We start from the raw sequence: 121,148 nt of genomic DNA, 5'->3' as shown, positions 1-121,148 counted from the left end.
CCTTATTACTTTCCCTCAAATACATGTAGGTTTACTTCATTCTAATTTGAGTCCATACTTCTGCATTGTGTTTCACTATTGGTCTGATTATAGTTTGATATATCTTCAGTTTTGATTGTCTGCTTATTCTTTGGTTTTAGTATCCATTAGTTGGCATGGTAGGGCTTATTCAATTCTCAAATTCTTTCTTTAATTGTGGTTGTTACTATCGCTATTAGTAGCATACCTAAATATTTAAAAGTGCATACGCTTTCACATTTTATTTCCTGTTATAAATCCCTTCCTATTCCTTTTGTTTCTATCTGATGTACATCATCATGTACTTTGGTTTTCCAATATTTATTTGTAGATCTAACGGACTAGTAACTCTTTCTATTTTAAATATTCATTTTTCATGTTCCATTCTTGTTAGGATCGTACTATCTGCGTAGGAGCATATTCGACAACTTGAAAAAATGAAATGAAATCTTGAAGTTTTACGTCCCATGCTTATGCAGGCTAGGCTAAAGAAGACAGTGGTGATGAGAAATGAATGAAATAGTGGAATGAAGAAAGTGGGAGGAAACGGGAAAACCCCGAGAAAACTCACTCACAGGTGTTTGTCCACCACAAAGCTCACTTGGCGCGAGCTAGGATCGAACCAAGGACTCCATGCACCAGAGGGGAACGCTCTATCACTGAGCCACTGCGGTCTCTATTTGACAACTTATAGATTATTGTATTTCTTTTATATATTTTTTGTATTGCAATATGCAGTGTTAGTATGAATAAGGTTGTAAATAATCCGTCGCCTTGCTTTTACTCCCTTGTTATACCGGAACGCTTCTGTTGTATGTCCTATTTTCATTTTGGCCATAGGGGCCGCGGTGGCACAGTGGTAGAGCGTTCACATCTTGTGCATGGGGTCCTTGGTTCGATCCCAGCTTGCACCAAATGAACTTTGTGGTGCACAAACACCGTGTGCGTGGGTTTTTCTGGGGTTCTCCCGTTTTCTCCCATTTTCTTCATTCCATCATCACCGTCCCCTTTAGCCTAGCCGCATAACCGTGAGACGTAAAAACTTAGATTCATTTTGGCCATAATATGGTTCAAGGTTATTTTGGCTATGTTAATAAGTTTTCGAGATACGTGACACCAGTTATGCGTTTGTTAGGTACTCGCCCACAAACAAAACAAAGAAGCGAATAATATTAACATTACACCAGAATAATTGTATGAAACGTTAATTTTGACAAAAAAGGAACTTTATTTTCAAAATTATAAATAAAATTTCATCAATTAAATAACAGTCTGTTACGTGTCAAATAATATAAAATTTTGCAATGGTAGTTAACAACAAATATTGGCCAATTGTCATTCTTCATTTTCAAGGAACAATTCAGATAAATAATATGGCTCTAAAGTAAAAAATAAATTACATAATTTTATGTAGCATATGATTATCTATGTATAGAGAGAATGAGTTCATTTTATATCATTTGCAATAATATCGGAAGAAAGCTTATAAGAATCACATACATGTTTACATATACGAATATATATATATATATATTATATATATGAACATTTTGAGAAGCTTCATTGTGAAATATGTATAACCATGAAAAACACAACCAATTGAAGTTACAAGGTTTGTTTTCATTTTTTTTTTCCCTGGTGCTTATGTTCGAACACTATTTGAATGTGCAGTTAACTTTCCTGAACACTTTTCTAAGTGTTCATATCACAGACGAGTACACATGAGACATCAAAATTAGACAACATCTAGATTATTTGTTTCTTTCTTTCTTTTCAAAAAGAGATTAAAACACGGGAATCACAGCAATTACTTTAGTTATAGATATTGTGCAAGAAAGGAGAAGTGCGAATGAAGGAGATTGATAGTTTTGACTCCTTTATGTCATAGTTTCAAATACAAGAAAATATTCAGAAAAAAATCTTAACATCACTTGTTTTGTTTATTTTAGAAATATTTCACATACTCAACGACATTTTAATACTTAAAAAATCTTAGCCATCAATGGTTACTCTTCAAAAGCTAATATACCAAACTTCTTTAACATTTCTTTAAGAATGCTAGGCGACATAGTGTTCATAAGTTTTTCTCCATCTTCTTCAGTTTCGATCTTCTCCCAAATTTTCATTCCACCAATTATTTCACAGTCATTTATTTTCATTAGAAATTCGTTCCTTTACCCTACATGCTATAACTGAGAGATACAAAACTATATCTTTTATTTTTGATTCATTTCTTTAAAAGTTGAGTTATGATGAATATATATATATATATATATATATATATATATATATATATATATATATATATATATAATTCTCAATACATCATACTGCGACACTGCGCTCCATGATTAACCGAACATCTGTCCTCCTTTTACCTACTTCTTAATATCGGATATACAAACCCACTTTTTAACGCTCGCAAAGTAATATCCAGGTTATAGCATCTGAAAAGCGCAAAGTAGTACCGGACTTTATTCATGAGGATACAAATATTAATGTCAAACTTCCTTACTCTGGTTACGATGGTAGATTGTTCTAGATTGTTGTTAACAATAATAATAATTAAAAGAAAAGTACTGTAGACATTGTCCATCTATGGATATTTTTATGTAAACGCAAAGATGCCTTATAATAAAAATGCTATTTTAATAGTTTTACGTAAAGCTCGCACATATTTGAGTAAGAAGAAACCTTTTAATTATAGGAAAATCAGTTGTGTGCTATTTGTTACCGTAAGAAATAAAAATTAAAGTCATAACTTGTTTAATTATATTTAGTTTCTCTTACCATTGAATTGCGATCCCTAATAGTAGAGAATATTCTGGAAACGTTCCATGGACATCATGACGTAAATTGGATGTCTATGGAACGTCTCTGGTATCTCTTTGCTATTAGGGATAATGATCAGATCTTTAGATCAACTTCATATGCAGATAAAAACTTTAAAATTAACCAAAAGAGATTAAATTAATTTGATGCTATATTAAGAAAAGAACCATTTTATGCTCCTGTACTCGCAAAAAAGAAAAAAATGTCACATTACTAAAAATACAAGCAAAGTAGAAAATTCAATAAATAACCTCCCGAGTAATAAATTGGTCTTCGAAGATATTCATATATGTATACATTAACTTTCTTTATTTTCATCAAAAAATAAGATATTTGTGATTAATTGATTATCACTTGTTTAATAGAGGCATCAGCAACGAGGTTATTGGTCCTCATCACGAATAAGAGATTGGTATTCTTGCTGGCTCTTTCTGACAGTGTCAGCACTAAATAAAAGTCACATGGTATCCCAATGAGCAAGATGAAAGAAATTTTCAGTAATATACTGACAGAAATCGAAGACAAGATAAGATAAAACAGTAAACAAGGGTTTACTCAAAGAGCGTATGTTGTAGACAATTAAACTTAATCTAATTTTCATAGTTGATCTTTTTTGTATCGCAAATTTATTGGTATATATATATTTCATACTAGTTGTACGGATACAAGGCACTAACCCAATTCCTTGCTGAAAGAACTTTTTCAAAAAGTACAAGGAGTGCCTATAACTCTGTAGCGATTAGTAGTAATAGCCAATTAATTTTCTTCGAAGGCATTCTTCTTCTTTTTACCCGTATTCTTTTATGCCATCGGTATTCAACTTAAATATACATACAGTCAATCGTAGTGTTATTATTCGATTGTTAAATTTTTATACTAGCTCAGAAAGCCACTGAAAGAGGGCTAACTTATTAAGTTTAGTATACTAATTATAATGTTCATGATTTAACAACCAATTACAAATTTCAAATTGAAAAGAAATGCAATCTGATGTGGCTACGAAAAATAAGATGTTCTTTACTTAGCGAAATAATTTTTTTTTTTAAAGAGACCAAACATCACGTCAATAAGGAACAGTGGTTCCTGCGACAACTTCCGATTATACTGTGACTTGATCATTCTTAGTCGAAGTAATTAAAACTTTTCTGCATCTACGTGTGGACTATTGAGACATGATATTCTTTTTAAGATACTATCTATCTCAAGTAGCAAATGAGATTTGTGGAGTCAGATCACTCTCCCGTTAACGTACAGGTATTTATATATAAAAAAATAAAAAATAAAAAAAAAGCCATACCATTTCCTACCTTATAAAAGTCTTCTCTTCTCCCAAATCAGCGTACACACAACATTTTGATACTTTGACTTCAAACAAAGGTTTTAAACATCTATAGAATATTCACAGATGTATAATTTCATTATATTTAGTAAATGCAATACCCAAAACTTTTTTTAAAAGAGATCTATGTATGGCCAAGATTTTCTGAACAAGACTATTCTTGTTTATGATGGACTTGATTCATGATACAAACAAACTATCATAGCATTTATTTGAAGCTTTTAATATGCCTTACTATAATATTTTACTTATCTTATTTTCCTTTTAGCATTATTTTCCCTTTAGCTCTACATCACACTCATCCACCATAATTGTAATACCTGCTAGTCATAATATAAGTTACTTTCGTTAATATTACTTCCCTTATTTAATGGTTTTTTTTTTTTTTTTTTTTTTTTTTTTTTTTTTTTTTTCCATATATATGATAGTCTGTACTAATACCACAAACATTTAAATGACGAATAATATAGCCTAACTAGAAGGGTATTTAGAAGTAAGGGCAAGTAACTATTTCAAAATCCGGACCTAATGGAACATAATTCTCAAATGCTCTTTTTCTTCTTCTTCTTTCTTATTAAGTCAACAACGTATACCTATACATATACATGTACATCTTGCTTATATACGTTTCCTAAATATATAATAATAAAGAGTAACACTTTACAAAATCCATTTATCCAAGGCATAACTTATTTTTAGGTACTTGCATCAATAGTTCAAACGAATATTTCATTACCACCCACATAATGCACGAATGGCAACCTATATTATTGGTTGCAAAGGTTAATCGATATACAACGATTATACGAGATAGCGAAATTTTTGTTCTGTTTTCACAATACACCTTAAAATTGTCAGAAATTGAGTTACAAATATTTATGTGAAAAATTCGTAGAAATATTTGTAAATCTACGTAGGTTTAGAACTTCTAAGATTTTTTTAACCAATTCAATAATTTAGCAAGCAAATTTAGTGAAATTTTGTTTTCATTCTTTTTACAGAATATTAAAAAAAATGTGTTATCGATTTCTATATTGTAATATATTTTTAATAACTGTATTATTATTATTATTATTGTGTATATAAATAAATTTTAATAACATGTAAAGGAACTTAACATTAGTCTTAAATGTTTACATCAAGTAATAATTTGTGCAAAACCACATGCAAGTGATATGTATCAATTGGACAGAAAATACTCTCACATTCAGAGCAAGGCTCACGTGCAGTGTCCGTTCCCTTCAACATTGATTTCAATGAAGATTTATGATCGAATGTGTAATCAGAATCTAAAATAATATTAAATATTATAAGTTTGAAATGCATTTTATACATTTTAAAATATAAACAACGCCAGTTTTTATTTTAACGTGATAGTACGCAGAGTGTAATTTGCAGAAAAAAAATGTGAAGTACAGATGAATATAGTTCTGTTTATTTTTGCACCAGAAAGAAAAGCGAAAACTACATAAATTCTATATAGTTTCGATTTATTCAGGAAATAATTTAGAACTCAGATGAAAACAAATTAGCAATAATTTGTTATTGCTATGACAATGTATATGATTTATATATATTTTATACATGTAACTTGAAAACTAACGAGCTTTCATGTTCCTGTAATATTGCAATAATTCCACATTCGCTTATCTAATAAATATACTTACGCTATAACAATAAATACGGTTATTAACAAACGCATCACTAAAAATGACAAAATGCGACTGCATATCTAACACTCTCATTCTTCAAAACTATTAAATTACTCAACATATGGTGTCCACGAGTTTTTATTTATTTATTTTAATAACTGATTTTGTTAAATCAATATATATTGAACATCTTCCACAGATTAGTGTCAAGCTCTGCATTGTTTTCAAGAATTAGTAACAATTTTAACATTTGTAAGAAATTGACTGGAGATTTACTTACTACTGCTATGCTATCACATAATAAGATACTGATAGTCCTTACAGAGAAATGCGGCAGAAAAATGGAACAATAAATTAATCTTTTCTTTTAACAATAACAGAAGCAAATTTTCTGCAAAGCGTTAAAGAAATGAAACAAGTACTGGAAACATTTTACAGTTTTATGTCAAAATCATTAACCATTTTATACATAACTTTGTTTCAAGTTTTACAGATTTTGCTTATTAGACCCCAAGACAAGTTACACATTCAAGCTACTCACCAGCTACCCTTGAATTCATTATCAATAACAGTATATTTAAGTTATGAAAAATACTGCAACTAGGTAAATAATTAAAAAAATAATCACCAATAAAAAATACGAAATGTGGTTTTAAAATGTGTTGCATTGAGGTTTTCTGACGAGAAAGCAACTAACAGCCTTCAAAGTAGTAGTTGTATGATGAAGGAGAGCAGGGGACCGATAATAAAGATTTGGAATCCGTTAGATATACAACTTTACTGGTTGCCTCGGTAACGTTAACCATTATCCACAACAAGTGTCATAGCTCTTAAGGTTGTCAGGAAGGGATGCCAATTTAATTTTATCCATGGAGAAATAGTGCTCTTTAAAACTCTTTAAGGTTTCGGATGTCTTTTATTTCTTCTGTACAGGTACAGGTTGATTTCTCTTGCTTGGAGTCACATTTTCGTTTTCATGAAACAAAGGATATTTTAAAAACTTGTAAGATGAACAACGAAAACAAAAACTTTAAAATTTCTCTTTGTTTCAACAAGAAAGCAAGAAATCCTTCATTTAAATTAATCGACAAAGTGGTTTAAAAAATTGAAATTGGATTTTAACGAGTTTCCTTTACCATTACTCTTAGTCACTCATAGATTTTTTCTTTCCTTTTTTTTTTTTCTAACATGACAAAAATAGGAATGCCTCAATTCTTCTAGGAATTTGCACCTTGCTCAGTAGAACAGGCTCAACCACTGTTGAGAAATACGGACATAGAACAACTTTCATATTCCTGAATTGTTCGCATTATGGATTAGCTATTTTATCATGAACGACAAAATACAAACATTAAGATCTATTTAATATAAATCTACTATTATACTATTTAGCAATATCCTTTCCATTGATCTCTGTACAGACATGGTACTTCTCAATTCTCTCTAATTTCTGGTATTCAGGATATAGGAAATAAAATATTCGTCTGTTACATCAAAGAAAATAACTTCACATTCGATCTCACTATTATTAATTATTTCAACAATGGACAGTTTTATCACAGCAGTGTCCAATTAAATTTTACTATCTCAAGATCTTTTAACTTTCCATTTTCAGCTAACCATGACTCAGTAGATTCAACTGTTCTTCTGACATGAAATTTATACATCGAAAAGACAAAGATCTAAGTCTAACGACAATCTACAACAAAATAACATTTTATTTTTTAAACTATCATATGAATTTCAAAAGTCGTACATATATTTAAAACAAATAATAATACATTAAGTGACAATAACAGGCAAACGCATTTAATACGGAGAAATGGAAGTAATAGTGCGGTATACAATGCACACACATGGACGCGCGCACGCGCCTGTATGTACAAATACTCGCAGAGATAAAAGTTGCAATACTAAGAATGTAGATAGTATCTATCCACACCTTGATGAAGTAGATAGTTGTATATTATCAATTCTACACACAAGATTACATTTATATTTTAAAATCTTTTTATGGGTTAAAGTAATATATATATGAGCAGTGATTCTCCAGAGATTATTTTTAGTACATGCTAGTAGCGTTCAAAGTAATCATTGTTCAAACTAATCCATGTATTTAATGGAAAATATACAATAATGTCATAATTATATCTGTTCAACTTATTACTAATATTCTATTGTAGTTGCTCGTCTTGACATTTCATCATAACAATTTTGTTTAGAGTACAAAGACGTGTGATATATGAAAAAGGACGTTTTGTTGTGTGATCTTCGCTGTCCAATACTTTGCAAATAAATAAATAAAAATAAAAATGATAAAATGTAAACCAATTTACTAGAAGCTTCTGGTCATAAAAATAACTATAAATTGACAAAATCATTAAAAATAATATCAGTACATTTTTCAATGTAAATAAAAATATTTACAATTTCATATAATAATAAATTTGTCTATAGGTTATTCAGTAACAGCAGTTGAAATACTAAAGCGAATATTTATGATAATATAATGAAACAATTTACATTAAATTTAAGTTTAGCAGTTCCATAAAATTATCATATTAGTTTTACTTTCCTTTATTTGACAATATACAAACAGTAGATATAAGCTACTGTACTTGCTTCTCACTTCATATTATTTGTATTCACGTTCATTTTAATTAAACATAGTTCATTATTTCGTTATAAATTAGAATTTCACACTCGCTCTATCATTCCATCTAGTGAAAGAAATGTTCTTATCACTAAGAAAAACTTACATCACTAAATGTTGTATGAAATAAAATCTAATAGATATAAATGTGGTTTGTACTTAAAATAATTCTTTACAATAAATGGTATTTTATTCTGATTAGATTCTTTCTTCGTAACAATGAATAAATATCGATCAACTTAATATAAATTTTCTTCTACATTTATTTTGTCTTCGTTCTGGAAATATTTTTTGGCAAAACCATGAGAAGAAATATATTAAATCACTAAAAAGTCACTATTGAAAAATCACTGCTATCGATTTTAAGTTACTGTCAATGTAAGAAAATATATAGCTTCTTTTATTATTGAAAGAAGAAAGCTCAACCAAAAATCAAATCTGGTTCAGGAACCTCATTCTCATCTTTTGATTCCTCTCAGGCCATTTGCTCGTATTTCGCTTTGTTGATATTCTTAGCAAGACAACATGACAAGAGAACGCCAATGAACTGGAAGAAGGCAATGCCAAGAGCTGTACCGGCAATCAATCCAATATTGGAATTCAAGAAGTTGATCACCAAATCATAACAACCCTGTAAAAAATAAACAGGAAAAATGAATTACCTTTAATATTAGAATAGACTGTGATGTTCAAACTTTCACTTCAGTGTACTGATATTGCGTAAAACTAAACACAATCCCCATCTAGAGCCTTTCTATTTCAACTGTTTCCTTGCTGGCGCTGCTGTCGATGTGTGTTTTCCTGTACCTCCCTCAAAAGAGGAGGGACAAGTTGCTATGGTCGAGGTCCTTCAATAATTGGATGCGGACAGGGTTGCCATTCTGAGTTATTTCCCGGGCTTCGCTGTGCACTGTCTTATTAGCCATTCTAAATAGCTTACGATCTTCACTCGCCAAGACCAAACGACTGAATGACAAATTGGCAACACAGCTGAGGTCATTCACTTCTCCGAAAACAAAGGGAAAATTTCCTCCACAAGAAGACGACGGGGATGGGGCCAAAGTACGTTTCACATATTTTCCGAGGGCACAGCTGATATAGATAGGCTCTAGTTTAGTTCATTTAAATGCAGATATGATAACTAAGAAATAATTAACAATAAATAAATAAATAAATAAATAAATAAATAAATAAATAAAGCAATAACCTGGAAAAGTTCACGAGACAGTGCAATTATTTTCCAGCTTTATTTTTATATAGGGGCAACCCTACATTGGTACCAGGATGGCAGGAGGGAACTCAACAGAAAGTTACCAAATCAATGATAGGACGAGCTAATTGTGAGGATCAGGTTCTGCTTTCTCTCCCTTTCTTTTCCGATCGCCAGATATTAACCCGTGCGACTTTTTTTGGGGGGAGGGGGGATTAAGTTAAGAACTGAACTGTATGTGCCCTCCTACCTAATAATATAATTTACCTGAACTTCGAGTACGCATTAAGAAACAGCTGCATCTAATGGCTCTGAGATGTTGGAAAAAATAGTGTGGCAAAACAGACTATCGGATTGATGAGCACCGAATTACAAAAGACATTCATATTGAGCATACGTGTATTGTGGAACATAACACGTATGTAGTTCGAAAAAAAAAAACACCTTTTTGAGTTTTTTGATTTAACATAAGTAACGTACATTGTGTACAAATAAACATGAGTTGTTAAACTTTGAATTTGGGAAGATCATTTACAATAGCCCTGTATTTCGGAAATTTATTATTGACATTAATCATCAAGCTTAAAAAAGATAAAAGATTGATGCGTCTAAAATAAGGATATAACAGAAAGAAACTAGTGCAATATTTTCAATTTTTTATTCATATTTTCTTTTATACATCCTGAAGAGAGAGACTGACCAAAACTTAAATTTTTTTAAAATTATAATTTGTAACTGTTTCGGATATCTAGCATATCCTTCTTCAGACACTATCGAAATTAATGAAAATACAGACATATATATAAATGTTATTATAACAAAGTTTAAATTCTTTAACCGTTATATATATACTCATTGTTATAACTATTGGAATGGAGATGGAAGTATTGGAATGGAGAAAAGAATGATAATAAGGAAGTGGAAAGAAGCGGATTGGATAAACTGATTAACTGGACAGGGGGCTTACCAATTAATGAATTATGGCAAGGAAGTTTGAATAGCATAGAGGGAAAAAAAAAATAATAAATAAATAAATAAAAAGGCCCTTATAAGAATCAAAAATGAAATAACGTGATTAATTGGAAAGTGAACACGAAGACTTATAAGATTGGCTGAAGGTCTCAGTAAATAAGAAAAAGAAAAATAAATAAATAAATAAATAAAAATAAAAAAGTACAACAATGACTATATATATATATATGTCTGTTAAAAGAATTTAAACTTTTTTATAACAACATTTATATAGATGTCTGTATTTTCATTAATTTCGATAGTGTCTGAAGAAGGATATGCTAGATATCCGAAACAGTTACAAATTATAATTTAAAATAAAAATTTAAGCTTTGGTCAGTGTCTCTTTCGTTAAAACAATCAATCCAAAGCCATGAATAGTCTTACTATCCTGAAGAGATAATAGTTTAGTATTCGTAATATATCAATTGTGATTTTTGATTGTTCGTTTGGAAACCAACGGAGAAAGAGTTTGTCTTATTTTGTTTTATGAATATCTAATTTAGTCAAGGAAATCAGAGTTCTTGCAGATTAAAGCACTAATACAATCCTTTCAACGTAATTTCAATCTAAATCAGGCTTTCTCCAGTTACTTCATGAAATACATTGCGTAATTCAACAAGTAGCACCAACATTCAACAAAATACCCAATACTTACAAAATACTCAATTCTTCATCATCATATACGCAATATTCGTTTAAATTGTCCAGCTTACAGTAATAATAATAATAATAATATTTCTTCAGATCTCAAAACATATTAGCTTAACATATTAGCTCAAAGCATATTTATTTATTTATTTTACTTTCAAGCGACCACAATATTCTACATGGTATAGAAGATGTTAATACATTTCTATGCGAATAACAAAGATACTTTATATACATTTTATTAACTAGTAGACCATACATTTCTTGTAGTGAGTTTATGTAAAGTATGACCAGATTACTACCAAATTATAAGTATACACAGTTAACTTACATATTACTGACACATATTCTTACTTACATATCTACTTGCTGTACCATAAGTATTACTACCAAATTATAAGTATACACAGTTAACTTACATATTACTGATACATATTCTTACTTACATATCTACTTGCTGTACTATTTAGTGTTGTCAACCTCACTATAAAGTTATTAGCTTTTCATTTAATTGTAGATTTACTTATACAAGTATTTTGTGTATGATTAAAATATTCAGGAGAAAAATAAAAACAATGTTTCTACAGGTATCGTGTTAGTCTTTCTTTGAAACTTTTATCTGATTTGGAGTCTCTTATATTGTTAGGTAATTTGTCGTAAATTAATATTCCTATATACTTAAGGCCTTTTTGGTAAAGTGTTGTACTATGTGTAGTAATTGCAAAATCCCTTTTATTTCTAGTATTGTACGTATGTGCATCACTTTACACTTAAGTATCTGTTTGAGATTGATATTCGTAATATGTAAAGACAAGGTAATGGAAGAATTTTTAGTTTTCTGAATATTTTTCTACATAAAGCTCTTGGTTTAATATCTTTTATTGTTCGTATTACTTTTTTTTTTTGAATTTTGAATATTATCTGACTATGCACAGCAGTTCCTCAGTGTACCATCTCATATGAAAGTAGTGTTTCAAACTGACTATGATAAATTATCTTAAGAGTTGATATGTTGATATTCTACATTATTAATAGCATTTAACAAGAAAATTTGTCCAAAGATAAAGGTACACTCATGTCCAAAATTATTGTCGCATATCTATAACTGTCTTCTTGTAAGAATATAATTTGATATTGATTTTGCAGGGTACTCTTAATACTGATACTATGTGTACAATCAGGAAATGAATATTTGTGGTAAATTCCATAGGAAAAGAATTATAAATACGAGAATTATAATGAGTAAAATAAAATGTTGCCAAATGGACAAGAAAATTTTATTTTCGTTTTATTGTTCTATTTTTTGCTCTTCTGACATAAAATTTGCCACATACATGTCTTTGCCGATTATACACATAACATTATAAGAAATTCCGGACGAATTCGTTATCAAATTATATTCCTAGAACAACATGTTTATAGACATGCGACATTTATTTTGGACATGAGTGTACATATATCAATCGATAGAGCTCATTGAACTGAAATAAAATGATATGAGCAAGTGTAATTCCTCATTGTACCGATTTTTTAAGTAAACCTAAAATTGAATTGTACGATTACCACGCCACTTATTAAGATGAAGCAGATTCAGATTATTTTTTTTTTCATTATGACACTCACAAGGCGACAGAGTACACAATATGGTAATTGAAATATAACCAAAAATTCTGATTTACTCTACAACTTTAATTTTTATTTTACACTATCATTGTGCAAAAAAGAGAATCGATCAATGGATGACAACAAACTGAATAAAATTACATTTTTAACGATAAATGTGTAGCGTAGTTTTCCAGAAAATCGAAGAAAGAAAAGAAAACAATCTTTATGGCGCTAAAACTTCTCTCGTTCATTGCCAGTAATAATCGACCGTTTTTATTCTGCTGGAACGTATAGTTTGTTTGTTTATGTACTACATATGTAAAAAAATACATTGTTAAGTAGCAGATTGTATCCATGGTTATTTTTCTTCTCCTCACAGTGACACCCATACTATTAATAATGATATGCTACTTTTTCAAACGTTTGCTTGTATCCAATCACAATTTAAGTTGAACAAAGAAGTTTAGGGTTAACAGTGTTAAGTACCGGTAGCTTTGCTCGCATTAAATGTTCAAATATTCAAAATGATTATATGTTGACAGTTTGATATGTCACACATATGCAACTTAATCTGCATATTTCTCTGTTGTGTTGGACAACTTCAAGAATAAATATTTGAAGTTGAGATCAACAATTGAGGAGTTTGATGTAATAAGGGCGTAAGCGAATTTATCGCCCCTTTTTGCATCAAACGCATTTGTGTTTTTTGCCATGTTTGTTTAGCCTCCTGGTAACATATCAATTCAATATCGGAATAAAATGCTGCATATTACATTGTTTTATGTAAGAAAAAAAAACACTACTTAAATTTTCAACATTGTTTTTCTCCAACTACATGCTTCAGACTTACGCCGTTATTGCATCAAACTCCTCAATTTTGGAGTTAAAGCATTAATTCCGTCATAGCTGCATCAGATAAAGGTTTAAAATTCCATTAGGTAGGGGTGAATATTAGTGAAGGTTATAGCCAGCAGAACTGAATGCGTTTACTTTTGCTTCACATACTACTTTCTGTGGATTTTTACAGGGCGATTCATTAATTCGTCAAATTTTAGGTGAGAATTGCTTATAGCAAAACAAGAAGAAAGACACAATGAACCTATAGCTGGAAACTCACTGTTTAGGACCTACAGGCTACCAGAAGAGTGAGGGATTTTTTTTAAAACTGAATGTTATTAAAACTATAGGCTGTAGAATTGAAGCGGTATGTTATTGTTAAAAACTTGTCAACTGCTCTGTTCAAAATTGCATAATGCAGACGTATCTTTTAAGTACCATATATATATATATATATATATATATATATATATATATATATATTGACGTCGGCCATGGATCACAGAGCATAATTCCAAAAGTCAAAATAAAGCTATATATATATATATATATTTGTATACCCTTCGAGTCCTCGCCTGGAGACAAATTGCATTATGTGGCAATGTCGCAAATGAAGAATCATAGATTAGATCTACGAATTTATCAAATAGCCATATCGAGTCTTTTTAGATGGCAGGTAAACTCGATATTGATTGACACTAGTATCACTTCTTAGTGTAGCAATCGATTCAACTACTTGCTGTATTCGTAGAGTAATGCTAATGGCTGCAAGTTAATCTGCGACGTTGCCACATTCTGAAATTTTGATTCCCCATAGGAAGGAGGCCCCGGAGGGCATACTATCATACAACGTTTCGTTTATATTTATTCTCGTTAAATGTTATTAATATTGTAGGATATGCTTTGAAATGTGAACAAAAATTATTATAATAAACTGGATAATTTAAAATAATATTTTGTATTAGATGATGAATAATTGAATATTTTGTAAGTACTGGGTATTTTCTTGAATGTCAATGCTACTTGTTGAATTACGTAAAGTATTTCATGAAGTAACTGGAGGAAGCCTGATTTAGATTGGAATTAGATTGAAATTAGTGCTTTAATCTACAATGAATCGAATTTTCCCTGACTAAACTAGATATTTATAAAAGAAAATAATATAAAATTTCCCTACACTGATTTCCAAACGACCAATCAAAAATCACAATTGATATATTACGAGCACTTAACTATTACATCTTCAGAACAAGGGCAAAAGAAGTTAGAAATACAAGAAAATATGAATAAAAAAATTGAAAATACTACACTAGTTTCTTTCTTTTATACGCTTATTTTACATGCAACAATATAACTTTCATCTTTTTAAGTTTTATGTTGAAGATAAATCATAAATGTCCGAAATACAGAGCTATTGTAGATGATTTCCCAATTTCAAAGTTTAATAACTCACTTTTATTTATTCACAATGATATATTAATACAATTTATGTTAAATCAAAGAACTCAAAAACTTTTTTTTTTCCTAAGTACATACGTGTTATGTTCTAAGTTAAAGATGCTTAATGTGAGTGCCTTTTGTAATTCGGTAAGTCTGTCTTGTCACACTCTTTTTTCAACATCTCAGAGTCAATAGATGCAACTGCTTCTTGGATGCACGCTCGAAGTTCAGGTAAATTATTAGATATATGTTCCATGTGTAACTTCCGTACCCCTTACTCCTGGCACTTGCAACGCATTTGTTCTCTAAAGAGGACCGATTGTTTAGGGCCACTTACGTTTTCTGAATATGTAAGAAAGTCACATGGATTTTGTACCATTCAAGGCACGCTTGAAGTATAGTATTTGTTAATATTAGTTAGCCGTGCTCACGCTTATATACACATATGGTCAGATAGAAGACATTGAGCACATATTGTAACAATAATTTCAGCACGATCAGCACTATACGTATGACTATTACTAGGACCTGGAATGTAATCATTCAGTAGTAAGTACAATTTAACATTTTGATATTCATTAAACGTCTGGCATAATTATCTTACTTGACATATTACGTTTCATGATGAAGTTGTTGCTTTCTGATCGTCACTTGACGCGTAGATTCTCATTTACATTCACCTTTACTTCACAAAATATGCGGAAATCACTTACACTCTTTGGGAAATCTTTTGCACCACTACATGTACGATTTCTACACTATGCAATTTGAATAGAATAGATGATGATAATATGATGTATCAGATCAGTTGTACAACTCATGGTTTGGACGACATTCAGCTCTAAAGTATATATTTGCCTACGCTTTCGAAGCCCTATAGGTCTTAAATTATAAGTTTCCGGACAATGGTTGATAATGATTTTTTTCTTGTTTTACTGTAAGCAATTCTTTTCACTTCTTAGTACTGATTAATATATCATCCTCTACACGAGAAGTAGACAAAACGTGTGTAGATGTTCCACCCTGTAGGAAAAAAAAATGGTTTAGTATTTCTACCTTCGTCGCGAATTCTGACGAGGAATTTGAAACTTAAAATATATAAAACAACAATCATGCCTATTGTTCTGTATGGTTGAAAATATGGTCGCTTACTCTGAGAGAAGAACATAGACTGAAAGCATTTGAGAACAAGATCCTAAGACGAATATTCGGATCTAAGAGGAACGGGAATGGGAAATGGCGGAAACTTCATAACGAGGAACTACATAATTTAAACGATTTACCAGATACTGTTAGGGTAATCAAATCTAAGAGTCTCAGGAGAGCAGGTTATGTAGCCAGAATGGAAGAAAGTAGGAACGCTTTCAAAGTCTTAACTGGAAGACCAATCGAAAAACGACCATTAGGAAGACCTAGGCGCAGATGGAAGGACAATATTAAGATGGATCTCGCAAAAATAGGAATACAAAGTAGAAACTGGATCCAATTGGCTAAGTATAGAAGTCAGGGGAGAGCTTCTGTGAATGCGGCATTGAACCTTCGGGTTCCATTGGCCATAGAGTTAGATAGATAGTATTTCTATTTTCTTCAAAACTAACGTCCTAACTTATTGAAAATAATAAAAAGTGTTAACCACTAAACTGCTTAGACAACGAAGAGCCAGGAATATGTATAAAGCTAGAAAATACGTAGTCAATGGTAAAATCAATGTGCAAATTTACCTTATCATACACATCTTCCGGAATATTAGTACAAGTCTTCGATTTACAGCAAGAATTCGGTGGTCTTTCAGCAAACTGTGGAAGAACCTCCCAGTCTTTGTATGATTTACTTCCGCAACAATGGAGCTGAAACAAAATAAAGAGAGGTATTACCACCTCGCCATAAAATATATAACAAAATATGACAATATAAAATTTTAGAATTAGGACATTTATATTTTTGCAACAGAAATATTAAAATATATTGAATTATTATAAGCAAAATTGAAATACCAGTCAATAACTTAATATTCATTGAAACGTCTACCAGAACCATTATTTAATATTTTAGTATTCAATACATTTTTGTAAATTATTATTGTAGAAAGCTTAGTCAATTCAATTGTATTTCCTTTTTACGCGTAATCATACATATTGCACCAATTCGTGTGTATAAATAAGACTCGTCAAATTGTAAGAGAAAGATAGATATATATATATATATATCATAATTGTAACAGATACATACATACATACATGATTGCACTTTTAGAATACTAAATGAAATCCAGGATATAAAAAGACATAAAACTATACATTTTTCAACACTAGCAATAATTACATTCATTTATAAATGATGACCCAACAAAACTTCTCACTTTTTAAAGATTATTAAAACAAAGAGTATTACAGATAGAAACTTATTTATTCATAAATATAAAATTGTATTGAAAAGAGTTTGTAACCATTATGTTTTGATTTGAATTACTCTGTTCAGTATCTTTCAGCTATATATTGTTTATTTCTCTCATAAATTGTCACATTTACAATATATATTCCATATTCTTGAATTTTGAACAATGTAACATAGTTTTTAATAGTAACAATATATTATTTAATTTACATTTCTTTACATTTTGGAATATGGATTAAACTCTGTTCAGTTGTGTGTTGAAATTATACAACAATTGTCAATACAATTATTGTTAATATTTCCCAATAGTATCCAAGTAAATTTCCCACCTTTTGATCGGTTGTGGCGCTGTCAGTGAAGGACGAGATGAGACGAGGTCATCGCTTCCGCTCATCACTTTCCTGCAGTTTTTAATCGTTATTGTAGTTTGGTTAGGAGCTCATCGCGCGTACGCAACCAAAATGTCTTTGAAAAGCACCAGTTCTGTGATTATAGTGCAATGAATTTTTCACTTAAAGTTTGCTATTCCACGAAATGACAATCCTTCTGACCGGAAACGAAAATTTTTCTAACAAAATCCTACCATATATAACTAAGGTTGCTGCCATTTACTTAAACATCCATTGTAGGCCATATAGGTCACTAGCTAGTTCTCATTTCCCAACAAGATGGGAAGTTGCTGATATCTGTTCAATTCCTAAAGCCAGTAGAAATAATACCGATATAAAAAATTATACACCAATAGCTATAATCTCTGCACCTGCTAAAATATTTAAAATTATTATTCAGACAAAAAGTATACTCCCATGTCTTTCCTATTATTTCGCAAAGTCAGCATGGTATTTTACCCAGAAAATCAACAGTAACTAATCTTGCTGAGTTTACCCACTTATTAGCAAGAAAAATTGACAATTAAAATCAAGTTGACACAATTTATACAGACTTCAGTAAGGTGTTCGATGTTATTAATCACAATATTCTTCTTAGCAAGCTGGTAACATTTAATTCTTCTCATACCCTACGTAAATTTTTACCGTCATATCTCCACGAACGCAGACATCGTATCCGCTTCAAAAATGTCCTGACCACTGAATCTGTAGTTCATTTAGGTGTTCCACAGGGCTCGAACATAGGTTCTTTGCTGTTCCTCTTATATATTAATGATTTACTTGAAGTAATAAAGTCACAAAAATTGCTATATGCAGAATACTGAAAAATTTACCGTGTCATATATTCCGAAAGAGACTGCATTAATTTGCAAAATGACATCAATGCACTTCATAAGTGTTGTGAAATTAATAAGTTACCATTAAACATTGAGGTGTGCATTGTAATATTTTATACAGAAAAAGAAACTACTTGAAATTTGAGTATCATATTAATGGCATACCACCACAAAGAGTTTACCAAATAATTTATCTTAGCGTATTAATAAGATCAAATCTCTCGTTTGATATTCACCTAAATCGAATTGTAAATGAGCCTTACAGAAATATCGGATTTTAATAAGACTTGGAAGTGAATTCAAGACCATTAATGTTCTTAAAATTCTATAATCTGCATTTCAATCAAAATTCGTACGCTATTTAATATATAAAGACACGGGGATCTATCCTCGATATGAAAAATATCTTGAACTCTTACCAATCTACTCAATGCATTTTCTTGAAACAAAAAGAGTTAATTTCCTTCTGTATTTTTTGCATAAACTTAAACATAATGAGATAGATTCGCCAATATTATTGTTCGAAATGTTCCTTCATGTTCCGAACAGGAAAATGCGCTCACGGCTACAAACATTTCATGAACCACCACAGCGTACTAATGCATTAAGTATATTGCCTATTAGGAGAATGCACAATATATAATAGTGTTCAAATATAATGCCTACAATAGATATATTTGATGATGTACGTACAAACAATACTTTTACAACATAGTTTAGCATCTAGAACAAATATTATGTAATGTAATCATTTATGTATACTGCTGAACACTGTCAATGGGTATTCACCTGTTGTGTTCAAAATGCAATAAATAAATAAATAAATAAATAAAAAGACTATCTCGTAGTGAGTCGAGAATTTCCAAACAATGGGTTCAGCATTGATACAAAATCATCTGGCCGATCTAAAAGTGCTCGTATGCCTGAAAATATTGAGATTGTGAGACAGTTTGTTTTGCAGTTCATAACACGTTCTGTAAAGAACCGTGCTGCATCTTTTGGGCTTCTTAGGGGAAGTGTAACAAGAATTTTACAAGAAGATTTGCATTATTTACGAACTGTTTTCAATACCATTTCATATTTTTGTATTAGCAACCTTCTACCTACAATGCTTTTTGTTTTGTTAGCGTTAGAAATGTAGGTAGAAGGTACTATTGGGTCACCCTATATATTTAGAAATTCATTTAAGAATAACGGTAGTGTCTAATAGATAACTTTCTATCAATCTCTTGAATGTTCCTATTTGTTTAATTATAATTATAATTATCATTCGAATATATTGGGGGAGTTTATTATATATGACTACTAGCTGGGGGCTCCGCCCCCAGACTTCTGCATTTGCTCGGCCTACGGCCTCGCATGTCTTATGTATCACCCTTTTCCTATTTCAACTATCTAGAAAATAAGATTTTGTACTCCAAGAAAACGTCCATTTAAATAACATGGGAATTTCTTTATCCCCCCTTAGACCCCTTAAAAATTAAAAAATATTAACTTTTGGCAATTTTTCTGTCGGTTAGTCCTGAAAAGCTATAATCATGCCAAATCTCATTATTCTAATCCTATCGGAAGTGCCTAAACATTTTGGGGTGTAGAAGACGTCCCATATAAATAACAAGGGAAAGATTTTTCAGTTCTTCATAAAACCACTCTAAAGTTGGAATTTTTAATTTTTACTGACTTACTTAGGTAACACTAACAAAAACGTACAAGCATACCGAATTTTAAGTTTGTATTCCAATTCCAAGTACCTAAAATATGAGATTATAGGTCCAAAAAAAAGTCCCATTTAAATAACATTAGGAATTTATTCATCTCCTCTTTAGACACCCTAAGACTTAAAAATATTTACTTCTGTCAGTTTTCCTGTCGGTTTGTCCAGGAAAGCTACAATCGTGCCAAATTTCAACTTTCCATGTCCAACCGAAAGTACCCTTTTATGTCAGTTCATGAAGTTTTATATATAGTTAAGATAGTACCTATATATATTGAATTCCTTTTGTATAACGTTTACTGATGATTTTATCCTCACAAGTAAACGTTATACAAAACGTTACTTGGTTTCGTATGTATGTGTTGCTGACGTGTGAAATAAGCCAATACTGGTTTTAACAAAGAGAGGGTATAACGAAATATATAAAGAGAGGGTATAGGGAATATTTTTAGTTTCTTGAGTCATTTATTTTGGCGCCCGTTATAAATAGTTCTTAGTTATAGTCATAAAATCTAATAAGTTTCAACTCAGCACTCAGCACTTGTGACTTAAATACCACCAACTGATCAGAACTAATGTAGTTTTCATTTTTATTTATCATATGTACTTAATTAACCGTTTTCTATAAAAACGCACGATTACCAACAAAAGTTGATATTCCCACTCCTGTTTTTGCAATATCTACGGAATTGAGAAACTTCTTCAATGATACTATTTAAAATTACTTAAACTCCTTGATTAGAAACTAAGGTTAGCGAGAACAAAGTTACATCTAACTCTAATCAAATGTTATATATATAAAAGGCAGCACCTCCAACAAACTCAGCAGAATACTTGCCAGACATGGTATAAAAATTATTCGTAAACCTCCAGCCCACATCAGATCATTACTCAAACCGTGAAAGACGACCTTCACCTGCGCACTCCTGGTGTATACTGTATATAATGTAAATGTAGCAGAGTATACTAGGACAGACTGGACTTATAATAGAACAATGATGCAAAGAACACAACAGCCACATAAGACTTCAGCAACTCGAGAAATCAGGACTAGCAGAGCATAGCCTAGAGATTAAACACAGAATAGATTTTACAAATACCACCATAGTGGCCAAGTACAGCAATTTTTAGGACAGAACAATAAAGGAGATCATAGCTATCTCATGGGAAAAGAACAGCCTCAATAGAGACAATGGGTTTCAACTCAGCCCTATCTAGTTGGCCCTTTTCAGGAAGAAAGCAGACATTCAACGAAGCCATTTCTCGTAGCTACAACAACAGCCAATCAGAAGCCAGCATCCCTCAGCCAATCAGAAGCCAGCATTTCTCTCAGTCAATCACAAGCCCCCATTCATAGCTTTTTCTCTAAATAGTCGCTATATATACATGCTCAGAGAGCTGAGTTGCAGTAGTGGCAGAGAGAGAAGACCTTCAAAGACCTTCAAAAGCAAGTTCAAGATGAAGATTATCTTCCGTTAACACTCCGGAAACCTAACGGTGCCAACCGAAGGAGCTGTTACAGCAGAGAGACAAAAGTAGCCAGTCTTTCTTAAGATAAGCTACAAAGAGTTAATTTCCAAATAAAAACTACTGACAACATTCTACTACACACACAGCTTTTTAGAAGGAATAGTCATTGTTTTTCTGTCGGCTGGACCCCCTATCGCGGACCAAGATTCGCACTGGCCGTATAGGTTGAACAGGCTTTGCCGACAGTCGGCTGACAGGAACTCAGTACTATCTCTTTTAGATAGCATAGAGAGACACAAACATCTCACTTAGAGAATCTAACCCTGATTAGAACCAAAACCTAACTCAGAGCTTTCGGCCCTTTTTAGAGCCACATAGAGAAGAAATGCCAAGATCAAAGAGCAATCGCAAACCACAACCATCCCAGAGGCCAAGTAGGAGGGACAGAGTAGAGGAGGAGAGCGGCGAAGAAGATGAGGGACCTGGTTTCTTCCAGAGCAGCCCAAGTTTCTCCACAGCTGAGCGAGAGAGGATACGTGCTGAAGCACTCACACTAATGGAAGAGAACCTCAACAAGTACCTTAGAAGAAACGATGCGGAAGACCAGGTGTTCCACTCGAGCCAGCGTCGCCCCATACAAAACCAGCAAGATGGCGGCCCTTATGAGGACCACCATCCCACAAGCACAGAGATACTATTTACGGATGGAGTCCTGCATAACCAAGAAGACCCAGCTGCCACGGCCAAGCCAAAGACGGGAGGTGAGAACCATATTTAAGAAGACGAAAAATTCCAAGTGGTCCAGAGGAGAGGGAGGAAAAAGAAATCACCGGAAGAAAATGCGCCAACAGAGGAAACAACAAAAAGACTCACACAGGAGGAACCCAAACCTAAAGACAAGTCCAATCTCGCACAGGAGAAAACCATTCACACACAGGTGAAAAACAATTGCACACAGGTGAAACCAAAGCCAACACAGCTGACAACTAGAAAGACCGGCCCTTCTGAGGACCAACAGGAAAGAGGCAACTCCACTCAGGTAGAAGCCAACCCCACAGAAGTGAAGACCAGAAATCCCGGCCCTTCCCAGGACCACAATAAAACAGTATCTGCTAGTAACCAACCCACGAACAATAGCCAATCAGAAGCCAATGAAGATAGAGCATCGCACCAATCACCGAAGAGAAGTCAGAAGAATCAGAGCAAGAATCCACGTATGTTCACATGTGTCATAAAGGGATTCCCCACAAACAAAGATCTAACAACACTAGAAGAAGAGCTACTCAATCAAAAAATTCAATACACCGCAATAACCAGGATCCAGTCAGAGAGCGGCCCAACTCCACTTGTAAGGTTATTCTCTACCAACGCAGACCAAATAAATAGACTAATTACATACGGCCTACCCACCGGAACTAGGACATACAAAGTAGAGCAATCCAGGAGCCAACCCCGACCGTCCCCGTGTTGGAACTGCTACGCATATGGACATCAGAAGTTCCAATGTACTAGTAAGAGAGTATGCCACAGATGTGGTGGCACGCATACAGACGCATGTAGCCAGAAAGTAAATAGGAACTTCTGTGCAACATGCAAAGTAAATGGTCACAGGACAGGAAGCAGTGAATGTCCTGAGAGACCAAAAACCTCAACTGAGATGTCCAGGCCCAGGCTTATCACAGAAGAACAGCGCACATATTCAGGCCCTTATGAGAGCCAGGAAGACAGCAGAGTTCAACAATCAAAGACAGAAGAGAGGCAGAAAGAAACCCACAACCCCTTAACAAATCAAGCAATAGAGGAAGCCATAAACAGGACGACACAGCAAATACTAACATGGGTAACATCGATATTAACTATGACAACACCACCAGCAAGCAGAAAAATACTTACAGATGCAATAACAATAGCAACAAAGAAGATCTTTAAGTTAACCATCAACACCATATCAACCACAACTGGGGAGGTATATGTAACCAAACCACAGATAGCTACTAGAAGCAAGCAATGCAGAGGGAGCGGCACTAAAAAGACACAACCCGAGGGATAGGAGTGAAGTCAAACAGCTGCCTCCACTGCAAACCGATGACGACTAGGCGAGGCCAAGGACCAAGTTGCATGCTTAAAAATAACACAAAGACCCACTAACCAAACTTGCCCACCAAACTACAGACAATTAACATATTAGATTAACTCACACCCAGCTTTTAAGTTAGATGAAATACAGACAGTAAAATATGCTTTTACATGGTTTTTCCCACCCCTTCTTTGTGTGGTTTACCATGTAAATAACTTGAGCATGTGCATGACCGATAAAGGGGGTTTTCCTGGACTCCATGTGTTTCCGGGGTTTTTCCTCCTACTACCCAAGCCAATGGTGAGGTGAAAATTCTTCACGCGCTTTCCTATCTTCTTTTTTATCCTTCTTTCTTTCTCTAATACACACTGTCCGGTAAATGTCTTAGGATAAAAACCGCGGCGCGACACCACAGACGACATGCTGCTTTAGATCTCTAACTGCATGTAGGAGGTGCACGTAGATATAGGTTGGTGCATCACTCAAGGGGGCGAGCTTTCTTGCTAAGGGGCCCTCTTTATTCTCTAATTTATTTCCGTATTTCCGGTCTCTTCACAACAATCCGTGAAGATGAATGCGGTGTCTGCATTCGAGACGTCGGATGTGAATATCTTCACGTGGCTGATAGCCCGAGAAGATTTATTAAAAAGGAATCATATTGTATTGCATGTTTTTATTCTTCAATTTACTTTTCAAACATCCTATCAAACAATTGCAGTAGCTCCGTCTGTGATCATGATTATCAATTTATTTCACGCTAAGTTAAGATATTTTATAATTAACCAGTAATGAAAAGGTGATATCGCCCAAAATTATCCTATTTTATTCATTTAGCTCGATGTTAAAAACTTTAAAATAACTAAAGGCTATTTAATAATGACTTCTACTTATTAACCGAATCTAGAGTTTACAGATGGATGATGACGAAAGAACTATCGACATTGGTGTTCATATAATTTAATCAATCATTCACGTGACCATTACATCTATCTATCTGTCTATCTATATTATATATATATATATATATATATATATATATATATATATATATATATATATATATATATATATATATATATATATATAATATTTTCTTTTAGCTAAGAGGTATAAGCAGAATTGACAGCCAGAGTAAGCTATGACAACTTTTATGAAAACAAAAAAACTCTCCTTCATACAACGAATGTATGAGCTTGAATATTCATATTTTAATAATATTTATTCATTCACAGAGAATTGAGACTTTTACAGTTGACAGTTACGTCAGACTACAGTTACGTGTTTCCAAATTTCAGTTGGGATATTGTCTTATAGAACCTCAACTTTTCACATAACACGGGAGCTATAGTTACAAGTGAAATTCCAACCATATGTACCCTACAAAAAGATATGCGTCCCAACTAGATTGTTGCTTAAAAAAAATATCCACATAATAACACGAAGACATGTTCATGTGGGTAAATTGTTTTATATTCTTACTCCGTATTCTAGTAGGATATTTCAGAACTTGAACACCTTGGATATATTGGAGATTTATAAATCATTCAACTGTTTAGTGAACACAACCAAAATTTGTCCATACTTCAAAATGACATTGAAACCAATACGGCAAAAACCAAACAGGCCATGAGGTTTTCGTCAACTTTTACCACAAACAGAAAAAGAATATTAAGACACAGAATGAGAGCTAGAGAAATTTATCTTTCTGATGGAATACTATAGCTGACAAGAATTACTTGATAGCTGGGTCAATTAGAATTACAGCTAAATATAGCGTAACAAACAATCTTATAGCGAAATGAGGAAAGCAACAACTAGAAATAATTTATTTGCAATTAACTGTTGTAAGTAGCTGTCAACATAGTGTTGTGTTAGTTTGTAACTTCCACGCAACTACAGCGTCTCAGTCATCAAGTCATTACTATCAAGGTATAGACACATGAAAATTAAACATTCAGCATACGCTAAGGTTTGCCGATACTTAAAGAAAAAATAATAAATAAATTAAAAAAAAAAAACTCTTAGACAGATGCTAACTTCAAAGAATGTAGTATCTTTAAAAGATGTAGAAAATATAGGCGTGTTTATGACAATATAGCTTTTGAATGAGTCACAGATGCAAACGATGTTTACCAAATCAAACAAGTCTTCACAACGCATCGAGTGAGGGAAAAAATGGAGGCATAGTAACAATACATAAATGAGCAATACACAGATAGAGGGAATTCAGAATGAAAATGTGGTTGAAGAATGTGTTCTGAACAGTATAAGTAGAGAAGTGTATTCCAAGAGCAATGAACTACCTAAATGGTGTAGAAAAAAGGCAATGCAATCTACACGAATCTTTGGTAATGAAGATCAGAATCTATGTACAAAACTCATGTGAAAAATCCTCGGAATGACAAACAAAATATTGATTTCACACTTGAAAAGCAGGTTTATTTTTCAACATAATCTCCTTCGACATTTTGTTCAATGATATTCTAAAGCACTTATGCCATCGTGGAAACCAGATTCTTCCAGACAAGCAAATTACAGGTACTTCTCCACTGCTGAAAAAAAGTCGACGTACATCAAAGTATTTTTTCAGCTTTGGGAAGAGATGAAGCCAAATCTGGCGAGCAAGGCTTATTGGACAGAAAATCATATCTCAACTCGTTAATTTTTCCATTGCAACGTCACCATAGTCGTGATAAAGATGGGTTTCCCTTTTGATGCACCTGGTCTCTTCTCGTTATTTTTATTTATTTAAATAAATAAATAAATATTTATTTATTTGTTTGTTTCTTCCCTGTAGTTGTTCCAAAAAGTAGTATTCAGCAGTAGTAATGGTTCTATTGCGTGAAAGATAGACAATTAGATAAATGCATCTTGCATCCAAAAAACTGAAGTCACTATCTTTCCGACAAGCCTCATACATAGCCTTTTTTGGATGTGGAGAATCAGGCTGTTTTCATTATTTTCATTGCCATTTCGTTTCTAGAGTGCAGTAACGTATTCATGTATCATCGGTGGTTATGATTCGATCAGTTAGATTTATCATAAAACGGGCTAAATAGTTCTAAGATTTGCACTCTTATTTGTTTGGTAAGTGTCAGAATCTAGGTAGTTTCTTTATTAACAAATCTTTGGTCAAAATCGGAAATACTAGTTCTTCTAAAATGCCCAGAGCTTCTACAATATCATATCTTTAATCAATAACCCGGAGTACCGTGTTATATACATTCTCAATAGTGTCTGATGCAATGACAGATTTTGAGCATCCACTTGGTGGACCTTCTTCCAGGCTTTCACAATTGTGTTTAAACTCATTCGTCTACCTGTCAGAGTATTTTTCCATTTTATTTATTTCTGCTGCCTCTATACCTTTTTATTTTTTTTAAATATAAAATATTTAATGACAATTCAGTATCATTTTTTTTTACAACTATCAAGAGTGCTATACAATTGCACAAGAATTACCTAAACTTCAGATGTTATTTACTGATCAGTCAGTAATACAAAGTTGTTAAAAAAAGAAAATGGCCCATAAATGTACCATACTTAGTGATAAACTATTGCTGCTATCGTTAAATCATTCCGAGAACTTGTCAACTCAACCTCGTAAAAGAAGTTTTCGATATAATCAATTTTATATTGCTATTAGGTGATTATCTGTCATGCTTTAATCTTAGATTTAGATCTGTCATGCTTCGAATTAAAGACAAGTTCAGTTAAAGCTGATAACAGATGCTACAGAACAATAATAAATCGTAATAACTATTGTTATTTGAATACATTATAACAAAACATTTCTTCCTATCAGTGTGAAATTCAACTCTCAAATTTGCTGCTACGATGATTCTGCAGACAAAAGAATGACAAAATATCTACATAAAAAATTACCATTCTTAATTATTACCAACTTCTTGCTGATTAAAAAGGGATGGGGGCTTAAAACATGTTTGCAAAAACTGAAGAGCCATCTAAAATGCCTTCTGATTGAATACGAATATCGAATCAGATTAATTAAGGCATACTATTTTTTTCATTTGTATCTGTAAATATGGTCGAAGCGAGTACTTTTAGGTAAGGGTATGCTTCAACCCAAATTATTTATTGCACTGTAAAATTAGAGTATCTTAACGTGAATCCAGCCAGATACAGATGTGTCACATTCAAAACCCTTTCATATCAATCACTGATTGGACTGAAACTCTTTCCTTTTGCGTAACAACTATAGAGTGAAGCATGAACTTGATAATTTTCTTTAAACTAACATTCATGCTCAACTCAAATATCAGAAAGTTTTCTTTTTTCAATATAGCCGTTTTCAAGTTATAATAGACCTTTAAATGTTTAAAAGTTCAATATAACGTAAAAACTATCACCATGAAATATTTCTAATATTATCATTAGGTTCAACTAATTAATTATAGCAAAGGAGTGATATAAGCAAAATTGAGGAGTGAGACCGAAGTAACAGAGAACCAATTTGATTTCAAGCGAGGACGATCGACAATGGATGTAATATTTGCACTTAGGATACTAATAGAAAAACACAGAAAATACTAGAAGGACCTTCATATGGTTTTAATCGACCTAGAGAAAGCATATGATAGAGTGCCACGAAATCTTATTTGGTGGGCACGAAGAAATGTGTTTCGCACACATACATCTGTATAATTCAAGATATGTATGATATAATGGATGTAGAAACCAACAGAACATATGAATTTCGGGATTCAGGCTAACCACACGATCATGATTATTGAGGTTAAAAAAGACATGCTTTTACGTAATCACATCACACTGCACACTTTTGTACATTCGAGTTTACATATTTGTTTCAAGAGTTCAAAGAAACTCACACTAAAACGTTCTATCACTGCACTCTTGATTTTAGTTTGCTAGCAAGGAAGAAGCCTAATGGAATAAAGAAGTTGTAAAGCAGCTGTAAAGGAAAAAAAGGAACAATATAAAAAGTGGTAGTACTCTGGCAATCAACTAGATCTGAAGGATTACGAGGAAGCGAAGATAAACGCCATGAATGCAATTAGTGAAACAAAAGGCAAGGTTTATAATGAGTTGTACGACAACCTGCAAATAAAAGTGAAAAAAGAAAAAGATGATATACAAGCTTTCGAATGTAAGACAGAGAGGCAAAAGAAACATTTCTTGCATGTGCGCTGTATCAAAGATGAAAATAACAAGATTCTGATAAGTGAAGAGAAGATAAAGAAGAGATTGGAGGAGTATTTCGAAAAATTTCTCAATGAAGAAAACCCGAGGGAAACTTGCGAAAACCTATCCACGAATCAGAGACTGGTTCGGCCTATGAACATGGTAGAAGTAAAAAATGCCATGAAAAAGATGAAAAGTGCTAAAGCTCCAGGACCTGATAATATCTCAATCAAAGCATGGAAAAGTTTAGGTAAGGAAAGATTTACTCGATTTTTTAAAATAGGACATTGGAGACAGGAAATATGCCCAAAAAATGGAGAAGCAGCTATGTTCTACTGGTTTTTAAAAATAAAGATGTGCAAGAATGTAGCAACTACAGAGGAATAAATCTTATGAGCCATGCAATGAAGTTCTGGGAGAGAGTGATAGAAGCAAAATTGAGGGGTGAGACCGAAGTAACAGAGAACCAATTTGGTTTCAAGCGAGGACGATCGACAATGGATGTAATATTTGCACTTAGGATACTAATAGAAAAAAACAGAAAATACTAGAAGGACCTTCATATGGTTTTAATCGACCTAGGGAAAGCATATGATACAGTGCCACGGAATCTTATTTGGTGGGCACGAAGAAATGTGTTTCACACACATACATCTGTATAATTCAAGATATGTATAATGGATACGACAGGAGTAAAGAGTGTGTGCGGAGTTCAAAGTTAAAGTCGGACATCATCAGGGATTTAGTTTTAGCCCATACCTTGCTTTTTGTAAATGTAACGGACGAACTTACAAAGGATATCCAAGAGTTAGCACCTTAGAATATGCTATTTACAGATGACATCGTGCTAGTGAGTGAGACCAAAGCAGCAATACAAGAGAAATTAGATGTCTAGTGAGGAGCATTGGAGAACAAAGGGCTTATAATTAGTAAAAGCAAGACAGAATATTTACATTTTCCTTTCAACAAAAATGTAATCGAGAATACAAGCATACGACTGGACGAAAAGGACGTGGTAATGACGAGGAAATTCAAGTACTTGGATCAATACTGCAGGAAAATGCAGGAATAAGAGAATTATCAACGGTTATACAAAATGTAGAGAAGCGGCAGGAGTATTGTTTGACCGTAGGGTACCAATACGCTTTAAAGGAGTAGTTTACAAAATAATAGTGAGACCTACAATATTATATGGAGCAGAATGTTGGGCGACGAAGAAGACAGAGGAATAGAAATTGCATGTTCCGAAGATAAAGATGCTGCGATGAATGTGTGAAGTGATACAGAAGGATAAAATTAAGAATGAAGTGATCCGTGGAACAGTAAAAGTGAGACCAGTAGTAGAAAAACTGCAAGTAAGTAGACTGAAATGGTTTGGGCATGTAAGAAGAAGACTTTTGGAATATGCACCGAGTGGATGATATAGAACTGAATTGGAAACGAGCCTGAGGCCGACCAAAAACGAAGTAAGAAGATTGTGTTAAGAACGGTACGGTGCAGTGTGGTGTCACAGAGAATAACTAGGTACAACGCAAGATAAGAAAGTGATCCGAAAAGCCAACCCCAGCTAACTGAGAAAAAGGCTTGGAAGAAGAAGTAGTTATGAAGTAATGTCAATTATAAACTTAAATTATTTATATTTACTTGAATAACAAATCCTCAAAAACTTCAATACATAGGTATATTAGTTAAGATTCTCCAACTAAAGTGATGAAAATAAATTAGTATTTACGTGATAAGTAATTATACAAGAAATATCATGTCAAAATAATCATTATCAGATCCGAACAATTATCTTCTTATTTACAGGTCTAGGTAACAGATAAAAAATACTAATCAATTTACACCTGTAAAATAGGAACATGGTATAACTGTTAGGCTTTTATAATAATTACTTTGACATTGTGTATTTTTTGTATAGTAATTTATTGTGTAAACACCAAGTCACTTTTGCGAGTTGTAACTTTAGAGTTTAGGTTTTTGAGGATTTGGTATTTTAAGTAATCTTAAAAAGCGAAGTTTATAGTGGATAGTGGATATTACTATATAACTAATGCCAACAGTCTGAAATGAAACGTTCAATGGCAGATAACTTTAGTGCATATCTTCCAATGCGTAACTCGAGTGCAAGAAATCATGTGATATAATGCGATTACACAAGAAGACATCTTTTCCAACTATAATCATAGTGATCATGGGTTCAACAAAGATTCCGAAATATACAAGTAGATGTTTCATTGATCTCTACAGGCACATAGGTGAATATAATGATTAATAAATTAAAATGCGCCTAGTGCGATCTATTTCAAATTAAATCTACCTGCTAGTTGTTAATACTTCATAACGAATCAAATTACATTTTCTATAAATATTCTGTATCTACAAGCTTCTGTATTATAGTATTTAACATCACCTAGTGTTGGGATGGCGGAAATAGCTTTAAAGTGGTTACACATACCAGGTTGTTGGGCAGAGTTAGTCTGTGATAAATTTGATTGTACTGATATGGAATCTGTTAAGTTTTTGTACTATGCATTGATATTTAGTTGAATGTTTAATGAGTATGTTTGTTAGATAGCCTATTAATTGAAATAAGATATGTGGAAAGTACGAGTACAATTTCGTACATATTAAAATAAATGAAAGTTAAAAAGAAATACATTGATTTATAGCACGGCCAACAAGAGATGGTCTCTGACGTTTCTTACCACATGCGGTGGGACATTGCAGCCCCTACTTTGATACCAGTGTTACCAACCACGATCACTCTGTCTTATACCATTAATTAAATTGTCACTACAGTTGCAACGAGAAAAACCTTGACACGCGAGTAGTGGCAATGTCACTGCGAGCTGTCAGAGACGTTCTCTTACTGGACGCACTATAGAAATGGGTATCGCCAACTTGTAAATAGCTATTTTAGTAACATTCATTGTTTTATATATATTGTCGATGATTTATGAAGTGACTCGGCAAACCATTATTATAAGATTTACGGTACAGATTATATGAGCGCCACCTTAGAATACCTTTACATTAATCTAAAATTTTTGTAGTTTAGATATAAATAAAGGCAATTTTAATACAAAACTAATATACATAGATCAAGGCTTCTTGTTTACGAAGTAACATTCATATAAATATCAAAGGAACCGTAACTTATTTAGTTATTGATGGAAAGTGTTAATTAAACTTCCGATTCTTAGTGGAACATATACGCATGTGTTACCGTTAGAAATAGTTGTCGTTGCAATTGTTCAATAATTGATTTGAAATTAAATATAAAAAAAATCAATGCCCACAAGAACGTCTTGCTTTCGGTTTCTTTTTTGATGCGATGTAGGCTATGAATGGTATATTGCACTCAACATGAAATAAACTTATGTACTTGATTTTAAATCTGTAAAGGTATTGAGTAATTATCGAAAAACTAATAATAACAATAATAATGAAAAAGTAATTGACCACAGCAAGACAGACCTGTCTGTAGTCAAAGGAGATTTTTTCTGGACTAAGAAGTGATTAAAATGGTGGGAAACGTGGAAATACATATGTGAAGTATGGAAGAATTTTGTAAGCTTCGATTTAGAAACTACAATGTTAAAACTAAATTACTTACAGTAGATTGCACAAGGTCAATGGCACTCCTCTTCTCATCATCCTTCTCATAATTAATAATACTTTCATTAATTCCTTTGGCAAATCCTTCCCTCAATTTCTTTCGATATGCGTATGCTGAAATGCCGGATCCTAACTCAACCAGGAATATAATCAACAAAAATACGGCGTACTAGAAAGAAAAACAGACAAGTAATTACGCTATGTAAATTTACCTAAATTATACTACATACATATTTATTGTTAAATGTAATACATATATTGCTAAATTTATATATCTCTCTCAAAAATAAATAAAACGATTGATATTGGTATACGTAAGTGCAATTGAAATATTCGATAAACATGGATCAGTTTCAAACGCTAAGAAACTTAAAACAATTTCTACCTAGTCAATACTTTCTGTTCTAGCAAAGCTTTGATTCCTTCGGCTATAATGGGCAAAAGTTTCGGAAGACACCAGGTAAGGAGCATTATATTACCGTCAAACATATTTGACGGCTGCTGGTCGTCTACTATTGTCGTATTGCTATACTTTACATCACACATGACAATCCAATTATCCGATATGATATGTTATTATTATTATTATTATTATTATTATTATTATTATTATTATTATTATTATTATTATTATTATTATTATTAGTTCCTGAATATTTGAGAACTACTGACTTCTAATCTATGACTTGTTTGCCTGTGTCAATATATAATGAGAATCATCAGTCTAATTTTATAGTATACTGACAGGCAGCAGTTTCGGGTCTTTCCAATCTTATCGTCTTCGATATTATTATGAAGATCTCATTTGAAACTGAAATAAGTTGGTAGCTATGAGAATTATTGTCCAGCGTTATACTGCCAGTTCGAAACCTTACATACCACAGAAATATGGCGTGTTTCTTGGTATGAACATCCCCTAATTCTATGACACACTCATGTTGTCCATCGCAAATCGTACAGAATATTCCACATAAATTCATAAAGAAAGTCCATTCTTATTACTGAAAGTTCTACATATGGAACAGAAAATACCTACTGACAGACAGGATAGGGTATTATCTTTGGTGGTTCTGTGTAAAAACTGTAATATTCTTCTATCATTCACTTCTAAACGAAAAGTATCGTTCACTTCAAGCATGAATGATCGTACCAATCGCGCCAACTTCTGTTTTAATAAAATTTGTTAAAGATAAAATATACATAATAAATGGAAGTGAAACACGATAAAAATCATCTAGTGACAAAGATAAAGGGAAATATATTTCCCCTTGAGCCATTTAGTCTCATTACTTATCTTGAATTCAATATTTTGTTTTGAAAAATCAGAGAAGAAAAATATTTCTCTACAGGAAGCAAAACCTTTATTTACATCATATTAGATCATCTCACTTTCTTGATCCCTAGAAACGTGTGAATCAGTGGTGGCTCTAGAGGAAAGTCAAATCGGTAAAAAATAAAATCACTACAAAATAAGGGAAGAAAAGTTGCCTAATGTACTAATTATTGTATACAAGAATTAGTGTAAATTAACAGACAAATTCTGACCAAAACATATATTAACTAATAAATAATAGCGTTACAGTTTCGACAAATTAACTTTGCCTTCATTAGATAATGTGTCTGATGAAGGCAAAGTTAATTTGCCGAAACTGTAACGCTATTATTTATTAGTCAGAATTTATACAAGAAGTTCCAAAGCTAGAATGAGTGGTATTCAGAAAGAATTAGTGCATTAGGTAACTTTTCTTCCCTTGGTTTGTAGAGATATCTTATATTTTTTACTGATGTGATTACCATCAAAAATCGTTACTGGGTTGAATATATCATGCAACATCATCCACGCACTTCACACCTTTTTATTATATATATATACAGTGGCGTATTTAGGGGGAGGGCTTCCGGGCTTAAGTCCCTCTCCCCAAAATCTTACTTACTATAGTAAAGTATATGAAATATATTGCAGAATTTTCACATTTTCAGGCAAAGCCCCTCCCCCCGAAAGTTAGCAAAGCCCTCCCCGAAACAAAATCGTAGATACGCCACTGTATATATATATATATATATATATATATATATATATATATATAACGAATCATTAAATGTGTCATAATCGTATGCTCTAAAGTTTTCCGCCCTGTAAAACAAGGTTTCGAAATTTAAAGAAACTTAAATGACAAGAGAGTTATATTACTGTTAATTTAGTATTAGAAAAATACAAAGGTTTTTACAGTATATTTCGAACTATAAATATTTATCAGTGATTTTTAACAAACAAGTACTATGTACTTAGCATACTAAAGAGAGTGAGTGAGAGTGAGAGTAAGACAGTTCACCTTCCAGTCACACTACTTTGCTTAAATTCCATCTGCATGTTGCAAGAAACTAAATAGTATAAGTTATAAATAAAAATACTGTATGAAAAAAAATATTTTAGATGCTCTATTTATAGTAATATGATTTAAAAAGATACTACAAAAAATATTATAACTAGTTAAAAACTAGATGAAAAAATTAATTAATGTCTTAATAAAACTAGAAAGTATTCCTTTGCCTGCAAGTTACACTACACGTAACTATGACAGTTTCTTCTTTGCCTATAGACGTAGCAATTGAGATGTCGAATGGGTTCAAAATATCCATATTCTATCTCTCAAGCTATTGCCTACCTTTCAAAGTTAGAATCACGATCACACAGAAAACCTATACAAATCAGGAATCAAACTATTCCAAGTTTGTTCATTATGTTGAAACATTACATTTTGTTTACTTGACTAATATAAGAAAACATCTACTTACAATGTAAAGTAACACCGGTTGGCCTTTGGCAGTGCAACAGCATGCCAAGGAGCCAACAAGAATAATAACTGCACCAGTTCCAATTAGTACATAAGGCGCCGTTGATGAGAACTCTGTCGAAAGTTCCATGTACTTGTATAGTTCTACTTGCATCCATATTCCTATAGCTAATATTGCAATTCCGGTTAACTGAAATGAAAGAAGAAGCATAGTTATATTATTACATGAACTGATAAATAGCTTTCTCAAATTATCAGTGTATACACAATTATATAGTTACCAACATAAAATAAACTTATGATATAATTATCTACTTATACGGTAGAAGCTATAAGGTACATATTCATAAGAAAAGTGAATCACCTTGTGCCTTCATGTTCATTACTTTAATCGAATATTTTCTTCCTTCCTGGGAACGTTATCAGCCCATTTTTATTACTGTACCACTGGTCCTCACTTTTACATCTATTGTATTTTTTCTTCAAAGAACAATTAATGCAAGGTATTCAGTGATTTAATTTCGATTTTTGATTGCCCTTAATACGCGTAATTGTCCTTGTATATTATTATTATTATTATTATTATTATTATTATTATTATTATTATTATTATTATTATTATTATTATTACATTTATTGATTGATTGAACAGATAAATGATGAAACGATAGGATATCTAATTCAATTCTCAACCTTATTTTCTTTCCACACACACATACAGATATATATATATATACAGATAACTTATGGTACTAGTAAGGATCTTAAAACATGTAAAATATAAGGATCTTTTTAAGGGAAGAAAACACGAAAAAACAAGGTTTTAATGTAATAGTAGAGATATTTTTGTGCTGAACTGCAACGTACATACATAAAACAGTCACGATTTTGATATATCAAATTCGTTCGTATTTATTCTTCGAAACAAAACAGAAAATCCTATTATAAATAAATAAAAGGTACACCACCGCACTAAACATTTTGCTCGCATTTCTTAAATTAAATAATAAATCAACATTATTATTATTATTATAAAATTAAATTAAATAATATAATTAAAATTAAAAATAAATTAATTGAAATATTTATTAATGAAGTTAAGAACAAAATTATAATATTCCTTTTCGAAAAGGTTCGTTAGAAAAAGAAAGAAAACTCAGGCTAGTAACACCATCCTTTCAGTATTGTTTAGCAAAAGTTTGACAGTCTTCAGAGTTTCCGAAAAAAAAATGTCGAAAACAAATAACACTTACGTCAGTAAACTACCCCTTTAGAATAACAACACGTTTACACAAACAGAAGCACATCAATCATTTAACGAAATCATCCGAAGGAAAAAGAAAGTTTATTTCCATTATACCCAGAAAACTTCCACTTCTAGCTTATTCAAGGAAAATAAATAATTTGTGCCAATATTCATACAATGTGAATTTTAGTAAAGCATTTATTTATGAAGTGTGAATACAATCGACCGAATACTGTATATTACAAAATGTGAATTTTGTTTATCAAAAATCAATATTATATATATATATATATATATATATATATATATATATATATATATATATATATATATATATATATATATAAAGAAAGAGGAGGGGGAAAGGTGGTATATTGAGCCCCCACTTACTTTCCGGGGCATGACTCACACAAATATGGCAATTGCAAAGTAAAACTTGGGGAAAACATACTTTGCCAGTGATGAAAACTTTCCGATTCATAAAAACATACTCCACTTATTCCTACATCGTTGTATAGCCGTGATGTGAGGTGGAAAATTTTCTTCTATATCTTTCCGGAAAATTTTCCGTTATTAACAAATATCAGTGATCAAGTAACATAAAATTGATTGAAATCATGTATAAAAATGTTAAAAAGTGAAAGATCGTTTAAAGAACCTGAAAATTTTCATGGCTCACACAATTTTCAGTACTATGTAGGAACAAGTGAAACAACGTTTCGTAAATCGAAATATTTTGTGTCTTGTATGGAAAAATTGAATAACTTTTTATGAGTCGGAAAATTTTCATCATTTTGAAGCAAAAAGTAAATTAACTTTTTGTGAATCGGAAAGTTTTATTGCTCTGTAGAGAAACAAATGTAAGGAATTTTCATGAATCGAAAAATTTTCATCACGATGTAGAAACAAGTGAAAACGCTTTTCATAATCCGGACAGTTTTGGATATTATGTATAGTGATGTTAGGTGGAAAATTTTCCACTATATTTAACTGCACATTGAGATATACAATTCCTATAGAGGAAAATTAGACAGCAACAAATTATAATTTTCCAATTAGATTTCGGGAACCAGAAAATTTTCTAATATTTCAAGTTGGGAAGTAAAAATTTACATAGTGTTTCTCTCTCTCTCTCTCTCTATTATATCTACTTATTTATAAATGTTGCAGAATGTAAATCTATAAAAGTAGTAAAGCTATGAGAAAACCGTCTTATGCGTATTAAATTGACGAAATCTAATATTGTAAGATCAAAGGTGGATTCTGAGGCAAGAACGCATTGAAGTTTTTTAAACATTCTTAAAATGAAGAATCGTTAGATTTTCACTTCATGAAATTTTTTAAGGTAATATTTATTACCAATAAATTTTACGGCTAAACAACGATGTAGGAATAAGTGGAGTATGTTTTTATGAATCGGAAAACATTCATGACTTTTAATAAATTGAAATTTTAAATAATAGAATGGGATATTTGTATTCTACGAACTCATGTTCTCTGCACTTTGAATACACACGCAACGCACACACACACACACACACACACACACACAGAGAGAGAGAGAGAGAGAGAGAGAGAGAGAAAGGAGTTGAATTGAGTTGATTTTGAGTTTAACGTTCCTTTCAGCAGCGAGACTATATAAGGCGGGACCAACTGATTAACGTGAAATCCGAACTACATGAGCTCCCGCTGGGAATCGAAGCCAGGTCTTCCATGCCAAAGGCGCGTATGCTAACTGCTTAGCAACGAAGGAGCTCGCAGATGAAGAGAGAGAGAGAAACACTGTGTAAAATTTACTTCCCAACTTGAAATATTAGAAAATTTTCCGGTTCCCGAAAGCTAATTGGAAAATTATAATTTGTTGTTGACTAACTTTCTTCTACAGAAATTCAATTTTGTAGCTGAATGTTCAGTTAAATATAGTGGAAAATTTTCCACTTAATATCACTATACATAATATTTAAAATTGTCCGGCTTATGAAAAGTTTTTTCCACTTGTTTCTACATCGTGATGAAAATTTTCCGATCTATGAAAATACCTTTCACTTGTTTCTACAGAGCAATAAAACTTTCCGATTCGCATGAAGTTTTTTACTTTTTGCTTCAAAATGATGAAAATTTTCCGACTCAGAAAAAGTTGTTCAATTTTTCCATATAAGACAGAAAATATTTCGATTCATGAAAAATGGTTTACCTTGTTCCTACGTAGTGCTGAAAATTGTGTGAGTCATGAAAATTTTCAGATTCTTTAAACGATCTTTCACATTTTTACATTTCTGTACATGAATTCAACCAATTTTATGATTGCTGAGGAATTGTTACTTGATTACTGATATTTTTTTTTGAACGGAAAATTTTCCACCTCACATCACTATACTTTGCAATGTCTCTTTCCATATTCCACTTCATTTGTAGTGATAAATAGATTGTGAGTTAACATAAAGCATATTTTACCAAAAGGTAACACTTTGTTAAATATATGACGTATGTGGGTAATATGAGCCCCCTAATAGAGGTTGGTACCTATGGTATCTGAAGATCTAAAATTCAACAAGAAATGAACTATTACTCAATTTTGTTTATTGCACAATACGTGGAAGAAATTAACTTACAATGTAAATAAGAAAAACAGATTTGAACTAATGTATCAAAAGTTGAATTCAAAATATGCTGGCAATGTGAGCTGCCATGTTTAGAAATGAATGAAAAATTAAAATATTTAACATTACCTAGCACTTTAGTTGCACAAAAACTTGAAATGTGAAAGTAATCGTTGCATTTGGGTTTTAACAAAATCTATGTACAAACATCGTACACGTAAATATCTTTTTCATAGCCAGCACATTCACTATGTGCCCACAAGCCACATAGAAAAAAAATTACCCACAATTCACCCATCGTGTCTTCAGAAAAGAGCCCTGCACAAAACAAACACACTGCGTCGCCATCATCTGGTTTATCAACACCAAAAGAAGGTTCGAGAACAGATTCCCCAGAATCAAACTCAGAGTCACTTTGATCACTATCACAGTTCACCACAGAAACCACACGTTTACGTCTACACGACAGTTTAGGTTTCTTTTTAGAGCTTTCTCTCATTTTATTCTCCTTTGCCCCATTCATACCCCTCTTGGTCTTCTCTACTGTTATTTCTTTTCTCAGAACTTTCTTCTTTTCTGCTGCTTCCAAAGATTTTTTGAAGGGAGAAGAAGTTATCAATGTTGATTTGGTAGGTTTTCGCCCTCTATTAGTCATTTTCTTCTTAGGTTTTGGGAGCAGACACATATCCTTTGGTGAGGTTGCATATTTACTGTTGCCCCCTGAATGTAATGCACCACAAAGTCCAGATGATCCTGCCTCAGCAATATCACACTAGCACTTGACGTTGGGATATGAACTTCAGTAGTGTTAGGTATATGTCCTGTTGGGCCACTTGAAGAATAAATAGAAATAGGTGTCGTGTTGTAAGGAGATGAAGTAGCAGGATTCATGTCACAATTCTTCTGGTCAGCAGAATCCACAGTTACAATAAAATGGGCAGGGGGGTTATGAGGTGAAACTGTTTGCACCTTATTTGTAGCATCTAATGGGACACACCCATCTATGTCCTCGGTCACTGAAGGTGTAAAATCGGCATCGGTGAATATTGTGCGGTTGCAGGGATAAATTCCTGTAGCCTTGAGACCATTTACTGCATTTGTGCTAGTTTGACACAATAAGTAAGCCTTTCCAAACACCTCTACAATGTCGTAAGGATCCATTGGTCTTTCATTGTGACGTAGCTACTGTCTTATTTGTTCACTATACTGATGCTTTAAGGGGCCAAAAAATGATTTGTCCAATGGTTGCAACTTGTGACTTGTGAGAGGAGGAATACTGATGATTGAGATGTGATTTTGGCGTGCGAGCTCTATTACATCAATGTTTTTCGTATGTGTATTGTGGCCATCAAGAATTAAAAGTATGCGGTCGGAAGCTGTTGGTTTTGTTCTTTGAATAAAATGTCTCATCCACTCTGTGAGTAACGGACCTTGAATCCATCCTGACGAATGTCATCTCCCAATTGAACCAGGAGGTGCTCCTTTCATGAGTGTTGGGGTCATATTTTTTCTAGGAAATATGAACATTGGAGGGACAAAGTCCTCCCCCCCCCCAGCATTCATACAACAGACAACTAATGATCCCCTTTCTGCTGAACTCAGTGCTCCCACTTTTTTACCTTAGAGACCAACCACTCGTGGTGATTTATTTTGCACGATGATGATCCCTGTTTCATCTACATTGAACACTCGTCGTGGTGAATATTGGTGACTCTCGAATTCAGCCTCTAAAATGTCAAAAAAAAAAAAAAAAATCACTGCCTCGCGATTAAAAGTATTTGCACGTGCACATGATGTTGCTGTGGGTTTTAATAGAGATAACACATTCTTATGTCTATTCAAAAAATAATCAAACCACGCTCGCCCAGCCAAGCCATCTTTGAAGGGGTGTTGCACCCCGTTCCTTTCACATAACTGGAATGCCAATCGTCGCACATCTGCCCTGGTTAATCCATGGAATTTGCTTTCCATTACCAATAGATAATTGACTAATTCTTCTACCAGGTCTTTCCTCATTACGGGTTTTCTTCCCATCGGGAGGTTTACACAATCTTCTGGCTTCACATCAAGACGGACAAGTCTCGGAACTGAAAACGTTTTTGCTGTTTTTTTTAAACCCATGGATTTGCTTCTTATTGTTCGAATGGCCTTAACCATGTCCTCTTTCTTCTAAGATTTTCTGTGCAAATTTTTTGGTGGAAGGAGATTTTTCCTAGGCATCTGTAACAAGAAAGAAAAGTAATGCAATGGTTGTAATATGAGCTCCTTTACGTAGGGGGTTACATTATCAGCAGGTTTGGGGGCTCATTTTTCAACCCTAGCCATGTTGGCATTCAACACTTTATAACCTTAACATTTTACTGTCCATTTTCTATCACAATACACGACAATATTAATTACAGATGTACCTAGGCAAAGCCCTAATCATTACACTTACGTATGTGTGTGACAACGTACAAAAACATACCTTACAAAGTTTTCAGCAGGACGAAAACACACACGTTCATACAGCTGACAGACCCTATTAATGACTGGCACCAGCACGCCACAACATGTAATCCAGTGCATAATGCACTGACACCAACTGCTGCTGCTACATAAAAACAAATAGTTGCCGAGAAACTATAGGTGCTCGAGATACCCGCAGGGGCTCGATATACCACCTTTACCTCTATATTAAATCAATAACAGTGATTAAGTACTTAAATCGATATATATAAAGTAGACTTTGAAAAAATAATTGTTTCCCAAATAAATCAATTCATTAAGCTTCCAAATAGATATTCAATAGCCTCAAGTTATATCTGATCTCGTATTTCCTAGATTTGCCACTGTGTCGAATATCATGGCATAACAGAATGTACGTAATTGGCTAATTCGGAAATCGTAGATTATTTTATTTTTGTTTGGAGTTTAATGACTTTTTGAAAAACTTTTTTAAACATCGACGAATGAAATGTAGATTTCAGTTTAACGTAGGATTGGAATCACATGAACTCCCAGTAGGAAACGAACCACGTCTCCCTCGCCTAAGGGGAAAACACTAACCATTCAAAAACGTAAAAGTTTATACCGGAAGGTTTGAGTAAAGCAATATTCACTAGCGGAAAACATTTTCTTCCTAGTTCCGCTTTCTTGAATTAAAGTAACAGTTAGAAGTGTAAAAGCTCATGATATTACACGATGACTTTCTAGTCACCGGTTTTGTCCTGTACAATACTATTGAAATTCACGGTGCAGAGCATCCTTTAAAAAAATGTAGATAAAATTTGTCAATACTATTAGAAAAGATGGTTACAACAGAAGTAATGTTTGACCTTATTCGATGACAAGGACTACAAAAGTCTTAACAGGACAAAGATTATTGTTTAATACTTTACGGGATGTTGCGCTTGCTTAAATATGGACAAATGTGAACCAATTCTAGCAGCTCTTGTAGCTCTGTTGAAATATTCCAAAGGGTAGAATGCAGATTGTTAAGATCACGTCTGCGTCAAAGCTAAGTGGTCGCTTGAACAATGTTGCAACTTCTCACTACACACTACTGCATTTATGTTTAACGCATATATATATATATATATATATATATATATATATATATATATATATATATATATATATATATATATATATGTGTGTGTGTGTGTGTGTGTGTGTGTGCTTGCTTGCTGCATTCTGTTAAAACGTTTTATATGTGGATAGAATATCAAATGAGGTTCCATTAGAAGAATGTAGCCTCATATTGTACCAGGTCACTGGAAAGATCTGAGCACGCTTAGCGTTAAAAAAAGAAAAAAAGAACATATCGACAGAGGCACAATTCATTTTTAATCTCCCGTTTATAGTCACAATAAAATCTTTCTTTCTTCAGATTAAGTTTTTTTTTTTTCTTTTTTCAATACATAATTTGTGAGCAAGCTAAAATAATCATATTTCTTACTTGCACCTTCGAAATAATCTTGGGAGCATAATGACTCAATGGTAGAGCGCTGACCTCTGATGTAAGTGGTCTCTGATTTGATCTCAGGTAATGTGTACCTGTGGTGGACAACATCATTTGCTGGTATTCTCCGGGTTTTACCGTTTCCTTCCACATTCTCACTCCACCAATTCTTACGAATTCATTCACTTTCACTAACCATTCGTCTCCTTTAACCTAAAGGGTATAATCGTGGGACGTTAAACTAAATACTTAGTTTCATTTCATTTCATTTCGAAATAATCATTTTTAAAAGGAAAAGTCTTTATTTTGTCATATATTCTCATAAATTTATTTCCTTGATTTTAAATGCAGTATACACAACTAAAAATGAAGAATAAAACTCGGAAAAAGAAGGCACAGCAATCCGAAAATGTAAGAAATGAATAACTGCAGAGGGCAAATAAACGATTCCATGTTCAACATCGTTGGAGTTTTCGCTTTTGCAAAGTTCTGGCAATACTTTAAGGTATGTCGTTATTTTAAATATTTTAAATAAAATTATATCTATGTCATATTTAGACATTTTAAATAGACTCTAATAAGCCACATTTGCGGAAAGCAGTGGAAGATAGCGACACTCGTCATTTGGCGCTGGGCTGTATGCAATAGGTCAGTATGCAAGCAAGGTATGGGCAGTAGAAAAAGATTGTTTTTCAGTTTACTCGTCCGCTAGAGTAGTTCAAATTAATGGAAAATACCGTGAAATGTGTACTACGTGCAGTAATGCGCTTTCTGTAGGAGAAACAACGCTCGGCAGCTGAAATTCATTGCTAACTGTGTAATGTTTACGAATCAAACGTGATGAGTGAATCAGTGAAGTTATCGTACATCAAAGATGACGCATGTTTAATTATGGACGAACTAACGATGAGGGAAGACGTGACCATTCATCTGCAGTCACTGATAAACTCGTGCAGATAATTGAAAAAAGGTCTGTGAAATCAGTCCTTCACGGTATCTGAACTTTCGTCATACTTTCCGCAAATTCCTTAGGACTGTTTTCTACGAGCTAGTAACAGAGAAAATTGGGCTACCGCAGCAAGTTCTGAACTCGTTGGATACCGAAACTACTTTCTGAGAAGAACTAAACATACTGGATAAGCTCTGCTTTGGACTTATGCCGAGGAAGGACTGATTTCTGAATGGAAGTGTGACCGGTGACAAGACGTGGGTATCATACGTGAACGACCAAAGTAAACAGAAACCAATGGAGTAAATTCATACTGCAATTCTGGGATGCTGAATAAGTATTTTCTAGTGAAGCTCATGGAGCGTGGTTCGACTATTACTGCAAACGTTTATCCTGCAACGTTGGAAAGATACAAGGTATATAAAACAAGTGTTGGACCATATGGTTCACGATAATGATCGTCCGCACACCGCTAGACATGCCCATGAACTTCTGCAGCAGTTCCAATGTGTTGTTTTGATCGCCCTCCGTATACATTGGATTTGGTGCCAAGCAATTACTACTTATCTCAAGTGCCTTGTTTCCAATCGTTTCGGTTGATGTTGAGCGATAATTTTCGGCTTGTAAAGCTTAAAAACCAATAGATGAAGTTTTACGTCATAAAATCTTGAAAAACTCATTACACTACATTAATAGGAATTCTCTCTGCACACAGTAAACACTGTAAATAAATGAATTTAAAATGAATAATCGGTTTCTTAAGTTCATAGTATTTCATTTATAGTGCTTATTTTAGGTTTCTATTGTACATATAAATCCGGGGCCTAATGATAACCATTTGTATAGCCGAACATTATTCACTTGTATAGATTATGATTTTTATACGAACAAAATTATTATTGCAATTCAGGTTGGCCGGGTACAGACCAAAAGAAAAAGCAGAGAAAACCAAAAGCGATTCATCTTTACCTTTATTGAAATTATACTCTTCTCTGATACGGACTAAATATCTCGAATAAGCTTGTCGTTATTAGATGCCACAATCTATTGTTCTGCACTAACAACCAATTCTAATGATAACATGCATGCATTAGAAACATGCGCAACTTTTTGTTTAAAAGAAAAAAAACATCTCTTTTATATTCAGTAATAAAAGAAAAATATTTCTTAACAGCTAGAACTATATTATTATGTTGTACACAGTTACTAATATCGACACCTGGCTTGCTAATTATAAAGAACGTTCTGCCATATTAATATGATTGCATATGCATATTGTGAAAACAGAAAACAAAAATTACATTGCATTGTCTATTTCAAGTCATGCTGCACTGGTTAAGCTCGTTCTGTTAATTTTCTTCATTCAAGTTGATCGTAATGCAATTTTACATTTCATCAACAAATGACAGTAGAACAACTCAAACTACATCATGATCGTATCTCTGGAATAATTCATTCTCTGCTTCGATATTGTGTGCAAACAAACAATTGAGTTACTGAACCACACCAATTAGCTTAGAACGAATTTCAATGATAACTTACCACATTCTCACAGTCTGTATTATTTCTATCGCCAAGGTGGTTTATTATTTATTTATTTGTGTATTTATTTATTTATTTAGATAAATCTGAGAATATGTCAAATTTGTAACTATTGATTGCAAGAAACTTTATTGCATTTACAGGTATGCCAAGATTTTTTTTTTTTTTTTTTGAAATGATGCTACAACAGTTTCGGATCCAGAAGGGAGGCTGGTGCCCCTACCAAAGGAAAATCTCTTTTTGTGTTATTTCAACGAGACGAGCAGACAAGATCTACTGTATTTGTTTCAGAATATCAGACCAATAATTTGTTCTTACTCTCTCATTAAAAACTAGCTAATATTTCCCCCCAGTATAATAGAATGAATATTTTGCTCGCTCTCCGACTCTTCCATTTTTTTTAAACGCAAGAATGAAAAGATATTAACCTTCCAATGCCGAAGATCCAACTAAAGTAAAATATATTTGAGACGTTTTTCTATGGAGCTGCAGTGGTTCAATGATAGAGCTCTCAGCTGTAGCATGTGAGGTCCCTGGTTTGATCCCAGCTCCCGCCAAGTAGGCTTTGTAGTGTACTAATACCGTATGCGTAGGTTTTCTCGAGATTCTCTCGTTTCTTCTCACTTTCGTCATTTCCTCATTATTACCCATCTCCTTAGCCACAGTAAAATTTATGATGGTGCACTCCTTGGAAAAATGTTTCTGTGTGAACAATTTAAAATAGCTATATTGATATGTCAATTATGAATCCCTTACCAAAACCAGGAAAAACGGAGCTGCAAAAAACTGGTCCTATGTTTTCGCCAGTGATGTAATTACCGATAATTAAAACCCAGATCTTGCATTCGAAAATATACTGAAGTACTTTATTTCCATATGCTACAAAATGTCAAAGCCATGTATAATAATCTCTACGTCCAGTCTCTAGTAATGGTGTATTATTGAGAACCGATGTATCTAAAGGAAATGTCGGATTTTCGAAAGAATATTTATCACAACTATATGTGATGTTAAAAGATCTCTCTTCTACCATGAAGAAAAGACGATGCTATGCTTTTCTTTCTTTTCGCAAAAAAAGCTCACTTTGGTAATAAATTATGATTATGATCATAGATGCATCGATTTTGCGATTCATTTTTCGTTTGCATTGCGTTTCTATGGTTTCATGTAGACTACGTTGTGATACCGCAGGGTAAACTACGTTGTGATACCGCTTAAATAAAATCTCAGGAAAAACATCGAAAATATATCTAATTTATTCTCAGATTAACCCCCTCCCTCTGCGTTATAATGTTTAAAATGTATTAGCCTATACATAGCACGAAAGATATAAATTATTACAGTGAACACGTTCGTGTAATCTGAATGCCAAATTTCTACAAAACCATTTCAATCTTAGGAAAAGTTCAACTGTTAAAAAAAAAATACATATAAAAATATTTACTTAATCCAAAATATAAATTTTTCACAACACGAAGCATTGCATAGAACAGAGAGATCTCTTAAACATCCACTGATTCCAAAACCCGGGATATTGGATGTCCATTGGACGTCCCGTGGACATCCAGATCGCAGAATGATTTTTGGACATTGAAATATTGTCCCATAATATGCCAATTCCATCCAAATCCAAGAAAAATCACGTGGATATTTCAATTATATTGAAAGCTTCTACTGTGATTAATTGATTGAGTTCAGCAGCGAGGCTATATGATACATGGGCCTACTGATTAACGTGGAGTCTGAACCACATGAACTCCCACCGGGAATCGAACCCGGGTCTCCCGCGTCAAAGGCGCGCATGCTAACCGCTTAGCCATGAAGGAGCTCAGCTTCTACTGTGAGTATATACAGTATATGACATGAAAAACATTAAAGAGAGGAAAGTTTTTGGAAACAGATGGATTTTAATCTAAATTGGTTGATTTTTTCAATCAGCCGTTTGGGCTCCACACTGTAAGACCTCCTATGTTAAATGAAAATGCAACTCCGTTTTCAGTTCAACACAATGGTCGAACAGAACGTAAGAATGACATGAGGAACGTGCACATCGTTGTGTGAGGGAACCTAGAACATCTCGAACCCGTTTCCCAACAATATTGTACTGTTTTTACCTAAGGTACGATAAAGGCCCAAATAAACAGTTTGATAAAGTGTCCACGTTGCTTTTTTATTTTACAGAGGGCGCCTTACTAGTGTGAAGCCCGGAAGTTCATAGGAAAAATGTTATAATTTTAGACAGAAAACCACCTATCCACTTTTTCGTATCTTCGATTCATAATGGAGTTGGTCTATGGCTACACCCTTTATATAGTTTTAGTTTTATGTCCCACATGTGCCCTTAGGCTAAAGAAGACAAGATGAAATTAATGATAATGAAATGAATGGTGAAAGTGCAACATATAACTCCCATGTCCTGAGTGAGATTCGAACTCACGGCAGACAGGTCTTGCGATTGTCAGTCTAATGTCTAATGCTCCTCCACGTTTTTGGGGTGATCAGAAGTTTGAAAAAAAATTCATTCTTCAAGATTCGTTTTTTAAAAATGTATATTCTACAATGTCACTTTCAGTATACTTGAATTTTGGATATCCCCTCTTGACAATTAATAACGTCGTTTGTATCCACATATCAATAGAATGAAATAAACGTATATATAATGAAATAGATGTTGTATGTCGACCTAAATAGCAAAACAGAGTTGAACCGTTTGAAATGAATTTTTTAACATAGCGCGTGAGTCGAGATGCATTTACATCATTTCACTTTGATAATCAATTATCCACAAGTTGAGGTAATTGATAAAATCAGTGTCAATTACATTGCAATGGAGCCGGTTTCTCATTGTTGTGGCTGGACTTGTGCACGTGCATTGATTTTAATTTGCATAGAACTTCCACCAACGTCAGGGGCGGATCCAGGGGGGACGATCGGGGCGATCGCCCCCCCAGAAGAGAAAGTTTTCTTATTTTTTATATATAAATAAAACCCATCCCAAAGTTTAGAGCCCTTAAAAGTAGCAGTATGACAACCCACCGCCCCCCCCAGAAGTCGGTCCTGGATTCGCCCCTGACCAACGTTGTAGTGAGAGTGAGACAACCATGAGACATCTCCTCTGCACAATTTTTCATTGATGTGCTATTTACAATTCTTTCTATTTCGCCTTATATATATATAAAATGTACTTATCATTTGATAATTTGATAAGTAATAACTGAATAATAATTTGATAAACGAATAACTGTTTGAATAATAAATTGATAAACGGGTAATAACTGTTCGAATGTTAATTTGATAAACGAATAATAACTGTTCGAATAATAATTTGATAAATAAGTAATAACTGTTTGAATAATAATTTGATAAACGAATAACTGTTTGAATAATAATTTGATAAATGAGTAATAACTGTTCGAATATTAATTTGATAAACGAATAATAACTGTTCGAATAATGAATTGATAAACGAATAATAAATGCTCTAATGATAATTTGATAAACGAATAATACTGTTTCGAGAACAAACGAATATTAGCTTTTCGAATAATTTGATGAACGAATAATAACTGATCGAATGATAACTTGATAAATAAATAATAACTTCTCCGGAATTAAACAACTATTAACTCTTCGAATAATAATTTGATAAATGAATAATAACTACAATAATAATAATTTGATAATAAGTGTTCGGATAATAATTTAATAAATGAATAATAACTGTTCAAATAACGATTCAAAAAGCGAATAATAATTGTTTGGGGAATAAATTAATAATGACTGTTCGAATATTAATTTGATTAACCAATAAAATTGTTCGGGGTATAAACGAATAATGTTGAAATAATAATTTGAATAAACAAATAATTACTCAAACTATTATTCAAATATTTAACAGCATTAGTTCATACTATGAACCTAAGTAACAATTTTGAAATGTCTTTTGCATGTGGGTGGTAGGTCAGAAAGTGGGCAAAATAAAATCTACTTGCTGTTATCTATTTTATTTATTTGTTTGTTGTTTTGTTTGGGATTAGAAATATACGGGCTGAAAGATGGTATATGGAAATGACAACAGTGAAATGAATTCGCGTATTGATCAATTGATTATTAATACAGAAAAATACTAATACGGCAATAAAGCTGGAATATTAGAGAACAAACCACTGATATTACTATTGCTTTTTTGTATTTTATCACTATTATTGCATAAAAATAGTTAATATATTTTGCATATAGATATTTAAAAATATCTTAAGTTAGCCACTTTCCTTAAATCCAAATGTTCTTTGTAGTTCAAGTAAACATAAACTGAACGTTTACTGGTATTATTGAAATGGAGCTAGTTTCACTACGTCATAGAAATGATCTATTATTTAATCAACTGTTGTTCCGATAATGCACTACGGTTAACATTTCCATGTCTACATAGAAGGATTATCTATGATAGTAGTAATAGCATTTTGTCAACATTATCTGCTAACTATTGACATTCAGAGTCACTATGATACCAAGTCATTATGATACTATGACCTTTGAGACAATATTGTTGGAAGTTTCCACGTTTACAGTTCTTAACTTCGTGAAAAATAACACTCAAGAATTAGTATTATCTTTTGAAAAAGAAATACACTTACTACTTCAACGAATTTCGGATAGTTCATGTGTTATTTGTCTTTTCAGCACAGAGGTCCCCAGCTTAACAAGGAGTCCAGAATTCCATAAAACTTATCAGGATATTCATGTAGAAATGCCGTAATTCATAAATCTTAATGTTATTTTGTTCCTGTTACCATGGTGAGCACTTCTTTTATTCTACCTAGGTATACAGACGGCCTGACCCCTGTATTTTGCTCGCCCTTTCCAATTATTACATTTCTAGCGTTTAACGTTGTTTTTTTTTTTTTTTTAATTTCTATCTGTTGGAAATATAAAATGATTGAGGTGATCTTTTCAGTGTAATGCTTACATACAATGATCATTATTAAAGATCATACTACTACTGACCATACGAGTCAGCTAAGGAGGTGTATGTACCACATATACGGCTCCCAGACGTACCGGTTAGCCCAAAACAGTTCCGTATTTACGTAATCTGTCCTCCCAGAAATTGTTCGGAATTCTAAATGTTCCGATTCAATTCCAAAACAAAAATTAGTAATATCTTTTAATAAACTTTAAAAAAAAATAGTCATCGTTATTGAACTGATAAGAATAATCTGCTCGATTTTAATTAATGTTGACCTTTCTTTAATTAATTCTGATAGTTCAGCAAGAAACTAAATATACTGTAACTAAAATTGTTGATAGGCTCACTTTAAAGTTGTATGAGGATGCCAAAAACTTCTCATGGATAAATAATTGCATGGATAAATAATGGAAGTTTCATCAAAATCAGTCGTCCGGCGGTGACGTCAGTATCAATCCACCATTAATGAATATTTATTTACATATGCAACGCACAGGTCGATTAAGATTGTCTTTCAAAAAAAAAAAAAATGTTAAAGGAAACTGGAACCATCTGTTTCTTCCCTGAAAGTATATTTGTTATATTTGAAGATATCTGTTCCGTCTCATCTTGTAGTCAACCTTAGGAAAAATACATTCTGGAAACTATGTTGATCCATCATACAACATTCACTTTATTTGATACCAGTTAATCTACGACTACTTAAAATCAAAATCCGAGATGGTAAGTCAAAAACATCATAATGCAGTCTTTTTAGGAAAAAGAAAGAAAATAAAATATCTGAATAAGTGAGTACCCATCAAGGAGTTGGGATATATTTCCACTCTGCAATATCTGTCAAAAAAACAAAACTTTTCATACGGGAAGATGGTTACATGGCACATGAAATACGTAGTAAGATGACAATCGCATCACGAAATCATTTACATTAGGCTTACATTTACGATTACATTACGTAAGAAACATGAAATATGCATTAAAGAAAGGAAGGTGATAATCAGTGGCGAAGGGCGGTAAGAGGCCCTGAGGCCCGGCCTACCCATTTACTTTTAAAAATTATGATTTATAATTACTTCATTTTCCTTGCATAAAATGTGTGATAATTTTCTAAGAAAACATTTTATTGTTCGATAAAGAAATCGTGGTTAGCACCACTGCTGGGAGGGTCACCGAGCAGTGTCTCAGGCGGCAGTAGAACTACCGCCATTCTACTCAGAAAATCCCGCGAGAGAACGTGTTGGTAATAACCTGCGATAGAGACCGGCCGACTTATCGACTTTCGTTTTTGCATAATTTTTACTCTCGAGACCTTCGATTTCGATTCGATATGTCAAACAAAGAACAAGAGAACGTGGACCCCATTCCGTACCAACTTTGCTTAATTTTACGGACTCTAACGCAACGCAAAAGCTGGAACAAGCAATTCTAAATATATTACGCATATTATCGCAAACTAATTCCCTTTTATTCCATTACATTGACGTAAACCATACAAAATAAGACTCATTGTGTTCATTAGAATTAAGTAGAGGGTGTCTGTTTTTGATATATTGTGAGTGTTTTTTTTTTTTTTTAACATTTGCAAAAGTGAATGAGAGAAAATGTCATTAAGTGGAGAATATGAACATAATATAATTCCTATTAAAGCATTTTCTGTCAGTCGTCTTTTAAAATTTAATGTGTCATTAAGGAACGAAGACCAACGCCTGTGTTGAAAACAGAACAAACCAGAGGGCAAGAGAGTTCTTCATTCATTGGTAAGTTCTGCAAGTTCTGCAAGTTCTGCCAGTTTTTAAAGGGGAATTAAGTGCCGTACAAAATAACTTGATTGAATGCTTGTCACGTGTTTTGTACAATATAATTAAAGACGAAATTTTACAAGCATAGTTTTTTTTCAGTACAAGTAGACGAAACAGCATGTTTCATGTGAAGCGCAGATAATGTGATAGTACATCTTCCCCATCCGATCACATCCAATTGAAACAATTAAATTGCATTACGGTGAATTAAGATCAGCTATGAGTCACATACCGGCAGTGGCGGCGGTTGGACGTTAAAAGTGGGGGGGCAAGACATGATCTGAACAATTGTATATCAATGTTAGATTTCCTGGTTGTTTCTAACATTTTGATGAAAGGTTGTATAACTAATAGGATACTATCTTTTTCACTTAAAATGCCCTATATCGTATTTCTATTCTAAGTAAATTCATAAGAGCAATACAGGTAGGTACTAGCCCTTTATACTCTTAAACATCGAAAGTGTAAGAAAAGATTTGAGTTCTTGCTCATGAACATCTTAAAATTCTGTCGAGAAAACTGTGAGATCAGATTATTCAATAGCCTAATAAATTCGCAAAACAAATAAATAGGATAATTTTAATCATAGTAATGAATAATGAGGCTTGTTTTGCAGAAGTTATATTGAAACTGCTATGACATTTAAAGAAATATGCAATTGCAATATTAATTGCTTTGAATTGCAATTAAAACGCAATTCCTGTAGCTTTCTTAACTCCATGGGAAGACAAATAACCAATACGTACTCACGAAACGGCAAATATTATATGGCACCATTTTTCTATGAAACAGTAATACATACAAAACCTTTATCAGGGTGTCCACATTCTGGAAAATAAGTGAAAGTCAGGGAAAGGTCAGGGAAGTAAAAATGTAACAGGTGAAGCCAGGGAAATGGCAGATTGGTCAGGGAAAGTTGGAAAAATTGATTTAGGTCCATTGTTCAATTACTGAGTTTATGAAATAGGGTTGATTTCTTTACTGTTACTGGATGCAAAATGTGGTGTTCTCAATGATGATATTAAGGAAGTCAGTGTTCTTTGATATAGTTGTTTAAACTAATTTTCTGCGAGAAACACATCTAGCTGCATCCTGGCATATTTTCTCAAAAGGGTAGACGCTGTTCTAGAAGAAATTGCATGATGCCAAGAGGATATCTGGACAAGTGGCTGAGAACGCGAAAAAATAGTATCTCCAGCTCACAGTAAAAGCTCAGACTGAAGAATTTAAGGAACACTCGAATGAATTCATAGCCAATGACAGAGATGGTATTGGACTTGATGAGATTTTACTTAGTCTTAGGAAATGGGAAGAACTTCGTTGACTTATGGTCAGTTATGAAATTGTGTCTTATCTTCTTTCACGGAAACTCATTTTTTGAAAGTGGTCTCACAATAAAAAAAAATTCTCATTGTTGACAACTTACAAGAAGAATTGTTGGTGGCTCAACGGATCATATATGATTCTGTGATGAGAATAAGTGAATCATCAGGATTAATAATTACAAGAGGTATGATAAAATCAGTGAGAAGTTCATTGTGACAATATCAGGTGTATTTGGAAAAGAAAAGAGAAATAAATGCTGGAGACGAGAAGAGGAGAGAGAAACGGAAGATTCAGCAACAACTAAAGGAGCTGGAGGAAGAAGAGAAGAAAATTAAACTGCGGAGACAACAAGAAGGATATTCAGATCAATGAGAAGAAAACTATGCGAGAAAGGATGAAAACAAATTTCTAAATGGGTTGCTTTTAACAACTGCACCAGCAAAAGTATGTGTTAAATAGTGTGTGTGTGTGTGTTTAATAATCAGTAAAATCATGTATGAACTGTTTATTACTATAGGCAATATTATAATCCTGTGTAATTGGTATTATAATGTATAAGCATATAATGTGTATTTTTTTTCATATCGTAAGTACTCTGTATACTGCACACTTTCGCTTGTAACTTTATATTTTGTGTAATATGTAGGCCTAATCAATATCGGCCTAATGCACATGTTTGTAAATTTGCATTTCTTTGGAAAGAAAATTGAAAAAAAGAAAGAAACAGAAGCGGAAGAGAAGAAGGCCAACTATAAGGAGTGTGGAGGCTGGGGTTTCTTTTTTTCTTCTATATTTTTAAGTTATTCAGGGGTCAGGGAAATCTGGAACTTTCGTTATGGAAAGTCAGGGAAAAGTCAGAGATCTTTTCTCCAAGTGTGGACATCCTGTTTACATTTCCAAATGAAACTATATAAATTAGGTCTCCACTTCAAAAAAGTGGGGGGGCAACTGCCCCCTCTTGCCCCCCCTAATCGCCGCCCATGCATACCGGTACGTGAATTTCATTATGAAAATTGAGATCCGGATCGAATAAGTACTGTCGATGGTCTACAATAACGTTAAGTACATGTGAATTTGTCTTCTTGTGTTTCTGTAGTAAAATATTTATATCTATCGATAATCTATTTCATATTTTGCAAAATAAACTATACTTCCGATGTGTCACGCTTAGCTGCAAAGGAGTCATGCAAACATTGACTGTGTTCAGAAGAAACTGCATGATTTTTAAAAATATTAGTTCGTTGCAGTTCGGTGATAAGGAAAAGCAAAACTTAAAAGCCACTCTCCTACAAAATTTTGGATACACTTGAAGTTCAGATGGAAACGAGTTTTCGGGATTTATTCTCTTTGGAATCTGTAGAACTACTTGACTGTGAACAGTTTCAGGATTACAATAGTGATTTTCTTAGGAAGAAACTAGAGAATCTTCTTAAACTGTATCCCACTTTCTACGGTAATCAGCTGCGGAATGAACTCACAATCGTATTTTACAACGAAAATCAGTATCGTAGACATCTCATCAAACGGTCTGCAAGAAGTGTACCTAGAAAGTCTTCACTTTCTACATATCTGCCTAAGTATTTCAGTTACTACAACACCATGTGAGACAAGCACATGGAAGCCCTGAAGAAAATTAAAACATTCCGGAGGAATATAATGAGTAACGACAGGCTTAGTGCGTTAGCTTCAATCGCTACAGAAATGAACTCTGAAGGATATTAGCAAAGGATACAGCTTTCAAGAAGAAAGTAATAGATATATTTGGTAAGAAAAACTGACACTTGAAATTAATTTACAAGATGATATAAGTAATGCAGGTATTATTATTATTATTATTATTATTATTATTATTATTATTATTATTATTATTATTATTATTATTATTATTATTATTATTATTATTATTATTATTATTATATTATTATTATTATATTATTATTATTATTATTATTATTATTATTATTATTATTATTATTATTATTATTATTATTATTATTATTATTATTGTAACATTGGGTCTACCCTCTTGAAACTAACACCCTTCGCCACTGGTGATAACAGGAAACATAAAAAAAGCATTTGGTAGGGTAGACCAAGAAAATGGGGGGATAAAGTAGTCTTATTAAGGTGGAAAATCAACTCATGATCCGATTCAGTAGGAACAGAATAGGATGAAATGGGATTTTTGTTCCTACACCAACGGACCTTAATTATTCTTAAATCATGAACTAAGGTTTAGATAATGGAAAACGTACACAGTGATTCATCCGCTAGTCTAGTGGCTAGAACACATGCCTTTGTTGAACTTGGTCCCAGATTCGATTCTCTGTGAGAAAGCATTACAAAATTTGAATGCATTACGGTGGTTCGTATTTTACTTTAAACTATAGGTCTACGCCTCTTATTGCCTTGGTGCTGAAAAGGGACAGTAAACTACAACACACAAACAAATTATCCACGGTCCACCATTTCTAAGTAATATTTATGCAGCCATCTCAGTAATTTATTGGTTTTGGTTTCCGTCGTTCATTCGATTTTTCTATAAAAAAAAAGAAAAAAAGAAAAAAGAAAGAAAAAGCAAAAAATGAAAATCACGAGGACAGTACCGGGCGGCACAGAAGTCAGTTTACAGACACAAACGACATTTATATTATGATCTAATTACACTTCGTGTTAAGCACTGGTGCTATTCAGACGGTTCGCACCCGTTCGTTAGATCCGGTTGTTAAAATATTCCCAGTTAACAGAACCGTTTGTTGTACCTAGACATAACAGTAAATTTTACCCAATTATACCCAGGAAGAGTAAATTTTAGTTTAACTATCTTTGTTTCTAGAAATTCTTACAGCTACAGGGTTACACATATGATCTCTCAGAACAAGGTATAAGCGTTTATTTCTTATGCGCAAATACTCTGGTATCAAGAATGAGAACTGGGATCACATGAATGTAGTGGTGAGGGTTATTTGTATTTGAAATGCATATTTACCATTATTAACAACTGTTGGTTCATTGCTGAATTAAGGTCTTTCTAATATTTTTTAACAAGCATCTTGGATAATTCGTTTCCAAGATATTCGCAGTGCTACTTAATTTCGTGACACCACTTTGTATTAGGATGTTGTATAGGTTCTACTTGTCACTTGTAACCAGTAAAAAATTTGCTTTTAATCTACCTTGTATGGTTTGTTTCCTAAGAGAGTTATATCTATCTACTATATATACAGAACCGGTTGTTAAAAAAATTAGAATAACATCACTGGTGCTAAGTAATGAATTTGAGCGATGTAGTTGGTGATATTGTCCTTGGTTTTTTGGCTGATCGAGAGTTTAGCTTTCCGTTCAGCAGCAAAGCTGTGTGAGACGTGGATCTACAACTTAACGAGGGAGCCAAACCACATGAGCTCCTAACGGAAAACAAAACCGAGTCTCCTGTCATACTGTCGTGTAACAGCGCATTCGTTATTCCTTTGACGACAATTGAGGCTCACAATGTAAGTACTAACTTTTGCAATTAAACTTCAATATTGTGGATGAGTAAATTGTTTTTTGCGCCATCCTGTATATATCGTTCACGATTGATGGAATTTATCAGAATTTGACCAAACTTAGAATAAGAATAGACCTTAAAGAGCTCAATATGCATGTGGAATATTATAGCGTGCAGGCCTTTGGTTCCCAAGTTATGAGCTATCCAAATTTGTGTTTGGACTATCAGATTTTCGCGAGAAAAGAAAGCTAATCACTAAATATTTAGAATAAACATGCATTGGGTAAACTTGTTATTAAAAGTTAATTTTAGGCACAAGAAAGTCAGTCATTACAATGTTGATTAGCTTAGATATGTTGCAAATGCAGTTTGTATTAATACTTACAATAAAGATGTGTTTTTAATACAACCAACGAAGAATGCTATTTTCGTGCAATAGGGGAAATTTCGGAACTAAATGGCAAAAGACAAAAATAATAGCAATCTTTCATACAAAGCATCATATGATACATATCGCCGCTTCAAATCTTCAATACGTTACACCATCGGTTCTCTCTATGCATTAGTCTCATACAGCACCTATCAGTATCGATCGTAATCCAGTGCCGAGACGCTGAGTCCCACAGTTAACAATAATATACACACTTTATGTCGTAATCTGATTGAAAGATTCTTTCATGTGAAGTGTGGCGATATACTGGCAAATATCGAACTTTCTTAGCCAATTCGCAAAAACTATTTTGACAGATGAGAAACTGTGATTGTAAAACGGCAAAGTTTTAACTTGATTTTATATCTCAAAATTGTATAAACCCAGACACTTGTCTTCGTTACCTTGAAATGAACAATAAATCACTTCGAATGGATAATTTAGCTCTGCTTTGTGTACTCATGAAAAGAACAGTAAGTGTTTTATTTAGTTTTGCATTATTTCATTCTTTACTCTGTCTTGTAATAAACCATATTTCTGGTTAGTCGTTTTTCCTTTCTTTTCTTCTTTCTCTTCTCTCTCTCTTTTTCTACCTAATGTTTACACTCGGTATTCCCATAGTTCCCGGAATTTTCCACACGCAAATATCGTAAATTTATTAAATAGAACCAACCAACCACGAACTGATGTTTTTTCCAGGTTGAAAGAGATGAAATGAGAATTGTGAAGTAGAACAGAAATGCAGGCAGTAGTACTGATTCAGAAAATTCTATTTGTATACAAATTTAATTCTATAAAATGTCTGGAACGACTTTCTATTTTTAAATAAATATAGATTTACATTTCTATTACTTCCTTATTGAGTTTGATAAAACTGAGCCATTTTTCCTCAGGAGCTTGAGGTTTTGTTTTAGATTTATTTTCATTTTACTTTCCAGATAATATATGGTTAAGTGTTGGGGAGAAAGCCAAGACAGCAGTCCTGTATGAGATGTCAGAATCGGTGTTACGCGTGTAAAGGTGGTGGAGGACAGAACGTGAAATCCACGCGACACCAGATGCTAAATCAAAAAATGTCATCGTAAGCTACCAGTAACGGGAAATCTCATCAATACGTGGAGATTAGGAGACCAACAACCTAAGAACAGCCGTAAATATTGCCATCGCTAATGGGATGTTCATAAAAATCATTACATCAAGAATTTTGTAAAAGTGACATCACATTTATGGGATTTAGCAATTGGAATTGTTCTGAAGAACGAAGTCTCTTAGATCATAGTAGTAAATTTAATGCCCATCAATTGTACCCTGACGGTTACGACAGGAGGGGAGAATTTACGACTAGCTGTTTTTAGCATGACATGATGACCGACCGGAACTATAGTTTACATTTTGTAATCGGATGAGGAAGTGTCTGACGTTGGAAGATTTGTAAACTAACATAACTATCATTATTGAGAGGGCGAGAACTGAGAGTCCGTACATCTGTGCTGAAAAGGCACAGTAACATTCAAGGATGACAGTGTACTGCCGTCTACGATAACATGTAAGTCTGAAATATGTATTAACCTCATGTACTGTTACTTGAAAATAAAAGAATTTTATCTTGGGCTTGCAACACTGTCAACATGGTGGTATTTGAGAGTATATCAAGTAATGACCCCTATCGATACTCACATAGTATGAAATAACAGCGTTTTTTATGTATTAGTTTAAAAACTACAAGAATGAATCAAGATAAATGGTCCACTCCCTATATGCGAGTATTTGCCCGCCGGGAATTGATTGTCTGGCAACTATGGTGGTTAAGTGGTAGAACGCCCATCTCTGATGGATGATATCCCTCGTTCGATCCTCCCGCTTTCTTCATTTCACCATTTTCATTCATTATCATCACCATCTTCCTTAGCCTTGGAGTATAATGTTAAATTTTTCTTTAATAAAAAGAGAAAAAATTGGTTTCCTGCCGTAACATCGCACATCTATAAACGATATGAAAACATTTACAGAAACCAGAAGGTACTAAGAAACCATTTCAGGCACTATTTTCTCTTCTGAAACACGCTTTCGAATGCCATCGAACGTTCAGAATTAAAATAATAATAATAATAATAATAATAATAATAATAATAATAATAATAATGATAATAATAATAATAATAATAATAATAATAATAGAGAAAGTGTCATGAAAAAATACTGTCCCAATAGGATCATGTAAGTCTGAAAGCATTATGCTAGTATATAGCTCATTATTAAAAGTAATTTAGTTGTCACAGGCCCGTTTGTCTAAGTCACTGGAATATTTATCGGTTTAAATTTTTGGCACTGACCAATCTCAATCAAGTGGAGCAGATCACATAAGTACTATCTTCGTAGATTGGGGAAATGTTGGTAGCAAAAGTTAACAAATACGGGTGGGAAAGGAATTTTTGAGTGGAAATGATCAAATCCAGGAAATTAGTCGCGCTGAGCTGGAGTCTTTATTTCTCTTTCTCCTTCCTGCCTTTTATTGAGAAGAATTAATAAGTCTCAATTGTCTTCAGTTCCTTCGAAGTCGTTTTTGATATCTTAGTAAGTGATCCTCACCCTTGAGGGAGTGGGCAGATCATCAAACACCCCCTATGGAACTCAGTGGCTTAGCCAGAAAACCAACATGGAAGGAGCTAATGATTGTTAAGTCGAACAAACATATTGACACACACACACACATATTATATTATATATATATATATATGCATATAAATGAATATTTACATACGTACACAACTATTATGACACATAATTATTATTAAGTAATTATGTCTTTCACGCACCAGATGGTAAATTTTGATGCATATGTTAAGAGAAGAACTCAAATAGACGAAGAATACAGTATTTATCTACATGTTTTTCTGAAATCTTATGTAAGGTTGAAGTTAGAACGCTTATGGGAAGTAAATTGGTATATTGACTTTTCATTAAAAATAATTAGATACGTGTTTTTCATATTTGATTTACAGAAAAGTAGAAAAAAAGATGGAGAAAAAGAGTCGGGGATTACAATTATTATAACAAGATTTCATAACTCTGAACTTCTTAAGTAACGTTAATTTGGTATTTGGGCTTTTGATTTAAAGCAATATGGCATTTGTTTCAGCGTTTTTTTTTTTTTTTTTTTTTTTTTTTTTTTTTGTTATTTCCTTATCCTATGATACAACGAAATGGATCTTTTAAAAATAACGCGTAAACTACTATCAGAAGTGTAGAAAATTCATTATTTACAAACTACACAAAGAATTAATATTACTCGTGCTAATGGTCAAAAGTGTCAATGCTTGGACAATTTTCTAATTGTGGCTTTTATGTTAATCTGAGGACTCCGAATCAAATAGAATTGTCATTAAACATTTTTATCCATATGGTCATGAGAAAAATGACCTCAAAACTGGAACCGTTAATACTAATGCTAAAAGTGCCCATGCCCACACTTGGATAAATTTTTGATCGAGCTATTGACACTAATTTGAGGACGCCACATTATCCAATTTTAGTCTAAATCAAGCTATTCGTAGGAGTTAAAAATATTCTCAATCAGAAAACTTTACGAACAGAAATTCATTGAAAAAAGATATGATGGAAGAATATTATTATATAATAGTGACAACAGTAATCAAAACATTTTGAACAGCTTGCTTTACATTTACCTGAAACTTTGCTAGATATAAATATCCAGAATTCTACAATAGAAATGAAGCACTCTAAATGTCAAGTTGAAGGAGAATGGTACAGCCCACCAGATGTGTAGCATTTTGAAATGCATGCAAGAATACATGTCCAGATCAATATATGGTAATACATAATCTTGTTTTCATCCATCCGATTTCCACCGAGGGAGGAAAGCAAGTTACTTACAGCCCAAGTTTGCTACAATACCAAAAGCAACATATGTTTAAAGACAAAATTATCCATGAAAATACGTTTCTTCTCTTAATTAAAATCGAACGTATTCATTAACCTATCACAAAAGCTCTTTTCACAAGGAACTCGTTTTGTAGGTAAAATTCATGTTGCAAGGAAATGCAATACTTTCAAAAGTGCCCTTCACTAATGCCAGGTTTCTTGTCAGTGGCGTAGCACACTTTTGCGCCCCCCGCAAAGTATAGAGAAGGGGTCCTAGTTGTAAAACCGACAGAAGTAAGGTTGAAGTTTTACTTCTTTAAATCTTTATTCATCGCAAGACTTCGGGGCCCCCGGGGGCAGCTGCTACGCCACTGTTTCTTGCGCTCGCGTCATTTCGGCTTTCAATACCCGACAATAGGTTCTACGCAATGGTTTGGGTCCTATGTTAAATTATGTCCCGTCTATACGTCGATGCTTAAAAAAAATCTGATCAAACTAAAACAAAATAGTTAATTTAGATTATTAAAATGTGCACTCGAATTAGGATTTGGAATTCGTCAGAACTGCAAGAAACAGAATTCTAGTGCCAAAAATTGCTTATGTATGTTTAGAAACAATAAGAGCCACTAAATTACGTATAACTCCCCTCGTCAATAATTTCTCTTTTTGATACTATAAGCAATCAAAAGGTCTTCGTGTTGGAGTGAGCTATTGAGACATTTTTGCGAAACAACGAAATGAAACCATGATTTGCCTAAAAAATGGTTGAGATCCCATGTTAAATTGAACACCAATATTCCGGCCGCTGTGGCTCACTCCTTCTCCCTCTTAATTGAGAAGCAAGTGATTACCTGTGTAATGTACCTGTAATTGTACAATTTTTATGTTGTGATTTTCTAAACTTCTCGATTTCCCTCGAGTGTTCTGTACACTATTTTGAACCCTGCACCTGTTCTGTTCTGATAGTTTGGTAATCTACCTGACTACGTTAGAAACTTTTTTGGGGCAGAACACTCAGACAAGATAGCTTCGTATAGCCCTATTAATTTGCAAAGGTATATCTGCTTTAAATAACTGAGTTGAGTGTACAAGCAAAGCTTTTATGAGCTCATTTCGACATTTCCTTGGTCGACTACTTACAAAAATGGCTGAACTCAATTCTGCACACTATTAATGATCAATGTAGGGTTTGTTACTAAATATCTAACGTAAGGTCGACTTTAAAATACATTCATTTCATGACACTAAGAAAACTATTTCATGAATGGTTGCAGCCAGTTTTTTTAATGTACCCCTTAAATTTTTATTTTCCCCCCTTGTACAAGTCTGAATTCAACACTGATTATTATATAAAAATTGTTCAACAGCAATAACATTTATTTAAATTGAAAAATAAACATTAGAAAGTTTTTTTTTTTTTTTTTTTTTTTTTAGAATTTTGAAGTTTATTACTATTGTTGAAAAAGAAAGCATTTATAAATTAACAATGTTTTTTAAAATATAAAACCAACAATCAAATAGTTGCTAAGATTTAAGTTACTTTATATATGTGCGGTGCGGTCAAACACAGTGTTCGGGCGATTCATGTATGTATTTTTATTTCCCCAAATTTTTTTTTTCTAGTTGCGTTGAGGCTAAAAACGCAACTAGGAATAGAAGGACAACAAGTATTTAAGAGCTAGCATGAATTTTCGTAATATGCTAGTTTGTAACTTGGCTGTTAAGATTACTTAGAGGCAACAGAGGGAAGGGGAACAGCGCCCTGGAACAAGACCCTCTATGAAAAGGAAGCTTCGAGGCTCCTTTCCTCTTTGTAATTTGCAGGCCATGGGCGCTGAGGGCCTATATACAATCAATTGGCATCTTCTCAGGCCCGGCAAATTCCCGAAAGATGCCTAGATGTTTAATAAAAATAAGTTCAGCGATGAACCCTATTTCTTGAACTAAATACGTATTTACCTTCACATTTTTTAAATATGAATATTTTAAATGCTTAGTACTGTTTAGCAACACTGAATGTTTTATAATAATAATAATATCATTATTGCTGTTAATCTATGTGATTCTTGCTTTTATACTCATATGGCTTTATAATGGACTTTATTTCCTTGATTCTTCTCTCTAGTACTGTGAGGTATATGCAGTGTTTTACCCACACATATTAGAAAATTTCTCCCTCCCCAATGTTGTAAAATCGTTCGCAATTTTTATCTTGTAATTAAATCACAACTTAAAAGGGTAAAGAATATGATGCCTCCCTAGATTTTTTGATTTCCTCACCGTCCCTAACACCGAAATCCTCATTGCATTCCAATGTAGGTTTCTCTGTTTATTTTATAAACAATGGAGCAAAACTTTAAAAAAAAAAAAAAAATCAAGCGGATACTGGTACACATTCAACCAGTGGCGTACGCAGAGAGGAACAGATTGGGGCTTCAATTCCTCCCGAAAGAGCATGGTAAAAATTCCATTAAAATCCTCCTACGTTAGGGAAACGATATTAGTCATGGAGTTGGTGGCGTTAGAAAGGTCTGAGTCCACTGAGCACAGCGGTAGTGTCAGAAATCGATCTCTGGCCTCGAAGCTCCAGAAATCAAGTCCCGAAATTTTGGGCTTGGGTCCCCTCTATTTCTCTTTTAAGTATTGAATTCTTAGATGTCGGGTGGTGGCGTTGGAAAGTTTCGGATGCCGTGAGCAGAGTCGTGATGTTAGAGATCGGACCCGGGCTCCGACACCGCACCCGCAGAAACGGGGTCCCGAAGTTTTGGACTCTGCTCCCTTTTATTCGCATATTAAACATGAAATTCTTGGACGCAGGTGGTGTCTTTCTAAATTTTCTGTTCCCTTGAGCACAGCGATGATGTCAGAAATCGAATCCGAGTCTCGAATCCCCAAAAATTGGTTCCCGAAGTTTTCTGCTGTTTTCCTTTTTATTCACTTATTGAATTGGATTTTGGGCACGCGTGGTAGCGTTGGAAAGAGCCGGGTCCCCTGAGTACAGTAACTATCTTTGCTACTTCGAATTGGTTTGTCCAGAATTGATAGCTGTCATAGCACCGAGCCCAAATCTTCGTGACCCAATTTCTGCGGCATCCAGACCCGATTACTAACATCACCGTTGTGCTCAGCAAATTCGGACCTTTTCAGTACCACGTCCAACAACTCAATGCTAACTATGCGAGTAGAAGGGAACCCAATCTAAAACTTCGAGACCTCATTTCTTGGGCCTCGAGAACAAAATAAATCGATTAACAATTTTGGTCACTTGTAATAATGTCACCTAAGATTTAGATTCATAAATTACTTGTCGTGTTAAGAACATTTCTATTGATTTTATATATGAGTTACATACAATATGCATTTCAATCAATTCAAGATAACGAAAAAATCGATTAATATCGATGTTGGTCACTTCAGGAAGTCACTTTCCGTTTAGAATCATAGATTATTTTTCAGGCTCTGAATATTTCTAGTGATTGTATATATACACCATATACAGTATCACTGTAGATCAGGGTTTCTCAACCTGGGGGTCGCGAGAAAATTTCATGGGGGTCGCGAAGATAAGGGGAAAAGATAAATATAATTAGAATATGATACCGGAAAATATTTTTAAGTATTATTTTGAATTTTGTTCTGATAGACATATTTTTATTGTTATACATACCGTTAAGAACAGCAAAACATAGGTCTACTAAACATTTTTAAGAGATGCAGAGCTGTTTAAAAATCAGTTTAAATGAAAGAGGTATGATGTGGAACCAATAAGAACTGCATATTGAAATACCAGAAAAATACAAATGCAATAAAACCTGTATATTGAAATACAATTAAAATTGAAAGCTAATGAGATACCTCAGCATGGTGTGATTTCACTAGCGCGACAATGTCCGGTTCAACGTGACGCGCATAATCAAGTCATTTACAATATTCAATAGCTAACTTTTTCAACAACTGTCCAAGTTTTTTAAACCAAAATTAGAAATCACTTTATTTTTTTAATCATATGACCTAAAATTAAGTTTTAAAATTTTCAAACGGCCTCGATTTTGAAACAGTATGACGGATCGAATTCGATATTTGTAATATGAATGAACTGACCAAATTTGGTTTTAATCCATTCGCTTTTACGGAAGTTACTGTATTCATTATATACAAGGAATTCTCTATTATTATACTCTATTATATACTCTATTATTCAACGGCTTACTGTCAAAGGAACGTGCAGTATTTTTTTTTTTTTTTTTAAGATACGAACATTTCTACGGATGCGCACGAGACAAGTCGAGACAGAATTTTCCTAACAAAATTCGAGTCGAGACACAGCTCTTCCAATAGAGAAGGATACATTTTTCGAGTCGAGACATCACTTTTACAGAAAATTTTCGAGACGAGACAGCCTCAAATTTTGTCTCGTGTGCATCCCTAAACATTTTCTGATATTATCAAAATTCGAATGTTTCTTTCTGTGAAATTATAAGTCAAACTTCCTGTAAGAAATTACTTGATCAAATAAAAAACATTTTGGTTATCAAAAACTAAAATCAAACACGAAAAAACAATTTCTTTTCGCTATTCTGAAAAACTAAATTAATGTAGATACGTTCCTCTGCCACTAAGTCGCCGTATTATAGAAATACATGGATATTCTGATATCTCCGCAATAGATATATTAAAAATCCCACAGAAGCTTATTACAAACCAGAAATTATAAGGGGTCACTGGCAATAGTATGTCATAAAATGGGGGTCGTGATAGGAATCAGGTTCAGAAAAACTGAGTTACACAGTAGGTAAGACCAGTAACATCCAACAAATATTGCTCAAGGCTGCACACCTAAAATTAATACATTATATTTCTCTATTTCCGTTTTAACTGTTTTTAATGGCTAAAAGGAATGATGCATAGTATAATCTATCCTCGAGCGAAAAGACTTGTATGCAGAATACTTCCTTATGTTGCTCAAACAATATTGTTAATGAAAAAATCCTTGCACTATAATTAGCACAAATTTACACAGAGATTGTAAGATGTACAATTAAACTCAACACATCATCAACTTTCATTGCCAATATTTCAAGTTTTCTAAACTTTGGTTCGATACATCTTAATTCAAGTAGCTCTGTAATCGCCAAACGATGTTGGATCTAGTGGCGTACTCTTTAACCGTAGATCTGAACATCAGCTTCACTCCAAAGCCATATTTTGTAATTAAAGGAAAACCTTATACAGATATACATATATATATATATATATATATATATATATATATATATATATATATATATATATATATATATATATATATATATATATATAGAGAGAGAGAGAGAGAGAGAGAGAGAGAGAGAGAGAGAGAGAGAGAGAGAGAGAGAGAGAGAGAGAGATACAGGGTGTTTCAAAACAACACCGATAACGTTTGAGAGATGACTCCTGACACCAAGATAAGACAAAAAGTATAGACCAATCTGGGTGCACAAATGCTTCCTTTCCGAGTTATAGCTGCCGAAAATATGATAAAATGAACTTTAAAAGTCTACAGTTCTAAAACTACGGAACATATCATAGTCGGGTCAGGACTCAGCTTCGGAACTACTATGTGCGATATCCAAAAGTACAGGGTTCAAAATCCTAAGGTACTCACGCAACAATTTGTATAGAGGGAGTTCGGATACGGGCATATAATTTGAAGTACTCACCAACTACCTCTATAAAAATTGTTGCGGAAGTATCGCAGGATTGTGAAACTTGGATATTTGGATAGGGCACATACTAATTCTTAAGTGAAATCTTGATCTGACTAGGTATTTTCTATAGATTTGGAGCTATGAGCCTTTAAAGTTCATTTATTCATATTTTCGGCAGCCTATAACTCCGAAAGGAAGCATTTGTGTATCCAGGTTGGTCTATACTTTTTGTCTTATCTTGGTGTCATGAATCACCTCCCAAACGTTGTCGGTGTTGTTTTGAAATACCCTGTATATAGTAATAATATATTTTTCCATGATACCAAGCGCAAGGGGGGTTACACTCCGAAATCCCCACTTGCATACGCCATTAGTTAAGGTCAATACCAAAAATATATGTTTCTAATTAAAATACATCAAGAGTTTATGTGGCTCCCTTGTAGTTATATGTTTGGTATACGCGCTTTTGGTGCTTCAAACCTGGGTTCGATTCCCTGTGAAAGATAATGTGATTTAAATCCTACATTAAGCTTTACTTCCACGTCTTATATAGGCTGGGTGCTGAAAGGGTCGTTAAATTCAAGAGCAACAGGACTGGGGGAGGGGCATCAAGCAGTTGATAGATAAGGGCTGAATATGATGAATATACATTTATTCATTGTTTGGCATACCAATATTTTCTTCAAGTCGGCGCCTATGGTGACATTCATTTACTTAAAGCGACGCGGTGCCCTCGACCACAAAAGCCGCCTCTGTATTGAATGATTATTAATCTGTGACATGAAGTAAAAGTCTGGATACAATGTTAACAGGAAAGACAAGTTTTATTTCCTCCTCTTCCTTGAACAAAAGCCAAAAGAGAAAGTAAAAGTATTTCAAAAATGAGAAGCACAATTGAGATGCTGCAGTGGCAGCCATAAAGATAAAAACCATCACGCATATCGCAAATAGAAAAGGAAGATGAATTCACTTTTTGTCTTTAGATGCACTGAACTGTTGAACATTAAGTAAAACTAAAAGGAAGTTCCCAAAGCCCTTAATTAGAGTAAAACAATTTAATTTTGTACATTTTAAATCTGCACATTACAAAAGAACAGCAAATTAACTGTTACGGTAGATCATTGATATAAGAACATTTTTATATCTTTCAGCCTAGTCAATCCCATGTGTATATGAGAATTATAGAATTCTTCCACGTTATGTCCTCCTATATAATTAGGTCAAAACATCAGGGTATATACATAGGCGGATAAAAATAGAGGTAACACTACTCTTACATGCGTCAGATAAGCAATAGGTATTCGGTAGAAAATAACGAAGTTAGACGAGCAAGTGTAGTAAGTAGTAACGATTATGTGTTATTCAGTGAAATACTGCAATGTTGTGAAGTAGAGGCGGAGAATTCAAGCGCCGAACTCTAATTAGAGCTCACGAAAGTGAAACAATGTCCATTGGTTAGAATGAAAGCGATATAGCTATGGTCGAATGCACAATACCAGTGATCATTTCAGAAAATTTTCTCCGAGGGGGGATTTCAACACACAGAGATGAAGAGTAGTATTATGAAAATATTGGGAATCCACATTGAGCACTATAGGATAAATAGTCCCGGGGGGATTTCGTAGCTCTGGGGGATGTCCCTCGGCCCACTTCCAGAAATCATTACTGCAGAAGACGTTTCCAGGGATTGCGTGAAGTATGTGAAGACTAAGCTTCGCCATACTGAACAGTGATAGGTGAAAATGTCTTTCGGGAAGAACGGATGGCTTTCAGTCGTTCAAGATGAGCATAAAGTGATAACTACAATTCAACTTCGTTCTTCCTTCCTGCAGGTAGATCACAGATGAATTACGTAAGAATCAGCCGAGTGAGTTGGCATATGCTACAAAACAGTGCAGAACATTTTTGGGTTTTGGAAAATTTCAGCGCGATGGATACCTCATCATATTAACGAGATTAAAATACGGCAATCTTATGCTATGCAATTGCACATGACTTGCTGAACCGTTGCGGAAAGGAAGGTGACAACTTCCTTGGATGAATTGTTCCTATGAATAAAACCTAGACAATCCAATGAGTGGAAGTACACGGACTTCCTCGTCCAAAGACAGTATAGTATGTCTTGCGCAAGATGGTAGTGTTCATTGTTGCATATGACATCCATGAAATAATCCCTGCCATTCTGTATACCATTCTGTTGATGCAAAAAGGAAGCAGAAGAAAGTATAGGATATTTCAAAGATGAGAAGCATAAACTGGTTTTATGAGGAATATAAAGGTGTGAATTAACATTGGAAACGTAATAGATTATTCTTTCAGAACAATGCACTATAGACATAGAAATATAAAAAATAGTAAATGTGAAGCTACTCTACTTTAGAATCAACTAGAGAAAACAGTGAAAGATTGCGGAAATAGAAGAAAGTTGCGAAAATACAAACTTACATATTTTCCAAAAGCATAAGTAGGTTCCTAAACGGTATCAAACTACACAAAAGATGACTCAAATGTTTAGATAGTTTCGTGGAAGTAATTTGATTGAAGTTTACTTTTTACTTCCTATACGCCTAACTGGAAAGACAGTTTCCGAGTTAATAAGTAACAATATTAGTTGGGTATACCCATTGATGATATGCTAGCTATGCACGTAGAAAACGAGCAGTTGATACTCCTCAACGCCGCACAATTTCTGAGGAATCGTATCATCCAGAGATTGAAGCATTGTTACAAAATTAAAGAACCATAAATTTCTGGAATCTGATTCTATTATATTCCAGCTCAATACAGAAGGAATAATATTAAAGAGATTCACAGATTAATCTGATTAACACGACAAAAAGAAAATTCCTAAGGAATGGAAGATAAATCCGTAATAATGTCTATAGTTAAGAAAAGACAATAAAACTTACAGGAATAATTACTATTATCAATTTGTTATATGCATACATTCCCGTATGTAGATATACATAGTATATTCCAAGGTCATCAATCTCAATTTATAAACATCAATATTGGATCAGATATTCTGCTCTGTACAGCAACTACAAAAAACATGAACTACGGTTGACCACGGAACACGAACATGAACTACGTTTGACATGAACTATGGAACATGAACTGTTCATAAGCTTTAAGAAAGACTATTATTTGATTAAAAGAAACAAGGTGGAATAATGTCTTGTAAGAATGTGCAACTCTCCAGAAGATTAAAGTAAGTGGAAGTATCAAGGAGCAAATACCTAAGATGAAAGATGTTACATAAACCAAACTATGCAAAGTTGTATGGACATGTGCCCATCGTGCTCTGGAAGACATTCTAATTCCTTCCAAGCACATTAGTACTGACAACCATACAAGAGTTGTTTACAATATCTGGGTACCTTTTATACCCTGAAAGAAGCTTCAAATACAGTTCTTAAACTCAAAATATATCCAATATGACCAAAACTGGACTGATTCCTTTGGGCACTGAACACAGCAAATAATAATAAAAATAAAAATAGAACAATTTTGTTTGTTTATTTGCTGAAGTCTAGCCCTTTTCAGCATCAAGGCCGTATGAGGCGTAGATCTACAGTTTAAGCTGAAATATCCGAACCACCGTAGTGCGTTTAATTTTTTAAATTCTCTCCCACCGGGATTGAAAATGCAACCACGTGCATCAAAACCAATTTTTCTTAGGTTACTGATATGTTGATAACGCTTATGTTTACTGATATGCTGATAACGCCCATGGTTACTGATATGTTGGATACACATCACCCAGCTACTAAAAAAACATTCCTGCCAACTATAGCATTTCATGGTCTGTAAAACTGGAATATTTAGTCTAGAGAAACAATGTGACAGTGTTGATCTATATATTCTCATGTTCCTCCAGAGCTTCCATAAAATAGAGCTATATACATATCACATTATTTTTTAGAAATGGAATATTATATATATATATACACTGAAAGCTTGATTTTATTATCCAGATCTCCATTATACATTATGACGAAGAAACGCGGAAGTTGTATTTTCCAGATGATAAATGGGAAAGAGTACCTTACCATCCTCTTTGGTACTGAGCTATTGTTTCTACGAGGGGAGAAAAACACGGCCTTTCGCTACTCATAACTTTCAAACATACTTCATAATCTCTCCTCGAGAGTGAGCATTCAGAGAGAAAGGAGAAACGTTCTTGTTATAGCACAGTATCTACGCGTGTTTAAAAATGTGTTTATATCTCGTTTCCAATTACCAGTCCACTTATTCTGTACACTGTTCATTTCACACGCACAAGAGACTTTTAATGCTCTATAGAAGTGCATATCAAGAAAGCTTACTTTACTATACAAAGCTCTTAACTGTATGTATTTTCACAACAGCAGGCGTTGTACGGTAGTACTTACACCACTATAATGTATCAAAAGAAATTTCGAAATATTAAAGAGCAATTGGGAAATCGTATTATACTATGTACAGGAAGCAATGTAAATAAGAATTTCTCTTATAAAAAAAAAAGTCTATAAACGCTGTAAACAGACACTGAAACAAATTTATTTTAATGAATCTCTCTTTCAAGTTGCTGCACATAACACAACTCACTAATTGATTCAGCGTTTACATTCTCCGAAAAGCATATATTTCATTACAGGCAGTGGCAGGCACGTATTCAGGAATTTATCTTGGGGGGGGGGATCAAAATTCAATATGAAGATAAACTATATTAAAATTTGTAAAATCATGCCTAAAATTGGACTAAATTTACAGAAAAGGCGAGATTTCGGGAGGAGTGGTAAGAGCACCCAGGACAGCGTACGTCCCGAGGCAGTGGCATTTGTATGTTATTGAAAAAGGTAAAACGTTCTTGTTGCTATTGATCAAGTTCTACATGCTAGTTACTCTACTTCTTCTCATGTTCAATTACTACAAACTTTTCTAATGCCAATCTCATTTCATACAATAGGCTGCTTCGCCCTCCCTTCATACCCTCCAAATTTACTTTAATAACGAAAATATGGTGAATATACTTCTTTAGAATAGAATATATGTCCCTAGATTATAGAGTGCCGAGGTGGCTCATGGTAGAGCGCTCAGCTCTGGTGCGTGCAGTCCCTGGTTCGTTCTCAGTTCATTCTAAATGGCCCTCGGTTAGCGTACGCGCCTTTGGCGTGGGAGATCCGAGTTCGATTCCCGGCGGGAGCTCATGTGATTCGGATTACACGTTAATCAGTACATCCACGTCTCATACAGCCTCGCTGCTGAAAGGGACGCTAAACTAAAAATCAATTCCACTCTAAATGGCCCTTGTGTTGGACAAACTTCATCCTGTTTCCACCCACTTCCTTCATTCCACCATTTATGATTCATATCATCATTGCCTTCCTTAGCGTCGGTGCAAATCGTTAAGGACATATATATTTACATTATTTTAAGAATATACAAAATATTCGTGATCTGTATAGCTTTGTTGGAAATAACTTATCAAACTGCGTGCCAGGTTGGCTAACTATATGGCGCCCTCCCAATATCTGTAGATCATATATCAGTGATATGATCAAAATCAATTAAATCACCATTGTCATCTCGAATTGAAATTTTGATACTGTTAAATTTATTAAGGTGTATCGGGAAAAATATCTTTTCTTTAGGTTCATATATGATTAGTTCTCTAAACTCTGCATTTGTTCTAAATGTTGCAATTAAATCTGTTTCATTGTGTGTTGCGTCATTGTGTTTTAAAATCATACCTTCTGCTAAATCACAGTGTATATTTACAGTATCAAATAGATGAAACTTTGGTGGCTTATCTCCAGCATATTCTGTATCCTTTCTAGTTAATTTCTTCTCACTAACACCTAATACCAGAGTCCAATATCTGACTTTTACTGAATAACTCGTCGTTGAGACAGTCTACCCCTGGCTTCATATGTGTTACACATCATCAGAAACTCAGCACACTGTCTAAATCACTGCCAATCCACGGGGAGGGCGATATACCTTTCTATAGATCTATATTAAATAATTCACCACTTTATTCTGTTTTGATATAAAACTCCATATTTCAAGCCTACATTAATAGTACAGGAGGCTATTCGCTCCTTCAAATGACTTTTCTAGATCCGCTGTAGTGGTCTGAATCATTTTGCATACCATAAGCTAAAACGAAGGATATTACATTAAATCATTGACACCAAAACATTGATCCAATAACATCGACTGGATATTCATGGACGTGACATTTCATATACGGCACTTAAATTGACGGTAAATTTCATCGATAGCGAAAACATTGACAAACAAGTCATCGACACCCGAATCATCGATAGTCAAAATATTGACACCCAAAACATCGATACCTAAATCATCGATAGCCCATTCATCGACAAGCAGAACATCGACAGCCAAATCATCGGCAATCAAGTCAACACACAACTCATCGACAACCAAATTATCGACAGCCAATGCATCGACAATTGAAACATCGATACTAGAATCATTGATATCCAAGTCATCGACAGTCAATTCACCGACAGCCATTCATTAACATCCAATTCATCAACACCTAAAGTATCGACAACCAAATTACGGACAGCCAAATAATCGACAACTAATTCATCGACACCTAAAATATCGACAGCCAAATCATCAAAAGCAGTACACCAATATTTAAAATATCGACCACCAAGTCATCGACAGGCACATCATTCAGACCCAAAGATCGACAGTCATCGACAACAATTCGTTCACACTTAAAATACAGAAGACAAAATCATCCACAACCAAAGCATTGACACCCAAAATATCTACAACCAAATAACCGACAACTAATTCTTGACACATTAAATATCGACAACCAAATCGTCGACAGCCAAATTATCGCCAACTAATCATTGGCAATCAAAACAACAAAAGTGCAGCTCATCGGCGCCCAAAATTGATCATCGAAACTCGTCTTCAATATATTGACACCTATAACATTGGTAACTGAAGCATAGTCAGCACATACGTAACATCGTCAGCTAAAACTTAGACAGCACATAAGGTTGACGAGTAAAACATGAATAGTATATGATATCGAAAATCAGAAAACCAAGAATACTTAAAATAAGAAGCCAAAATACCGACGATGCAATATATTTGCGACACGGCATGAACATAGATTACGAAAACATCGACAGTAAGGATTTTTTTTTAAATTTTTAGAGATGACAAAATGTGTCTGAAAAAAAACTTTCTCCATTTTGACTAATATGCAACTTACGAACGGAAAAAGAGTGTCTTAACCAGTGTTTGGGAAAATTTTTGACAGCAGAAATGCAAAATTTGCTTATAAATATTGACTCTTGAAATATAATAAGGATTTTCTTTTACATAGGGACGCCTGCAGGATTTTTTACAAGGAGGGGAGCAAAAGACCGACAGACAAGCGTAGTTGCAACTAAACATACGCTGATGCATGCGTATACATAATACCTCATGTAAACAACAATTACGTACGCACATATCCTACAGTAAATAAACTATAATACTATACTATGTGAGGGCAAATTAGTATGTTTCGACATATTTCCAAGTATTGAAAACATTTCGAAAATCCAAGGGAGATCTTTGCGCTCTGCTGAGGACAGATATGATGATAAATTAGAGGCCTGCGCAGATATGAATTATCGTATCCACATTCACAACGCAACCGCAGTATCGAATCGGTGATTTGGTTGTCGGTGCTTCGGATGTCGATTATTTGGTTGTCGATGCTTTGGATGTCGACGATTTGATTGTCTATGATCTGACTGTCAAAGAATTGGTTGTCGATGATTTTGATGTCGATGTTATGAACCGTCGATGAAATGTGCCGTCGATATTATGTACAATAGATGTTTTAGTATTTGATGTTATACTGTCGATGAGTTCATGTGGAACCCCACGAATACCATCTCTCTTATCCTATATTGCAATATATAGCATTATAAATCCTACCTACTGCTTCGTAATATTCTTTCTTTCTTAGCCTCAATTGATATTTTATATCTTCAGGTACAGACCTCTGTCTCAGTTATCTACCTATATCACTGGGTTTTGTTATAAATAATTCTTTTGTACCATTTAATTATAAATAATTATTTTATAGTATAGTAATATTAATGTAAAAATTTATCAAAATGAAGGATGATAATGAAAGTTGGGGGTTGAAAAAGTTCTTAATCTTAGATGCGCTATCAAGTACATAAAAGCTTTAATCTTCATCTATTTATCACACCTAGGTATTAACAGGCATTAAACCATAAATTGTTATTGGCCAATCCAACTTAAATCTACAACTAAAATACTGTATTTTATTTCACAATTCAAGCACCCTAACAGTATGAAAAAGTTAATACCTATATTAAAGATATCTATCTTATTTTTCTCTGTTGTATTTTAGCCCTAATTACTCTCAAGATTTCTGAATGAGAATGAAACCCAAGGCTAACAATGAAAACTCTCATCCATTTCTCACTACTCGTACTTTCATAATTTGTTTTTAAGTACCAATATTATTTCAAATATTTTTACTTATCGATCTAAAAAGAAAATTTGAATGTATGAATATCACAGTATTCATGTACTGATTTGTATATTATCTTTAGTAGAAGTAGTAGTTGTTATTTAAAGAATGGGAATTATTAATATATTATGAAAAAGGAAAAACAGCTTTCAGATTCATTTCACAATTTAGAAATCGATTGAATGTAAATATCAGGAGAACCCCGAGAAAATTCAAGTACACGATGTTGTGCAATACTAACTGAAAAGAACTTGAATCGATGCAAGAAGTCTTTGCATTAGAATTAAACGCTCGACCACTGAGTCACTGTGTCTTCATTTCTGGACTGAGACTGGGCCAAGACATATCAACACACACGAAAGATATATATTCCACATAATTGGTGAAAGATTCTTCAAACTGAGATCTTGGTTGCTTCTCAGCAGCCACTCACTTCTTACATTAGCAGTGTTAAACCTGTGCCATCTTTGTCTTTTAGGCCATTGATGTATATGGGGAATTATTTTTCTGTTTTCTTTAGGAATGAACTGGTATCTTAATGATGTTATTTTGCTGATTTTTTCTTCAAATCAAGGCTCTTACTTCACGAAAATTAGATTTTCTTATATATATTTTAATATCTAATAAATTAAAGTAATAATGCAAATTCAATTTGAAACAGTAAAGGATTTCACTAGATTTGAAGTAGAAATCAGTAAAATCATAATAACAGAAAAATAATTCCCATATAAATCAATGGGCTAAATAAATAAATAAATAAAGATACTCAACACCATTAAGACCCTAGTAGAAAGACAGGCTGAAATTCGTTACGTTAAACAAAACTAACACTTGTGTCTGTATATATAAACTAATAACAATATTTCACAATACTGTGCATACATGATAGCATTGCTTATATATGCTGACGCTACTGGACAACCTAGGTTCGATTCCCGGCAGGAACACTCCGTCGAAAAAGTGTAAAAACTTTTTTCAGGCCAGCTCTCCTAATTGCTGAGTGAGTTTTTCCTAATTCACATCAGGCTAATGACGGGATGGTACCGAACATACAGGTCCTAGCCGCTTCGTTCCTTCCCCAATCCTTTCTTCGGATAGTGTGATCGCCGACGGACGTCATTCCTCATACGTCATGGGCTAACATGGCCATAGATGCCGAAATCCCAGAAATCTAACTCCTAATCCGAATCCGAATTGCTATTGGGTATTGTTTCAGTTGCAAACAGTGTAAGCGACTCATCTTCAACGAAAGTGCAAAACACCAAATTTCATTTTGCTTAATAAAAATTTTCAAATGCAAGAGGAGACTTCATTATGATAATGACAAATATGATCATAGATAAGAGGTTCAAAGTTATCCGTGGAAACAGTTCAACATTAATACAATGACTTTCACTACAGTGTAATTTATTTCTCTTGCAGACAATCCCAAATTTTTAAACAAATACCTCTACTAATGTTGTATTCAATAGTCCTGGTGTTTGAGTATTGCTTGCGATAGCATAGCGTACAGCACACACACAGAAAAAGGCATAACAATGGGGTAATTAAAGTTTACTTCCCATCTCAAAGCACTTAATTTAGATGCATGTGAAACTCTGCTTTGAAGTTGACACTTCACATTCATAACAGTTCGTCTTGTGACAGCTAAAAGGAAATACTGGTAACTAGTTTCTCAAGAAAAGGATGCAGTATTTTTAAGAAACAAAAAGACAGAAAAAAAATTGCTAATGCTGTTAGGTGAAAGCATAATTGTAAACATCACTTACCGTTGCAAAGAGTACTTCAGAGAACTTCTCAGTACTCCCACAAGGTAACAAAGAACAGAGTTTAGGGTATTGCCCTCGGCTTTTGTTTGTCGAAAAAAGTACGAAGTAGTAAATCAGCTTAAGAAAATTTACTCAAATTTGGAAGATATTTAATCATACTGTAAAATAAGCAATTATACAATCTAATCTTTTTAGTATGGTTCTCATATAACAACAATATTAATTACCAAACTAACTAATGGGCTTTCTGGTGTACAAACACCATGCAATGGTTATCTCGGGGTTCTCCTGTTTCCTCCCACTTTCGTAGTTCCATGCCGTTATCATTATTACTGTCTCCCTTAGCGTTGGAGCATAATCATACAACATTAAACTGAAATAAACTAATTATAATTTTAAAAATAATTAAATAATACCTAATATCTACAAATAGAAATTGATTATCTGGAAGAGAAACGCAGTAAAAAAAAAGTACTTTTAACACAGAGTACTTTAAAAAAAATAAACGAAGACAAAGTGTTAACTTAGATATTAAAAAGTGTGCATTTTTAACATATAGTATATAGGGGCAGTTCAAAATGACTGATAGAAAACGAAAAGTTACCCGTGACAATTGTAATGAGTTTATTGTGGAAATATAGTGGACGAAAAGTAAACTATTCCAGTTTCATTTGGCAACACTGAAGAACACACCATTTCAGAAATTGTCCGCTGCTTACGGTGTGCTATAGTACTCGCGCCGAGTCGTGAAGCTTGACCTAGATCTACCAATTTCACCATCCAATAGAACGCGAGGGTGTGCTCCGGTCGTCAACCCCCACCCACCAAATTTTGTCAGTGTCTTCTCTCGTTCTACACGGAAAACATCTCCCGAGAGTACAGTGTTGTCGGATTGGCGTCAAGTTCCGTTTTGTTAATTCTTTTTTGTTGCGTTATATTTTCGTTGTTACTATTGGTGCTATTGTTACCATTTTAGAATAGTTGTTACAGTAGTTATTGTTGTGCAGTGTTATTATTGGTAATTTTTAAATGCCTTTTTTTATATACTCGTTTACTATGTCTTCAAAGTTTGGCAACATAGTTGGTGAATTTCAGCTGTTCGACGTTTCCCCAAGCGTGCGCTCGGGAAGCGGCTCCACGAATTGTACCGAAGTTTTCCGATGTGTTGGAGCTCAAGCAAAATATTTCTATGATTGGTTTAAAGCCCAAGCTTCACGACTCGGCGCGAGTACTATAGTTGCTATACAAAATGGAAGTATCAATGAAACAGAAGACTTACTGTGTGCTCGAATATGCTAGAACTTAATCAGTAACCGTTGTTGAAAGACATTTCCGGACAAAATTTGATAAACAAGCATCACACTAGCCGAACATCTTAAGGTGGGTGAAACAGTTTGAGGGAAAAGACATGCTGTTCATGCAAGGGTAGTAAGCGCTTGATTATCGTTTAGATATCTGCCGCGTCACAAAACGAACCTACATCAAACATCAGAGAATCAGGAGCGTCATTTCAGACTTCGCTTGAGGGGGGGGCAAGAGCACCACCGACATAAGACTTTCACGTTTTGTACTAGTACATAAGTAGACAATCGATTAAATGAAATGAAATGAGATCTTTGAGTTTTACGTCCCACGATTATGCCGGTTAGACTAAAGGAGACGGTGATGATGAGAGATGAGTGAAATGGTGGAGTGAAGAAAGTGGGAGGAAACGGGAGAACCCCGAGAAAACCCACGAGCACGGTGTTTGTCCACCACAAAGTTCACTTGGCGGGGGCTGGGATCGAACCCGGGACCCCAAGCACCAGAGGTGAACGCTCTACCACTGAGCCACCGCGCCCCCAACAATCGATTAAAGTATATGTATTCCTCAAACTCTTGGGGGGAGGCAAATTCCCCCTCCTACCCTCCCTAAATGAAGCCCCTGCCGTGAATACCAATAATTGAGTGTGAGCGTCCGTAAAGAAACCTGTAAAATTTACCTTTTCATGTGTTGTAGCACAATTCACTTTGAATTGCCTTGAATATTATATGACGACACAATTAATTAATTGAAGTAGTCGACGTAGTTCCACAATTTGGAAATCATTTACGAACTATCTCATGGAAATTTAATAGCTCTTTGCTTGGGTTAAGATCCTATAAGTAACGCCCATGGGTGCGAGACAGTGTAATAAAGGTCTGAAACCCGGTATAGCGTAATAACCTCTTATAACCCTTTGGCCGTGAATGGTATCTAATTAACATCCTTCCCTCTTGGCTGTATTACCAAATATCAAAGTAATATCCTCACCTATCGGGTCCTCTGATTCACTCTTTCCAAGTTGCCTACAATTTATCTTTATCTAGTGCAGTGATATCAAGAAGCTCCTTTGTCTATAGATACGTCTTTCACATAGTTCATTCACCCTGGTCATGAAACCTGTATTTGTTCCTGAGACTAATAAATACAGTTATTCTGCAAGGAATCTATTTAATTTGCTGCTACGGTATACACTTTGGGTCGGTGACTATCAAGTCTCTTTATAAGGATGTCAATTTTCAAGTGTCCGAAGTTCAATCTTGAGGCCAAAGCTACCCTCTAAAGTTAAGATCTTCTAGATTGGTTGGTAGCTGATTACCTGTTCCTGAATGTGATTTTGTAACTTTAGTTCGTTACTAAATGTGTGCATGGGTGCCGGCTTAAGTAAAACCAACACCACAGTTGATTTATCAGTGTTTTACCTGGTTCACTTTCTAGATTTCTTACATTCTTCACTGTCTTTGATATTTACTAAAATTTATCAAAGTGTAGAGGGGGAGCTTACTATATCAAAATTTCCATGCAATGATCCCTATTAAAATCACTAATAGCTGGCTAGCTAAAGGAAAGGAATTTTTTTTTTTGAAACGAAGGTGTAGTCTCCATGTATTGGGGGGGGGGGGGTAATATTCCTTCAGAAAGTAATTGCAATTTGGTTATATCAATCAAGACATCATATGGAGAATAGATAACGTTTAGGGACAGAATGGGTTTTGTAACCACAATACTGTTCAACTGTAATTTTACGATTTTTTTTTCTTTTCAAATAAGCTATACACTAATATTATATTAGTATTACGAGAAACAAGCCCAGAAGTGCTTCAGATTATTCCAGATGAATGATGACAATTAAGTTTCAATGGTGAAGTGCTTCCGAGTCATGTAATGATTTTGGTCAATTCTGTTCTAGAAACCTTTGACCTGTTTCTCCTTTTTGTGAGAAAATCTTCCTTTCCTTTCTGTACTTTAAAAAAAAAAAAAAAAAACATAAGTGTTCTATTGCTTGTATTGTAGACAAATGGAACAAACAAATTGAATTGAAACTTGTCAGAAAAAACTGGTTTAGTATGTTATTTCAAATTCTTTCCGTTATTCTCGTCTCTCTAAATAGGTCACTTTATACAGAAGATGAACACTCAAGTTCACTGCTGCTTCTCATGCTCAGCATAGACACAGCCTCGTTAATTACCACAGCAACGATTTTCAAAATGTGATGTCATAGTACTGGTAAAGCAAACACTGTGTTGCTACCATTTTGGGTATTAATAAAATGTGAAATACAACAATAAATAGTACAAATCATCGAGAAAAGATCTATCTTGCATAGTAATTGCAAAGGTTTTCTTTTACAATCGATATTGTAAATTACGGTAGGTACATTTTAACGCATGGGCCAGACAGTCATTTCCCCAGGTCCCCATGAGTAAAATCACATGTAATATTTAGCCGTAGGGGCCTCAGTACACCAGTTTGCCCAGGGACCTATAATGCTGTTAAGACAATCATTGAATTAAAGGTTAGCTTACATGCTACTAATTAAACCGGCAATTTGATGGGACTTGGAAGTAATTGCTTCTAAATTCCCCCTGCTTCTATAGATTATGCAAGATAATCGTCAAAAAGACAATATGTCATGAACTCTTATAGTCAGTCAAAACGTGCACCTGAATATGGGCCTATTAATACCAATTATTTTCTATCACTGTTGCAATAAGCTCCTATCCAATATTCATTTATTTATTTTTAAATGAGCTAATTGTACTATGAATACCAGAAGCGAGAGAAGTATGTTTTTTAATGTTTAATAGAGTTTAGAAGTCAACAGTTTTTTTATTTTTATCTCCTAATTTCATTTTGTATTTCATGTATGTTTATTTATTTATATTTATCCATATTTTATACGCATACATTTCAGGTTGCATTTTCATCCTTGATGATCCTTAAACCTAAAAGAAAACGCTGTTTTATTTATTTATTTATTTATTTATTCTTAGTGATGAGTCACTGTGGAACACACAAGTGCGTTTTGATCCTACACGTCGAATAGTAGAAAATTGTATAGCAAGATTTAATTATAAGAACTCCATCGTGGCTAAGCGGTTAACGTACGCGCCTTTGGCTTGGGAGACCCGGATTCGATTCCCGGCGGGAACTCATGTGGTTCGGATATTTGTGAAAGTCACAAATATAGTCACTTTCATTTCCATTCTAACAGCACTGAACAAAACTTGAATCTTGAGTATATCAGTCAAAATCTTATTGACAGTTTCCCTACTCTCTGTTGCGTCTCAAATTACAAATGCATGGTTGAAAATGTGTTTGTCTGTGTGTAAAAAGTACAAGCTTGTATGTACGAGAACACTATTAAAAAACATAGCGATATTAGGTGTAAAAGGCGAAAACCCATCTCGAAATGTTGTGAATAATGTGATTTTTATTTTTTTTTCTTTCTTTTATGTGTCCAATATTATTTTCTTTAAGTCTCCATAAAATTGGCAACTACCCAACAATGATTTTATGAGTTCAAATAAAATAAACCTATACATAAATAACATATAGGTAAACATAAACGTATTTACACCTATACGTAAACGTAAATAACATATACGTGCAAAAGAATGTATAATTATATCGTAAAATTGTCCATTTATTGCCAATAATTTTAACCTTAATAGGAAAAACAGTATCGTCTAAATTGACTATATTAAGAACTTTATGAAGTGTATAGTTTTAAAGAGTACAGTTTTAATTATAATAATGAGTTGTAATTTTCCGGAAGAAATTTCTAATATTCAGAAGGAAAAACAGTGAAATTTTGCAATATTCTATCTCTACAATAATATTAGGGTCTAACAGAATTTTGGTTTTCTTGTAAAAACATGGGATACATATCAATTGACATCTATTGACATACTGGCTGAACTATTTGATAGGAGTGGGTGTAAATCCTGATGCTCAGTTTTCGAAAAAAGTTAGGAAAACCAATCCTGTGTATGCTACTTAAAAATTCTATCCTTCAACCATTCATCGAAGAAGTCTGGACTAAGGACACACACACACACACACACACACACACACACACACACACATACATACATACATATACACACACACACACACACACACACACACACACAATAACCACGTTTCAGAGTTGAGACTTATCGGCGAAACGGATTTTTTAGAGGGAGCTGCGGTATAGGTTCCGCTCTTCCTTCCCTCTGTCTAAAATCATCTCTCTTCCTTCCCTCTCTCTAAAATCATATGCGCCGGTACAAACCAACTCTGAAACATGGTTATTTAGATAGGCAGCGTACTATTTCCTTTAATATTTCTTTAACCGCCGTTGATATCTCTCATGGTTTTTGAGCTAGGCAACCTCAAAGTTACTATTTTCTCGATTTCAGCATCTCGTACCTTGGAAACAACGCATTTTTTGCTTTATATTCATATGGACTTTTTTTTATTGTTTAGTGTGAGGATTTCACCAGTGGAATTTGGCTACATAATAAATGAACATCCGGTATATATATATATATATATATATATATATATATATATATATATATATTACTGAATTGCAGTTTGAGGGAAAGAGGTTTAGTCCTCAGCGTTAATTAAAAATCCGGGAACGTATTTATATACACCAAAAGAGCTCCTTCGTGGCTAAGCGATTAGTGTACACGCTTTTGATGTGGGAGACCTGAATTCGATTCCCGGCGGGAGCTCATGTGGTTCGATTCCATGTTAATCAGTAAGTCTCGTCTCATATAGCCTCGTTGCTGAAAGGGACGTTACACTCAAAATCAACTCAACCTAACCAAAAGAACCAGTGTTACTACAAAGAAACATTTTAGGCGAAACACAGCAGAGACTTATTTTGTACGAAAATTAAGTAACTATTTCTATTTTATTTTGAACGGTTATTGCAATAAGGAAATACTTACAATAAAAAAAAAAACTATTAAGCTACTACTACATGGTTTAGTAAAATATTGCGGCCTAGCATATAAACACTGTCATACTGAGTCACCCCATCTCATCGTGTTATCCCAAAGAACTATTTATCAGACTAAAGGTTAGGTTATGAACCTATGCAGCCAAGATATAGATTGATCATTCAAATATCATAATTACAGACATAGCTGCCAGCAGAGTGAGACAACTCGATTGGAGTTTTGAAAGGAGGTTCCGTTCTTCGTAATGCGGGACAAAACATAACAGATTTGCTGTTTCACATACTATTTAATAGACTTAGGTATATTGACCATCCAGAACATTATGACCGCCTAACTACTATCTAGTATGTCCACCTTTGGCTCGACAACAGAATCAATGCAGTTTGGCATGAAAGCAATGAGGCATTGGTAAGTGGCTGGAGACAGTGCACCACGTCTGTAGATTAATTACTTCCCGTAAATTCCGCGATAAGCAAGGATCTGACGTTTAATGACATCCCAAACGTGTTTGGTTGGGTTAAGATTCGGTGAATTTGGGAGACATTGCACCAATTATAATTCACCACAGTGCTCCTCGAATCACTGCAGTACAACGACCTTGTGACAAGGAATATTATCCTGCTGAAAGATGCCACTGCAAGCTCGAAACATGGTCGACATAGCGGGTGAACATGATCTGCAATGACCTGCGGATAGGTAAAACCCGCCATGGTGACCCCCACACGCATTACTGAGCCCAGGAATGACCATGTGAAAGGCTCTCTAAATCACAATGGAACTACCACTGGTCTGTCGTTGTCCTACTATGCACGTTTCGAGTTGCTGTTTCCTTTGGAGACGATGGATTCTAACTCGACCACCGATGTGGTGAAGGCAGTATCGTGATTCATCGAACCATACAGCTTTTGCATGGTGATCGAATGACGATACCGTTATGCCCAGTTTAATCGTTATCGACAATGCCGTGCGGTTACCATTAGTAAGTGGAAAGTCAGCAGTTCGGTGACTGTGTGCTCACACACACTTGTGCTTTGTTTACTATTAAAATCTGCTGTTAGTTGTGCACAATTTGTGCCCTATCTTCTTGTAATAATCTCGAAAATCTACGACCGACGTCCGACATCTTTAATAAGGTGTGACCGCTCCACGTCTTGTTGTTTAGTGCTGGTTTTACCTTCCTTTTCCCTTCTTTGGAAGAGACTAACCACGGGAGCTTATGAACACCTGACAAATCGCACTGTTACACAGCCATCTCTCTCTTCCGAGGGTAGTGGCTGTTACCGAGATGCTTGTCCTATGCTTTCTGGCCATCACACTATGGCACCTACCAAACTCTGATATAACGCTGGCCTTCCTCTTTCTACGCAGAAACATCACACTGACTGATCAAGTGGGATTCTTGTCACCGTCTGGCAATTGGTGCTGTTGTACCCGTGATTTTTACGTTTCAAGTAGGCCTATATTTACTAGCCTTTCCCGCTGTTCTACGAATAGCATACACACCTTTGATGCACAAGGTTCTGAGTTCGATTCCCCGGTGCGAGTGCACTGAAATTTGAACATATTGTGGTTGCTCAGATCCCCCCTTAAACTGTAGGTAACATCTAGACAATACGGCGCTGAAAAGGGACGCTAAACTTCAGACGAAAGTAGTTAAAGTTAGGTAATTTACATTCAGCGACAAAAGTTTTTTTCCGTTTCATGAAATTAGTTTCGTAAATAAGTTCAGAATGGAAGGGCACTTTTAATACAGTTTTCAGTAAATTAAAAAGAATGCAATTTTCTGTATGTTCCAGCCATACCACCGTCACTCCCAAAATAAATTTTACCAAACGCGAAAAGAACTTTTGTCGATGACTGTACATACATACTTGTTCTGTTGTTTTACATGAGGTGTTATCTACACGCATGCACTAAGGTATGTATTTACTCGCAACTGCGCTTGTGTGTATGTCTTTTACTCCCAGTCCCCGTTTGGAAAATATCGTGAAAGCGTTCATGATTATAGAGGTACCTCAGGGCTAAAGTTAGCTTTCTTGTTTTACTTTTGACTTGAAGGACCTGAATTCGATGCCCAGAATGAGTTAGTAAAATTCCGATATTTCATGTTAAAGAAAATGTAAAGAATGTTCTATATGGTTGCGAAACAGGGTCGCTTATTCTGAGGGGAAAACATAGACTGAAAGTGAGAACAAGATCCTGAGACAAATATTCGGACCCAAGAGGAACGGGAATGGGGAATGGTGGAAACTTCATAACGAGGAACTACGTAATATATACGGTTTACCAAACATTGTTAGTCATATCAAATCTAGGGGGCTCAGGTGGGCAGGTCATGTAGCCAGGATGGATGAAAGTAGGAACGCTTTCAAAGTCTTAACTGGAAGACCAATCGGAAAACGACCATTAGGAAGACCTAGGCGGAGATGGGAGGACAATATTAAGATGGATCTCGCAGAAATAGGAATACAAAGTAGCACCTGTATCCAATTGGTTGAGTTGATTTTATTTGGTCTAGGAATTAATTCGTGCGGTTGGTACGCACACATTGAAGCTGTAGTACAAACACAAAATACATAAATACTTTAAGAAAAATATTGTCCATCGCTAGCCACCACTTTCGCCCATCTGTCAGGCAATGTACGGATTCCGTGGCGAAAGAAGTCCTCATCCTTGGAAGCGATCCAGTCAGAGACCCATGTTTCGATATCTTCTGAAGAAGTAAACCGCTGTCCAATCAAATCGTTGTTCATGCAATCGAACAAGTAGTAGTCCGAAGGAGCAACGTCTGGTGAATACGGCGGGTGGGGTAAAACTTCCCATCCGACATTTTCTAAATAGGTTTTGACCGGTTTTGCGACATGTGGGCGAGCGTTATCATGTTGAACAATAAGTTTATCATGTCTGTTCTCCCATTCTGGTCGTGTTCTGGCCAGAGCTTGCTTCAAACGCATTAATTGTCGTCGATAACGTTCTCCATTCATAGTTTCACCCGGTTGCAGCAGCTCATAGTACACCACACCTTTCATATCCCACCATATGCACAGCATAACCTTTGCACAGTGAATATCTCGTTTTGATTGTGATGGACCTGGTTCACCTGGTTTCACCCAGGCCTTTTTTCGTTTAGGGTTCTCGTAATGGATCCACTTCTCATCACCCGTAATAATTCGATGCAGAAACCCCTTTCTGCTCTGTCGTTGAAGCAGCAATTCGCAAATGGTTTTTCGTCTTTCAACGTCTCTGTCTTTCAATTCATGTGGAACCCAATGTGACATCTTTTGAATCATTCCCATGGCTTTCAAGCGTTTGGAGACTGTTGTTTGATCAACGCCTAATGCTTCTGCAAGTTGTTCCTGCGTTTGACACGAATCCTGCTCGAGCAATGCTGCCAATTCTTCGTCTTGAAATTTTTTTGGCTGTCCAGCTCGCTCTTGGTCTGCCAAGCCGAAATCACCACTTCTAAACCGTGCAAACCACTTCTGACACGTTCGCTCAGCTAGAGCATGGTCACCATACACTTCCGCCAAAATACGATGACTTTCAGTCGCACTTTTCTGCATGTCAAAGTAATGCAGCAGGACACCCCGCAAAAACACTTTATCAGGCACAAATTGCGCCATGTTCACTTAACTACAAACTGGTGTTGTTGACGCTTTAATCCACTGCCCTATACTACGAACGATACGCGATGACAGGGGTTTGCAACACATGTGTGGATACACGGAACTGTGGGACGCTCCGTTCGTTGCGCCACCCGCACGAATTAATTCCTAGACCAAATAGTTTAGCGTCCCGTTCAGCACAGCGAGGCTATATGAGACGTGGACCTACTGATTAACGTGGAATTCGAACCACATGAGCTCCCGCCGGGAATCGAACCCGGATCTCCCACGCCAAAGGCGCGTACGATAACCGCTTAGCCACGGAGGAGCTCTGTACCCAATTGGCTAAAGGTAGAAGTCAGTGAAGAGCTTTTGTCAACGATTTATTGAACCTCCGGGTTCCATAGACCATAGAGTTACTTAGGTATTTATTATCTACACGCATGCACTAAGGTGTGTATTTATTGGCGACTGCATTTGCGTGTCGTGTGTCTCTTTTACTCCCCTTCCTGAAAAATATCCTGCGGACGTCTATGATTATAGAGTTCCCTCGGGGCTAATGGTTAGCTTTCTTGTTTGAGTTTTGAAAGATCCGAATTCGATTCCCGGAATGTTAGTGAAATTCGGATATTTCACGTTCACGTAAAATGTAAATAACCGTGTGAACTTCATTTTCCTTCTTGATTAACATTTCAAGATGTGTAAAGAGGAGATTTATATACGAAAGAAAGTTTAAAATTAGATAAAAACAGAAAATACTTTTAATAACAATGTATTTCAGAAATAAAATTAAAATAAGAAAAACAAAAGATTATTGTAAATTGTCCATGTTTATAGATCGAAACAGTTGCTTGACGATTGTTGTCTGATTTATGCAAACAAGAGATCCACATTGACAGTTGTTAATGTTCAAAGCTCAAAACATCCTACACATGTTACACGCAAATTATGAAATAGCCTTGAAGTTTCTAGATAATGTCGGCAGAGAAAGAGGATGAAGAAGAGTAATGAGTTGCGCAGGCACCTTATCCAAGAGAAGGGAAAAAAAAAAACTCGACAGAAGCATTGTATATCGATTTTCCTTGTGCTAGGACAGAGCGTGAAATATGTCCGGTCTGTTTTGTAAGACAATTTTCTAGAATGCACTTCTATTTAGAAGCGAAAAAAACATTGAATGGGATTTGAGGCAATTTTCTCTAGCCGACATTATGTATCAATGTCTAATGCAAGTAACCATATATTAAATCTTGGCTTTCAGATAGCTTATATAATATATCCACAATACAGACAGGAAAAGAAAAAAGAAAAAATAAGCTGATAAAACAACTGAAGATCACGCACTTTGTAACTAAAAGTCACGCAATTTTATAATTAAAACACTAAGTCCATATATTATCATATTACGATATGTATTACGTCATAGTAAGAGGGATCTCCCGAGTGAACGAGCGCTCTGCTCGAGTGGTCCCATTCAGAATCCCCGTTTGAAGATCATATGTATTGAATCCCAGGTTGAACTACAGATTCGCGTCTCCTACAGAGATGATTTTGAAAAAAAAAAAAATGAATTAACAACTCAAACAAACAACAACAGCAAAGCAAGATTGTGCAGACTGCACTTTTGTCAATGGATGTGTCAAGTAGTTTCGTCATTTCCGTCATTTGCGTCAAATGCAAGGTTCCAAAAGTCACATTTTTGGTTCCGAACAAAGCGTCTGCTAGGTAAACAAAGCATACATCAATGTGTATTTCAGTTCATTTCCTTGTAGTTGATCTGGTTGCTCCTTGAATCATCTTCTTTCAGAAATTTAAACAAAAATTGTAATACTTTTATTAATCGTTCAACACGAAACATAACAAATTGTTCCACGTGTAGCTCCTGTCTTCGGAACTCACCAAGAAACAAATAATGCCGCTAAAACTGGCGGAATTGCATCATGCTTAAGTCTTTCATTGTTAGAATCTAGACGTAGGATGGTTTTCCCACCTTACTGGGTTTAATCCATTTCACCCTTCTACTTCTAGTGCTATTGGCAACATTTGATTCTGATTCTCTGATAGACAGACACATGAATGTTATGAACTACGAACTAACAGTCCTGACACCTTGACATTAACGTCCCGTAGAATAATTGTATGGGTACCTGGGAGCTAGATTGAAATTTGTGTCAAAATCGGTTACTCTGCGATATTTGAGGGGCAGTGTCAAATACATCTTTCTGCTTCTGTGCATTTGCTAAGAAATGGTTAGTTCGGTAAAACATGATCCTAAACATAACCTGCGCAATAGCTCAGTTACACAAATAATACTAGTAATACACCAATTATTCAAATAATTATTTATCATTCGAGAAAATTGTTCATATTACTATATTGTTTAAACCCTAATACTACCTCTGATGCCGTGTTAGCTAATTTATACGAGGAGTGACTGTTTGTTAAACCAGCTTTTTTTATGTCTTTAAAGATATTTACCGTGGATAGGCCAAGTGATCTTTAGATACCTCCCCAGAAAAGGGATTATTTCTAAACTTATTTGGATAAGCAGCAAACAGCTTTGAAATACATAACAACCTGAAATGAAATACATAACAGCTTTGAAATAGTGTTAAATTTTATATATAATAGAGTAACTTCATTGGTGGAACAGAGGTCTTTATGCAACAGAAGAAAGTCATACGACGCATTACCGGTATTTACATTTCAACTGCTTGTTTATTTACATTTTTAATTGCTTGTTTATGGATAAACTTTATGTTTATAATATCCAAACCAATGTAGTAAATTACGATGCAAGGCTAAAAGGAAACTTGAGGAAGACTTCAAAACGTAATGGCATAAGATCATTTAATGTTACCTACCAGTGGCACACGCAAGGGGAGTTCGGAGTTTTCATCCCAAACTTTAGCAAGATATTACGCAAAAATAAAGATTTATCATATTAAGATACGTATGTATACAATTAGGTATATATATATATATATATATATATATATATATATATATATATATATATATATATATATACCTGAAATTATGTGAACTTGGGAGCTTAAATTCCCCTGGATGAACTTCTACGTACGCCAGTGTTATCCACATGCGTATATATAAAAGGTACCATTGAAGTTATTAGAAATCTTTCTACAGGAGTTTTAACAAAAAGCTACAAATAACTTGGAAAATGTAAGAGCACTGTAAGACTAAATAAATAATATTCGAAAACACCACGTGATTAGCATTTAATCACTGCATTGCCAGTATATATTGTTATACATCCCGAGCTACATATTGCCTTTAGTATAATTTACTTCTTCAATGTAATATTAAAGAAATTGTATTTTCCTTTAATTTTATCGTACGACACTCTGTAATGAAGTCAACTGCAACTATCTGCTGCCTACAGATTGTCAAATTCTTCTTCTTCTTCTTCTTCTTCTTAGTAGTAGTAGTAGTAGTAGTAGTAGTAGTAGTAGTAGTAGTAGTAGTAGTAGTAGTAGTAGTAGTAATAGTAGTAGTAGTAGTAGTAGTAGTAAATTAGTACATATCCCTCAGCTGTGGATAACATGACCGAAACCCTACTACTCGCCTTTTCACAATGCTGAGTTCTAGGACACTACGGTAGGCACAACATAGTTATTTTGGATTTTTTTTAATGACGCGAATTTTGAGTGATATGGATCAAAAACTGAGACTCTGTAAACCATCACTCGGAATAATTGACTTCAGTAGCGCAAGATCTGAAACAAACTGTCGACTACGTATGCTGCTGTTTTTATTTCTGCTTGTCCTGAAAGGAAACTGGATGAGGTTATTTCAATATGACAGATATCAATTTAAATACCAATAATCACCAGATTACTTTCTTATATTTGTCACTCAAAAAAAGGAGCATAAAGGTCTTTAAAAATTATAATTTTTACTATTCATTACAAAGTAGTAGGTCACAGTTGCATAGTGAGACAAGAAATCTATGTTACGTTACGAAAAAATCGCCGGAAGAGTGATTATAAGAACTTCCCGTGTAAAAACCACATGTAAACGAACATATTAGCTCCGGAGAAAACCCTTGAACAGACTTACGAATAAAGATATGAAAATACATTCGATTGGAGGTAGGCAATTATTTTCATAGAGAGATACATTTATTAATTTTATTTCTAAGACAGAAACAGAAAGCTGATACAAATTTAAGAAATACAAATACATTATTAACACTGAAAAAAAAAACACAAAAGCAGAATAAACAGGAAGATTAGGCAGAGAAAATTCATGTAAACTTTGTGTTCTTCGTAGTTAGCCAAGATCGAATTGGAGTTTGAGTTTCAAAGTTAATTATGTTATTATTAACACTTACAAGTATGGTAAAGATTCGACTAAATTTTAACGATATTGTATGGAGCAGAAACATTGACATTACGAAAACTAATCGAAAAACACTAGACTTTGAAACATGGGAACAAGGAGGAAAAAAGAACTTGTTAGGACACTGATGTTTCCAGAGAAATATTAAGGAAGGAAAAAAGAGATTATGGAGGCCTGAAATGGATGAACGAATGACATTAATTTTAATAATTCCCACGAAAGTAGCGAAAGATTAAAATTTTCCCAAAATAGCAAACGCGTTTGCTTCAAGGTTGATATTCTCACTTTCTTATGGAATATTTTTAACCGTCAGTTCTATATTCTTTTGAGTACCAGTGTCGATTTTTAAAAAAATAGAAATATAGATACAGGTGGATTTCATAATTGTAAATATACATAATTTTAACGATTATTTTTTTCAAATGTGAAACTGAGTGAATGTGAATAATAAAATGTCGGCTGCACTTAGAAGAAACCTATTTCAATGAAGTTTTTGAAAATATGAAAAACTGGTTTGAGAAGAATTAGAATTTTATAGTATTATTTCTTTCTTATAAATCTAAATATAAATATGACCTCTCTACAAATAAATGTATGGGCAAAGGTAAATTCGTCTATGCCAAACAACGAGTGCCTATTTAGTAAATGGAATATTTCAGTTACAAATAAAGCCATGAATTTCACTTTATGTTCATGTTAGGACCATCATTGTTGGGACATACTTTAAAATATGTCATAGGCATTTTTTTTAAATGTATGTAGGTTCACGGTATTGTTTAGAAAAAAATAGTTTTGTTCCAAACCCATTTGTAAACAGAGCTCCTCCGTGGACCCGGGTTCGATTCCCGGCGGGAGCTCATGTGGTTCGGATTCCACGTTAATCAGTAGGTCCACGTCTCACATAGCCTCGCTGCTGAAAGGGACGCTAAACTGAAATTCAACTCAACCCATTTGTAAACATGATCGAAGAAATGTAATCTGAAGTGAACCTAAAATTACCAATGACAGGACAAAGCTTAACTGTTATACTATTCAGCTTCATTCTAATAAATCACTTGGCTACTTATTCGCTATACATCAAAACATGGTGTTGCACAATAGAAAAGAAAACACAAGCCTCTTACCTATGCTTAGGAGAATGTTATGTGATCGTTTTTAAATACGATAAGCTCTATGATATATCAATTCGTGTCATGTTCTCTAATTAACTGCAATACCAGGCAGTGACAAGTTGAATTCGGTAAATCCTATTTCAGAGAAAACAATTTCCTTTTACTAATTAGGTCGTCAATTAAATAAATGTTCACTTATGACTTCTGATCCCAAATCAAGTGTAAAAAAATATTTATATATCCGACACCCTTAAAATAAGATTTTTTTGAGGGGTAATTCAATGTTATTTTCGTATTAAGAAGACTTTAGGAAAATGCACTAAAAAGAATTTTTTGTGGGGTAAAATGATGAGCATTGGGCGCTCTTCCTAAGATTAAGTTTTTATGAATATTAGAGAATTTAATTCGCTCGCGACCAATGCATTTAATCTTAGTCCATTTTACCCTACAAAAAAGCATTTTTTTTCTAAATTTTTGTTAATAAGGAAATAACACTAAACTACCCGACAAATATATCCTTATTAACCGAATTCAAAAAAATAAAAAAATAAAAAGATTCTCAGTTTGACATGTATGTACGTACGTAGGTTAGTAGGTATGCTCGCAAATATTGGGCATATTTCGATGTAGTTTTCACTAATCGCATTAACTATTCCTAAAGAATTTAATAAGTAATTATTTATTTAAAAGAATCAATAATTCCTGCAAAGCTTGGTGAAGAAATCTTATCTTGAAATATGCGGCAACCACATAATCAATAAATAATGCGGGTTGCATATAATCAAGGGATTAAGACTCTTAAAATAATGTTTGTATTTATTTTGTACTGTTTATTACAAAATAAATACAAATGCTATTTCAAAAGTAGTTAACAAGGAACCAAGACAACATGATAAGTCATCAATTGCTGCAGACTTCATTTTTCTAGCTGCCGCCTTAACCTATTTAGATTTTTGGGTAGTTCATATTCTGTCACACTTTAATTTATATGAATGGCAACACTGAAAATTCTTTTGATTCGTATTTGATTTCGTATTTCGAGTGTAGAATAACATTATCTATTATTGTGGTAAGTTACATTTCATTATCTCTTTTCACTTTCAAAACCGGGCAAAAGAAAAATGGTTAGGTTTTGTATAATTTTTAGTAGTCAGCCTCCTATAAGACACTAACGCCATCTCGTGCACAAAACGCTACTACTAATACCTTTTAGACTACTTGATATTTTAATGCGGTTTTTCCTCATGTAATGAGCTATTCCCAAGGAAGATTCTTACCTAGATTTTTTTTTTTTTTTTTTTAATAATTTTGATAAATATTGTTCACGCATGTTTCGTAGGGTTCGGGTCTTGATTTGATTTTGAGTTTAATGTCCCGTTCAGCAGCGAGGCTATATGAGATGTGAACCTACTGATTAACGTGGAATCCGAACCACATGAGCTCCTGCCACCCCGAACCCGGATCTCCCACGCCATAGGCGCGTACGCTAACCGCTTAGCCACAAAGGAGCTCTTATCTTAGGATATAGGTCCACGTCTCATATAGCCTTGGTGTTGAAAGAAACCCTAAACTTCAGTTCAATCAACCAATTATACAAAATTTTTCCGTTGTGGAAGGCGATAGTTTCTTTCCTTACGAAAAGAAAAATTCTCAAACTTGTTGATATGAAATCAACAGAACGCCTAATCATTTGCAACCAGTTGAACTTCCGTGGGATTTGGGTTGTATAAACATCAGGTACTAATCTTACAGTAAAACAAGGTAGAGCACGAATCTCCAAACTTTTTACCCTAAGTGCCACACTGACTTCTCCATTAAGTCCCACGGCCCAAGAGCTAGCCAAGCCATACCATCATATTATAGCGCCAGTACCATCTTGTAGGAAGCGGCAGAAATACACAAAACGTCAACTTGGTGAGACGAAGTATACAGCACCATTTTGTAGCGAGTAGCAGAAATAGACTATGTTTTGGAAAAGTTCTCCTGCGTGATTACTCGTCTGGAAGATTGAGTACTTTCGAGCGTTTTCGAATATGTTCTACGCACAGAGAACGCCTAGTATAAATATGGGAGACAACTATGAGTTGGATAGTCCCAAATTTTGAATTCTGAGCTAAAAGTGCGATCTGAAAAGTGAAATAAAGTGCGATTATTGTTTTGTAACTATGGTTTCCTAGTGAAAATACAGGTATTCAATTGTGAGTAGATAAAACCAGTGCATTTTATTTATTCAGGATCTCGGCTTGTAATGTTATTGAAAACGCAATCTTACAGTTCAACGTCCCACGATCATACATTTTAGGCTAAGGGAGACGGTCGATTAAGGCAAATGAATTATGAAGGGTTGGTGGGATGAGAATGTGGGAGGAAACGAGAGTACCCCGAGAAGACCCACGAACATGATATCCATCAGTTAATTGTTCGGGGACCGATTGCAATGGTATTAACAGGCATTATTTTGATTTGAAGTTATCTGCCGTGTGTGTGGATTTGTATAAATATGGAAAAGAAACGAAAGATAGATAGTAAGTGCAAACCATTTAAATTACAATGCGGATATTAATATTTTGTGATTGAGTCAAATAACAAGAATAAGGCAATGTGTATAGTTTGCAATGAAAGAATATCAATGCTCAAAGAATAAAATATAAAACGTCATTATGAGACTAACCATTCTTAAAATTACTCCAAATTTACAGGAAGCCTACAATTAGAAAAATATGAATCTTTGAAAAGCGGATTGAAATATCAGAAATTGTTATAGAAGAAAGTAAATGCTGAACAAGAAGCAGTAACTCTTGCTAGTTTCCGCGTCGCTCATTCAATAGCGAAACATGGGGGACCATTTAGTAACGGTAAATTAATCAAGGATTACACGATTGCAACAGCAAAAGAAACGTGTGCAGAAAAAGCTGATTTATTTATATATATAAAAAAAAACACCAGTTTGTCAGCACACTGTGGCTCAAAGAGCGGATGATATTGCAGAAAATATATTAACTCAATTGTCTGACAAAAATCGACACTTACAGTAAGTAGTTCTCTTTGGCTCTGTATGAATCAACAGATATTTCAGATATTCTTTTTGTTACTTATTATTCGAGAAATAGAAAAAAAAAAATATGAAGTCTGTGAAGTGCTTCTTGACATTCATAGCATTTACAGCATGGCCACTGGAGATTAAGATATTTTTAAATGAGTGGAAAATGCTGTACAGAAAAATATTCTTCAATCGAAAAAAAAAAGGAATATGATTACTGATCGTGGCAAAAATATGTGTGGAAAAAATACAGGCAAACTCCTTTATTTTAATTATAAATCCTTTTTATGCCCACGTAGAAGCTCTTGCTCCAAAACTGCATATGGACATTATTGCTTTGCAGTATTACGATATTTTTAAAATAATAGCCATATATATATCTTATAGAAAACAAACAAATTTATCATTGGTAGAAATTTTATGAGTCTTCCATAAATTTGCTCGTGGTATTCTTCCCACTTTCGGAACTACTTCTCTGTGAGAAAAAAAAAAACATTATCCAAAATAAAATATACAAAAAAAAAATCACTGTTAACTGATGAATACTTGGAGTCGCTGCTGATAATCTCCATTAGTAAACTTGATCCACAACTGCAAGTAACAACTACATAAATTTCATGAATTATAGTTATAATGCTTAATTTCATTATGTGAATTATCCATTTATGTCATTTTAAGTTTTTACGATAAATCTTATATCTTTAATTACAGTTAAGGTACCGATATTCAATTTCATTATGTATGTTAGTTATTGCGTTTCTTAATTGGTCGTATAAAAACATGTGATTATTATTTTGCATGATTTACTTAGAAAATTATACAATTTAATCAAATGTAGCGGGCCAATGTTGGCCTGCGGACCGTAGTTTCGAGACTCAGGCTAGAGAAAATAAATAATGTTATTCTTTTTGTATTGTCATCGGATTTACGCATCTGTACAAAATTTCATAGCTCTAGTTAGTATAGAAGTGTGTGTGTCTGTGTAAAATTAAAGTTGCAAGATTTCACGCTAACAAACAGAAAAGTAATCTAATAAAACGGATTGTAAGAAGTTGGAAACACTACTACAAATTTGTGGTTGTTGATATATGTTTAAAAGAGCGCTTGTACATAGAACAACAATACTGAAAATTAAAAAAAAAAAACGAAAAACAAGTAGCAGTGTCGCAATGTATACCATGTGAAGGAGTTTGGTTTGGTTTTTGACAAACCAAACTTCTTAACAAGTTTAATTTAATTTTACCAAGTTAGGCTTAAATATAGCATTTTACCTCAAATTAAATTAAGTAATCTAATACTTTAAGATGAATAGTTACTCAAAAATATATAAAATACTAGCAGAATACCCGTTCTTCGCATGGGGAAAATACATTTCATTTGAACATAAAGGGATGAATTTAGATTAAAACTGTATCGGAAGGGTCATTGTTCGTCTCAACAACCTCGAAAACTACTGATTGGACACTAATATCGGTCACTTTTTAATTATTTGTGTATATATAACTTCCTCTTCCAGTTCACCAATTTGCGGATTTCAACCTCATCTATGTTGAAAATTTGATCAAGATCAGTCGGGTGGTTCAATTGAGTTATTAAATCGTAGCCACTTTCATTTATATATCCCCCTCACGTAAGTTGCACCATCAAAGTGAAATAATTAAAACCATCGCAGGCTCGAACCTCATCTGTGTGGCAAATTTGATCGAGATCGGTCCGTGATCCAAGAGTTCACGCGATATAAGATTCAAGACTATATATTAAAATGCTAGGTTTATATGTTTGTCCGCAATCCTTTCAACAATGAAATCTCAAAAACTACAAGTGCTAGAAACGTGCTGTTTTCACTAGTGTATTCCAAATTTTGTGTAGATTATTCCAGTTCTCATTCATTTTTTAAAAAAAGTGTCGTTATTGTTCTATTCAACATTTTAGGGGCCATTTTGAGCCCATAAGATTAACATTGTTGCAGGCCGAAACTACGGTGTTAGGCAACCAGTAGAGAAGTTACGTATAGCGGGTTGACGGACATTGCAGGCGCTTTCCTTAAATCTGAATGAAAAAAAAAACTATTGCATGCTGGCAACTTCAAAGGCCTCAAGAGACGCAATGAAGCGTACTCGGACGGATATGGATTTATAAGAAAAAATATTTCCACTTGATATCGTGTTACTTCTATAAATTTGCTACAAACTCATTCCAACATCTGTATATAGCAATTTACTTCCTTTGTGAGTCTCCTATCCTTTACTTGTATGAGTAAGGTGACATGCATGGTGGGAAGGAGATTCATGGTCATAATAGAACGATGCGCTGAGTAGACAGCGCAGGTTCAGCTAGTTAAGTTTTATTTATTTGTATATATCTCCTCCTTTCCCCTACGTTGTACTGTTCAAGTGAAGTGGTAAAAACCATCCCAGGCTTGTACAATCCGCAGCAAAAAACGTGCAACATGAGCATATAAGTTTATTGTGAAATGACGAAGTCTTTTGCTCCAAAATAAGTGTGCACGGTAGGAGGCGGACGTTTATCCTGGCGTTATTCGTTTTACTTAGACGTTATGTTCATTCCCTGTGCTGTTAGGCGTAGTTTCACAATAAACTTACATCCTCATGTTGCAGGTTTTTTGCCGCGGATTGTACCATATCTATGTTGAATATTTGATCGAGATCGGTCGGGTGGTTTAAGAGATATGAAGTCACAAATATAGTCACTTTCATTTTTATATATATATATATCTAGATATATGAATTAAAATGTAAAATATTTAAAGTCTTTTGATCTGTCACGTGGAAAGTTTATAGTTTCATTTTAACGTTCTCTTTCACGGACAGATTACTACTTTGCATCCTGAGCATTATGCCAACCCGCTAACCTCAACACCACTGCGGGTAACCTATCAAAGAAGGATGGTATTCATAATTACTCCCCTATAGGAACCTGGTTTTGATTGTTTATAATTTGTAATCTACTGAACGATTCACTTCCATCAACGCACACGATTCCTAACGTTTGGCCCTATATATCCTACTAAAATTTATTATTATCGATCACGTAGTTCTTGAAATTCTGCTTCTCCTAACAGACAGCTTAATTACATAAAGATTTTAATATTATGTAAAACAAAGTCCTTTAAAATAATAAAGAAGTACTAGGCTGCTGTACTACAACGGTTAAGAAGACCTTTCTATCATACTTCTATCATCATTGGCTCGTTCAGCAAACACCTTTCAATTTAACTGAGGCAATATCTTCCTTTTAGCTCAACAAATAATAACAGAAGAAAATATATAAACAAGGAAACAGACAGGAATATCACTGTCACCTTCAATCTTCAACGCTTACAAGTCAATGTTCTGAAGTAATTTATATTTTATGCCTTAATATGATAAATTCTTTCTTTCATGCTGTGATGTGACCTTTGAATTAACAGAGCGAACAACAGCTCCACAATCTCTGTTTCCTATCAATTGTAGCCTCACGAAACCTCATGAAGTAAATAAAGGAAAAAATTCTCTCTCTCTTTCATTTTCAGACCCACACACACACACTCACAAAAGCAGACACGGAAAATCTAACAGTGAAGGTACTGTTACATTATTAATTTTCAACCACAATTTACCACCGGATGTTGTTTAATTTTCCTACAAGCATAACGATGGATAATTTCATTTAGGGCTTGGACGCGTACTGTATGCAATTTAATTACATTGAATACATAAACATGCTTTTCACATTTGCTCTGCTGAATTGGATAGAAATACAGTTGACTTTCGACTATCCGGCCTCCGTACTACCTGGCTTACTTAAAAAAAACAGAAAAAGAAAAAAAGAAAGAAAGAAAGAAAAAAGAGAGAGAGAGAAGGGGGGAGATAAAGCCCGTAATAAAATGAACAATATTTTTTTGAAAGACTTACTCGACTTGTAATGCCTTCACAGAAACGCGATTCCCAGGAAAACCATCAAGAACTTTTTTTCAAAAACTAAAAGCTGTAAGTTTTGGCTCTTTTAGACTTACATTATTTATTCAAGAATTAGGACTACAGACGTTAATATATTATTTAGTTTAAAATTGTGTATATCAGATAGGTAAAGAGGGTGGTGGTTTATGCCATTCCTTTTTCTATAAGTTTCTTTTTTTTTAAAAAAAAAAAAAAAAACGTAGAGTGGAATACATAGTGAACATTTATAAACTGTTGGCCTGTACTTAGAGGTCAGAGAATATGAATAAGAGCAGGTTTTAGCTTTTTTTTTTTTTTTTTTTTTTAGTGTTTTTAATAGTACCGGTAAGACAGGAAGTGAGTAACTATGGAACTCCGGTCTGTCCTTCCACAATATTAGGCCGGGTAGTCGGTATTCTTCTATGCGGATGAGTTAAATGCACTCTCGTGGCTAAGTGGTTAGTGTACGCGCCTTTGGTGTGGGAGACCCAGGTTCGATTTCCGGCGAGAGCTCATGTGGTTCGGTTCGGAGTCTACGTCTCATATAACCTCGCTGCTAAAAGGGACGCTAAACTAAAATCAAATCAAGTCAAAGTTAAATGATTTCATCACTTCCGCTCTCAACTTAAGTGCAAGGATCTAAAACTCATATTTTCAGCTCCAAACAATACGTTTGCTTCGTGAAGAAAGCATCTACATAGGTTTCCCTCCTTTACTTATCTTTGATCCATTTGCTCTTTACAGTTCCATCTTTCAAAAACTTGTTTTTCACCAAAATCGATTTTTGATAGAAAATCGAACCTGTTTCAAAATCGAAATCAGTTTTTGACAGAAGATTTGAACGATTTTGAAATCAAAACCTTAAAAACCTGTTTCGGTTTTTCTAAAAACTAAAACCGAAAAACCGGTTTTGTGCCACAATAGTTAAATCCAAATCAATTCGAAAACCGAATTACATTTATGATTTCTGGGTTAACACTGAGAACAGTGTTCCATTAGGAATCAAGTAGCTCTGTATTACGATGCAAAAAACAAATTAGTGTTTGAATACGATTTGGACATTTTTTAGGAACGGCTTTTTAGTCCTTGTTTCACATGTCCAAATATGTTCTAAAGTGTTCTATTAATGAAGAAAAAATGTCTAGAATGTCCCCTAACAATGGTTAATAGGAACCTGTGTTTCTTCCAGACATATTTTGGGCGGGGCATTGCCCCGCTGGAGCTCTGAGAGTGCCCCCCTTCGGAGGAGATCAAAATAATACGTCTATAGTATATTAATAAATAGAATAGTACCGTGTAATAATAATAGGTGTCCCTCCGAATACTAAGTGTGCCATTTGGAACATCTTTTTCTGAAGGAAACATTGATAGGAACTAATCTAAGTGTTCAAAATGTAGGCCCACCTGAACATCTGATGTGTTCAATGAGTATACAGGCACAGAAATGTCGTTTGGATAATATTAAAAGACTTTAGACATTGCCATTTATACATTTTCAAGTCATTTATATCACTATGCTCATTGAACACTCGGAAGTTCAGGTATATTTTGAACACTCTTAGGAAAGTTTCTATTAACCACTGTTAGGGCCAAGAATCTTATAAAATAGAGGATCTGCCCATACAACAAAATCTTGAAGCCATGCGTCACAGTTTCGTCACCCCTACTCTGCCCACTCCGCCCAATAGGATCGCAATGTTTTGAGCCAACAATCATGGCGGAAACTAAAGTATCCAATCAGACGATGGCATAAACGAGAGTAGTCGATCAGACGTGCCGATGTTCGATTGTTTTTTGGCTTCATCAATTTAATAGGATGAAGATACATATGGGCAGATCCTCTATTTATAACATCTTTGGTTAGGACATATTCTAGACATTTTTGTTCATTAATAGAACCCCTTTATGACATTTTGGGAGACATGTTGAACAATGACCAAGGTCGTTTCTAAAAAAAATGTTCGAACACTGATTTATTTTTTTTATTTTTATTTTTATTTATTTATTTATTTATTTATTTTGCAGTGTACGCTCTTCAAAAGTATGTGCACCAACGATTCGATTACAGGGAGACAAGGAAGAAATACGTTAATAAATGAATTATTAAGTAATTTAAACCCATAAATAAAATCTTCAGGTAATCTAGAAACAATACATTAACCGGACTTCAAATTAATCTACTGCTTAAACTAACCTAAAAGTACATATATCATGATTGAAGTTATTCTTCTGAAACAAAAATTGCTAATGCAGTAAACAACTACCACATTATTTCATTTTGATCAACTTAACCGAATCTTTCATTTCGACCTCATCTCTAATGAGTCTCACCAAAATACTCACTTCTAAAAATCGATCCATTTCTTAATTTGCTTTGAGTATAGCTATTGCAGCCAGCCTACGTCTAAATGTCAAGACATCCAACCAATGATGATATCAGAGGGTAGATTGAGTTGGGAAATTCTCCCCGTGGCCATAACTTGGATCGTGCTCAATGAGGATTACTAATATTTTTGATGATGATGATGATGATTTTGAGTTTAACGTCCCTTTCAGCAGGGAGGCTATATAAGACGATTAACGTGGAATCCGAACCACATAAGCTTAGGAATCGAACCCTGGTCTTCCACGCCTACTAATATTTTTGCAGTACTACTTTTTCATACCCTCTTTGTTTTGAAATTCCCCCGGGGGAAATCACTCCTGCATCCAACATTGCATAGGTAATATTCATCGATTTTTTTCTTTACTGACATCTCTAATGAAAGTGCTATGTTCTGGCAATCGGTACAATAATTCTTAGATTTAGAAATTTGAAGCATATCATACCAGTATGAAAACGCATTTCTAGAAAAATCTTAGGAAACCGCCAATTAATAAACTACAGTTTTTTGGTATGAATGGATACTAAACCTGTGCATGTCAATAACGTGAAAACAGAAGCTAATCTTTATTTTTCTTGTTCGATTCCCGGTTGGACTCATGTTAAGCTATAGGTCCACGTCTTACACCGTCTCGATGCTGAAACAATAGCAAATCTATAACAAGAAAATTAATAAAGCAATTTTATTTCGATTTCGTTGGTTGGTTGATTTGCAGTTCAGCACCGAGGCTATATGAGACCTAGACCGATAGCTAAACGTGAAATCCGAATGACATAAGTTTCCACCAGGAATCCAACTCAGGTCTCACACAATGCCGGCTTGTGAGGAAAGACACATTGGTAAACTTTACACTACGTACTATCGCTTCAAACTAGGAGAACAAAATCTTCCTCTACTAATTCTTGTATACAAGCATTAAAACAAAAAAAGCCTTATACAGAGTCGTTTTGACGTATGATTAGCATCATACTAAACGCCTGGCTACTGCAGGAAACATATGTTAGTCGTACTCTTTAGTATGGCACTAATAACGCGTCAAAACGACTCTGCATAAGGCCCAAAGTTTTCTTTCTTTAGTTTGAAACGATAAAAGTTTAATTTTAACCGAAGTGACGTTCCTCAAGAATCACCACTGGCCTCTTGAGTATCATTTGGTTCATTACCTAAAAGATTAGACTTTTTAACGCTCCTTTTCACTTCCGAGGCTATACGAGGCAGGTCTTTCTGTTTTAAAAAATGGGATCTGAAGTGAGTTTGCATCTAAGGCAAACATCCACACCAAGGATTGAACGCGGGTCCACAAGCACAAGAAGCATGCGTGTTAATAACTTGATCAAGAAGAAAGAATTTTCCACGAGCATACGAGAAAAAAATTGTTTTTACACACAAAGAATTCAAAATTGGTTAATACATTCCGGAGTTACAGGTAAAATACCACGTATGGGATGAGACGGCACTATACCGTACGTGATTGTAACAAGTTACGTAAACATAGTTTAATTAAACAAAAGTGCATGACATTTTTCAGTGTGTTCTGTATGGCAGAATTCTGCGAAATGCTCTGTTTATATTGCGTAACTGATAACTGAGTTGCATAATTAACTATATCCATACAAATATACAACTCTTGTTATATTATACATGTAGTAAATAACTGGGAAACAAGTGTAAAATAAACAATATTCGAAAAATAGCAAATACCTAGATAATAAAACTAGTTAACATTTCAGTGTAGGCAGGGGTAAAAGTGGATCTGAAAAAGTAGGGGGGACGGTAGATAACGGCATGACGTCACACCGTCCCCCTGCCTATCTTTGCCCATTGTATTTTTTTAGGAACTGGGGGACGCCGTACAAATTTTTTGGAGGTGGGAGGACGACGTCCACCCGCGTTTCCTCTCACTTTTACCCCTGAATGTAGGTATTCCGAAACGAACAAAAGCAGTCTAATACTGCATACAGTAGATATTAATGGTACCTGTCAAGGACGCCGATCCTGGGGGGCCCGGGTCCCCCAAAGCTCATGTGGGACCCCTATTGTATTTATGAATATACCATATTTGGCATAATTTGAATGCAATTTGTCTTAAAAATCCTCATATATATACCTTCTGCATCTGAATGCCTTCCCCTCCAAATTTACATAGAAATCGACGCCCTTGGTACCTGTACTGTTAAATAAATAAGCTCTGTTATAGCTTTTATTTATTTAGCAAAGCGAAGAAAGAAAAGTATTGCTACTTGGCTGAAATATCGTTTTCATTTTGACAAAACTGTGGAAGTTCGCCTGCTGCTTATTTGCAACAAAAGGCTGGATAATAATAATAATAATAATAATAATAATAATAATAATAATAATAATAATAATAATAATAATAATAATAATAATAATAATAATAATCTGGTTCGATTAAGAGACACTGTGAGTTTGTAGTGGACTACATTGTGTCCTTGGATTTTTTCGGGGTTCTCCCATTTCACATTTCACATTGTCATTTTTCCAATTAAGTATTTCATAATCACACAATTTAATTAATCATCTGTCCAGTGTTTCTTTCAGAAAAAAATGCTCCGAGGGGCATATTTAGTACTGTATTCGGAAGGGCACTGATTGTATTATTCTATTTATTATTATATCAGAGACGTATTATTTTTGTTTCCTCCGGGGGCACTCTCAGAGCTCCGGGGGGGAGGGGGTGACCCCCAAAAATATGTCTGGAAGAAACACTGCATCTGTCTCATTTAGTCTAAAGAGCATAAGTATGGGATGTTAAAGATTTTATTTTTCCAATAATAATAATAATAATAATAATAATAATAATAATAATAATAATAATAATAATAATAATATAAAAGACAAAGTTTTCTTTAGAAAATACGAAAATATTTGTTCCCAAATTTGTAAAAACTTCTATTCAAAATCTTTTGCTCAATATCCAGTGCTAAGCACTCACATCTTACGTGTCTCTCTATAGAAATTTTTTCACAATTCACTACATTGTATATCTATAACTCAATAGGAAGATATCCTGCTGTCATGCCTTGAATGCGACATCTTCAAAATGAATGTCACTTTTCTATATTACTATATTTCTATTCTGGCCAAATATACACACATTAAATACACGTATTTTCATTGACGAAGTTGTTATACAAATTACGCCCACTTTATTTTTCCTTTCTTCAACATTTTAGTTTTTTCTAATCCTAATAATCGTTTTAATAACCGAATTTTTACACTTGCATCTTACAGTTTTCCCATTAATATTATGGATTTTTTAAAAAAAGGTTTTCGTAACGAAAATAGGGCGAAAAATCTAATATTTGTCTTCGGAAAGATGAACCATATGGGATACCATTCATTTCTCGAGCTCTCGGAGGAAGCCGGTCAATCTGGAAAGGAAACAGAAATACTCACCCAAAACAAAAAGTTAAACAGCATTAGCAGCGTCTTCATGCACGTCATAGCCGCTACAGTTTGCAGTCTCTTCCCCATGTTCGCTTTTTAATTAATTTAGACTTCGATTCACAAACAAATAAATCACAAAATTGTGTCTTTCCTTGTTATTATTTTTTTCAAATGTCGCTATTCAATACGGTATGCACACTATTTCCAACACCACTCACTGCAACTCTCACTCATGTACGCTGCATTAGGCGACGACACATATCCAACTGTAAATGTAAAAGGGGAAGAGAGACTCCGCAGGCGCACAGCTGGTAAAGATACAATGTTGCCAAACTATGCGCTGGGCAACTGCGTTTCTTCAATATTCTCGCATCTATGCGTAGAAGTAGATATTTTTGGACGTAAACTAAAAGTAGAAGCAGAAATGGCGCCAGCTTGAAAGAGATAATTTGTAATTAGAAGTGATTATAAGAGGGACAGATGAGATGATAAAGAAGTCATAATGTTTTCAGTATTCTTTAGTTACACAGTATTGAGATACTGATGAAATTAAGTAAAAGATAAAAAGAAATACGGTACTAACGTAAACTCCCCGGCGCTACAGCTGACTTATGACCAGCTAAGAAGAACACATTTAATTGGGTGAAGCCTGGTGATCTCCCATGCGCCGTTATTTCTGGCCGTCTAGACTGAAGTTGGCTACCTCTTAATTCAATCAGCTTTCCAATTGTCTTATGATTCTGGGTCGGCATCGGAAAGTTTTAGTGCTCCTACTGGAAATTGAACGAGCATACTAAAGTCGAACGTACAGTAACAATTCGCCTAAACTGGATCTAAGTAATATATATATATATATATATATATATATATATATATATATATATATATATATATATATATATATATATATATATATATATAACTAGGACATCTACCTTATTTTTCAATGAACTCTATTATCACCCGCAGATGGTAGTTATGCGTATACTAACAAGAAACAGCTCAGAAAGATGAAGAATACAGTTTATAATTAACTAAGTGAAATCCTATGTGGAGTTAAAACAGAGCCCCCGTTTGGCCCGGTAGATTACCTGGCCCGGCCTTACCCGTTTAAAGTATATCAAACTGGACCAGGCCGTAACCGGGTCGAACCGGGTTGGGCACATTCCGGGCCGAACCGGGCCTGGTACATTCCGGGTCGGACACAAATGCTATAGGGCCGAACCGGACACGGGACACTACGAAGACGGATCGGAAACCCATGTTGTCAGCCTATGTTAATCGTAATGTTTGGGAAACTGACTATTCATTCAATACCTTTTTTCCTCCACTACTTAGCCACTTCTTGTGATCTTACTGGCAGACGCATCTGCCCAAACTCTATTTAATCTCTCTTATTACTATATAACTGTATAAGGCTCTTATGTCAATGAGCTGTATTATATAATAAACATGACTAGACAGAGCAACCACAGATACCAAATAGATAGAATAAGGATATAGAAAGCAAACTTTGAGTATCCTTTCACACGCTTTTCTCATTCGAGAAGGACAAATAGACATTGCAATGTTATGACGACACATTTCTCATTTTCCATTGAGTATTGAAGGATTGACTTGATTTATCAGACTTGGTTGTTCTGAGGCCGGTTACGCCTGGCCCGTTTAGAGCCCGGCTCGTTTGTGCCTTGGCAGTTTAGGGTCCGGCCCGTTTGTGCCCTTCCTGGTGAGAGCCCGGCCCGTTTTCCTTCCGGCTCGAAATTCGGGCCGGGTCGGGTCGAGCCGGGCACAGAATACAGATTCAGCCGGGCCGGGCCTGGCTTTGCAGGGCTCTGACTAGGGATTATACCATACCGGGAGCAAGTACCAGGGGAAAACCTATATATCGTCTGAAAGCTCTTGCCATGAGAAGTACGAAACCGTTTTCAAATCACGGGCAAATCCGCAAACTGACCCTATATGGGGACAGTTTGTTGGTGTTTGTAACCCTATGTATGGTATATTCTACAGAAATAAAAATGAATAAGCCCCTGAGCCCATTATGTTCCTGTTTGGCTCACTGCTAGAACGTGACTCGGGTAAGAGTTTGATTATATCACTTTGAATCCAGACGTACTCATTTCGTCAGTGTAGCCAACGAATTGTAAATACAACGTGGCAGATGGTTTCTATACCACTCGATGTATATCCATGAAAACGTGGCATAAACATCATTCGTCACTAGAGAAAAAAATACTTCGGACATATTCCTCTTCCAAGGACACCAGTTTATCAATGCTGCCAACCAAGTATAGAAATAAGAAATTGTAAAACAGGTTCCGTACGATGAGACGTTTATACACCAGGCTTTGCAAAAACATCACACGAACTATAACAAAAAGCTGTTGAGTGTGGCCGTCTCCCAACCAATCTAGGTTGTCAGTGTTGCCAACAAATGTAAACATCACAATATTGAAAATGGCGTGACTGCCATTGAAAGAATATATGACAAAAGTGACAGAAGCAGCATTAGACAATGGAAAACATAGTGTATGTCCCCGTCTCCCAAGCACCCCAATGCGAACATTCAAGATTTTTGCATGAAGTACATACTACAAACCTAGTATGGGCCACAGTCTAATTATATCCGCCACACTGAGGTGCTTGGGAGATGGGAACACTCTCCATTGTTAAATGCTGCTTCTATCACTTTTGTCATATATTCGTTCAATGACATTCACGCTATTTTCAACATTGTGATGTTTACATTTGTTGGCAACACTGACAACCTAGAATGGTTGCGAGACGGCCACACTCAACATCTTATTGCTATAAGTTCGTGTGATGTTTCTGCAAAGCCTGGTGTATAAACGTCTCATCGTATGGAACCTGTTTTACAATTTCTTATTTTTATACTTGGTTAGCAACACTGACAAACTGGGGTTCTTGGGAGAGGAATATGTCTAAAATATATTTTCTCTAGTGACGAATGATGTTTGTACCTCGTTTTCATGGATATACATCGAGTGGACAGATACCATCTGCCACGTTGTATTTACAATTCGTTGGCTACACTGACGAAATGGGTATGTTTGGGTGCAAAGTGATATTATCAAACCCTTACTCGAGTCACGTTCTAGCAGTGAGCCAAACAAGAACATGATGAGCTTAGGGGCTTATATGTGATGCATCGAAACATTTATTTTTATTTCTGTCGTATGTACCATACATAGGGTCACAAACACCAACAAACTGGCCCCTTATACGGTCAAGTTGCGGGTTTGCCCGTGATTTGAAAACGGTTTCGTACTTCTCATGGTAAGAGATTTCAGACGATATATAGGTTTTCCCCAGGTACTTGGTCACGGTATGGAATCATCCCTAGTGAGTTAAAAATAAATAGGCTACAAAGCTCCTGCGAAGCAAAATTTTTGAACACGACTGTGCAATTACTTTTTGTAATAAATTATTTTTTAAAATCTTTTTAACATTGGCAATCGCAAATGAAACATACTACAGATAAGCAGAATTCAGTTTCGATAACACTGTACTAGAAGGGCTGAAGCCGTGTCAACTTTCCTGCCTAAAGTGCATGACCACGTGTCACAGTCTTCGAAGTGTGTAGACTCTGTAAAAGAGAATTCAACTTTAGTGGGTAAGGATCACATTGTTCTTAGACAATAGTGAAACCAGAATTTTATATATTTAGTATGATGTTAATAAATTCATAAATGTCATTGTTTCATGATGCTTAAGTTCCATAATAATAACATGTCAAACTTAAAAGCCAGTAGTGAATCGAAACATTTCTGTTGGATGGAAGGAGGAGTTTCCACTTACATGTGAACAGGTTAAAGCAGCGTTTCCCAACCGGTGTGCCGCGGCACACTGGTGTGCCGCGAATGGACCGCTGCTGTGCTGCGAGAAAATCAAAACAAAATTATTAGTTCTATAGCAACCAAATTGCAAGACATAGGAAAAAAAGGTATATTTTTGTATTTCACATTACTATGAATTTCTACCATGGAAAAAAATACTGTAATTGTAATATATTATTCTACATTTATTACTGTGTAGCAGACAGTATTTCGGCTCGTACACATTTCCACAACCACGGTTAGCTGCTATGTTATTCTTCAATTGAGAGTCATACTAACACCGAGAAATGGAAGCACTTGTATGGTACGCGTCAAGTGAACGTTCGTAGGACACTCATTCGCATGTGAATGACAGAACAACACTTTGTTCAACAGGTGTGTTTTGACTTCGACGCATCGCAAGTTGTGTGATTGCAATAATATGCACCGGTTTTGGTTAAAACAGCAAAGTTAAAAGTACAAGACATTTGTTTGTTCGTTCGTTATTTAGTGATCTTCGTTCTTAGTGAAAGGTTGGATACAGTTTTCGAAAAAGAAAGCGTATTTTTAAAAATCTGAGTCCTATATTTCATTGCAATTGTTTTCTATTTTAAAATTAGAATAAAAAAATAAGCATAATGAATTAGCATAGGGGAAAACCAGTGATCGAGCTTTCATCTCTGTGAGAAGGAGATCAGTAATCACAGAAAAAGAAATTAGCATGATATTTTATATTTGCAGATAATAATAATAATAATAATAATAATAATAATATCTATGAATGCGCCGCGAGAATTCAAGTTACACCCGTAGTGTGCCGCAAGTTGAAAAAGGTTGGGAAACGCTGGGTTAAAGTAATAGTGGTGAAAGTAATATTTTCTTTGCTTCCCAGAAATTAACTCAAAAGGTACTATAAATAAATTCGGGAACAAGATAGCTGTCTCTTTTGTCACTAGAACTTCCACTGCCATCTGTTGGCATTTTAGCGAAGCTCTGGCTTTCTGCTAACATATTGTCTAATCTAGAGCTAGTATTGTAGTCCTATAGAAGTCATATATGTACTATATTTAACTTCTATAGGACTATAATAGTCTTAAAATAAATAGATAATAGTCTTAAATTCATCCAAACCAATCAAATGAAAGAAATGAATCTTTCAGTTTCAAATTGAGTTGATTTTGAGTTTAACGTCCCGTTCAGCAGCGGGGCTATATGAGACGTAGACCTACTGATTAACGTGGAATCCGAGTTGCACAGTTATACCATGTAGACTGTAACGGATGAACGATACACATATAATCTTTAAATAGCCCCCACTACCCACAGTCCTGCGAGAACGGACGTCACCCCACTTCCCCCTTTAGAATACAAGAATTTTAAAAGGAGAGAGAAAGGAGAATTCCACTCCCCCACGGCTGAGAATAATGACGACGTGAAGAGTGAGGTTCAATACTGGAAAAGGCTTATACTGTATGCAAAATATCACTATTAAGATAATCAGGAATATCTCTACAACTACTTGTAAATGTAAAAAGTTTTCTAACAAAATGGAAAATTTTATTATAACAAATCCGAAACGTGATATATAAATAGTAATATAGAAAACATTCAACAATTTTAACAAGCAATAATATCATTAATCGAAATCGCCGTTAGCAAGCAACATTAATTTTCCAAAAGTTTTTTTTTTTCCAAGTGACAAAAGTTTCTGAAGTAAATACTATAACCAATCGTAAATCCAAATATAGAATTTAGAAACCTATACAATAATTTCATCAAAATGTATGGAACTCGAAGTTACTGCAAAGTGGCTTTCTTTGGAATGAAAATGTGGGAGGAAAAGATTCCTTATATATGGGTCAAGATACATGAGTTACGAGCAACAGCTCATCTGTAACTCTATAGATTCCTCTTTTTTTTCTTTCCTTATCAAAGCGGACCAAAGACAAATCATTCATTTAAAGTCTCTATTAGCCTGAATATTTCCGTAATAGCAATATATTCAATTTTCCTGACTAGCGACTTTTAACTAGTTTTTCAAGGAAAACAAGATTCAACATGTTTTAACAAAAAGGCATAACTCTGCCTACACAAAACCATGTACATTAACTGATCGAATAACTATTTTACTTTTTTTTCTTCTCTTTCGCAATATTTTAGAAATAAATACTTCCGAATATACTGAATAATAATGATATCTTCTGAATAACAACCATAGCCAGGAACTGTTATAGATTTCAAAAGAAGTTAACAAAATTATACGATTATACGGAAAGAATATTAATTTTAACGACCCATTTTTTTTTCATTCAGAGGACCTATCACTCTTACCTCATTTTATACACTGCAAAGCGCTTTCGTCTTCGAGCGAGAACCTCGGCTGCAACGTGACGTCATCCCGATCGACGACTCGCGCAATCCAACCGAAGGTTAAGCAGTGCTTCCAACTCCAAGAGAAAGAACCAACTTAACAGTAAACTGGAGTTTCATCTCACAAAAATTTTCCATTTACAAAATTTCATTTTATTATGAAACTTGGGAGGGTTACATAATATCCGAAGGTCGGTCAAAAAAAAATTCCTAACAATAACAAATCCCAAGTTGAATAATAAAATTTTTTCAATACATTACCAAATCTTCCATAAATATTCAAATGCTAACGCCTTCTTTACAAACTTCTACAGTAATTTTTCCAATTCCTTACACAACATACACAAAGGATGATGATGAGGTATTTACAAAATGAAAAGGGTTGACCTCTCACCTTCTCGGACGAGGCATTCCTGCAGGAATAAAAAAAAATATACAACACACAAAATTTTGTTCGAACAAACATCCTAAAATATATATATAAATGAAATATTAATAATTTAGTTAACCTCAATTCTCAAATCAAATCATCATTTTTTTTCTGTGTTACCTTATGGGTTAGGTTGATTAACTTGTCTTGGTGGAAAATATTTCTTACAAAAACGAACATGACGTTTTATATGAACATATGGTCTTTCAATATTTTCTAGCCAAACTGTATTTGGTGTAGGTTTAGAAATAAGGCGGTATGGGCCTTGCCACTGAGGGGCGATCTTTGGATTGAAATGTTTCTCTGCTGAAATTTTCATGAACCTTTCAACCAATACTAAATCATCAATATTTAAATTAACAGGATTATGTTTTTGACTATATACTTTCGCACTATGTTTCCAAGCGCGTTCAATGTTATTATTTATATTGACTAATTTTTGCTCTTTATCCTGGTCGTCGTCTAAAAGATCTAAATCCATCAACCATTTAACATCTAATGGATGGTAAAATTTCCGTCCCATATAAAGTTCACATGGACTGGTCCCAGTAGTTTCATTCATACTTATGTTAATAGTAAAAGCAATTTTAGATAGTAATTGGGCCCAATTCTGTTGAGATTTATCAACATAAATACGAATTAAATTTTTAACCGATCTCACCGTACGTTCGGCTCTGTTCGATTGTGGGTTATATGGGGAGAATTTTACACTCTGTATACCATAGCTATACAAGAATTTTAAGAAGTAATCACTCACGAAATAAGAAGCGCCATCACTTAGGACTTTACCAGGAAAGCCGTATCGAAGAAATAATTCCTGTAACTTATTACAGATGATTTTTGAGGTTAGTCGTCTTAAAGGTTCTAAAAAGACAAAACGACTATAGGCGTCAGTGACAATTAAAATATATTCAAATCCAGAACTACTAGGCAATTTCCCCGCAATATCAATAAACCAAGTATAATTTGGGTGCATTACCTTTTTTGTAAAATATTGACCCATAGGTTTTCGATTGGAATCTTTACAGGTTTGGCACAAATGACAAGATTGTATAAAATTCTTAATGTCAGAATATAAAGTAGGCCAGGTATACTTTTCAGCGACCTTAGCAATGGTTTTTCGATATCCCATATGCCCACCATGAATTATTGGACAATGAGAATACTCAATGATCAACTGAATTAAAGAATTAGGTATTACAATTCTAAATCCATTATTCCCTTTACCTTTTGTCCTTTTAAACAAGATCTTATTTCTTAATACATACGGAGGAACTTCTTCCTTTCGCTCTAACCTATTGATAATCTCTCTTAATTCAGGATCCTTCCTCTGGTGATCTGTAAGAGGCACATTAAACACAGGATTTTGCCAAAAATTAATGAAAGACAAATTTACTGTTTTATTATGATCCTTTACGACTTCCATTGTATTATCGTCTTTTGTATAGAATTCTAGATGGTTTCCAACCCTTGAAAGGAAATCGGCTATACTATTTATTTTTGATCTTACATGGACTATACGAAATTTAAACCTCGAGATTTTCTCTAACATGGTTCCATATCTCCTTTGTCTTTTATGGTTATTAAGTAACCAAGTTAAACTCTTACTGTCAGTATATACTACAAAGGGATTTGCCAAATAATATTCAAATTTTTCCAAAGATAAAGAAAGAGCCTTAAGTTCTAACTCGTATATATTTTTACTCCAATCAGATTGTGGAATTGCTCGACTAAACATAGATACAGGTCTAAGATTCCCTTCCGAATCGTATTGGCTGAGAACCCCAGAAAAATGACGCAAAGAGCTATCACAATGTATTGCGAAGTTGGAGTTCATATCTGGGACTTTCAAAATGACCTGACTACAAAAGGCATCCTTTAATTTTTGTAGGGCTTCATCATGAGCTTTAATCCATTTAAAAGGCTTTTTTACAGATCTTAATTCTTGAAGGGGAGCAATTAACTCTGAATACCCATAAATAAATTTAGAATAGAACGAGAAAAATGAACATATTCTGTTCACTCCTTTTCTATTCTTTGGTTTTTGTATCTCCTGGATAGCTTTAATTCTCTCAGGGTCTATTGACATGTTGCCATTTTCAAAACGAAACCCTAAATATTTAATACTAGTTTGAAATAGACAGGACTTCTTTTCTGATATAGTAATTCCCCAATTTCTTAGTCGAGATAATACCTCCTCTAATAGAGCTTTATGACTCTCAATATCTTTGCTAAATAAAATTATGTCATCAAAATATATCTCTAAATTCTTACCAATTAACCCTTCAAAGACTTTTGACATCAAATTACTTAAAACAAAAGGTGATAACACTAATCCCATTGGTACCGATTTATATCGATAGATTTTATTTTTAGTCACAAAAGCAGTAATATTTCTACTCTCTTCAGACAGAGGAATTTGATGAAAACAGGATTTACAATCAAGTTTTGAAAAGATATTATTGTCCGAAATACTAGATATTACATTCTCCATGTTAGGAGAAGGATAGCTGTTTACCATAACCCTTTTGTTCACTTCTCCGTATGAAATTACAAGCCGCCTGCTTCCGTCTGAATTTGTTACTAGAAAGCAGGGTGATGTGTAGGGAGAATAATCTACTTCCTCTATAATATCGTCTTTTAAAAGCTGGGCAATAAAAGAATCTAATTCCTTTTGCTTATGCGTTGGAAGCTGATAAGGTTGCGATCGAATGGGAGTTTTATCGGCAAGTTCAATTTTGTAAGTGAAATTTTTTACTCTACCAATTTTGTTTCCAATAACATCAGAATATGAAGTTAACAAGTTATTAACATATTCCTGTAAATTAGAATCACATAGTAATAATTGATCAGGAACCGTATAATTACCTTGAGATTCCTCCGGTTTAGTCTCCGGTGGATGCAATATGGACTGATCAAAAATGAATTCCACTCCAGGGTCAAACGTGGTGTTAACTCCGTTGTCTCTAGTTACTGGTGTCGATGGAGTCAAACTCTGATGAGAATTACCAAAAGATCTAGGTTGAGGTGTAGCTTTCGGACAACCAAGGTCGCATGGCGGCTGCTTTCCACTCACCCCATTCCTAGAAGTATATGCAGAAGCGAGAGAAGTCTGGGCACACAAAAGTTCATCAGCTCGGATCATAGGAACTACTAACTTCCGAGCTTTTATATTATATGAATTACCCGCAATGTCTATTATGGCATTGTATTTTGTATGAAAGTCATTTCCAAGCAGAAGATCAAACTCATTAGAGTCCACGATGAAGAAAATTTCACTAAATTGGTGTCTTCCAATTTTAAAATATAGTCTTACTCTCATATCCACTGTAACTTTAATATTTCCTAAGCCGATAGTCTGAACGTTCACCTTTTCTGCCTTTATTATACATTTTTTTCTAAGTTCATCATAAAGATGTCGAGCCAAATAAGAGTTCGTACTCCCAGTATCAATTAAGCACTTAAAACGCATGCCCGTAATGTAAACATGAATCGCTAACAAATTTTCCAATTTACTACCATTTTGTTTTACGTCTAAGTTATTTTGAGTTAAGTACTGAGATTCTAAATTATGGTAATGAGAAAATTCCGCCTTATCAAATTTTTTATAGTTAGATGGTAAAGAATACCTAGCTGGAGAAACTAAATTTTTATGCAAATTTATTGGTTCACGAGATTGCAACACTACTTGCTGTTTTGTATTCTTCGCTCCGATAAAGGAAGATGATTTACGGGGTGGTACCAAGTCCCGTACGTTACAACCTTGATTACGTAACCTATAATAGTCCTTCCTATACCTATGCAAAGCATCATAGTGTTCTGCAGCTAAATACAACTGATTTAAATCGATAGGCATACCTCTTTCAGCAAGAAATTGATGGGCAGAAGGCGTTACCATATTAGTGATTAAACTACAAATGGTGGCTTCATCAAAGGACATATCAAGAACGTGAATAATCGATAATTTATTATCTACGAACTCATATAATGAATGATCCTCCCGCATGGGAACGTAGAAAAATAGTCGCATGAATTGTGTTCTACCAATAGTGGAAATAAATCGCACCACTAAATGTCTACAAACTGTTTGCCAAGGGGAAGCGTCCCCAATGAACGATTGTATTACTTCTTGCATTTCTCCTTTTGTACGAGAAAGACAAGCTACTAACACAAGATCTAAAGGCAAACCCTTTCCTCTGACAATACTATCAAGTTTTAATAAAAACTGAAATGTAGACTCAGTATTGGTACCATCTATTATAGGTAGACTATTAATACCATGCAACAAAGATTTATAGATTCCTTCCGAAGCAAAATTCTCAAAATTTAAATTTAATGAAGCTGCCATATTAAATGGTCGATCTCTATATTTATTTTGAAAGCTCTGACTCCCTCCTGCTCTTAAATTAGGCGAGGAATTCGCAAACCGTGAACTGTGTCCCACTTTTCTTTGTGGATCCACGTTATAATTTTGATCCTGAAATGGTCTACTTTGACCACTTAGCAAAGGTTCGTGAGGATTCACTTGAATATGGGCTGAAGGCCTTGAATGATCAAACATAGGATTACAAAATTCATAAGAATATCCAAGAAATTCATCCCCACTAGAACTTGAAGAATCCGAAAATCTAGACTTTACTTGCGTCTCCTTTGATTGTGCCATCCTTACAAGCACACCACAAAATATTAAGCTCAAAGAAACCAAAAGAATAATTACTACTATTTTTACAACCTTATCAATAATTATCTGCTTATTACACAATGACCTACTAAACCATAAATTTTGTATCCGACCCCGGCAACACTGTATTAAGTATTTTACGTTAACATTCATATACAACATTTATATTAACTCAATAAAGGCATAATATAATGAAAAGGCATAGTATAATGAAAATATGTTATTTAATTTAGAGGTTAATTTCACCAAAGAAATACACATAAATTTTAGAATATAAAGGGGAACACTTTTGCTGGACCTCCCCGAACCGGACCTCGAAGCCAGCATAAATTTGCCTTTCCAGGGCAGTGTATAAAATTTATTTTTATTTAAAAATTTATATATGTAACGGATGAACGATACACATATAATCTTTAAATAGCCCCCACTACCCACAGTCCTGCGAGAACGGACGTCACCCCACTTCCCCCTTTAGAATACAAGAATTTTAAAAGGAGAGAGAAAGGAGAATTCCACTCCCCCACGGCTGAGAATAATGACGACGTGAAGAGTGAGGTTCAATACTGGAAAAGGCTTATACTGTATGCAAAATATCACTATTAAGATAATCAGGAATATCTCTACAACTACTTGTAAATGTAAAAAGTTTTCTAACAAAATGGAAAATTTTATTATAACAAATCCGAAACGTGATATATAAATAGTAATATAGAAAACATTCAACAATTTTAACAAGCAATAATATCATTAATCGAAATCGCCGTTAGCAAGCAACATTAATTTTCCAAAAGTTTTTTTTTTCCAAGTGACAAAAGTTTCTGAAGTAAATACTATAACCAATCGTAAATCCAAATATAGAATTTAGAAACCTATACAATAATTTCATCAAAATGTATGGAACTCGAAGTTACTGCAAAGTGGCTTTCTTTGGAATGAAAATGTGGGAGGAAAAGATTCCTTATATATGGGTCAAGATACATGAGTTACGAGCAACAGCTCATCTGTAACTCTATAGATTCCTCTTTTTTTTCTTTCCTTATCAAAGCGGACCAAAGACAAATCATTCATTTAAAGTCTCTATTAGCCTGAATATTTCCGTAATAGCAATATATTCAATTTTCCTGACTAGCGACTTTTAACTAGTTTTTCAAGGAAAACAAGATTCAACATGTTTTAACAAAAAGGCATAACTCTGCCTACACAAAACCATGTACATTAACTGATCGAATAACTATTTTACTTTTTTTTTCTTCTCTTTCGCAATATTTTAGAAATAAATACTTCCGAATATACTGAATAATAATGATATCTTCTGAATAACAACCATAGCCAGGAACTGTTATAGATTTCAAAAGAAGTTAACAAAATTATACGATTATACGGAAAGAAAATTAATTTTAACGACCCATTTTTTTTCATTCAGAGGACCTATCACTCTTACCTCATTTTATACACTGCAAAGCGCTTTCGTCTTCGAGCGAGAACCTCGGCTGCAACGTGACGTCATCCCGATCGACGACTCGCGCAATCCAACCGAAGGTTAAGCAGTGCTTCCAACTCCAAGAGAAAGAACCAACTTAACAGTAAACTGGAGTTTCATCTCACAAAAATTTTCCTTTACAAAATTTCATTTTATTATGAAACTTGGGTGGGTTACAAGACTAAAGGAGACGATGATGATGAGAAATTAATGAAATTGTGGAGTAAAGAAAGTGGGAGGAAACGGGAAAATTCCGAGAAAACCCATGTACATGATGTTTGTTTACCGCAAACCCCACTGGGCACCAGCTAGGATCGAACCAGAGATCCTACGCACAAGAGATGTACCTTCGACCACTGAAGCACACAGCTGCTCACCCAAACCAAAGAAAACGTAAAACCTTACAATAATAATTTAGAAAGGAGAATGTTTCCAAACGCTGATTTTTTTTTCTTTTGCAGCTCCTGTATGTCGGTCGAAGTGAGATTTCTTTGTTTAGCTAGTCGAAAATCCGATTCTGCTAACGTCGGCATAATTCAAAATCAGTTTCACCTTAATGTGTGGCGTAGTTACCAGAGTGTATTCATTTATAACTTTATAAAGAAAAAAAATCTCGATTTTGTCGAAAATTACATATAAGAACTTATACTCACCTCATCATTGTAAACAATGAGATCCATTGATCGGTGTCTTATCTTTTGCAATGTTTGAACAGTAATAATATGTATGCTAGTTATGTATTTTGATATATTTGGTTCAAAAGATAGAGGAACAGCTAAAATAAATATAAATCCTGACTATGTGCTTACTCCTTGGTCTTTCTCTTTATTAACATCCACTGAACAATATAAAATGTTCTACGTTATGAGATGTCAGTGTAGTTGGAAAGACTTTCAATTCTAATTGCAGGAAATGAACAATGAAGATTTCGATGATTCATTGCACATAACTGAATCCTGGATAATAATTACGGAGGTTCAATACCTTCTTTAAAAAAAAAAAAAGATTTGCAATAATTATTACCCATACGTTCATGTTTTCTCATAATGATTCCTAATTTCAAGTAGAATTTAAAAATCGTTTAATTAAAGAATAAAATTACTATAGACATACGAGATTATACCTTCGCTTTCACGTAACAACAGGAATCAGCACACAAACGAAACAAAAGTGTGGGCAGAGATAATGAACCAAATTTCCTCCGCGCGTAGGAGGAAAGTATTGATTGTTGAGGAACTAAATAAATGACTTCCGTTGAAAGATTCGATCTAAGCTAACTAATAAGTTTTTTATACTTTCCGGAAGAATCTTTGTTTTTTTTTTTATCCAGGAAGTTGCTGTATTTTAAAATTATTGTTTTCTATTTTCTAAAGTGAATTTTCAGATATCATTCTAAGTTCGAAAAATGGGAAGGGAAAGAAAAGATAGAACAAACTTCGAGTAAACTTTGCTGGGAAATGTTGATTTACGGAAATGAAATCGTTGTAATGTGAGAGTCATTTCAACATGAACTATTTTATGGTTGCTAGAAGATCACGGAAAGCTTCGTTGCCTCTCGAGCAGTCTATTGTATTACAGAATTTTAGACAGGACATTTTTAGATTTTACGGAAAGATTTATACTACTCGACAAATACTTAATAGCATAGCGAGAAAATATATGCAACAAAATTTTTACAATACTATTTACAAGAATATATTGAGTTTCCCTCCTTCGATCTTACAGCTAGCTGGATGTATTTTGTTTCCTTGAAAATTAAACGCAGCACCTATTAACATTAAGGATTATCTACAAACATATATATTACGAATCTTGAATTTTTAAGCAATAGTTTACACTCGCATTTCCCCGTTTTTCTAAAAATCCGTCCTGCCCGTTTATAGCCTTGGGGTAAAATAGACACCTGTTAACCCCAAATGACAGTTACAGTGTCCAAATTCAATTGGTGTTAAAAATGAATACAAGTCTATAACGTTTTGGTTGAAGAAAATTCACTGGATGCGATGTTGCCTATTGAGCAAGCTCAAATCGTATAAATTGAACTTACCACTACTTGCAACAGACGAGAACAGTACTAGCTCGGGAAAGTAATACTACCGGAAGTAGGAAATAAATACATTGATTTGTTGGCGTTATCCGTTTCTTGCCACGTAGCATACATATAGCAGAGATCAAACGCTTGCTGCTGTCCGTCCTCGTAGCGAGCGTGCTAGCGCTACGGGCTAAGAAGCAAAATCGCTTTTGGCTTGGGTTCAAACCCGGCCCAAGAAGTTTTTTGTAGTAAGTAGTAGTAGTAGTAAGAGCAGTAAGTAGTAGTAGTAGTAGGAGGAGGAGGAGGAGGAGGAGGAACGGGTTAGAAGCCCCGCAGG

General features: G+C 34.3%; 1 protein-coding gene across 1 annotated transcript; it reads right to left on the bottom strand.

Moving 5' to 3' along the window:
* Positions 1–1,882: 1,882 nt before the first annotated feature.
* LOC145692959 (tetraspanin-7-like) lies at positions 1,883–106,268 on the bottom strand. The gene is made up of 5 exons (XM_081768554.1): positions 105,992–106,268; positions 35,709–35,897; positions 32,911–33,081; positions 16,970–17,095; positions 1,883–9,125 (listed from the first exon to the last, which is right to left on the bottom strand). Exons 1-5 carry the CDS (start codon positions 106,067–106,069, stop codon positions 8,970–8,972), a joined length of 720 nt encoding a protein of 239 aa, XP_081624680.1. The 5' UTR covers positions 106,070–106,268; the 3' UTR covers positions 1,883–8,969.
* Positions 106,269–121,148: the final 14,880 nt, after the last annotated feature.

Source organism: Thermobia domestica, chromosome 8 (genome assembly GCF_964235325.1).
Source record: "Thermobia domestica chromosome 8, izTheDome1.hap1.1, whole genome shotgun sequence".
Classification (NCBI taxonomy): Eukaryota; Metazoa; Arthropoda; class Insecta; order Zygentoma; family Lepismatidae; genus Thermobia; species Thermobia domestica.
This window is presented reverse-complemented; position numbering and strand designations above follow the sequence as displayed.

Excerpts from the sequence above, each read along its gene's own strand:
- LOC145692959 (XM_081768554.1), bottom strand. The coding sequence starts at position 106,069 with ATGGGGAAGAGACTGCAAACTGTAGCGGCTATGACGTGCATGAAGACG. Across the intron at positions 33,082-35,708 it reads AACCGGTGTTACTTTACATT|TACGCCGTATTTTTGTTGAT; the intron begins GTAAGTAGATGT and ends TTTTCTTTCTAG. Across the intron at positions 17,096-32,910 it reads TTGACCTTGTGCAATCTACT|CTCCATTGTTGCGGAAGTAA; the intron begins GTAAGTAATTTA and ends ATTTTGTTTCAG.